At 37.5% G+C, this 144,179-nt stretch overlaps 1 protein-coding gene across 5 annotated transcripts; it reads right to left on the bottom strand.

The window, feature by feature from the left end:
- Positions 1-36,946: 36,946 nt before the first annotated feature.
- Positions 36,947-119,306, bottom strand: Heph (hephaestin). 5 transcript variants are annotated; one of them, XM_036174483.1, is made up of 22 exons: positions 119,058-119,306; positions 115,958-116,157; positions 113,605-113,823; positions 111,366-111,610; positions 108,381-108,593; positions 107,596-107,778; positions 105,640-105,894; positions 103,713-103,881; positions 95,291-95,427; positions 93,778-93,909; positions 83,497-83,708; positions 82,423-82,573; positions 79,309-79,521; positions 66,774-66,987; positions 65,203-65,342; positions 64,313-64,444; positions 55,527-55,633; positions 54,366-54,591; positions 51,859-51,998; positions 50,812-50,974; positions 42,021-42,065; positions 36,947-39,700 (listed from the first exon to the last, which is right to left on the bottom strand). In XM_036174483.1, exons 3-22 carry the CDS (start codon positions 113,769-113,771, stop codon positions 39,468-39,470), a joined length of 3,477 nt encoding a protein of 1,158 aa, XP_036030376.1. In that variant the 5' UTR covers positions 113,772-113,823; positions 115,958-116,157; positions 119,058-119,306; the 3' UTR covers positions 36,947-39,467. The 5 variants fall into 5 exon arrangements, with proteins under 5 accessions (XP_036030376.1, XP_036030379.1, XP_036030377.1 ...); XM_036174486.1 differs by having other exon boundaries at positions 36,947-39,697; XM_036174484.1 differs by having other exon boundaries at positions 113,605-113,805.
- Positions 119,307-144,179: the final 24,873 nt, after the last annotated feature.

Raw genomic sequence — 144,179 nt, 5'->3', positions numbered from 1 at the left:
AATGACTCTGCTCAGAATAGCAAACTCCTGCTAGGAATATGTCTAGAAAGGTAGAGCATGGAGGGAAAGGTAGTTAGAAAACCTTTAGGGGGCTATTTTCAAAGCCAGGATGAATTGTGTTCCCCAGTTTTGATGAATATTGTTTCCTGTCTAAGTCAAGAAGTGCATTGAGTAGTCTCTCAACTTAGAGCCAGAGGTTATTTACTTATATTCTCTTGTTTGGGTGTTTTGTATTTGGTACTGTAGATATATCCTATGTGACTGGGCTCCACAGCTTTGCATTTTGATTGGTTGTGGTTTTCTGTAATGGCCTCCATCTGTTGCACAGAGAAGTTGCCTTGCTGTGGTGAGGACTACACTTATCTGTGGATATGAGGACAAATATATACAATTTTGTTAGGGATTATCTTGGTTTAATAAAGTGACAGTTACAAGTTCTCCTCTAAGACCCACAACCTTACTAGTTTTGGGTATTTACCTAGGTTTCTGGTAGCAGGCATAGTTTACTTCTGGTTGAGTGGATCTTAAGTCCAATTAGAGAGCTGCCCATTACTGCCAAAGCATGTATGTCATTACTGTACCCTCAGGGTTATCTTTCCATGCCTGTCATTGCTATGATTCACAGATGTCATAGTTGGGTAGGACTGCTGGCTGCTTCCCTCTTCTGGAAGTTTCCATTTGCCTTTTGGTAACATGAATGCTAGTACCCAGGGAGTAGGCTTTTGGGTCAGTTCTAGCTCATGAGCTTCTGGGCCCTGTTTCTGAAGAGTGTGCTGTCTTTAGCACTAGGGACTTCCCTTTATACCACTGGGGGGAGCAACCAAGGGCAGTAGCAGTAGCCTGTAATATTTTGGGAGTCTGATGAACAACCCTGGTCAACAAATCAAAAGACTTCTCATGCCTGGGGGTTGAGATTTTTTTAAAGATGGCCGTTGACTCTTTGAGGGAGCACCCAGATAAAAAAATCGTCATTTTAACAATAAATGCATTGAAATGGGTTTTTTTGTTTGCTTTGTGTTTTGTTTTTTGCTTATTTTGTTTTAAATTACTATTCTTATTTGCATTTTTATTCTTTATTTTTTTATCTTGTTTTTATTAATTCTTTTTTAGTTTTCCTTTGGAGGGCACTACAAGGGTAAAGGGTGGGTACAGAGAGACTGGGAAATGAGTAGGATTGGTGTACATGGTGTGAAGTTATCAAAGAATGGATAAAATTATGTTAATAAAAACACATTGACAAAATATTAGGGAAATGAAAAAATCATTTACTAAGCTCATAGTATGTGATAGGTGTCAGGTTCAAGAGACTTAGGATAAATGGCTATCTATAGCATATCACAGTGAATGCTGAACTCCAGCCTCACTTAGCATCACAAATACCCGTTACAGTGTACATGCTGGCATCTTCAGCTCTTCTCACCCCACTCCCTACCCTAAACTTCTCCAGCTCATGAGTTTCCCTAACCTGAGCTTCTCAATCCTATTTAACCCTGCCATTTCAGCCATGTGCTCTCTTTTTTTCTTGGCCCTTGGCTCTCTTCTTGGTAGCCTTGGTCCCCTCTCTTGGATCTCTTCTCTTGCTCTCCCCTACTATCACATGACCCAGTTCAGTCTACTGGTCATGTCTAGTCTAATACTTTCTCTCCCTGGTCTGGACTCTTCCAGATGCCTCTAACTGTTTTCTTTCTCATATCTGTAATAAAATCCTTCCCTTCAAACACACCTTTGAGTTGTCATGAGCTTACTTTATACAATAGTCATGTAGTTGCTGCAAATGAAACAAATAAATAAGCCAAAAAAGGGATGACTTTGTGACATTTTATTAAGGAGTACACACTAAATTAAGAAAAAATGTATGTGAGCAATATGTGTGCTGCTGTTAGTGTTATGATGGTGAATGTTATGAGAAATTATGATAGATAATATATAGAATGAGGAAACTATGTTGGACAGATACAGAATAATGAAAAAAGCATTTAATATGAGAATTTGTTGACCAGAAATTAACCATTTAACAATCAAGAGGAGAAGAGTATTCAAAGACTGGATAGCGAGTGTAAAAGCCCTGAGGAACAAATAGAATTAGTATGTTTGGTGATTGGAAAGTGTTTGCGACTAATAGCTAACTGATACATGTGACAATGTCAATGAGTTTAAAAAACCTTTCCCTGAGTAAAAGATTACTTACACAAAACAATTTGTAGGACAGAAGATTAAGATGTGATGGTGAGTGGAAGCACAATAACACAGCAGGAGTCTACTGCCAGGGCATAAGAGATACATTGGAGATGAAAAGAAATAAATCATTATTACTGATGGAAAATACAATCTTCTGACTTTCTTTTATGCTGATGTACAATACAAAACAAAACAAAAAATACCAGAAGAAATCTAGGTAGGCTTTTTAGATATTGGTCCTGAGCAAAATGCTACAGCATACTCATAAATGAGAAAGATTGCACTAGTGTATGTCTGGAGTTGCTCAATTGTAATAAAATGAATGTGAAAAATAATATGCCTTTCAGTAAGAAATCACTCTGCACATTTAGGGACTAATGAAAGAAAAGATCTTTACTAAAGTACCTGGCTGGCTGGAGATAAGGCCCGAGCACTGTTGGCCTTGAACACATTTTTACTAACTTGTATACACTTTAAGCTTATGCATCCCACAAACTCTGTCATCCTTACATCTCTTTTGGGTCCTGATACAGGTTACACTTCAAATAACTTAAGCAGAGACAGGAGGCTGCAAGTTTGGCCACTTAGGCAGATAGATTTACACATCAAAGAAATTATACGTTGCCAGAATTACTTTTAAGTATATTGCCAGGATTATTTTTAAGCACACTAGTATTGTTCTTTTTTAAATAGTTGTTACCCAGGTTCGTCCTGCCCTCAAGGCAGAATGGAGTTTTTTATCTGAGAAGAGCACAAGGGACTTAAAGGGCAGACCAGAACTTAAATGATGATTGTGACCCTATGCTGCCACCCTAAGCTGTCCATATCCCTGTATGTCCTTGGAGTTGGGAGTCAGGGATGTCTCCTTTGTTAGGGAAATGGAACCAAATGGCTGATCAATCCTGGTGAATATACATTTCCACCCTAGCCTCAGTTTCCCTTCTTTCTATCAGCCTCCTTAGCAGACTACTTTTCTTTGGGGTGTTTTGAAGGCAGCACTCCTTCAGCTAAATTCCACTTGTGTAACTTACTGTCTCCTAAGAAGATCTATTAGTAAATCCTGTATAACATCAATTTTATTGCTTTGTGCTTCTTCTATATTACTATGATCTTGTTGGGGCTCCATTTGTTCATGATTTATACACTACACTGTGGTGAAATATGATGGGAAGGAGTTTTTCACATAGATATGTTCTTTTGGTGTCAGAGGATTATTTTTCTGAAACTGCCTTCTACTTTCAGGGAGTATACCACATTTAGAACTGGTAGTTTCACATGTACCTATTCAAGAGTACAGAAATGAGAAATGATTTTCTACCTGATGGGAAATTGTATGTGATTCATCTTAATATTTTTGGCTCTCAATTCTACATATTAAATATGAGTCACACATATCCCCACACTGTCAGGCAAAAAGCAAGCTGATTACAGAGCAATCATTTAGGTTCTAGAAGGAATAGTTGATTAAGTTGTATCTGTTTTGCTTTTAAATGATTAAGGAGTACATGACCAATGGATTTAGACACCTGTGGACTATTACAGAGCAAAAAAGCACAGAATTCACAAACTATCTCAAAGCTAAGACCCAAATGTAGAAGACGTGATGATTACAAATGTTTAACTCAAGGAAAAATTTTCCAACAGTCAGAGTGGTCTATGGTTAATGTGAGATACAAGGAACTCCTAGACCTGAAAAAATATGTAAGCAATGGTTGTTTCTGGTGTTGATGGAACAACACTCTTTGAGGGACTTTTCAACCCCATAGTGGAGGCTAATGGTATCAATTGGCAAATGTTCAATACTTAGAGATAAAAAGAAAAAAGAACTCTTTAGCTAGCACATAGCTGTAGCCTCAAGCTACTGCTTAAGGAGGTTCAGCCCTGATCAGAAATATTCTATAGCTTATATAGGGATATTCACTGTCATAATCTTGTCTCTATGACCATCCTAGGGTGATCTTTTCATGCTCACCCCAAAGATTTTTTCCCCAGAACTAAGCAAGTTTTATAGAAGCTGAGGTTTGCAGGTTTCTAGTTAGAATAGTTTTATCTTTAGCAAACAGAACTTGCTGTCTAAGTGGCCAAGAGCAGATGTATACCTTCTTCAGAAAAGAGGAAGGGGAAAGATGGCTTACAATACCGGAAATCAGCAGCAGAGTTTTAGCTCTATTATCTTAGATCAGAACCTGGGTGTCCTATTTTGTTTTCTATTCCTATGTAACTTAATATTTCACAAGTAAGCTTGTTAATCATATTTAATTAATGTTAGAGCTTGCTATTTTCATTTTTCCTTTGTTATGCATTTTGATATGGATATATTTGTTTTTTTAGGATTAGCATTCCAATCATCATAACTCATATACTTTGAGTTTAACCATGGATTTTGCTTTTATTCTTTTGCCTTTTTGAACTCAGAGCTTTTATTCATGATTACATTGTCTTCAGCCACAGAATCACTAGCTAAGTCAAATTTTAGCAGGGTACGTGGAAAACTTTTAAGGCCTGACTGCCCAATTCATACTGACAAGAAGTTGGATTTTTTTTCCTAATTATATTCTTTACTTACTGCAAACACTCCTCCATCTCCGTTTAAAGTTCTTTTTCCCTCTATCCCTCTATCCCTCTATCTCTGATCTCACTAAGAATTTTCCCAATTTTGCTGTGATTTCTCTTGAATTACTATATGCTACAATACACAAATAAGTTGTTCTCTAAATATGACTTATAAGTGCCTCACTGTTAGGAACAGTGATTACTGCACCTACTAATTCCTGTCCTTTTCACTACATCTTCACTTAAAGACTGGTTAAGGGTAGGGTTCTTTATCTAATCTAACCCAAATTAATTAAGCTTATGTACTAATATAACTACTTACTCTGAAGAGAAATGCCCATCCATTCATCTACTGTGTCATTTAATATAGGTTAACTATATACAGAGTTGCATGGTGAAAGAAGACAAGGTCCCTGTCCTCTTAAAGCTTACCTTCTAATGAGGGGAGGTAGACCACAAAGTGTGAAAGTGGACACTGGAGACATGGATCAACAGTTAAGAGCAAGAACTGCTCCTATAGACGACCTGATTCAGTTCCCAGAACCCAGTGTTGGATGACTCACATGCCTTTAATCCCAGGGAGTGGGGGCAGAAAGTAGAAAGATATATAAGGCATGAAGACCAGAAACTAGAAGCATGTGGCTGGTTCAGCATTTTGACTGGTTAAGCTTTTAGGCTTTGGAGCAGCACAGTTCAGCTGAGATTCATTTGGATGAGGACTCAGAAGCTTGCAGGAACCAAGACCAGCTGAGGAACTGGCGAGGTGAGGAAGCTGTGGCTTGTTCTGTGTCTCTGATCTTCCAGCATTCACCCAAATAACTGGCCTCAGGTTTGATTTTATTAATAAAAACTCTTTAAGATTCGTGCTACAAAAACACATTACATAAATGATTTCTTTCTTTTAAAAAAATAAATTTTAGTGGTGAGGTACAGTCAATTTACAATATAAAATTTTATAAAACGTCCTTCAAGCAACACAGTATCATGTACAATGAATACGCTGGTGGTCCTGCATTCTATCAAAAAACAGGTTGAGCAAGCCATGATGAGTAAGCCAGTAAGCAGCATTCCTCTATGGCCTCTGCATCAGCTCCTGCCTCCAGTTTCCTGCCCTGATTGAGTTCCTGTCCTGACTTCCTTCAATGCTAAACAGAAATGGAAATGTAAACCAAACAAACATTTTCTCCCCAATTAACATTTGGTCATGGTGTTTCATCTTAGTGATATTAATCCTAAGACACTTAGGCAATTTATCTTGGATGAAGAACTCCTTTATCTTATGATCATTCTTGGTTTAGAGTCTCTCAAGGAATTAGCCTTTTCACAAGTTGGTGGGTGGGTCTTATACTCAGGCACCCTTTCCTGTTTTTCCTATACAAAGCAAGATGTTTCTTTTTAATAATTATAGCCATTTTATTGCAAACCTTGGCTACAGCCTTAAACTTGCTTGGGTTCTTTTCACACACAAAAAAGCAACTTGCACATTTTTTGTTTCATTCTGTCCCCATGTTATTCTTTTTTACTTAGACATGTATGAGAGAAATGAGCAATAACCATGCCATAATCTAAATGCAATCCTGCCTTGAAATCACCTCTTCAAAATATTAGTCCACTTCTTTTCAATTCAGCCTCACTGAAGTTCTCCAGATCGGATGGCTAATCTTGGTTGTCAAATTGACTATATCTAGAATCAGCTAAAATCCAAGTACATGGATATGGATTTTAAGGATTTTCTTGGTTGGATTATTTGAGATGGGAAGACTCACCCTAAATCTGGGCCACACTTTCTGGTGGTAGCCCACATAAAAGGACAAGGAAGAAGGAAGATTTTGCTTTTTGTCTGCCTACCTTTACTCTAATCAGCAAGTTTATCTACCTTGCTGCTGAGGCATTATGTGGTAGTTTGAAAGAAAATGGCCCATAGGATCACAGGGAGTGGCACTATTAGGAGTTGTGGCCTTGCTGGAGTAGCCATGGTTTTGTTAGAGGAAGTGTGCCACTGAGAGCAGGCATTGATGTCTTAGATGCTCAATCCACAGTTAGTGTGGAGTTCTCTTCCTACTGCCTGAGGACCCACATGTAGAACTCTCAGTTGCAGATCCAAATGTAGAGCTCTATATCTGTCTGCATGCCACCATGCTTCCTACCATAATGATAACAGACTAAACTTCTGTACTGTAAGCCAGCCTCCAATTAAATACTTTTCTTATTAAGAGTTGCCATGGTTATGGTGTCTCTTTAGAGCAACAAAAACCCTAACTAAGACATGTTCCTTCACTGAGATTAGAATCTACTTCTTTAGAATACAGCAGAGATTGAAGACTAGTAGAGACATCCAGCTTTGGGGACTGAAAAACTACTAGATTCTTGGCCTTTCCAGTAGGAGACAGCCATTGGTAGACTAGCAAGACTACAGTCTGTAAGCCACTCTAATATACACCCCTTTAATACATATTTAATCAATGAGTTCTATTCTTTTAGAGAACTGTGACTAATACATCAGATATAGGGAGAATTTAACCAGATCCTTTGCCAGAATATAGTCAGAATGTTCTCTAGTCAAGTTCCTAGTAGAGTCCCTGTTCCCTTCGGAAATCTCATGAGCAAAACACATACTGTACACATTTCTCTTAGTTTTCTGATCTTTCTAACTCCTACTAGAATATCCCATTAAGCTGTTCACAGTACTCCAGCACTTTTCTAGCAGGAAATCTAAGACATTCCACATCCCACACACCATTTCCAAAGGTTTAGCTGCACGTGCTCAGGTTAATCACAGCAACAGCCCCACTACTTGGCACTGACTTTTTGAATTAGTTTTTTTTCTCTTTGCTCGGACAAAATACCTGAAGAAATAACTTGTCAGAAAGGGTTTATTTGGCTCACAATTGTAAGGTACAATCAGTAATGGTGAAAAAATGGTGGCAACAGGTGTTTGAAGCAACCTGTCACCTTAAACCTGTCACCTTAAATGCGCAGTCAGGAAGGAGAGATGAATGGCTACTTGTGCTCACCTTGTCTTCTTCCCTTTGTTCGGTTCGGAACTCCAGCATGGTGCTTCCCAGTGAACAGGGGTCTTTCCAGTCTAATTAACATAACCGGGATAATCTTCCACAAGCATACTCAGAGGCTAAATGAAGTTAGATAATCCTTTACATGCATTTCCAGAGGCTTGCCTGTCAGATGATTCCTGATATTATCAAGTTAACAATATTATCACAGTACTAAAGGTGTTAGATTATACATGCATTTTTGTTTGTGCGTTTGTTTTGTCTGTCTTTATTTTTTCATTTTGCTGATGGGAATGAAACATAGTAATTCCCTAAATAATAATAATGTCTGTCTTTAGAAGGGAAGGTGTAGCTTATTATCAATAGGGAACTTAAGAAAGCACTAATGATCAATATCAGTAAATCTACTTAGAAAGGTAAACCTTGTCTATAACCATAAGTTGTCCAAGCTAAGGATCTTGTCCCTTTACTTTTTTCTTTTCTATGAAACCTAGCATTAGCTTATGTATTGATAGGTGTAATGAAGCTGTGATGGTGAGCTATGTCTCACAATAACTTTCTAAGGAGCCTTATTATATGTGGAGTACATGGAGTACTCATGCTGTGAACTTTGTGCTGAGGCAGAGAGTATTGAATATATGCTCAACAGGAAAAATACCATCTATTAACAACTGAAAAGTAATGTGTGGGAGGGTCACTGAGCCCTGACAACAGAAGATCAGGATGAGACCTGGGGAGCCAACTTAATAGCTTGTCAAATGGAGTTGCTATGTGTAACCGTGCCAAGTGACCACATCTTAGAAAATGAGACACATTGGCATATACAAAAACATTGAACAACATGGTAACTAATTGAATTTTGCTTTGGTTAGTCAGAAGGCATTTTGAGATCGTATAGAGACTAAGCTTATTGTGAAGAACATTAACTATGGAGACATATGAATGCAGAAAAAAATGTCTCATTCCCTTTAATTCAGCAAAATCTTCTTTTGCAATAGCAGCCACTCAGATAGCCAAATAAAACTGGAGGGACAAAGAAATGGAAGCTGATTAGAATGGAGGTGGATTCAGGAGAATTCAGGAGAGGAAGGTGAATATGATGAAAATACAATGTGCAAAATTCTCAAAGAAACAAAGCAACTCACTTTAGAAACTTACAGTTTAACAAAGTAGATAGACATTTATTGGGTAATTGACTACTGAAGTGACTATTTTCATTCTACAAGAAAGGCATAGAAAAGATCTGGGTAATTTATTGCTAGAAGAATGGTGGAGAATTTTTTCATGCTTTAAACTGGCTTTTCAAGTGAAGGTCAGATTTCTGGAAGTGGAAGGGGAACGAGGTCAGAATAGGGGTACAGTATGAGAAAAGGTGCAGAGCAGGAAAGGAAAGTCTATTGTTATGGTATATTGACCTATCAGCTGAACCCTTGCTTCCAAGGATGTGATATGAAAGACCAAAAGAAAAATGAGACTAAAACTGACTTGGGCACAAGGCAGGCATTGGGAGGAACTGATAATTTTTTAAGGTTGACATACCAGATTTCATTATGGCATTTCATTCATCTCTGTCATATGATAGTAATATTCTTCTTAGTTTCTTGAAGAACCTCTACATTGATTTCCAGAGAGGCTACACCAGTTTATACTCCCACCAGCAGTGATTAAGGCTTCTTTTTACCCATATGCTCACCAGCACTTTCTGAAAACTTATTATTATATGTTCCTCACCAGTATTCCCTCTTAAATTAGTAGCCCGTTTTATTTTATTTTTGTTGTTGCATATATAAATGCATAAATACAACCTTCTGAGTCTGTTTCTGTTGCTTTTGTGAATATTTCAGGAATGATCATTTTATTTTGTGTGACCAATTAGGAGACTCATTGCTGGGAGAAGCTAATTCTCCCTCACTCATAAGTCATAGGTTGCCTGTAGTTATTTGTTTAGGGGTGGTACCCCATAAGAATTCCCTCTTCTATGTTAGCATGTCAGTTAATTTTTGTCAGGTCTTATTGAAAAAGCCACACTATTGAAGTAATGTGCTGAAGTTTCCCTATTATTTCTGGATACACATCTCACAGTAGATTTTCTGGTCTTCTGGCTCTTGATATCTTTCTATCTCATCTTCATTGACAATACCTGAGCCTTAGGTACAGGAGTTGTGTTGTGGATATAACCACTGAGTCTGGGTTCCCTACAGTCTTTTAATCTCTGCATAGTGTCAAGTTGCTGTTCCCTGTAATGGTTTCCATTTGCTGTAATGAGAAGCCACTTTGATGATGAGTTAAAGTTGCATTTACCCATAGGTATACGGATAAGTTTTAGAATGCAGTTTGGAATTATGCTGGTTTAGGAAAGCAGTGGTAGTATATTCCCTTCTAAGATCTATGACCTCATTAGCCCCATGGAGTTGGCTAGGTTTCTAGTACTGGGAAGAGTTAATCTCTTGTTGAATAAGTCTTAAATCCAATTAGATAGCTGTTGGTTACTGTCAATATATAAGTACCACTATTGTACCTTTAGAGATATCGTGTCAAGCTAGACATTATTGTGGTTCATAGGCATCACAGTTGGACAGGACTATTGGATGTTTCCCTCCCTTAGCAGCTTGCATAATACTTTCTGGTACTATGAAAACCAGAGTTCATGAAGAAGGCTTTCATGTCAGCTCTGACTCAAATCAGCCAAGTTCTGTGTCCTAAGTGTGTGGTGTCTACTTCTCAAACTGTGAGAAGAATCAAAGGGAAAGAGAAATAGACTATATTGTTTTGGGTGTCAGTTGGACTACCCTAACCAACAAGTTAAATGGAGGTTTCTCATACCTGGTATTGGGATTTTGTTAGATAGTCTTTGTCTCTTTCAGAACAAATTGAAAAAAAATAATAATATGATCCTTAAAATATATCCATGATGGTATTTGTCTCTTCTCCCTCCCCTGATGTCAGCATTTTTGACTGGGGTAAGATGGAATCTCAAAATAATTTTAATTTGCATTTTCCTAATGGCCAAGAGTATTGAATACTTTTTAAATATTTGTTATCAGATGTTCATGTTTGGGTCTTGTAGTTTGTTCCATTGATCTACATGTCTGTTTTTGTGCCAGTATTGTACTGTTTTATTGCTATAACTCTATAATATGAACTGACATCTGCTATGACAATACCTACAATATTATTTTATTTGCTCAGTGTTTTTGATTATCTACAGACTTTTGTGCTTCCAGGCAAATTTTAGGATGTTAGTATCAATTTCTGTGAAGAATAACATGGGGATTTTTATTGAATCTGCTAATTGATTTTGGTAGAATGGACAGTTTCACAATATCAATTCTATGAATCCATAATTATGGGCACCTTTCTGTCCTCCAATGTCTTCATCAATCTGTTTATTCAGAGATTTAAATTTTTCATTGACCAGATAGGCCCTCCAAATGTGGGTGACAGTTATGTGGACTGATCTGTTTGTGGGGCCCCTGGCAATGGGACAGAGACTTATGCTGGGTACATGAACTGCCTTTTTAGAACCCATTCCCTCTGGGGGGTTGCCTTACTCAACCTTGATGCATGGGGGAGGGGTTTAGTCCTGCCCCAACTTGGTATGCCAGCCTGTGTTGACTACTCAAGGGAGGCTTTAATCCCTATGAGGATTGAGTGGGATGGAGGGAGATGAGGGGGACAGCAAAAAGGGAGGGAGGGGGAACAGTGGTTAATAATGAAAAAATTAATTAAAAACAACAAACAAATAAATAAAGCTTTCATTGTAGAGATCTTCCTCCTCTTTGATTACTTTTATTTCTAGATTTCATTTTGAGGCTATTGTGAATGAGACTGTTTCCTTGACCTCTCTCTCAGCCTGCTTGTTTTTGGTATATGAGAAGGCACTGGATTCTGTACTTTGATTTTGTATTCTGCCACATTGGTGAAGACATTGATCATTTCCAGAAGTTTTCTTGTGGGAAATTTTGGCTCTTGTGTGCATTATATTATCTGAAAATAGATAGAATTTGATATTTTCTTGTCCTCTTTGTTGCCCTTTAATTTTATGTAATTCTTTATTGTTCCAGGTAGTGTTTCCAGAATTATATTGAAAAAGCATGGGTACAGTGGGAAACCCTGACACATTACTGATTTTAATGAGATTGCTTCAAGTACTTCTCCATTTAGCATAATGCTAGCTGTGTTTTTTTTTTCATATATAGTTTTTATTATGGTGGAGTATGTTTCCTCTGTTCCTACTCTTTCTAGAACTTTTATCATGAATCATGTTGGATTTTGTCAAAGGCTTTTCTATATCTACTGAGACAACCATGTAATGTTTGTCTTTAAGTCTATTCATACAATTTATTGCATTTTTTACCATTCCTGCCTCTCTGGGATAGGGCAATTATACTGTGATATATGGTCTTCTTCATATATGTCTATATTCAGCTTGCAAGTATTTTATTGGATATTTTTGCATCCATATTCATTAGGGATATTTGTTGGTTGTTTCCTTTTGTTGTTTTTTCCTGTTGTGATTTTACCTGGTTTGTATATTAGAATAAAGCTAGATTTGTAGAAGGAATTTGGGAAAACTTTTGTTTCTATGTTGTTTATAATATTTAATATATTTATATCAATAAATAATTAATAATATATTATATATTGTATAATATATAATAATTAATAATATATAATAATTTAAGAAGGATTGGCTGTAGTTTTTTTAAAGTCTGGCAGAGTTCTATTCTGAATTCTCAGCCTGGACTTTTTTCATTCAATTTTTAAAAAATATTTGTTGAAATTACAATATAATTACATTTCTCTCTTCCCTTTTCTTCCCTCCAAACCCTCCCATATGACTGTACTGGCTCTCATTTGAATTCTTGCCTCCTGTTTTAAATTGTTATTGCATAAATATATGCACATATATATATATATATGTTCTTAAATATAACTTATTATGTCCACATAGTGCTACTTTTATACATGTTTTCAGGACTGACCATTTGGTACTGGATAACCAACTGGTGCACTCTTCCCTGGGGAAGACTATTTCTCACACTCCAGCATTCCTTAATTGCCTGCAGTGCTTTGTGTAGAGCTGTGGTTGCATGTTTTTTTTTTCCCCAATCCACTTCGACGTGTCCATTGGTGTTGTCCTTGCCCAGCTCACATTTGAGAAGTCATGTTGGTGAGACTTCATGGATATAGCTTCTGGAATTGCTAGGAGATACAATCTCACAGTAAACTCCCTTTATATGATTCTTACAATTTTTCTGCCCCCTCTTCCACAATGTTCCCCGTACCTTAGGTGTAGGCATGTTTTGAAGGTATATCCGTTTGAACTGTGCTCCACAACTCTGTATTTCAATTGGTTGTGATTTCCTGTGGTTCTTCTTCTACTGTACATAGAAGCTGCTTTCATGAGGAATAAAGACTATACTAATCTATAGGCATAAGAACAAATGTTTGTAGATTGTTAAGGATTATGCTGGTTTAGTAAATTAGTGGTTGTAGATTATCATCCAAGAACCATGACTTCACTAGCACTGACTAGTTAGCTAGATTTCTAATACCAGGTATGTTTTTCCTCTTGTTGAGTAGGTCTTGAATCCAGCTAGAGAGCTGTTGGTTACCACAAGGTATGGATGCCACTACTGCACCCTTGGGGTAATAATGCTATGTTTATCACTCTTTTCATCTCATTTGTTAGAAGTCTCTTTAGGTTACTTATCTCATCTTGGTTTAACTGTGGTGGTTTTGATAAATCTAGACACTTGACATTTGTTTTAGATTTTTCCAACCTAATGGAATAAAGGTTTTTAAAGTATTTCCTTGAAGTATTCTAAATTTTTCTGTGTCTGTTGCATTTCCCTTTTCATTTCTGGTCTTATCAATTTGGGTCATATCTGTCTTTCTTCTGGTTATCTAGACCAAAGGTCTGTTGCTCTTAGTTATCTTCTCAAAGAATCAGTTCTTACATTATTCGTTTCTATGTATTGTTTTCTTTGTTTCTACTTCATTAATTACTGCCCTGATTTTGTTATTTCTTGCCATTAGGATTAGGGTTTGACTTGTTCTTATCTTTCAAATTTCTTATGTAGTAGCATTCAGTCATTTATGTGTATTTTTCCTGATTATTTACCTTAGACTTGTAAATTTTCCTCTTGCCAGTACTGATAATGTAGTCCAGAGATATGGTAATATAGTGTTTTAATTTTCATTTAATTACAGAATTTTTTATTTTTTCTTGATTTCTTCTTTAGCTCATTTTTCATTCATTAATGAGTTGTTTAACCTCTTGAGCTTACCACAGATTCTTTTACTGTTGGCTTGAAGCTTTGTAGTATTGTGATCAGACAGAATGCATAGAGATGTTTTTCAGTGTTTATGAATTTATTAAGATGTGTTTTGTGTCCTATATGTGATTTATTTTAGAGACACTTCCATGGGCTGCTAAGTAGGATGTATATTTTTTTATGTTTGGGTAGAATATTCTGCCAATATTTGTGAGGCTCATATGATGTATAGAGTTACTTAACACTTGTGTTTCTCTGTTTATTTTTGTCCAGATTGCCTCTCTATAGGATAGTATAGGACATCAAAATCACCAACTATTTTGTGGTTGGTGTTAATCTGTGTCTTTATTTCAAAGGCACACATTTTATGGAACTGAGTGCATCTGAGTCTGGTGTGTATATGCTTAAGATTGTAATACCTTGCTGATTAATTGTTCCTTTACTCAGAATGAAGTGTCATTTTCTTTATCTCTTCTCAACAATTTTAGTTTGAAGTAGATAATTACACATACTTGTTTCTTGGTCTGGTCTGCTTGGCACAGTTCCTTTTTCCATCCTTTCACTCTAAGATGCTTGTCCACTCTTGAAGGTAAGGTGATTGCTTCTCTATATAACAAAAAGGTGAATGTTGTTTCTTAATCCACTCATCCTAACTTTTCTCTTTTGAGTAGAAACTTGGGACCATTAATATTTAAATTTATTATTGAAAGGTGTGTTTTGGTGGTTGCCATTGGGGCTTTGTTTGTTTGTTTGTTTTGTGGAATTATTTGGTGTTTTTAGTTCCTAGTCATACTTAAGTTTCAGAAAGTATAGATTCATTTGTTTTTTTTCTAACACTTCTTGACTATGCTTACTCCTCTATTCAGGTTGAAATATTGCTTCCAGTGCAACCTATAGAAGCATAGAAAGTATAGAGTAAGGGACTAGAAGGCACAGATAGGTCTCCCAAGGAAAGGAAATAGAATAGATACTTATGGAAATGGAGGGTGGAATGAGAAGGTCATGGGAGAGGGAGACGAAAGAGGGAATATGGGGAGAAACAGCTGAAACTAAGGGTTATTGGGGTAGTATAGAACACTAATACAGTAGAAATTTCCTAAAATATATACACACATGAAGGTGACCTAAATGAAATGACCAAATAATGGAGGGGATAGAGACCCAACTGAACATCTTTTGGCATCAAATGAAGCTTCTAGTACTGGGGTTGGGTTATATTTAATTGAGTTGTTGGTCAAAGGGCCACATGAAAAGCCCCAAACAACAAAGGCTGTTACTGTTACTAAGATTACAGATTTTTTTTTCCCACAAATTGACAGCAAGGCCCTCTTGCTGAAAACACCAACACAACTCATTAAACATGGAGAAGTTGAGCTAGTGCTTATATAGAACCTTCATCCCTATTTTCTAGTATCTTTGGTATAGGAAGATACTCTGCAAGCTACCAGAAGAGATCTATAAACACAACCCATCCATAAATCCTATGATCTACAATGATGTCCCATCTGCAAGATACGCTAATGCAATGGTAGCACAAAGTTTGTGGGAATAACCAACAAATACCTGATTCAACTTAAGGCATACTCCATGTGATGGAACCCATATCCAACACTGCTTGAATAACCAAGTACTTGAGACTAGATACCCCAATGACCTAGGGTAAAACCTAATGCTACTGTTAAAACCAACCCCCCAAAAAATGTCAATTAAATAATTCCTAAATGACATTCTGCTGTACTCATAGGTCAGTGCCTTGCTCAGCCATCATCAGAGAGAGAGGCTTCCTCCTACAGCATATAGGGACAAATTACAGAGACCCACAGCCAGACATCATGCAGAGAGTGAGAGACCTTGGAACACTCAGCCGTAAATGGAATGTATCCATCAAATCCTTAAACTCAGGGCTCAAGGGATCCAGTGGAAAAAAAAGGCAGAAAAAGTGTAAGAACCATAGGTCATGGAGGACACCAAGAAAACAAGACCTTCTAAATCAACATGAGCAAAGATGATATGAATTCATAGAGACTGAGGCAGCATGCAGAGGGCCTGAATGGGCCTTCACTATTTCCTCTGCATATTTATTATGAGCTCCAGATTACTGTTTTCTGGGTTTCCTCAGTATGTGAACAAGTGAGTCTCTTTTTCCTGTGCCTTCTCTTGTGCTCTTTTTCTTCTGTATTTTGTTTTGTTTTTCCCAACTCCAATGTATTAGTTTGTGTCTTATCTTATTATAGTTTATTTTAAAAATATTGCTTTTAGTATTCTTTATTGGGCTCATTTGGTGGAAATAAATTATTTTATTCTGATTTATCTTGGAAATTATTTGTATCCTTTAGTTAAAATTAAAATATATTTGCATAATTTCCTTCCCTCCCCTTCTAGATTTTCCCTTCCCCCCTTCCATTCCTACTTTTGAATTCATGATTTTTTCTTTAATTGTTATTGTTGTTAAATATAGGTATATAATATTTACATGTTTACACATATAAGTATAGAAATGCAAACCATTGAGTCCACTTAGTGTAGACATTGTGTGTGTGTGTGTGTGTGTGTGTGTGTGTGTGTTAGGGCTTACTACTTTGTACTGAGTAACTAGTTAGGGGGCTTATTTCTGGGGGAAAGTAACTGTGCCTCCCTCAACAGCCATTGATTTCATATAGCTCTGTGGTTGTGGTATTTCTCTAGATCTTCACAGAAGTCCCGTGAATTTCACCTGTTCTTGAAGGTAAAACAATGACATTATTAAACATCGTGCTCTTCGCCTAATTCTTGACCACTTCTCATTTTTGTTCTGCATATAATATGTTCACAGTTGTTCAGCTGTTCTGGTTTCCTCAGATCCAAAGACATTGCAAGCAGATGAGCCTGAGTTCTTCCCAGAAGGGAGATAGTACTTATGCATGCAGGAGTGAGAGAAATGCAAAGGCTATCATTGTAGCAGAATGTATTTGAATCATGTTCATAATTTAAAGTGTTTTGCAAAAATCTAATTGCCAATTCATTGTTTAAAAAAATGAGAGATTGTGTGTGCACACATACACATGTTGAATTTAGCAGCCAGAAACTAGTAAGTTTTTAACAAAAATAATTGGCTTAGTGTTTCATAAATGGGTAATTGTATATAGATAGGAAATGAATATATTTAACAGCAAGCATGTCATATAAATACACTCAAATTATTGACAAAAATTAGTTCACGCTTTAGTGTCTGAGGCCTCACAGAAGGTAGATAAGAACATTAGATAAAAAGATACCTCCGTTCCCTTTTACTCAGAGTACTATGGTGAAATGCTGGGTGTTTGCTAAGGAAAGATGCTGTGGGGATTACAGACTATAAAATTAAGAAAGAGATTGGTAGTGAAAGAGGGGGTATGTAAAGCTGTTTCCATTTGTATGTGGCTTTCAGAGAATGAGAGCAACAGAAAATTATATTTGTGAGTCATCATGTTTTCAAAAGTTGCTAATCTTGAACTGAGCTCCAAAGCTGAGATAGCCATATGATTCGGAATGTTCTTTCATGTGTGAAACCTCAAAGTTACAACCCTTATGCTAACGACAAATAACAATCTCAGATACCCACATGAAACAAACTTTCCTTTTCTTTCTCTACAGTAGGATATAAAGAGTTGTAGTAGCCTTGAGCCAACATCCTGGCTGTAGATTCCAACAGATCTCTAAATTTCAGATATGCTATACAATGTCCCCAGAAAATATAAATGCATTACATATCCCAATCCAAGCCTTTTATTTATTTTTAAATATGCCATGGTTTGAATAAGAATGGCTTCCACAATATCATATATTTGAATGTTTAGTCATCAGGGAATGGCACTACTTAGGATTAGGTAGTATGGCCTTGTTGGAGTAGGTATGACTTTGTTGGAGGAAGTGTGTCAGTGGAGGTGGGCTTTGAGGTTTCAGAATCCCAAACCAGGCCAAATGGCACTCTCTTCCTGCTGCCTGCTGATTTAGATGTAGAACTCTGAGCTACTTCACCAGCATCATATCTGGCTGTGTGCCACCATGCTCCCTGCCATAAAAATAACTAAAACTCTGAAACTATAAGCAAGCCCTAAGAGTTGTCTTGGTCATGGTGTCTCTGCACAGCAATACAACACTGACTAAGACAAAACATGAATGTGTGTATGTGCTATGTTTATGTACTCATGTGTGGGTGCACACCCATGTGGAGATCAAAAGTCAATGTTAATAGAACTCAAATTCTCTTGTTTGTATGGCAAACTGAGACATTTTTCTAGCCACTTTCATGGAATTTTCCTATACTGTATATTTTTCCACATCCAATTATGAAGGTTCCTTTTATCTCCTCCTGCTTACCTAAATTTTGTTTATTCTTTGAGGATGAACTGAACCTTTTGCCATTCTAAGAACTTTTTCTATCCATCCACAGTCTTTTTCACCTCTGGCCATGTCTAGTTTTATTGTCCGTATTAAGCACTCGAGATTTCTTTCCTGGGGGAATTATACAGAATCCTGGATTGGCTGACATAGTGCAGTCTCCAAAATGGAAAAGATGAAGACAGTAGCCTATACCAACTATAAACTATTCTTTGAAGTTAATAAAAAGGCTGGTATAAGTCTCCATTCACCCTGGGCAATGAATACAGTAGGATGAGTTCCAAAAATAATGGTAATAATGACAGAGTCACTTCATAATCTATATGATAATGTAGAGTACATTTGTCTTTCATGTTATAGGAAGGAATCTATATACACTAAGAAGAAACTCACAACCAACTAATAAACTAATTGATTAAACAAATATTAAGCCATTGCCTCCTTCCTAGTACTGTTTTCATCATTGAGCAATAACTAGGGTTAGATGGAGTCATAAGAAAGGACCTCTGGTATGATGGAATTAGTGTCCTTAGTAAAAAGAGCATTAAAAGAGCTTACTTTTGTTATTTCTCCTAGACAAAGAAGAATGAAATGTGGCCATCTACAGGTTTTTGGAGATCTCATCCTTAATTAAACAAGCAGTTACTCTTCCCAGCTCTAGAACTAGAATAAAGATTATGTGATGGCTATTCTTAGATGTCAACTTGACTACACCTGGAATTTAACTATAACCCAAGTGGCTCAGTTCACCTCTAAGAGATTTTTTTCTTAATTAAACCATTTGAAATGGGAAGATGTGACCTAAATCCAGACCTTTGGAAGTGGGAAGATGCACTTCAAATCCTGCCACACCTTCTGATGGCAGCCAATATGAAACAAGAGGGCGGAAGGCAGATATTGCTTTCTGCCCTCACTCTCAGTGGCATGTTCATTCCTTCACTGGCATCATAGCATACACGGAATACCAGCTGAGACATTCAGCCTTGTGGACTGAGTGACTCCTGGGTTCTTAGACCTCCCACTGGTCATCAGCTATTGTTGTGCCAGCAGGCCACAATCAGTAAGCCACTCTAATAAAGCTCATACAGTCATTCTTTCACTTCTGTTCCTCTAGAAAAATGCTGATTAATAAAGTTGCAATTGCAGATTAAGCAGATTAATACAGATAAAACAGTCAAAGAAGACTTATTTGTAAAAGTAATATTTGAACTAGAGCCAAAAGGTTCAGAGGAAGAGCAATATGTATGTTGTGGTAAGGAACATTTCAGGCATAGAAAACAGATAACATAGAGCTCAAGATTAGTAATGGACTTGGTGTATTACACCAAAAAAATGGTTAATATGATGAAAAAGCAAGTCATGGAATAGGTAGAACAAGAAGTTGGAGATACAGGCACAGGTAAGCTCATGCATGGTCTTGTAAGCTGTAGAACAAATTGAATAGGAAGCAGTTGGAGATAGGCTTGGTTAATCCTAGCAGGTAGATAGCCAAGAGTCTAATGCCAGCCTGATCTATCCAGGCCAGACAAAGTTACACAGTGAGACACTGTCTCAGAAAACATATAAAAAGAAAGTAATTGAACATTTTAAAGCAGAAAGCTAATATGATCTCATATAAAATTTAATAAAATGGCTTTGGTTTCTGTAAGAAAGTGACATAAAACAGAAAGAAAAGACTAGGTAAGGGATTATTTCAATAGTTCAAGTGATGATTAATAGCAGCAATAGCAGAGATTAAAAGAAGTGACTGAGTTGTTTATGAAATGCCCAGTTTTAAATAAAGGTGGCTTATTAAAGATGTAGATATAATCTAGCTTTATAATTTAAAAAAACTGAAAAAATGATGACAACTTCAATTGAGATTAGTAAGATTGATGGAGGTACCATATTTTGTTTTCATTGAGTTTGAAATTTGTATTAAAACTCTAATCAAAATTATCAAGTAGAAAATTACATATGTAAATCTTAGAGTTCCATGGAAAGATACTATCTATTTCCTGTCCTCTTTATCCCTGTTCACATTGCTACCCATACCAACCACTGTTTCAAAGTAAAACCCTACTGTCCAGTCAACATTGATTTTAGCCTCAATTGAAGCTAAAAGAAAATTTCCCCACCACCACCATTGTAAGAAATGACTGAAGCAAAAGAGGCTTTGTTTTCCATGCTTGTTAGAACTAAATTAAGTTTCTAAAGATGGAACACTGAGAAGAGTATGGTGGCACATACCTTTAATCTCAGCACTTGGAAAGCAGAGGCAGGTGACTCTCTGAGTTTGAGGCCAGCCTGGACTACAAAGTGAATTTCAGGATAGAAAAGGCTATGTAGAGAGAACCTGTCACAAAAAAAGAGAGAAGATATATAACATTGAGATTTCATGTACTTAACAACATGAAGGCCTTTATTTCATTGTTAGTTGGAGGACAGACAATAATAACAATGCATTATGAACTCTAGCATATAATTTCTAATGTACATGTAAATAAGCAGAGCCTTAGACCATTTATCACAAGTAAGATGAGAGGAAAAAATTGTGAGATGCTCACTATGGAATCCTTGCTTTGGAAAGGTAATCCCAGCTCATATTCTATGTACCTTCTAAATATGGAGATATGGATAAACCTAGGCAGAAGTTGGGATAGAGAATGATCAACTATGGTGAAGAAAAACAATACACTCATTTCTTTCTGTACAGAGGCTAGAATATTAGATATTTGTTTTCTAAGGCCTCCTGTAGTTAATGGTACTATATGACACAGTTCTTGTCAATGAGAAACCAAGGCAAAATGTGCTGGAGATTCTGGGAAATCTAAAATACATGCTCATTAAAAATGGACACGATGAATAAATAATTTTGAAAAGATAAATAAATGACTTACATAGCAAGTTCTGTGCCAGCTAGGGCTACATAATGAGACCCTGTCTCAAAACAAACAAAACAAAAATAAATAAAGCAAAATAGATCAATGATCACTACCTCTTCCTCCCTTCTGCCGTAGATAAAGCTATAATGGTGGCCAAAGCAACAGTTACAATTTTGCACATTAATGATTTTGATTCTGAAATTGTTGAGTTATTCACTAACTCTTAACCATTTTGAATAGGTGAGAAACACCTATTTGTTTATGCCACTATTCAGTGGATCTTACTTATGGCCAATGCAATTCTAAGAGATTCTCTTAGTGTAGGGAAAGAATTCAATACAGATCTACCTGAATATAGGTTTCATATTCTTGACTAGCATCCTATATTACTATACTAGACAAAATTCATAAAAATAATACACTGCCAGGTGGTGGTGGTGCATGCCTTTAATCCCAGCACTCGGGCGGCAGAGGCAGACAGATCTCTGTGAATTCAAGGCCAGCCTTGTCTCCAAAGTGAGTTCCAGGAAAGGCACAAAGCTACACAGAGAAAACCTGTTTTGAAACCCCTCCCCCCCCAAAAAAAATACACTACTCTAGAACAAAAACAAAATTCTGTGGTGCAGGCATTTTGTGGTACAGAAATATGAAAACTCAGATTCTAGGTAAACCTCAGGAAGAATGTGAAAGAAGATTGAGGGGGAAAGAGGTGGTATTGCCTTTCCTTCAATGATCTGCCTTTCGTCAAAATTCCCTCTAATGTTCTACTCACTCTTTAAAAAACTGTTTTCATGCTCAATCATACTACAAGGACACATATTCAACTATGTTCATAGCAGCATTATTTGTATTAGTCAGAACCTGGGAACAACCTAGATGCCCCTCAACCAAAGAATGGATTAAGAAAATGTGGTACATATAACACAGTGGAGTACTACTCAGCAGTAAAAAACAATGACATCATGAAATTTGTAGGCAAATAGATGTAACTAGAAAATATCATCCTAAGTGAGGTAACCCAGACTCAGAAGGACAAACATGGTATGTACTCACTCATAAGTGGAGACTAGATGTAAAGCAAAGGATAACCAGACTACAACCCACAGTTCCAGAGAAGCTAGCTAACTAGGAAGACCCAAAGAGGGACACATGGATAGCCCTGGGAAGGGGAAATAGATGAGATCTCCATGAGTAAACTGGGGATGGGGGGGCAATGGAGGGTAGGGGATTGGGGATGAGAACATAAGGGAACGGGATGGTTGAGCTGGGACAGGGATGGGGTGGGAGAGCAATGAAAGAGATACCATGATAGAGGGAGACATCATAAGGATAGGGAGAAACCGGGTGCTAGGGAAGTTCCTAGGAATCCACAAGGATGACCCCAGTTTAGACTACTAACAATAGTGGAGAGGGTACCTGAACTGGCCTACCCTGGTAATCAGATCGGTGAATACCATAACTGTCATCATAGAGCCTTTTTCTAGTAACTGATGGAAGCAGATGCAGAGATCCACAGTCAAACACAGGGCGAGCTCTAGGAGTCCAGTTGAAGACAGAGAAGAGGGATTCTTTGAACAAGGGACATCAATATCATGATGGGGAAACCTACAGAGACAAACAAACCAAACTAGTGGGAACTCAAGAAATTTAGACCAAAAGCTGTGGAGCCTCCACAGGAATGGACTAGGCCCTCTGCATAATCTAGACAGTTTTGTGGCTTGATCTGCTTAATGTCCCCCTGGCAGTAGGATCAGGATATATCTCTTGTGCATGAGCTGGCTTTTAGAGTCCTATAGTGGGACAAGTCTCACAGCCTTGAGGCAGGGGGGAGGGGCTTGGACCTGCCTCTACTGAATGTACCAGGCTCTGCTGAATCCTCATGGGAGGACTTACCTTCTTTAGGAGGGAATGGGGGGTGTTTGGGAGGGGGAGGCTGGAGAGGCGGAAGGAGGGAAGTGGGGGATCTATGATTGGTATGTAAAATGAATAAAAATGTCTTAATAAAAAAACTGTTTTCACTTTAGCTTCCTGAAATCCAACATCTGAAATATCTCTTGGTGAAATATGAGCCTGGAATATTCCCTACAGAAGATAACTCTGGAGATGTAGGTACCAGCAACAATGATGGAGAAAGAAAGAAGTAGGTGCCTTGGTGAAATCTCCTAGTAGGAACCAACATCTTTCATTCAGAGAACTAATCTCCAGAACAAATCATGTAGACTTATGGATACCACTAGTACAGAGTCTCTAAAAATCTTCAGAGTGATTCTGGGGCTAAAATTTTTAAAGTCCCTGCCTGACTCAACCTGTATCCCAGTCAAATCATCCAACCTGGCCTTACTTTATTTTCTTTTCTGACTGAGCTCCACAGAATGATCGTCAAAATTACATCCACTCTAGCTCAATCTTTGTTTGCTAGAACCATATTGCAGGTACATGAATCCTACTCTAAGACTTACCAACAATCAAAGGAGTGCGAATTCCCAGTATATTGAGACTCCACATTACTCTGTTCAGACTGACAGACAGGAAGAAAACAAACAGCAGCAATTGCTGGTGAGAATGCAGACAAAAGGATTCCTGTATGCACTTCTGATGGAATGTAACCCAGTTCAACCATTATGAAAATCAATATGGGGATGAACGGAAAGAAAAGAAGGGGAAGAGGGGGAAAGAACTAATCATTTTTGGACACCATTTGCCTCTCTCATTTTCAGGGTTCCATTCCTTTTGGTTGTAACATCATCACGCCAAGCTTCATTTTTCAAAATGAGAATTATTTCTGAGTCAGATCATGACTTCAGCTGCAAAAAGTCATTAATTCTAAACTGTGAATTAGTAATTGAAAAGCAGAAATCCATGTCCTGAAGGAATATGAATTCTAATAAGAAAAAGGAAAAATACATTTGAAACGCAGGACATCACTCTAAAAGTACGTCATCTGAAAAAAAGGAAGAATGAAATCCTGAGAGACAGGAAGAAGAGACCAAGAGAAGGGAGAGAGGAAGGGAGGGATAGAAGGGGAGGGGAAGGGAGGTCATCAGGAATTCTGTAGATATTTATTTTTATTTTGCATTTTAAGAGAGCAATTCAGTTTTGAAACATTTTTTTTCCGTGTTTAAGAAATTTTAATCATGGTCTAAGTCTCAGAAAGTCAAAGGGTTTGGCTCGTTACATGTCTCACCCGCAATTTTAAAAATGAGATGATAGCAAAGTAGGGAAGAAGTCAGAATTCATTTCACCAGTGATAAAATAATAATAACATTCAGCACCCCAGGGTATCCTAAAGCGATCCTTATGAAAATTCCTTGAGATACTGCATGCCTGGTCAATACATTATCATTTTTATCATGTTAAAGAAAGTTTCAATTGTTAATAGTAACAAACACTAACAAAAAAGATAGAATCTGATCAATAAAGCTCTCTGCTCTCTGGCACCAAACCATGGAGTATATTCATTTTACATGGTACTCAGTTCATAGGAATAGTTTCATAAAAGTATATAATGCACTTTGGGCACGTTCCTTTCATATCCCCCATAACCTACATTTTATCACCCCCCCATTCATCTTCTCTGCTTCCCCAGACAGTTTTTCACTTCTACTTGTATGCCATGTGCATATATGGTTATGTACCTACTTATGTAAGATCTAATAACCACCAATGAGAGAAAACTTGATAATTGTCTTTGTAAGTCTAACTTAATTCACTTAACATGGTTATCTCCAGTTGCATAATTTTCTTGTAAGTGGTAAACCTCATTTCGTTTTATGGCTGACAATTCCATTGTTTATATATACCACATTTTCTATATCCATTCCACTACTGAGGGACAACTAGGTTGGTCACATGACTTGGCTACTATTAATAGTGCTGTAAAAAGTATCGATGTGCAATTATTTCTGTGATATGTTGCCTAGAGGTCCTCTGGGCAAATACCCAGGAGTGAAATAGTTGGGTCATATGATAGATTTATTTTTAGTTTCTTTTTTTCAGGAATCCCATATTGATTTTCATAATGGCTGAACCAGGTTATATGCCATCAGAAGTGCATAAGGGTTATTTCTGTCTACATTCTCACCAGTGTTTGTTGCTATTTGTTGTCTTCATGACAGCCATTCTGAATAGAGTGATACAGAGTTCAATACACTGGGAATTTGTACTTCTTTGATTGATAGCCAAGTTGAAGAGGCTTTCATGTGTTTACTGTCAAATTGCACTTAATTGTACTTTACTTCTTGAGAACTTTACATTTCATAGCCTATTTATTGATTGGGTAGTTTTGTTTCTTGTTTAGTTTTTTATGTTATTTTTAATATTCTAATTGTTAATCGTCTGTTAATTATACAAATATCAAATATGTAATAATCTATAATTTTTGTCTTAACAGGATTATTTCCTTTTAATTTCACAAGATCCCATAATTTTTAGCATTATTTCTTGAGCAACTATAATTCTATTAAAAAAGAATTTACCTGTGCCTGTATCTTCTAGTGCATCCCTGCTTTTTCCTCTAACAGTTTCAGAGCCTCAATTCTTACAGTAAGGTCTTTGATCAATTTGCAGTAAATTTTTGTTCAGGATAAGACATAGATCTTAGTTTGAACATTCTTGTGTATGTGTCCATGAGATATCTGCACCACTTGTTTAAGACTATCTTTTCTCCAATGTATTTTTTATCTTATGTGGCTGTAATGCTGTGGACTTATATCTAGGTGCTGTACTTTCTTCCTTTCTTCCACTGGCCTACATGTCTGTTTTGGTAACTATGGCTCTGGCTTTGCAGTATAATTTAAAATTAGTTATGATGATATTTCCAGAATTATTCTTTATATTAAGGATTAGAAGGATTTATTACACAAAGTCATCTGGGGTTTCTGCATGAATTTTGTGAACTATTTATTTCTGTTAATAATATCATTGGAATTGTGATAGGGATTGCATTGAATCTACAGATTGTGCTTGTACTATATCCATTATCGTTATATTATTTCTTACAATATAAAAACATGGAGGGTTTCCGTCTTCTAATAGCTTCCTCTATTTCTTCATCTGGAAAATCTTTTATTCTTTGATTAAGTTTATTATGGGGTATTTTTTGTAGAAAATTGTGTGTCAATTGTTTCCTCTTATTTATTTTTTCCTTTGCATGATTGTTGGTTGTCTTTTCTTCTGCATGTTTGTTGGTGGTGTATAGGAAAGCCACTGATCATACACATAAATTTTGTAACCTGCTACTTTGCTGGAAAAGTATTCATCAAATCTAAAAGTTTTATGGTGGAGTCTTCATTGTTTCTTATGTATAGAAGTATCATCTACTAATAAGCACACTTGAATATCTTTTCCTATTTGTATCCCCTTTATTTCCTCTCTTGTCTTATTTTTCCTAGCTAAGAATTTCAATATTGTGTTGAGTAAGAACAGAGAACATGGACACCTTTTTCTTTTTCCTTATATCTCAAATGTTTTGGAATATTTCCTTTTCATTATATTCTAACCCTTTTAAAAAATTAAAATGTTTTCATAATCCTTTTGTCAATTAACAATGTATTGTTCAAATCTCATACATAAACTTGTACATACTTTATAATTTCTCTCCCTAGTTTTATTCCGTCATGGTCATATCAGTACAATAAATTATTTAAATTTTCCTGTATTTGTTAAGAATTTCTTTGTTTCTTGGTTTTCCTGTATTTGTCAAGAATTTCCATGGACTTCTAAGAAGAATGTGATTCCGTAGTGTTCTCTTAGGTCCACTAGTTCTGTGAGGTCATTTAACTAAGGCATTTTGGTTATATTTGTTCAGGATAATATATCTATTGGTGAGAGTAGGGTATCGAAATCACCCACTATTCTTGTTTGGATTTATCTGCGCCCTTTTCCACCAGTAATGTTAGTTTTATGAAATTGGATGCACCATTGTTTGGAATGTTTTTTAGAATTGTGTTTTCTTCTTGATGGATTGTTTCCTTAATTAGTATTTCTTAGAGAATCAAGTATTTCTAAGTAACTAGGTTGTGCTGGATAGATTAATGCCAACTTAACACAAGCTAAAGTTATTTGAGAGATAGGAACCTAAGTTTAAAAAATTGCCTCCATAAGATAAGGTTGTAGGCAAGCCTATAGGTCAGTGCTTCTCAACCTTCTTAGTGCTGTGATCTTTTAATACAGTTCCTTATATTGTGGTGATCCCCAACCATAAAATTATTTCATTGCTACTTTGTAACTGTTATTTTGCTACTCATATATTACAATGTAAATATCTGATATGCTACCCCCAGAGGGTTTGTGATCCACAAGTTGAGAACCACTACTGTAAGGTATTTCCTTAATTAGTGGTTGATGGGGGAGTGTCCAGGACATTGGTTGTGGGACCACCCATTGGCTGATAGTTTACAGTCCTATAAAAAAGCATACTTAACAAGCCATGGGGAGAAAGCCAGTAAGCAGCTCTCCTCCATGGACTCTGCATCAGCTCCTGCCTCTAGCTTCTTGCCCTGTGTGAGTTCCTCTCATGACTTCCTTCAGTGATGAACAGTCTAAGCCAAATAAACCCTTTCCACCCCAAGTTAAAGCTTTGGTCATGTTGTTTCATCAGAGCAATAGTAACCCTAACTAGATACAGGTCTTCAGCAGTGGAGGCTTAGATCAAGGCAGGGACGTACTCAGGCCCCTGTCCCTGTGAACAGTGTGGCAGCACACTAAGCTGTTACCCAAGATCATAGGCATCATGATAATTGTCATATCGTATGGGTTTCACATTAACCAGGTTTCACTTCTCTGTCACATAGCTTAAGTCACATGTGCCCTCATTCCCTTCCTTGGTCACCTAGTACAAATCACATATTAACTAAGTCTGTTTCCTTGTAGTGAAACATCTTTTTCCCCAAGAAACTTTAAAGGTACATATTTCTTCTTCTACCTCAGGTCTGCAACTCTCTAATTTAAACATTTACTTGAGAGCCTGACATTTTTGAAGGATGGCTGAACTCAAAAGCTCTGTCAAGCCCTACACCTAACAGTGTCAAATAATCTTCTTTATCACTCACAATTATTTTTGTCTGAGGTCAATTTTTTTTACATATTAGAATATGACCCTTACTAGCTTTAGGGGTTCATTTGTTTAGAATAACATTTCTAATCCTTTTACCAAATTACATTTATACTTAGGCGAGGCATGTTTCTTGAAGGCAAAAAATGGATTCATCTTCCTTAAAAATCAAGTCTGTGTAATTTTTATCTTATTGTCATGTGTTTGTGGTTGTGTGTGTGAGTGTGAACACGCACGCATGTGTGCATGTCCACATGAGCACAAGGTTGATGTAGGGAATAATTTACCCTATTTATTTTATAGCAAGATCTCTCAGAAAAACTCAAAGCTTGCTGATATGGCAAGTCTTACTAGCTAGCTTGTTCTAGGATTCCTCTAACTTCTAAAATTGACAAAACAGATGGGCTGTCATGTCAGTTTAGCATTTTTGTGGGTCCTAAGGACCTGAATTTGTGGTTGTTTATGCAGGAAGTTTTATAACAGATAAGCTATCTCCCCAGCCATATTCGTATTATTGGCTGTTCATTGGGAGTTCAGTCCACCAATGTTCAAAGTTGCTATTGAGTGGTATGTGATAATTCTCATTGTTTTGTTGATTTTGTATTGTTTGGTGTTATACTATTCTTTATTTGCTTAACTACTGTTCTAGCATGGTTTATTCTTTCCTCTATCCATACGGCTGTGTTTATCTTTCTCTTTTGTGTTTAGGATTCTTTCAAGTGGCTTCTGTAGTGCTGTCTTAGTGATCATGAATATCATGAATTCCTTTAGCCTGGGTTAGCAATGGTTGTCATTCCTGTTGAGATATCAGTAATAATTTCGATGGGTTTGCCTATAAATTAGTCTTTTGCAGCTTTCAACATATTACTTTAGGTTTAGTAGTTTAACTATTATATGTCATGTGGAGATTCTTTTCTGGTCTTGTCTGTTTGGTGGTATAAATACTTCTTTTTTGTTTTGCTTTTTGTTATCTATTTATTTATTCATTTATTGAGACAGGATCTCACTACATAGCTTGGTTATCCTGGAACTTATTATGTAGATAACTCTGACCTTGAACTCACAGATATCGGCCTGTTTCTGCCTCCTAAGTACTAGGATTAAAGCTGTAACTACTTCATGAATATGGATGATCATGTTTTTCCTTATAGTAATTTTGAGTAATTTCATGCTACTATTTTATTTAGTATATTATGCATGCTTTTAGCCTAAAATTCTTCTTCTATCACAACTGCTTGTAAATTTTGTCTTTTCGTGATGTCTTGTAGATCTTGAATGCTATGTTCATATTTTATCATTATTTTCTTTTTCCATGTCCTGAACACTGATTCATCTACCTTGTATTCCATCCCTGTTTTTCTTTTTTTCACTTGATGATCAATTCCATTGGTGATTTTTTTTTATTTCTAAAGTTTTCATTTCTAAAATTATAGTTTTTCAGTGTTTTTCTCTTTACTGGATTCTAATATCATATCTTATAGTAACATTTCATTCAGCTGTTTATTTGTGTGCTCTTTGGATTTGCTTTGAAGTTTACTTGCAGCCCCTTTCACTTCATTCAGTATCCTTATAATTGGAATTCTTTGGAATGTCATGGAATTAATTCTGATTGGAGTCCATTACTTTGAAATGGATATTTTCTACAACGGTCATATTGGCTTGTTTTTCTATGTTTTACATTGAGATACTTATATATCTGATGTTGTTTAATTGATAGGATATTTTAAATAGCTGTATGCTTTCAGTCAAAGTATTTGCTATGCTCCAGTAAGGCCATAGTGTGCAAATTTCATCAGCTAAACACATTAATCAGCTAAGCCACAAGCACACATGCTCAGGACACAAACATATGACCCCTATTTGGATGAAGTTCCTGGTACAAATGCTCTGAAATTACCAGGGTAGTTCTGTTTCCTTTCTGCTTATAGTGACTTCCACTCAATGTTCCCTGATCATCTCTAAACCTTTCTTGCATTCATCCAACTCCTCTCTGGTTAGGCAGAATTACACCTATGGAAATGAGATGGTCTTGTGTTTCCTGAGGACCTCTGTAGGAGCTACGACAGAATGACTGCTTCAGGCTTACAGTGTAACCAAAAACACTTTTACATCATCCAGAACAAAAGGAAAGAAAGTGAGAATGTGAAATTCTCTTTGTTTACTTACCTCTAAAAATCACGAGCAGGTAACTCTGCCTGAAGTTACCTAAGAATGCCATTTCTTTCTGGAGAATTGATCTTTTAGAGAAGTGTTAGGTTCACAACAAAGTTCAGAACAAAGTGCAGATAGTCTTCACATTCTCCCCTTCTCGCAAAGCAAAGTTTCCTCTATTATCAATATTCTATGGTAGCAATGGTATATTTGTTAATTGATGATCCTATATCAATAATCATCTTTACCTCAACTATGTAACTTTATTAGGGCACATTCTTGAAGCTATTCCAACTGTAGATCTTCACATTTGGCATATATCTACAGTTACAGTATTTTACAGAAGTTTTTTTTTCTTTTTTTTATTTATTATATTTGTGTTTTAATTTTACACTTCAGCCATGGGTTCCCCTGTCCTCCCCCTCCCGCCCCCGCCCCCACCTTCCCTCCAGCCCCTCCCCTCCATTCCCATCTCCTCCAGGGCCAAGACTCCCCTGGGGATTCATTTAAACCTGGTGGATTCAGTACAGGCAGGTCCAGTCCCCTCCTTCCAGACTGAGCATGTGTCCCTGTGTAAGCCCAAGGTTTCAAACAGCCAGCCCATGCACTAAGGACAGATCCTGGTCCCACAGCCTGGATGCCTCCCAAACAGATCAAGCTATTCAATTGTCTCACTTATCCAGAGGGCCTGATCAAGCTGGGGACTGCACAGCCTTTGGTTCATAATTCATGTGCTTCCATTAGTTTAGCTATTTGTCCCTGTGCTTTTCCAATCTTGGTCTCAACAATTCACACCCTTACAGTCCCTCCTTTTTCTTGACAATTGGACTCCTGGAGCTCCACCTGGGGCCTGGCCAAGGATCTCTGCATCCACTTCTATCAGTTATTGGATGAGAGTTCCAGCACAACCGTTAGGGTGTTTGGCCATCTAATCACCAGACTAGTAATACCCAGAACCTGGAAACAACCTAGATGCCCTTCAACAGAAGAGTGGATGAAGAAAATATGGTACATATACATAATGGGATACTACTCAGCAGAGAAAAACAATGGCATCATGAGGTTTGCAGGCAAATGGATGGATCTAGAAAAAAATCATCCTAAGTGAGGTAACACAGACTCAGAAGGATAAACATGGTATGTACTCACTCATAGGAGGATACTAGATGTAAAACAAAGATGACTAGACTGCTACACAACTCCAAGGAGGCTACCTAGAAAACAGGACCCTATGAAAGACACAGGGATCGCCCAATGACAGAGAAATGGATGAGATCTACATGAACAACCTGGACGACAGTGGGAGTAATGAAGGGCAAGGTTTAAGGGAAAGAAAGCTTAGGGGAGCAGGAGATCCCAGCTGGATCAAGAACAGAAAGGGAGAACAAGGAATAACAGACCATGATAAATGATGACCACATGAGAACAGGAATAGGCAGAGTGCTGGAGAGGTCCCCAGAAATCCACCATGATACATCCTCTGTAGACTTCTGGCAATGGTCAAGAGAAAGCCAGAATAGTTTTAATGACTTAACAGTCCCTGTACTCTTCCTATTTCTTTTCTTCCCCAACAATCCTTGGTAAGAACCTATCATTTCACCAATTCTATAGTTTTAACACAGGTGCAATAGTACATAATATGTAGTATTTTCAGATAGGTCTCTTTCACTTGCTAATGTGCATTTAAGACTCTTTTACATGTTTTTATGGCTAAAATCATTTCTACTTAGTGTTGAATAATATTCTATTTCTGAACATTACATCAAGTACACATTCACCTACTGAAAAAATATTTTTTACACCAAAGCTTTACCAATTATGAATAAAGACGTTGTAAATATATGTGTATGTTTTAATTCAGATATAAATAAAATATCATCTCATTTAGGTAAATATCCAAGAAACACAGTTAGTGGATCATATAGCGGGTGTATGCTTATTTCTTTAAGAAACCATGAAAGTGTCAAGCGGCTATTCCATTTTGCAGTGAGTATTTCTACTGCTGCACTTCCATACAGCCCTTGGTGATCTTAGTGCTTTGGATTTGGTCATTAAAAAGAGTATATGCTGTTACTATGTCAGAACATAGTCCAAGATTGAAGTTGTGTGAGAATTCTGAGTGTTTGTGAGGAAATTCCAGAAAACATGACAAGAGCCTTGTGACCTCAGTTTCTTCAAAGCATAGAATTGTTCTTGAAAAGTGTTTCTGTGTTCCTCCCAGGTGTAGCATGTGGTGATATTTTATTTATGATAAATGAGCTGATATTTTATTTGTGCTTTGATAAATAAAGTTTGCCTTGAGATCAGGGAAAAGGCCAGCCATATTAAGTAAACAGAGTCAGGCAGCACACACCCTTAATCCAATCACTTAGCAGGCAGGGTCTCTGTGTGTTCAAGGCCATTCTAGGGAACAGAGCCAAGCGTGGTGACACATGCCTTTAATCCCAGTACCAACCATAGAGACCTGGAGGTCTGTACAGACTGACAGTGACAAGGAAGTGAGGTAACTAGGCTAAGAGCCAAAGAGAGGGCAGAAAAGCAAGGCATATAAAGGCGTGGGTAGACAGGAAGTAGACCTCATTTGGAAGCTGTAGAGTTGGTGAGGTAAGGAGGAGCAAAGAGTCAACTGTTCTTTTGTAACTGCTTGAGAGACAGTTAAACATTATTTCAATGGAAAATACAAAACTTTAGAAATATATTAAATTTCATTTTGTCAAAGCATGGGAACTCTAGTTTTGTCAGTTCATTCTCCAGTCGCATAAAATCCAAGGAGTGCTTGGACATTTTTTCATGAGATGTGTTTCAGTATCATGAACCTGAACAAATTGCTTAGGCAGTTACTCAGAACTCCAAGGACTTCCTTAGAGATCGAATGTGGTTTCACAAAGCATAGCAACAACAGCATCCAAAGCTGACATATTTTTACATATAACATTTGTAAGGACCCTTCTTCTGACCCAGAATAACAATTTTTTATATAAATTTACAAGCAGAGAAGTATTTTCTGCTTACTTTGAACAGGTTTCTCCTAACAACCAATTAAGAACCTGAATATTTCGAAGTTAAACTATGTAATTCTGTCAGCACTTAGTGTTAAAAAGAACTTATGAATATCAAAATATATAGTGTAGGAAAGATAAGCCAAAGGTACATTACTTAGGCAGTGATTAAAAGCATGCAGAACTTTACTTCCTTAATCACCTGTACTTGACCCTACACTTTAGAACTTAATGCTCTGGAGAGCCTTATTCCTGACTTTAACATTCCTTCTTTGCTTGCTTTGTTTCTAAGCAAAGGTTTGTTATACAGCATTTGGCTACAATTGGGCCTCATTCCATTGGCATTTCTCCTGCCTATGAACTAGAATACCCAGCATCTATGAAACTCCAGTATAAATGATTTAACTCAGAAATGCACAGGAAGATTTCAGCTTCTTGGTCAGGCCCATGATGCCCACTTATTCTTGACTGGATCTCAGAAATAACAGCCAGTCATTACGCCCTGATTCCCATCCCCAAGGACATACCTCTAATGGGCACCTCATGAGAGCAGCATAGGGTCACACTATTGTTAAATCCTGGTCTGCCATTAAGTCTCTTGGGCCCAGAGACCTCAACTTAAGGTCATAATTTAAAATCATATTGCAAGGGCCAGTAAGACGTTTCCCTTTATCCATGAAATATTTTGAATTATATTTTTAAGTTCCTAAGTGTTAAATGTGATTTTCCTAATTATTTTCAGTTACTGAATTCTAGTTTGGATCTACTGTGGTAAAAAAATAAAATTAAAAAAACCAAAAAAACTATTTCAATTTGTCAATATTTAATGATGTTTACTGTATGCTCCAGGATATCATCTAATGTTTTTGTACATGAATGTTCAATCCAACTTTTTGTGATAAGTACAACTCAAATGCCCACAATAAGTGAACTGAAAAAAAAATCACATTATTTCCATACAATAGAATGCAACTCAGAAGTTATTTTAAAAGATGTTAATACATACAGCAAAGAAGTTAGACCACATAGTACATACTACATGAATTGTATTTATACACAATTCTAGAAAATGCAGACTCTTCACTAGATACAGGATTTTGAATGATGGTGTGAGTCAGCTTCTCAGTGTGTAGCTCAGGTTAGCTTCAAACTTTCAATGAAGTCTAAGCTGACCATGGGTTTCAGTCTTCCCTACTCTGCATTCCAAGCATTGAAACTGTGGGCATGTGTACAACTGTACTTAGCTTTAGTAAATTTTTCTTTCTTCATTAGAAAAATACTATGCTACTTCCTTCCAGCTTGCAGGGCTTCTAAAAGGTACCTACCATCACTTAATTTGCTATAACTCTTTGGCTATTTCTATGCATATGATTGTCTTAGTTATGGTTTCTATTGATATGAAGAGATACCATGACAATGCAAACTCTTATAAAGAAAAACATTTAATTGGGCTGGCTTACAGTTTCGGAGGTTTAGTCTAGTATCATCATGGCAGTACCATATGGCAGTGTGCAGGTATACATGGTACTAGAAAAAGAGCTTAGAGTTCTACATCTTGATCTGCAGGCAGCAAAAGCAACTGTGTGTCACACTAGATATAGTTTGAGCATGTAAGTCCTTAAAGCACACATCTATACTGACACACTTCCTCTACCAAGGCTATACCTACTCCAACAAAGCCACAACTCCTAATATTGCCATTCCCTTTGGGCATTCAAAAATAGAACTCTATGGGGGGCCATATTCATTCAAACCATCACAATGTCCTACCTTGTTTATTTGAGTGTAAGTATGCTGTGACTTGGATGTTCTGGGTAGAGAGTCATATGATGCAAAGCTAACACGTTTTCAGCCCTGCTGTCCCTATTTACTGATTTTCTCTTTCTTCTCCTGTTGTTGCTGCTTTAATTATCTCCAGGGAGATCTAAATGTACAATACGTTGTTCAAACTAGAGGCTTAATTATATTTTCGAAACCTCACTTTTCTGTCTGGAAAATCAATTGTAAGTCTAGAGAGAATCTGAGAAAAAACAGCAGGAAAAGAATACAATAGTCCAGCAAACAAATGATTGTGAGTTTTCACCCCCTTTGTTTAGAGAAACTGTGAGAAACAGTTTCATTCAGTAGCACAGGCTGGTCTGGAACTTACTATGCACTCTAGGCTGACCTTGAACTTGTGGCCTTTATGTCTCAGTGTTGGGATTATATGCATAAACCACCATACTCAGCTAACAAATGGTTAAGCTTTTAACTGAAATTAGAACCAACAAATATATAAACAAATAAAGATATTTTTGGTCCAGCAAGTGACTTACTGGGTAAAGATGCTTGAGATACAAGCCTGATAATGTGTGTTCAATCTCCAGAACCCACAGTCAGGGGAGAAAACCCATTTCTGAAAGTTGTTTTCTGATTTCCACATGCTTATCTGGTATGCACTCCACAACAGTAATAAATAAAACAAAATAGTTAAAAACAAGAGAAAGCAAACAAGACTTACTATTGTGATGATGTTGGAAACTTCTGGCTTGAGCAATGAACAGGATAAGAGCACTATTTATTTTTTTGCATAGTACCTCCTTATATCCATATTTAGAACAACTTCAGTAAAAAAAAATAACATCCTTTTCTAAATACAAAGGCTCTAAGATTCCATTTTTTGATTAGAGGGAGAATTACTCACAAGAAAAAAATGCAATAAGTTTGGCTACAGGGATGGCTCACTGGCTAAGAACAAATATTGCTCATGCAGAGGACCTCAGTTTGGTTCCCAAACCTACATTGAGTGTCTTGCAACCATCTGTAATTCCAGCTACAGGGCATCTGATGCCTCTGGTTGTGCTCCATCCATCCCACCCTCACATACACATAATTAAAAAATAACTTTAAAGTATTTTAAAATGCACCATGCACTACCTATATCTTTCAGTCTCACATCTACAAACTAAGGACCTCCCAGTTGTATGTAAGTTATCAATATTAATTGACTGGGTTCCCTGAAATAGAGTCAGTTTTCATTATTCTCCACATAAACAACAGTCCAAATGGGGGTTGTCTTTTATTGCTTAATCTATCAGTTTGCAAAGGCTTAAATACTAACACTTGAATTGTGGTAAATTGTAAAAGAAACTCAAAGTAATAAAAATTGTTATTATAAAGAACTTACTAATAGATTTGCTTGGGAGAGATTAAGTCACACAAGTGAAACTTTGCCTATGTAGCACTAGTTACAAAACACCTCAAAGATAAGCAGCATGCTCGCCAGGCCTATTACGAATGAGTAAAACTTATGGTGCTAGAATGTGAATGTTTATTCACCAGGACTGGTCCTGATTCCTATACCAAAGATATACCTCTAAGGGATAGCTAGAGTTGGAGCAGAATAGAATCATAGCCATTATTAATTTCTGGTCTGCAATTAAGTCTCCTATGTTCCTATCAGGAAAAAAAAAATCTGTTACTGGGAGCCTACCAGAGAAGACTACTCAGACAGTTTATGTCCAGTTGAAAATCTTTATTCCAGCCAGCTGGGACTAAACTCAGTTATTTAGGACCCAAGTATAGCACTGAAAATTTAGAGTAAGGGGTTTTTAAAGGCAAAACCATACCTTGCTATCTTGCTTAGCAGCTGCAGAGGGAGGTTTTATACAAGCAAGCAGTTTCACAGAAGCTAAGATAAGCAATTAGATGGAAGGGGAGGTTTGCACAAGCAAGCAGTTTAACAGAAGCCAAGATAAATTAGCTGGAGCATCTTGAATTCAGGTTGCTAGAGTTCGATAATTTTCCACAGAGCTTTCCATCAAGGAGATTAAATTCTAGTCAAACCTAAAACAGCTTCCACAAGAATGCAAGATGGAGGAACCTCTGTACCATATTGCTCTGTCACAAGTCTGTCATGTAGAAAGGATGACCCTGGGTAAGAACTACTCAAAAAGGAATAACACTGCTATACCTAAAAATAATTATGGCAATATGTACTATATAAATCTCCTATCTGCCTAAGTGGCCAGACTTGAAGTCCCTTCACTGTTTAAATTATTCAAGGTATAACCTTGGGCCAGTAGAGAAAAAGATTTTAGGATGATAGTGTTTGTGGGATACATAAGCCTAAGGTATATATAAGTTAGTAAAATCTTCCATTCATTTCTGACTCTTATTTGGACATTAGCCACAGTCAGCCATGTGCACTTTGGTGAAGAGCCTTTACTTTATCTCTAAGTGTGTAGAGTGATTTCTCACTCAGAAGGCATATTATTTCTATAACAGGATAATGAGTAATTAATATGTTCCTCCACATCTATTTTCCCGGATTTCCAGAAATTTTCCAGAAAGCCACGGACCATGGATGAACAAAATGCCTTATTCTAGTCTTTATTTTCATCTCTGGCCTCCAACCTGCAACATCCTATGGCAACTGGAAACCAACTCTGTGGGTTGCTAACTAAGTAAACAAGTTGCTAGGCAACCTCACAATTTGAAATCAAGTGGGTAAGAAAGACAAAGAACAGTAAAAGTTTCCATGACAAAGGGAGAATAGAACCTTTTTGGAATCAAAGAGATGAAAATTTGAGTCTCCACTCAATTTGCAGCTGAGTCACCCTAAGTAAAATCATTTAATCTCCACTTTAATGAACCAAGGCAAGTCCAATCCAATCAGGAATTAGAATTATTTGCTATGTGTAAGAAGATCACTGTGCACCTTTGTTATTACCTTGTTTTCTATTGTTTCCTTTGTGCTCTTTTTTTCAACCCAGGGACTCTTTTATTAGGCAATCACTTTACCACTATGCTATATTCCCATACCATTGCTATTATCATGACTCTCCATGATGCCCTTCTGTTCTCCATTTGCCATGTGGAAACTAGAGTGGGAATGGACTGTCTTACCCCATTCCTATTTTTTGGTCTGTGTTTTCTGATCAAAGTTTCAGAGAGGATTAAACATGCTGGTAACAAAGGGATATTGCTGTAAGGTAAGGAAGGAAGGATTCTGTTCTATAAAGAGGTTCACAAATTGCAAACATTCCATTCATAGCCTTGTACCCACCCCCACCTACCAAATCACCACGCATGTACCTACCTCTTTTTGCCCAGTGGACAGGTATCAGTCTTGTCTCTGTACCTTCTCTGGCCACTTTTCTTGACATTCCAAAAATGTTTAGTACCCACAAAACTTATCCTCTAGGATGTTACCACTCTGACTGACATAGAGGCTTACTTTGACAAAGTGTATATATCTATAATATGCCTCCCCAGATCACTGAAATTCTTTTGTTTAAAATGTAATTTCACCTCCCAGTTGCCATGGGAATCATTAAAATCATCAAATTCAGTGTTCCAGTCTCTCAATAAGTACTTCAGTGGACAAGATTTGCTACCTCAAACATTGAGCAAACATTCAAAATTCCCTACAGTACCACTGTGTAGAAACCTGAAGGACTGTTTTACAGGTGTTTCTGGTTCCAGAGGTTGTAGGTACTCATGACAACCACAACCCTTTCATTTACTTCTCCTAAATAATCCATTGCCAAAGATAATTAAAGTGTAATTTGGATTCCCACTCCCCACCCTACCTTTCATTTTCCAGCATGCCTATGTCCTTGGTCCTTTATTTAGTTGTGGGTTAACTTTGTGGCTGATCATTTGGCCACAATTAAAAGTGTACTTGTCTTGTTAGGTCCGGGAAATAGAAACCTAATTAGGTACCTTTTTATTGGTATCAATTCTGTGAGAACAATTATGTTCTAGGAATTTCTGTACTTTCCAGTAGTGAAGGGTAACATACTCTAGCTGGTAAAATTTGTATACAAAAGAATTTACCTAATCCTGACTGCCTCAGGTTGCAAGGAAAATAAAGAAAAAATGAGAGCATATGATTTCCATGTAAATAAATAAAGAAATAGCCAGATAATTTTGATTCCATTCTCTGCCTCTCTACTACCCCTACCCCTTTACAAAAGAGTTTGCTGCTAGCACACGGCTTCCTGGGAGCATGGGCTACAATCCAGATGTATTTTCTATTACTGCTTGAGAGACAGAAGCTTGAAGCTATCATCAAGAATGGACCTCCTGTTGCGTCGAAGCTTTCTTTGTCGATGTTGGTGCCAGACTACACCACCAAGAGCCAGAGCAACAAGAAGCAGAATTACACACATGGCAATCAAAACAGAAGACAGAATCTCAGCATCCTTTATGGGGATCTTCATGCCCAGCATCTTCACATTGCCCCCTCCAATGTCTGTTAGGATCACTGCTGAAATGAAGGAAGAGGAAAGGGATACACATATATGAGGTTACCTTCTACAGACATCTAGAAAAACAATTCCATGAAAATAGGACAGAATAGCTGTCCCCATTCTTCAAACCAGCTGATGAAGACAGATTTCACATTTATAATCAGATAATTATAATATCACAGCTAGAAGCTCTCCTTGAAAATCAGTGATGTACCTATTCTGTTTGCCCATAGAAAGACCTAAGAGTCACTGGAGAATACTTAAAATGCTATAGAAAAAATAATTAGACTTGGTCTGCATGGACTCAGAGGGTAGAACTAGGATAAATAAGTGAAACTTCATGAAGAACATTAAGTCAATGCAGATTATTCATATTCATTTTAACCAGTAGACTGTGACAGCTTGCTGCCATGCTGTCTGGACTCCCATCTTTGTGAACCATGTTAATAGTAATATCAGGTAGATCTTTTTTGATGACTGTGATAGTTTCTGTCATATAAACATTCCACTGTCTTCAATTGAACTACAAGGCAAAGCTCAGAATTTTAAGTTATACATTTCCACCGTCTCAGTCAGGGTCTAAACTACCTTTCTAGTCTTAATCTGCTATTAGTCAACCACAGAAGCTCAATCTTTATTTCCCATAAAATATGGCACCCCCATGGGTTCCATCTTTGTTCAGACTTCTTACTTTGCCTGAATACTTCCATCTCCTTTGTAGCTCCATGTTACATAGCTGCAATTCATTTGGACAATTAATGGTGCCTTCCTCTAGGGTCCCAAATTGCCTGTGTTCTTTCTAAACCTATGGTTTATCTAGTCTGTGACCTAGGGCTAAGTGACCAAATGAATCTTAGTTTACTCTTTTTATAAAATGTAGATAATGATAACCATGCCTAACAAAGGGGATTATTATCAGACTTAAATGAGTTAATAATATGCATGGAATATTTAGCATGGCACCTGGTAAATAGCAAATATACAATAATTATAAGATAGTATTACTATTTACACATTCTGTGCACAGCATCTAGCATTACACTTATTGTTTCTGTGTCTCATTACATTTTTAGGCACTGGAAAGTAGCAATTATATCTTATTTGTTTTTGTGCCCCTGGTAATTGACACTTGTTTGATGAACGCATAATTGGATGAATGAATGTTCTCACAGAACTGAAAGAAGATGCAAAGTAATGAGTTCAAATAGAAACTGGAAAACATTCTGGTTCTGAGTTTACATTCTAGCATTTATTCTTCTTGTGACCCTGAACAAATGCCTAATTTAGAAAATTAGTGAGCTTTATTAGGCCAAATATTTTGACAGTATTTTCCTCAAGTGAGACTTTATGAAAAATGCACACATAATATTTATGTACGTATATAAAAATGTGTACACATTATATATACATATGCACATGCACAAATATGTTTATATATATGCATATGTAACAAATGATAAATGTATACATACACACATGTACATAACTATATGACATTAGGTTACTTGAGTTGAAGGAAATGTGATCTGAGCACTGCCCTTTCAACCTTACATTACCTTTCTCTAACCTCTTCAGGATACATCCCAGTCCATGGTTAACAATTCATGAGACACTTAAGTAGATCATAGGGACTTTACTAATGAGAAGCTGGTTTTCAGTAGAGCTGAAAATCTCCAGAGTAAACTGGTATTCCTTAGTATTCCTTTTATATGGGGCCTAGGCTTGTCTTTAACCTATGATTCTCCTGCTCCACTTCCCAAGTATAGGGATATCAGGCACACACAGGTCTAATAGTCCTTGTACTTCACAGAACTTTGTGAATCTGGTAAAAGACACAAATGGAGTAAAGAATGAAATAATAATTTTGACCTATGCATCATAGGAAAAGAATATTTTCTCAAAGAGAAACAAATTGTTCCCAAGCTACAATTCCTTGGTATTCTATAGAGAAAAGAGAAAAGAATAAAAGTAGTTGTTAAAGGACATATGATATTTGTTCTAGTCTCACATTATTCATGTAGCAATCTTTGTTTTTGCTATAACTTTTTCAGGTCTGACCTAGCCGGATTTGGAATTTTCTTCTCCCTTATAAAATAGTTTGTGAGCTAATAATACAGCTTTCTATGTGGCTGTTTTCCCAAGCTCCAAAGGTTATGTGTGATACAAGGTGAATAAACTAAATCCTAGTTCATTGGCTTTTGACATCTTACAGAAATCTTAATGTGTTATATTATGGTGTTCAAGTTTAGTCATGCTAGAAATGCTAGAAGTATCGCATATTACACACACACACACACTTCACATGTAACTTCTCAGTATATATATCATCCAACATACCTTTTCCAATTTCTTTGGTAATGGTAGTCATAGTACTTAAATATTCTGTGGGAAAATACAAGAGGTTGATCCTATTATTCTTTGTACCAATCTATAAAATTTCTATAGGATATTTACATTACTTGAAGCAATTTCTCCTTGGAATTTACTACATTATTAAGGTCTTTCTGATTGTATTTGATACCTTCTCTAAGAGAACAAGGGAATCCATGCCTGGTACTATAAATCTAGTCAAAATCCATAGTAGAGCAGATCATAGGTCTTGTGTGATGGAGGGTATAGAATACTGTTGTTTATCAAATTAACATAGCATCAAGTCACCTCCTAAACAGAGTTATCCTTTTAGACATATGATACTCTCAGCTTTAATGAAAGAAGACTATTTCATATGAATAATGTTGAAAGCAGAGGTCTATCACTGCACAGGTGCTCAGATCTAAACAACACATTTATACTATTCACTGTATGCTGTGGATATCACTCCGTACAAATAAAATGCTGTTTGGCCAGTGGCCAGGCAGGAAGTATAGGCGGGACAAGCAAGAAGAGAATTCTGGGAAGTGAAGGCTGAGGCAGAGAGATACTGCCAGCCGCTGCCATGACAAGAAAGATGTAAGGTACTGGTAAGCTGCGAGCCACGTGGCAAAATATAGATTAATAAAAATGGGCTAAATATAAGAGTAAGAGCTAGACAATGGTAGGCCTGAGCTAATGGCCAAGCAGTTTAAATAATATAAATGTTTGTGTGTTTATTTTACAAGTGGCTTGTTGGACTAACAGGGCTTGGTGGCACCTGGAAAGAAGATCGCCAACTACAAATGGTGCCCAACGTGTTGGCAAGAGTTTCCACCTAAAACCTGAGAAAAAAGATTCTAAAATAGAGCTAAAAACAGCTTCCTCGTAGTCTCTCTCACCTTAGTGGCAGCCCGCTGGTTTGAGCTACTATGGCGGGTTCCTGGCATGTGTGTCTGACCTGCAGTGTGGCAGGAATGAGGAGTCTACAAGTGGCACTTTACTCTGCTGCATGGTGGATTTAGCCTTTGCTTGTTTAAAAAAAAAAAAGGTTCTGAGCTATGCGCTGCTTTGATAGAACTGCTTCTGATAGTTGAAGGTACACATGGCTCCAGACCCAGAGTTGGTGGTAAACTGTACCACCACCACCTTGGGAAGCTGAGGTGGGCGGAGCCAGCAGCCGCAGAGGTGTTTCAGTTTTGCAAAGATGGATATTACACAGAGAATCTGGTTTGTGTTGTCCTTGGGATTTTTAACTGCAGAAAAAGATTTGATCATAAAAGCTGTTGAATTAAACAAATATGTAAATTTTAAAGGTACTTTGACTTCAAAATTTGGATATAAGGATATGTTGCTTTGGAAAAGAGTCTCTGCTTTTGTTTCCACAGAAAGCCAGAGGCTGTAGATTTGTTCTAGATTAAGATACATCAGGTTTGATCAGCCAAGACCACCTGAAAGGTCTCCAATGACACCACAGCCCAGATGATCCAACATCCAGAATGGTTTCAAGGCAACTGGCTCAGAGGTTTACCCTCATGGACTACTCCATAATCCTAAAATTTTCTTTATGTCCCCATAAGCTACAGCGCCCCCCTCCAGCAGGAAGTAGTAAAAAAACTACACCCAATTTCCCAAAATTATCAACCTGGCTTTGGAGATGGAATTGGCTCACTCCTTCTCTAAACCCAGACATATTGCTAAAAGAAAAGGTTAAGAGATTTTTGTGTCTCAAATCAAAAGAGCCCTCTGGTGTGGAACAGAAAAAAAAACAATATTTTTATTTCAAACAGGTTGATTATAAATGTGATCTCTTTCTAAAGAAGAAAAGGTGATATGATATAGATATAATAGGATGAAAGGGTAGATTAAGGAACTTACTTCTAAAGAGCAACAACTTGTTAATGTTTTACATTGGTATAGATCTTAGTCTATTGATACAAACTTAAAGTTAATTTTGTTATACTGTGTGTATATTTCTACTCTTGTTTAAGGTATTATGTTTGTACAGCTCATTTAAAATTGTAATGAATAATTAGAAATAGATTAATAATTAGTCATCTATGATAATCATATTCACAGCCATGTTAGTTAAGTCTTCTAGATATACACAGAAATATTTCAGATAGATAGGTAATCTTCAAAGACCTACAGAATATGGCATTTAAAATATTTTTAAAATTTAGACTTTCTGGACAGTGAGACATGTCTGCTCCTGGCAGCACCGATTTACTTCAGAAAGGAGGATGGGCATTGAAGACACTTCATATGGAGTTTATCTTCACCTTGGCAAAAATAGCCATTTGGGCAAGAAACTGTTCTTGCCTGGACTGCTTGATCAACTGGACATGCAGGACCCAAAGAAAGGTGACCACTGAACTTTGCTTCACAAAATGGTCCTTCAGGTTCCTGCTTCGCAGAGGAAACTGCCAGACATTCCACAGGACACTGAAAAATGTGACCAAGAGACTCTAGCCCTGTGGGCTGAAGACTAATGCCCCAACTTTACAAAGGAACATTAGGTGACTGTCCAGGCTGCCAGCTGTCTCTGTCTACCCTGCAAGACTCCCGAAAGTTGCTTGCATCCTTCTCCCGTTTCTCAGACAATATTATATCCTTCTGAGGTCTTTGATGTGGTTGAAGACTAGATAATTATAATTTCCTCAGTTATGATAAAAGATAGATATAAAACCTTAGACTCATAAATATAGGATAGATAGAATATTTTGTTTAATTTTGCCAAAACAAATAGACTAGATATTGTAACTATAATTCTTACTTGATAATTGTTTTGTTATATGTAATTTTACTATGTAAAAGTTAAAACCTTCCTTTAAAAAAAAAAAAAAGAAAAGTGGAAGTGCTGTGGATATAGCTCTGTATAAATGAAATGCTGTTTGGCCAGTGGCAAGGCAGGAAGTATAGGCAGGACAAGAGAGAAGAGAATTCTGTAAGTGGAAGCCTGGGTGGAGACACCGCCAGCCGCCACCATGACAAGAAAGATGTAAGGTAATGGTAAGCCACGAGCCACATGGCAAAATACAGATTAATAAAAATGGGCTAAATATAAGAGTAAGAGCTAGACAATGGTAGGCCTGAGCTAATGGCCAAGCAGTTTAAATAATATAAATGTTTGTGTGTTTATTTTACAAGTGGCTTGTTGGACTAACAGGGCTTGGTGGCACCTGGAGAGAAGCTCTCCAACTACAACTGTATGGCTTCAGCAATACTGTGGAAGAAATGTCACAAAGAATGTAAGACATGGAAGATATGGAGAAGGGCTGCAAAAATGTTATCTCCTGATCAAGACAAAGCCCCTGTAATCACAAACTCAAAGCAGGTGTGGATACCTGTCATGGATCCATACAAGAATAACATTGTCAACAGTTAAGCATAGATGGAGAAGTAGCTCAGTGGTCTCTATTGCTCATAGCTGGACTTTGCTACAGATAGATTTAGGGAGAGAGAGGACCATTGCCTTCAGTTAAGTACCCACTGGTGATCTCACCAGGCTCCAACAAATAGTTCCAATCCAATGGTCAGACAGATGGCTCTGATTAAACTGAATGTCACAAAACCAACATAAAAGTTTATGAATCTGAGAAAGGGACTGGTTGAGGTAGTTAAAGGGAGAGAAAGTAAGCAGAATACATTAACAGGCATGCATGAAATTGTCAAGTAAGACATTTCATCAGTTAAAAACCAATGTTAAAATGTTAATTTGATTTTCGGTGGTCACAGGAAACAAGGGCAAGTGCATAGACCTCAGAAGCAAAAATATAACTTGCTCACCTGCCTTTATTTCTATGTTTCTTCTCCCTTTCTCTATCCCCATTGAATATTGTATGATTTTTTCCTCCACCATTTCCTACTATCCCTTCAGAAAGCCCCTGCTCTCTGTCAAATGTACTGCTCTACACATTCAATCCTGTCTCAAAATAATTCTTCCTTTCTTCCTTCAATGAAGCTGAGCTAATTTCTGAGGCATGTGTTATTTAAAAATTGTTTATCTCGCTTTAGTAAAGAAGGATTTCTTTTGGGGACCACATTAACTATCTAGGCAAACAAAAACCCTTTCTTGTTACTCTTATCTAGTAGTTCTTTTCATCCATGGAAGTCTTTGGTTATTGGTATAGTCTTTCTCAATTCCCATCCCAGGAATGGACACTTTCATTCTAGTTTCTTGTATATTCACTCCAGTTTTACCACTCATGGTCAATCATGGTCATACTGAATTTCTCATCCAGACCTGCACCACCACAGAAATCCAAAATCTAGTAGAAATATCTCTTTTTAATTCTTATTCTTTTGCTAGCAAAAATCCTGTTATTCTCCCTCTTGTTAAACATTTTATTCCTAAACCATTTGACTTCCCTGACCTACCCATTTCATCCATATCTTCTTTTCCACTAATGACCAGATTAGAATCCACAGTCCATAACTTCAAACACTCACATATGGAATCACAGAAACTATACTTGCCTTGTATTTTACCCAATATGTTGAATAACACAAGAAAAAATACACATGTAAAAATTTGGATTCTCTGTGTCTAATTTTAACTAAGCCTGCAATGCTATAAGACAATAATGACTTTATTTCTCACTCCAAAATAGCTATCCTAACCCTTCTCCCAATTTCCTCAAATAGTTCCCCCTCAGCAGATGACTCTATAAGCTACATCACAGAGGAATCAAGAGAAGATAAGGCAGAAAACCTGTTTGCCAAGATCTCCTTCTAAACCTAAACACTGATCCTCTTTTTTCTGTCTTCTCTCATATCACAATACAAAGATTCTCTTCCTCCAGTATTGTATTCATCCTTCCTTTTTAGATGTGGCTCATATGCCTCATAGCTTCATTGTGAACTTTATCCAAGAAACTGGAAACAACCTAGAGGTCCCTCAACAGAAGAATGGGTAAAGAAAATGTGGTACATTTACACAATGGAGTATTACTCATCTGTTTTAAAAAAAAGTACATCATGAAATTTGAGAGCAAATGAATGGAACTAGGAAAAAAAATCATCCTAAGTAAGGTAACCCAGGCCCAGAATGACAAACATGGTAATATCCATTTATGTGTGGATATTAATTGTAAAGTTAATGATAACCAAAGTACAATCTGCAGACCCAAACAAGGTAGGTGCAAGCAATTATATCTCATTAGGAAAGGGAAGTAGAATAGATAAAAACAGCTAAAATTAAGTGACATTTGAGAGGTAGTATAAGAGCCTAATACAGTGGAAACTTCTTAAAATACATATATGAAGGTGATCTAAATGAAATAGCCAAATAACAAGGAGGCACAGTCCCAACTGGCCATCTCTCGTCACCAAACAAAGCTTCCTGTACCAGGATTGGTGTACATCTAATTGAGTTGTTGACCAAAAGGGCCCAATGGGAAGGCCCAAACAACTCAGGCTATTGACAAGACTATACATTGCTTGCCACAAACTAAGAAAAAGACCCCTGCACAACTCACTGAACATGGAGAAGTTACTCTGGTGCCCACATACAAGCCTCCACCTCTAAGTTCTAGCTTCTTTGGTATAGAAATGTACTCTGCATGCTCTCAAAAGAGAAACATAACACCAAGTAATCTACAAACCCTTTGATCTATAATAGTATCATGCCTGCAAGATATGATAGTGCAATGGTGGCACAAAACTTGTGGGAGTAACCAACCATAACTGATTTAACTTAAGGTCCATTCCATGACATGGAACCCATACCTAGTACTACCTAGGTGGCTAAGAACCAAAGACTAGATGGTCCAGTGACCTAGCTGAAAACTAAATAATACTGGTCTACAAGAGGAAAACAACAACATCAGAAAGCATAGTGATTAAATGACTCCTAATGACATTCAGCCATATTCATAGATCAATGCCTTGCCCAGCCATCATCAGAGAAGTTTTCTCCAACAGCATTTGGGAACAAATATAAAGAAGCACAGCCAGACATTAAGAGTATGAGAGATCTGAGAACAATCAGCTCTAAATGGGAAATCTCTATCAAATACCTCTCAGCTTAGAGCTCAGGCAACCCCAAGGAAGAGGCAGCAGAAAGAGTATAAGAGCCAGTAAGGATGGAGGCCACAAAGAGAACAAGAGCATCGAAATCAACATGAGCAAAGCTTATATGAACCAAAAAAAATTAAGGCAGCATGTACAGGGCCTACATGGGTCTGCACCAGGTCCTCTGCATATATATTATAGCTCTTAGTTTAGTGTTCTTATAGAATTCCTGAGGGTACAATTCTAGTGCCTTTTGGGTTCTTTTCTTTCTATTGGTTTGTCTTGTAAATTTTTGATGTGACAATTTTTGTTTTATATTTTATTTTGTTATATCTTTTAAAAAATGAATGAAGGAATGAATTGGGAACCTAGCCACTAGGGTATAGGTTAACAACTGAACACTCCTTTACACATGCTGAGAGGGAAAATCAATTTTCTCTAATGAAGTGACACTGGGTATATCAACCAGTCCAGGGCAGGCCTCATGTTCAGGAGTAATGTACTTCAGTGTGTGTGTGTGTGTGTGTGTGTGTGTGTGTGTGTGTGTGTGCTTTTATTTGGTTACAGATTGGTGGAATTTTGTTGCTTATTTTTCTATTTGGTTTTCCTTTTATTTTGCTTTCTTGTTTTGGGGAGGGTGTTCTTGTTTGGGTTTTTTATTTGCTTTTTTGAAAAAGAACTTAAATTTGAGTGGGTAGAGAGAGGGAGGAAATCTGGAAGGACTTTGGGGAAGGGGAAGAATATGGTCAGAATATACTTAAATCTAAAAATTTGTTCTAAATAATTAAAATAAAAATCTTAAAAGAAAAAAAAGTTAGGCTTTCTCTCTTTATCTTTCTTTAACTCTATCTTCTGATTGCACTGTTAGCATATGTAGAGTCAGAGCAAAATGGGATCATTCATATTGAATAAAGAAACAAAACTGGCTGGGCGGTGGTGGCGCACGCCTTTAATCCCAGCACTTGGGAGGCAGAGGCAGGCAGATCTCTGTGAGTTCAAGGCCAGCCTGGGCTACCACCAAGTGAGTTCCAGGAAAGGTGCAAAGCTACACAGAGAAACACTGTCTCAAAAAAAAACAAAAAAAACAAAAAAACAAAAAAAAGAAAAGAAAGAAAGAAAAGAAACAAAACTGTAAACAGGTTAAGAGGTATGGGTTGGATCTCCTCAAAGGGTAATTTGAGGTACTCTGATGATACATATTGAGATGTTCTCATATTTTGAATGGCTCGTATATGAGGATAACTTATAATGAAAGAATAGAGCCTATTTTCTTGAATCTATAGCACCTTCATGGTATGTCTTCGGTCTGTGGACTGATAGAAAAATGAAGTCTGGTTTCTGGGGAATTGTACCACAGTAATAAGTAAAAGCAATAGAAGCAATATGCTAGCATTACGATTTGTCAGAGAAAAACTCTTTAATGACAGGAGAAATCATATGTGCTATCATTTTGTCTTCTTCCATTAAGTTAAGAACAGAGTTGTATTCCGTACTCTAGTTTGCTAAGTCTGTTTGAATAGTCAAAGGTAACTTCCTTCTCCATGTCTTTTGATAGAGTCAGGGGCTGCCAATCTCAAAATACTTACTCTAATACCATTATTTTCCAAAGCAGTATGATATATGAAAAAAACTTTAAAAATATCCATACAAGTAACATTATATGGACTGAGTTGGTTATAATTAGGAAAATATACATAGATACATAGATAGATAGATGATAGATAGCGATATGCATACATGCAATCAATAAATAATTAATGGAAAAGAGGTTTGTGACTTTGAAAAAGAGCAAGGGGGACTATATGCAAGGGTTTGGAGAGAGGAAAAGGAAGGGAGAAATGCTATAATTATATGATAATCGCAAAAATAAAAACAAAGTAAAGAAATATGCATTGATCCAAAAAGCTTCTTAGAAGGGACATAGTGCTGGTGGCTGGCCATAGTTCATGTAGAAGAAAAGAGACACTTGACATTTCACTTAGACAGAGCTAATTCTGCAGAACTGTCATTCACAAAGCCATGATTAGAATATTCACTAGAATTATTTTCTTCTCTTTAGCAAAGGACTCACTATGATCTGGGGGTGTAAATCAGTGAGCATGTCTGTGTCTGTGTGTGTCTGTGTCTGTGTGTGATGTGTTGTGTTGTATATATGCTCACATGTGTTTGTGCAGGTATGTGTGCTCATGCCCATGCATTCAAAATCTTTGCTTCATTGACAGTCTCCCACTGAACTTAGACCTTACTTACTGTTTGGCTAAGCTAGTAAGCTCCCTGCAGCACTTGGGTTACAGGTATTTTGGTCACACTCAACTTCTTTTAAATGACTGTAAATTTAGGTTCTCATGCTTGCTTGCAAACACTGTTGCCCACTCAGCCATCTTCCCAGCCCCACACACTTATCTCTATTGACAATGACCACATCGATTCATTAAGAATTTCCTTGATATAGTACTTCTATTAGACACTAAATGATGAATTTGTAAATAAACAAACTATTTTTTTTTGTCAAAGGGTGGTAAACCTACACTAGAAAAAAGCCCTCCCAGTTTCAGGCTAGGCCAACACATGTGAGCTTATTACATTTGCAGGGGAGAATGAGAAATGCCGCTTGCGGAAATGCCTAAATGGGCCCTGCTCTATGATAAATCCTGTTTCTTCTGGACCTGTAGGGGGAAGTTCAAGTGGTTCCTTACTATCACATGGTTTCTGCAGGCTAGACAAAAGATGAGAAAATAACACACTTGAGGGGCTTGAGTCTTACCTTTGTGAGACAAGACAGTAAAGATGGTCTCCATGCCAGCATGAACATGGTCAGTCACGTGGCAGTGCATCAGCCATGTCCCAGGGTTGCTGGCTACCATCTCCACAACCTCAAATGTCCCTGGGAAGAGATCCACAACATCTGCCCGGTAACTGTGTCCATTCTGCAAGAAAAAATGATGGGGAGAAGAACTAAAAATTATAGGAACCAACTTACAGCTTACAGAAACTAAAAGACTATGATGCTAAGGATTAACTAAAAGATAAAGTTCTTAAGACTCCAAAATGTCTGTACCAACAAGAAACTTCAAAGGTCCATTTTATTTCTCTCTCCTAGAACCCAGTCATGTAAACTAAAACAACACAGCATTTTCCTCCTTCTACTTTTCCATCATGTGCCACAGATGAAAGAGGTTACCAGTTCTTTTAGAGGGTCCAAACCTAGTTTCTCTGAAAATTTCCATAAGCTAAAATCTGGAAAGTCTGGATTAAGTTCTGATCTCTAAGAAGGATCCACATGTTTCCTTTAGAAGTGAATTCAGTTTAGTTTCTCCTTTTTACCAAGACCCTGATCAAAATAGTTCTAGATCTCTAAGTCTACAATGATGCCTCTAATTCTGTGCTCTAAGATTAAAACATTTTCATAATCACAAATTGTTCTATGTAGCTCCTGAACTTAAACTCTTGTTATGATGGATTAAAGACTTTTAGAGATTTTAAGAACATTTGAAATTCTTTGCTCTTAAGATCATTGTTCATTGAGTCTAAAGTCTTTGGCTCACATACAGTGACACTGGTACCTTCCATCTACTTACTTTTTAAATGAGACAGTCTCTTAGTTATCAGAAGGAAAAGCTAAAGACTGGAAGTGACTACTGTTGGGATACACAATTGAGCAGAATCCTCTACTAGATGTTCCATATCATAGACCTTCATATTCCTTAACTTATTATTATTATTATTCCTTAACTTAACCTTATTCCTTGCCATTGACTCTCAAGGCATTGTTTTAAACACTCCTATGGGGCTCAACCATATTTCAGCTCACCTGGTAGAGAAAACTCTCTGCATGGAAGTGTACAGTGTGAATGTCAGTATCTTGGCCCATGGCTAGCATGTACCAGGCTATTCTTTCTCCTTGGTATACAGTAAGACCCCTGAGATTGGCGTAGAGTTTCCCGTTGATGGCTATAAAAGAAGAAAATGTCTTGAATCTTTTCCTTTATTTACATTTTGCCCTATGTCTATTTCCTATCATTTCTGATGATAGCAATAGACTACTAATTTTCTACATCTCTCTCTTCAATGTATTTTCCACAATAAAGATTTCAGAGTTCTCTCCAAGCAATTATACTGACCATATTATTCTAAAGTTAAAAACATTAAGGGCTCCTCCCTTTCCCAAACAACAACTCCATGGTTCTATAGCTCAACTAATAAGTTCATCCAAAATATACCTCCACACCACCTTCTCAGATTCATCTCCTACTACCAACAGCTTTGATTTCAATTAGTGAGGTTCTTTTCTTTCACCGTCATTCACTTGGTCTAGACATGTTATCTGGGTCCTTAGGTTTCTGAGTTTCCCTCTTATAAATACTGCTTCCTCATTATTTCTCTTTAAAATTTCACCTCCTTAAGAAAACTTTTCTGATTTCCTAAGCTGCTCTATGTAACCTCAATTTCTTATACCACCTTTGTCCTTTGAACTCCTCTAGTACTCATCAGCATGATTCATTAGAACTCTCAAAAATCTGTCTTCCAGGTTTATTTATCTTTTAAGGTGTGAAAGCTTATGCTGCCAACTTGTCTTAGTAGGAAATAAATTTATTTATTATTTATTTATTTGCAGAACTGCAAGCAGATAATCAGACTACAATATACATTGTTTTGATGACCACATTCTCTTCTATGTGACAAAGACACTGATATTCATTGTTACATCAACTCATATTGGTAGGATTTTACCCAAACCAATTTCCTCCCACATCTCATTTCTCACACATGAGAGGTAATTTCTACTCTACTCTTCAAGAGGGAAATAATGGAAGGAACAGCTACAGTATTGCTCTGTGTCTACCAACATCAAATTATGGATTTGGTTAAAAAAAAGGAACCAAAATTGCTCAGCCACTTCTAGATATATTATCTCTTTGATCATAGAAAAGGGTGCAAATTGGTTCACTAATTGGTTCTGGTAAGATCCTGCCTCTCTTAAATGTAGAGAAATTTTGTTGTCCATTGATGTCAATGACAATTTAGAAAACCTATCTGTTGCCAGGAAAGTATCAGCAATCATATTTAGTTATAAAATGAAATTCAGTTTTCTAATTAGCATTCTCAGTAATAAGGCTCATATTTTGTCTTAACCATTTATTTTTCTCAGTTGGTTCAAAAAAGTAGAGGAGGAGTTAGAATATTATTTTTCTTGTCCTCTTGACTACAACATTATTTTTATTTGTATTTATAGTACTAGTGCTCAGAATATGTCCAAAGATACCTGCTATCTAGCTACCTAGGTAGAGTAATATCTGAAGTTTGGATAAATGGACACCTGAGTAGGCGAAAGTGGGCATTAGCCAAGTCCTGAATTGGGAGGACCTAACTGTGCCCTTATTTCCTCTTTGTTCTAGCCCATTTTATTTCCTTGATTTGACAGAAACTAAAAAAGTTCACTTTGTAAAGTTGTGAATCATCTGTTCTAGTGTGAATCACTCATCTTTCCATCAAGGGGAAATAGATAAAATCTGTAGGACAATGGGATACTACTTTTGAGTTCCATTAGAGTCATTATCAAAGCTGCACCTCACTTTCAGATCAAAGAAATCTTGGGCGAGAAGTGCTAGGGGGAGATCACTTCATACATTCCTCTGCACTTAAGCCCTCCCTCTTATTTGTGACTCTCTCTTTTTTGTGAAAAGCTACCAGATAGCTAGAGCAAAAAAGGCTTTGATGATACAGTTCTCCCACCCCAGATCCATTCAAGAGCCGAAAAGTTCTTCATTGTATGTAACATAAGTTCAGTGTGCTATTCTCTATGACTATCTTCTCTAACTACTCCATGTAAATTCAAATTTTGCTTAAAAGTAATAAAAAATGACAAGTTCTCCTTCATTTGTCCATTTTGACAAAACAGATCCAGAATTTAAACTGGTGATTAAATATCATGTTTTTGAGAGGAAAACAAACTCAGAATTTTGAAACAGAAGGGCACTTACCAGGTGGCTAATTATGCATATAGAGGGCTATAAATGTCCATCTTCCCTTATCTAGTATGTTAAAAATTTGCTTGTGTCATGATGATCACTTTAAAGAATTAGCTTCCTTCTTTCTGGGCACCTCATCTAATATGTACCATGTATCTGTTTTGCTAATATATGTGTAGAATAATAGGAAAGGCTTTTCTCTAATCATTTCTAGTCATTGCTAATCCACTGTCCTACTTTCTCATCTATTCCAGAATTGTGTATCCATAGATAGAGATGAACCTTGCAGATCATCTCATGAAAACAGTACAGACTACTTTGAAATAGGAGTAGCTTCTTTTCTACAGACCATGCATTTTATTGCTCTCCAAGAAAGTTGCATCCTGTGGGTTAATACGGTGTGTCTCTCTGGGCCCATAAATTGCAATATTCTCCTCCAGATACCAAGATTGGTTCTCATCAAAGATCAAAAACAGCAAGGCAAATTCCCGGTCCATATCATTCCGACCTCCATGGGGTCCCAAGATGCCCTTTCGACAAACAACTAAGGGTCCCACCAGGCCACTATACATGTCCTGATGAAGGGAGAAAGACATGAGGTTACTCCTGAATGAGAGTACTCTATAGAGAGTTGAGTCACAAATAAGCACACTCTAAGCCCCTTAGCACTTCATCATAAATGCTTTATATTCATAAGTATGCTATTCTGATATCTAAATTCATCCTAGCAATCATTTAAGACACAGTTGAGATGTGATGTATAACTTATGCTTTAGCTAGATTGAATTATTCATTAATTTTTAAATATACCAACCTAATGCCTTTTTAAGGAGTTTCCTATGCCTGAAGTGCCCTCCTTCCAACATATTCCTTATCTATAGCACACTCTCCTTCAGATTTCTAAGCCCAGATTACAGGTAGCTTCCTTTCTGATACCTTCTCTAATTCCCCTTTGCTCAATTGGACCATACACTTTGAAAGTGGGAAGATATCTTATATTTGTATCATCCATAACAACAAGAAAAATACACATAATAGAGCAGGCACAATATATTGCTGATGACTTGTGATTAACTGGCTAGATAGACAAAATTCATTTTCCAGATTAGGAAACAGAGGCAACATAACTTTAATATAGTTATTCCAAAGTCACTCTGGAGCCAAATTTGTGACTAGGCCCCTCATTTCATGGCAACTATCCCCATTTTTTTTAAATATGAGAATCTACTGCTTTACAGATTAAAAAAAAAAAAAAAAGATGAGACAAAAAAGAAAATCCTCATGACAAGTATCTGATGTCACACACTACCTTCATCCCTCTTCTTGACTATTAAAATAAGGCAAGCATTATGGAAATTTCCCCAAACCCCAGGTATTACAGAGCTGTTGGTTGGTTGGTTTTTTCCTTGTTTTTGTTTGTTTGTTTGTTTAACTACATCTTTTGTCATAATTTTACCAGGTAGTTTGCTCTTTTCTGGGATCTTTCAATATTCAATTTTTTTTTCTTTACCTTGATGGGATCCACTGCAGAATAATAAATCCAGGAAACACAAGCAGAGTCACTGGGCCCAGGACCAGATCTTTCTGGGATATTCCACTGGTAAGTAAGTACTTCACCTGAGAAGCATAGCAAGGCAAATGTCTCATTGGAGCAATTTCTCTCAATTTCTAAAAGCTACAGTAGGTGAGGCTCGGCTCCCTCAAGATCCTTCTCCATCATTCTCATAGTTCCACTTTATTTTTGTTATACTTTTTTCTCCCTTCTTGGAAAAACTCAGTATTTCACTTCTAGCCTGTCCATGCACAAAAGCTCAGGCCTGATCCTGTGGTGATGTAGTCCTGCTGCTGTTTTCAGTAGCTGTGATGTTGTATCATTTGGTTTCCGCGTACATCTGGATTTCGCGCTGCTGCCTTATAAGTGAAACCGTTTCCATAAGCCCTGTGCTCATCTCTCTCCTCTCTTTTAATACTCTCCAGAAGATTTCAGTCACATACCATGATGTATGTCTTGACAAATCTTATACTTTAAGCAAGACCTACCTTGTTACTAAGCTCTGAATCCAAGTCTGTAATTAAATATTAGGTATCATTTAATACTGTCCTAATAGCAGATAAAAATGGAAATTCTCTATTGGGGGATATAGTTCAGTGGCAGAGCATCTTAATATGTATGAAGGCCTAGCTTCAACCTTCAGGACCAAACACAACTTAAAATTGCTATAAATTTAATTCTCTCCTTTGAAAGAAATACTTTTTTTCCAAATTGTGTCTCCAATGTTTAAAAACAGCATGCCTATTCTCCTAGCTGACAAGACTCAAAACTTTAGTTTTCTTTGCCATTTTAATGTTCATCTATTCAACATCCAATGAAATACCAAGTTTTGTGATTCTATCTCTATAATATATTTTAGGTTCTTTAAGATTTATTTTATTTTAAATTCACATGTATGGGGAGTATGCCCACATACTACTGATGGCCATTTAGACAAGAAGGCACCATGGTATTCTTTGGAGCTGGAGCCATAGATGGTTGTAAGCTCCCTAGTGTGCATTTTAGGAACTGATTTCACATCCTCTGGAAGAGCACATTTGCTCTTAACCATGGATTCATATCCCTACTCCAGATACTTTCAAGATTCTCAAGTAGTTGTCACCAGAAGTTATATAAACAGATTATTATAAACAGATTATATAAACAGAGATTATATAACAATGAAATAGTATTATATATATAAAAATATAAAAAACAGTAAACAGATTATATTAACAGTAACAACTGTTAAAAAAAGAGGAGACGATGCAGGAAACTCCAAGAACACAAATTTGTTGAGTTATCACCCATAGTAGGGTGAGGTTTTCAATGGTTTCTTGAATTATCCATGTTCCTGTAAATAGTCACTGAACCATTAATGCTACTTTAAGCATCTCAATAAACTCACCAGTTTGTGAAGGTAACTTTGGGTAGAGTGGTTTGCTTGACCAATTGTCACTACTCTATCTGTGGTGAATAGACCTCTGTTAATATCTCTACAGGAAAAGTGAACTAGCTCCTAAGAAAGTCCCTCAGCCTCTAACCTTTCCAACCAACTTCCAACTATTCTCATTTTGACCTTCTATAGCAACTTTATTGACATGTGATTTACAAACCATACAATTTACTCATGTCTAACTACCCCAGTTTGATCATTGTGTACTTATATGCATATATAGAATTATCATATATAGTCCATAAATATATTCAATTAATTAAAATAAACAACAAATTAAATATTGTACCCCACACTTTCACATAGTTTTATAACTACTACAATGATCTATTTTATAACAATTTGTTAAATCAACAAATCGCTATATTTGTTTTCTATCTCATCCTGAACATACAAATTGAATCATATGTTTTATTGTCCTCTTACTATATGATTTCATTGTTATAATATTCTCATGGTCTACACATGCTGCCATATACACAGCTGCTTTTATTGCCAAAGTATATGATATTTTATAGATATATTACATTTTACTCATTCACTAATCATAGATATTTGGGTATTTCTACTTGAGTGTAATATGAATAACACTGACAGTAAGGACTACAGTTGTAGTTCAGTGGTAAAGTACTTTCCTAGCATGAGTGATACCCTTGGTTTAATTCACAAAACCATAAAATTGCCACTATCAATTATCATACAGGTTTTTGTATGAAGTTATGTTTTCATTAATCTTTAATATATAACTTAGGATGAAATTATTAAATTATAGAGTAATGCCAATTTTTAACAATTGGAAGAATTGGCAAGCTGATTTGCAAACCAGTGGAATCATCAAACATCACTATGTAGATTCTACTTTATTAATATTCTCATAAGAACTAGTTATCTTTTTTCTTAATTTTGCTTTAGTGAAGGAAATAGAATATTCTAATGAAATTCTGATATCTTGTTCTCTCATGTCTAATGATGTTGAGAATTTTCTTTGGCATTTACTGGTATTTTTAAATACTTTTTGGGAAAATATTTATTTAAATCATTTGCTCACTGATTTTTTGATAAAACAATAAAGAACTCTTAGAATTTAACAAAAAAAACCTGCCCAATTAAAATGAGCAAACTTTTGAACAGACAATTTGCTAAAGATGATATAAAATATAAATAAAAAATATAAATATAAATAAAAAAGATTTTCATCATCATCAGCTATCAGGAAAGTGAAAACCAAAATCAAATATCACAATGATCTTTTCTGTAGCTTAGTGATAGAATTTTCCCTAACATACAAAAAGACATGGGCTTGACTCCACCATCACTAAGTAAGCACAATATTACATCACTGCTCACACATGATTTAATAACTTCAAGTAATACTCATGTTCACTAAAGCTGAAAACTACTCAACTATATATCATCTTGGAACCCATCTCCTCTGGTATTAGACCAGTAGATGCTAAACAGAGCTAATGAAAGCTGCTTGACCCTGTGTATTGTAGCTTTTAAAAGTGGATTCACAGTCTCAGTTATGTCCCAAGCGCTGTTTAAAGTTGTAGCCCTGTATCATGCTTTCCTTGGTAAGTCCAAATTTTTACCACATTCTTGAAGTTTCATCTGTTTTGCACCTCACTCCCCAAGACTCATTTTCACTTGGACTTTACATAATAATAATAATAATAATAATAATAATAATGGCATTGCCAAATACTTGTATAGCACTTAGTACACACATTGAAATCCTGAATTAAGGTCACAGATAGATGTTAAAATACCTTTCCAAATGCCACACATAGGACTGAAATTTGAACTTATAGAGTCTAACTCTAGAATTCTGCTCTTACCATCTAGATTAGTAACTTTTCTTGTCCTTGTGACAACGTATCTAATATAAACAACTTAAAGAAAGAAAGACTTATCTTGAGTCATGCTTTCAGCACCTCATGATTAGCAGGGAACAGTAGAGCAAGCAGCTCCCAATATAGTGTTCATGAAGTAGAGTGAGGTAATGCCTATACATTTGGCTCCTTACTCAGAAGGGCAGTATATAGGATGTTGCTATCTACATACAGAATAGGCATTCCTGCCTTAATTTTTCTGGAAATGCAATCACAGACACCCTCAGAGGGGCATTTCACAAATCCCTACCAACGCTTCAGTTTAATTAAAGTGAGAAACAAAATTACCCTTCACATAGTGCACTGAAGGCTCTCATCTCTTATACTGCCACTGCCAAATCTAGAACCACATGTGGATTTAGATCCAGCAGTCACTCCAGTCTCTGATGAGGATGTTCTCTTTTGCTGACTTAAGATGAGAGTTCTCAATGCCATTCCTTCTTGTGGATCTCCACATTTAGCTCATCCTCTCACCTGGATCTGCAACTTCTCCTCTGCTCAGCCCTCTTACCGTATAGACCATGTTCGGGTCTCTCCTTGCTTCTGTCGTTTCCCGCAAGTTGCTGTTTCTCTTGACTTACTCTGGCTTCCTTTATAATTAAGTATTTTGCAGTTCTGCCAACATTTACTATCTCAATTTCTTCATTTCATTTTCACTACTTAACCCTCTATCTGTTGCTGGTCCAAATGTGTTCCTTCCAAAATACTATATATTGAAGTCTTAACCCCTATTATCTCAGAATCTGACCTCATTTAGAAACATGGTCAAATTAGAAACACGAGGAAATCAGTTTTAAATGAGGTTAGTAGGGCAGGCCTCCAATATCACCCAGTATCCTTATAAAAAGGAGAACTTTAGGTGTAGAGCCACATTTAAAAAGAAAATGACCTGGTTGTTTGTTTTTGTCACTTAATACCAGTTAGAGTTATTTGGGAAGAAGAACATCAGTTTAGAAACTGCTTCCATCAGATATAGGCAAGTGTGTACAGCATTTTCTTAATGATTAATGAGGAAGGACCCAGCTCACTGTGGATTGTACCACCCTTAGGCAGGTGCTCCTGGGTTCTGTAAGAAAATAGGCTAAGCGAGTCGGGAAGCAGCATCCCTTTATGGTCTCTACTTCAGTTCCTGCATCCAGGTTCCTATCTTGAGTTCCTGCCCTAACTTCCTTTGATGATACAATGTGATGTGGAACTGTAAACTGAAATAAACCCTTTACTCCTAAAGTTTATTTGGTCGTGGTCTTTATTAGAGCCACAGAAACCTAAAACAGAAATTGGTATCAGGTTCATGAGGTATTGCTCTGACAGACCTGATCATACTGAGGACTGTGGAAGGACTTTCAGACCCAGTCTAGGAAAGTCATTGAGTGCTCAAAGGCTAATGGGCTTTCAGGAGCTTGAAAGATAAAAAAAAAAAATGCTGAAAGAGATGCAGATGATGAAAGACTGGTTTGTGCAGTTTCAGAAGGAAACAAAGAGTCTAACAGGGCTTTTTGTGTGGTGTTTTGTATTAGGAATCCTTGATTCTGGTCAACTGGAGCTGAAGACTCATAGGTGGTTAAGAGACTAGCACTACTGAAGTAAAACCCTAGCTTTTCTGAGACAAATGATGCTGATTCCCTGGGGCTGAGAAATAAGCTATGGCTAAGAAGAGACCAGCGTCATTTAGGGGAAATCATCTGGGAGTATTTCCTCAGGATCAAAACAGAAGCTGTGGTCCAGGGTGGCCAAGGTTGTATCTTATGCAGCAGCCAAAACTGGTAATGTGCAAGAGTCAAGGCTGGGCGATGCTGGCACACACCTTTAATCCCAGCCACAGGATGCAGAGGCAGGTGGATCTCTGAGTTTGAGGCCAGCCTGGACTACAAAGTGAGTTCCAGGAAAGGCACAAAGCTACACAGAGAAACCCTGTCTTGGAAAACCAAAACAAACAAACAAACAACAAAAAAAAAAAAGGTCAGGTGATACTGTTTTCTGAAGACCCGAAGAGATAATGGAGGGCAGCTGAGGGCTGGCAATATGTGGCAAGGATGACAGTCCCTGAAGACTCCAAAATTTTGGAGATACCAGTGTTATGGTATGACCACCAAGGACAACAGCAGCTGTGGAGTGGAGCTGGCCTGAGTGTATCAGAGAAGCTTATTGTGCTGCGAAAGACAGTGACGGATAAGGGGAACTACACAGGCCTTTGGAGCCCAAACGATTGTGATACTGTCCCAGACATCAAGCACTGAACTGTTCACAGTGTTGTATTTTGGTTTGGTTTTGGTCTGTTTGTGACTATGCCCTTGTTCTTCCCTTTTGGAGGAAGAAGATATGTAATGTACATTTTAGTTTATAGGAGCCCACAGTTGAGCAATTTTAGACTTTACCCTTAGGGAGGTAGGTGGTCCTGGATGGTAGAAGAAATCAAACTGAGCAAGCCATGATGAACAAGCCAGTAATCAGTGTTCCTCCATGGTCTTTGCATTACTTCCTGCCTCTTATATTCCTGCTCTGATTTTCTTCGGAGAGAGATTGTGACCTGAGAGATCTGAGATGAAATATACTCCTTTATTCCTAGGTTACTTTTGGTCACAGTGTTTAACACAGCAATAGAAAACTACAGGAAAAAAAAAAAAACCTGAGGTCGAGAAAAAAATGCCTTCCCTCACAGCCATTTAAAAAAGAGGCAATCTTTCCCAGTTCCTCCTTAGTATAGACCTTTAGTCTCTAGGAACTTGAGACAATAAGATGTCCATTGTTCATATCATTCAGTTTGTGATATTTCCTTGGGCTACCCCCTAGAAACTTAATACAACTTCCATATAACAAAAATTAGTAAATAATTTGGATTCAGGTTTGTCTAACCCATGGCCCACAGGCTGGAGAGGTGAGCGAGAAAGAAGTAGAATCCTCCCCAAATGCATTTTGCCTGGAAAAACAGTTAGAGTAGCTCAAAAGGAAACAATTTCTTTGTTGTACCCAGTTAGTGCTCACTCTCTGTGTGTGTGTATATATATATATATATATATATACAACTTGCCGATAAGGATATAAGCTCTCAGCTGCTGGTGCCTCAAAACCATGCCTGCCTCAAAGCACTGCAGAAACAGAAGTAGAGAGTTTGAGAGCCATCAGATACCTGGCAATAATTTCAAAAATATGCATTTAGAAAAGCCTCTTCAAAATGTTGCTAGTAAACCTGGACAGTCACATGAAGAAGAACAAAATTATAGCCCTGTCATGTCTCACTCAGTACAAAAACCAACTCAAACTAACCTAAAATCCAAACCTGAACTGCTGAAATTGTTAGTCGGAATAGTATGAAAAACATCTAAAGGCATAGGTATATGAAAGGATTTTCTAAATTTAGATTACAGTTGCTCAGTAAATAATACCAACAATTGACAAATAAGACTTCATGAAATTCCAAAGCATTGGACAGAAAGGAAACAGTTTAAAAAAGTAAAATGACAGGGTATCAAATAGAAGAAAATCTCTATTAGTTGGATATCTGACAAGACTAATGTCTAGAATATAAAAAGAACTAAAAAAGAACTAGACCACAAGAAATCACACAATTCAATTAATGAATGAACTAATGAACAATTCTCAACAAATGAGGTATAAATAGCTAATAAACAAACAGAAACTGTTCAAACTCACTAGTCATCAAAGAACTACAAATTAAAACTACAGTGAGATTCTGACTCATCCCAGTCCCCAAAGCAGTCATTAAGAAAACATAAAAAAAAGAACCAAAGAACCAGGCAGTGGTGGCACACACCTTTAACCCCAGCACTTGTGATGCAGAGACAGGAGGATCTCTGTGAGTTCGAGGTAAGACTGGTCTACAGAGCAAGATCCAGGACAGCTAGGACTGTTACACAGAGAAACCCTGTTTTAAAAAAGAAAGAAAGAAAGAAAGAAAGAAAGAAAGAAAGAAAGAAAGAAAGAAAGAAAGAAAGAAAGAAAGAAAGAAAGAGAAAGATAGATAGAAAGAAAGAAAGATAGAAAGAAAGATAGAAAGAAAGAAAGATAGAAAGAAAGATAGATAGAAAAAGAAAAAGAAAAGAGAAGAAAACAGAAAAAGAAAGAAAACCCTTACCCACTTCTGGTTAAAAAGTAAACTATTCTAGTTATTGTGGAAATCAGCATGGGTGGTCTTCAAGAAAAACTCTCCTGGGTATTTACTGAAACAATTCCAAGTAAACACATCACAAACATCCTTGCATATAAATATTTTATTACAGATTTATTCTCAGAAGCTAAGTTATGGAAGTGACCTATGTGTCCAACAGAGGGTCAGATAAGGAAAACATGGTTTACATAAACAAAGAATCTTTTTCTGCCATAAAGAAGAACGAGGTTATACCATTTGCAGGAAAATGCGTAAAACTGGAGATAATCATATTAATCAAATAAAGCCATAAATGCAAATATTTATCATTTTTCGTCCATATATCATTCTTAGATTTGTATAGAGATACAAAAATGATATGTATGACCTGAAAGTGTAAGTAAAGGGAAGGATAAGAAAGAGGAGAGTAAGAGAATATGGGGAAAATGAGCTCAATGTACATTATATACTTACATGAAACTGTCTTTACAAAATACTGTGCCATATGTAATGTATATGTACAATACGAATTTGAAAAAATAGTGAAAAATAAAATTTAAAAGGAAAAATTTTAAAGACAACTAGAGAATACCCTAAAACGAATGAAAAAAAAATACCAAAACTGATGAGATGTTATAGATACATTTATAGCTATAGAACCAACATTAAGCTGGAAGAAAGATAAAGGGATGGTTCAGGTATGGTTTGACTATCACCTAACACTTCATGTGTTAAAATTGACTTCATATTGTAAAGTAGTAAAATGATACAGATTTGATCCAGCTACATTGTGGAAGTTACTAGGGTAGAACACTGGAAAAAGAATCCTCTGGTTTTATGAGGAGACTAGACAGGCATATATACATGTACATTTTCTGTCTCATCATGTGATGGTTCGCACTCTCAAAATTAAAGGTCATTGCTGAATGAGGTTCTCAGACCTTATACTTGTAGAATTGTGAGCCAAATAAACCCCTCTTATTTATGAAGTAGACTGTCTCTGGTATGTCCTTATAGTAATCAAAAGTTACATATCAGTACACATAAACAACCTAACTTACACTGTAAGGAACTTGGAAAGTTACAAAATAATCATGTTGTACACAAGGTATTTTTAACTGAAATACAGGATCCACTTGAAATATAAATGAAAAACCTGCTTTAGAACTCCCATTGACCAGTTAATTGCCTCTAGCTTTCATTGAGCTTCACTCCCAGACTAAGAATGTAAGGTGTTTAAAGCAACAAACCAGAAGACTAAAGTAGAAGGACTGAAAAGCCTTTGTCCCTTCACTTAAGTGTCCCAACTCACCAGGCTCAGCAGCCTGTGGCCAGCCAGTACTAGATTCTAGAACTCCATGGGCATGTACAGAATATGGTCGACTGGCATTATTCTTGAACACCACAGTTAAGATATCACCGACTTCTCCTCTAATAAGTGGACCTGATACATACAAAAGAAGTACAAGTTTCATTAGTAGTGGAGTAAGTGGGAGAAATTAAAGAACAAGGCATAACTGCAAGATCCATAGAACTGAGCATTAACCTTCCCAAGACTAGCATCATTTTCAGATTCAGAAGTCTTAAAATTGGCATTGCAGCGTGAGGGTACCCCAAAAACAGAAATATGCTTCCTATTATCCCCACTTTCCTCATCCTATTTTTCTCTACAAAATAACCAAAAGTTCAAGAGATTATGAGTTTTACAGAATCATTGATAGTAACGACTAAAATCTTGCCATACAGAGCATATAGAATTGCTATACTCTCTTCAGAGGCCAGTGGGTCCTATATGGTCTAGGATGGGAATAAAGAAAGCTTTTGTACAAAACCACCATATAGCCTTGATGAAATTGAGGTATGGGGAGAATTGTGGCTCTGTGTATCATTTTTGTTTTTACTTGCTGGAGTTCCTAAACTCTGCTGCCTCTGGAATCTTTCAAAATCTACTACTTTTAGAGGACCAATGTCTCAAAGGTATAGAAAATCGGAACACTTTGGTTCATGTTACAGCAGATTTCATGTTTATGCCAATCCCTTCAGTGCTTATTTTCATAGCCACATTATACAATAGGGCCATACTTTAATATTCCACATGGAAAAGCTGAGAATAAGGGATGGGAAAGCCTCCCTGATATGATGTAGCTGTCCTAGAAACAACCCATCCTTCTAGATGCCAGGATGTAAGTAGAATTCCCTTACCCAGAATTCCCAAGTGCTCCTCTGGTCCAGACCTTGGCTGGGGTGTCATGAAAGTACCATCAGTGTATTCCCTGAATACAGCTTTCTTATATTTGGAACCCAGGAGCCCATCCTTGTTGCTCAGGAAAATATGACCATAACTAGAAGAATTCAAAGACTGTTATTAGTACCTGACCTTCAACCTTTATTTTCAGTTATGGAGAAATTAATTTAGAACTATTCTCATGTCAAATATGAAAAAATGTAGATCTATCAATTATAATGTAAAATTATATTACCATGATTGAAAATAGTAGGTTTCTGAAGCAACGTTTGTTATTTTCCATCATCCAGATAGATATTTGCAGTATGATTAACTGAGCTAAGAATCAAAAGCCTGTTGTTTTGGTTCCAGCCTTAATAGAGTCTTAGATTTGGAATTATTTTAACAAAAGTATAAGGCACAAAGTATCAGCTGAGCATCCATAGTTGCTGTTGGAGATCAAAAGTGGGAAGATACAGGATCTTAGAGCTTTCTCATTATAGGACAGCTAACAGTTGACAGTGTCTATCACTCATTTTAAGAGTGAACATTCCAAATCGGTGAGTCTCAGAATTAACAGGATTGTATACAGAGACACTGTCACCCAGAAGGGGAAGCAGGACTGAGAGTTAAGTCCACTGTTCCTACCCTGTCTTCTTCTCTAGTAATGTTTTTTCAGCTATGCATGATAGATGAAATCAAGGCTGACAGAAAAAAAAATCCCATTTCCTAACTCCCACAGAAAGTCCACATGAAAACTTCACCCTAAATTTATAAACTTCAACCTAAACTTATAAAGGTCAAGAATTGACAAAGAACAGTGAAAGCACCACAAACTACAGAAAACTACAAATACTTTGTAGCTCAACTTGTATTCTCCCTTCCTTCTTTTTAGTAATAGAACCACCTATGTTTTATTGGGACACATGGCTGTTCACACCGATGTTACATTGTAGCCATATGAATAAGCTTAGGAAGCAGAACAGGAGGGAAAAATGATATATACAACTTACAGGTCTATCCTTACAGGCAATGTTGCTTACCCTAACTTAAAAGCTAGGGATAGCCACAACTAAAATAAACATCTTGGTCCCAGAGATGAAAGTAGGAGACTCGGGCAGCATAGTTCACCTGCCAGACCTGGACTGTTCATATATAAATAACAGATAAAACTGCAACCCATTTGAACTACTCTCTTTTGGACTTTTTCTGTTTCCAAGCTTGGTCTGTACCTCAGTAAAGGACCTTGAGGCATTTCATTGCTTGAGTAAACCCCTGTGACTTTAAATCCCACTGTAGGTAAGGTTTAGCTAATTAGAAGGGAAGGAAGGCTAAGAGGGCAAGAATGTAGAAGGTGTTTTTCTTCCGCTCAGTGGCTAATGAATACAGAAGAAACAAGGGCTGGACTTCAACATCCTTCCACTCTAGTCTCATTTCTCTTGGCATCATATTAGGTGGTTATAACCACACCTTCCTATCTTTAGTTTCAGTCTCTTCACCTGTGAAATGATTTGCCAAAGCTGTGGTCTCTCCTTTTCTGAAGCCTTACCTGTCCTTCTCAGATGTGTTATGCCATTCCAGTTCCCAGCTTCTATCAGGGCAATAATCCCATTCCAACTCTTCTGCCATGATGTAATAGACTCTAGAAGCTTGGTAGTGTTGGCGTGGGCTGTCTTGACGACCAGAACACTGGGAGACATTATAAATTGCCCTCATCCCTGCTTCTTTGTGGCTGCCTGCTTGGCAATAGATTTCGAATGTCCCTAAAAGATAATCAGAGAGCAAAATTAGAGTGAGAACACCCATTAGAAGCATGTGGATATTTCTTCCCTTCTCCTAGCTATACTTCAGAGGAAAGATAGTCAAAGAAAAAGCTCTTCTATACATTAAAGTGCATTACAAGAGACTAATGAGCACAGAATAGATCCAGTTCCAAAGCCACTGGATTAAAAATTAAAGTTTTCCAAGAGAATAAGGAACTCCTCTGTTCTTAGTGGGTGACCCTATTTGTTACTTATTAGCTAGCTGAGCTTGTATGGGTTTCCAATTCTCTGTATGTTTCAGTTACCTCTTCAGTAAATTGGGAATCATTTTTCTTACTTAATTTGGCTGTTTTACAAGTAAACATTATACGGCTGGTAAGACTGCTTAGCAAGTCAAGGTATTTGCCCCAGGAGTCTGGCAATCTGAGCTCAATCCTTGAACCCATAGTGGAAGTAGAAAACCCACTTCTAAATGTTGTACTCTGATTTTTGTATGTGTATTATACCATACACGAAACTATACTCACCTGTACATATCATATACAAATACATGGCCAATAGTAATTAATCCAGGGATAAAAACAATATATCACTATGCTTAATAAGTGTTCAGTAAGTGAAATTATAAGTAAACAGTAAAAAATACAGCTCAACAATAATTTAGTAGAAATACTGACCTCTTTTTTTCCTGTGAAATACACCCCAAACCTAAAAACCTACTAACAACAACAAACAAACAAACCATATGAATTTAAATAGACATTTAAAAGAAACTGTCTGACCATATGAATGCTTACATTACAGATCTTTTTCTTCCTTTATTTTTGAGACAGGGTTTCCCTATGCAACCCTGTATAACCCTAACTGTCCTGTAACTCACTCTGTACCCCCTGGCCTCAAACTCAGAAATCCACCTGCCTCTGCCTCCCAAGTGCTGGGATCAAAGGTGTATGCCACCATGCCCAGCTTACATAATAGGTCTTTTGAAGGTGCCATCTTAGGTTTCATACCATGAAATTTTCAGATATATATCTTGTATATCTGTCATGTAGAGCTACATGGACTTGTCGTTAGTCACAGGTTTCTGTATCACAGACTTTAGCTCAGATTATGCTAATCAAATGGAGCTAACTATCTTAGATTTATTATTTTCATTGTACCTTATTGCCTACTGCCTAGCCTACCACTACAAATATTTCATCAATTGCAAAGCCTCTTGTGAACTATCCCCAAACTATTGATCCAGCCCAAATGTGTACATTCAGTTGTTTTGCCAACTAAATCTGTTTCTGGCTGCTTTCTTGCGTATCTCATTCCTATCTTACATTTTTCACTCATGCTGTTATTCCTTTCTAAAATTTCAGTTCTTCCTAGTCTCACACTCTAAGAAAGCCCACTCCTTCTCCAAGACCCAATTCAGTTTATCTCCTTTAGAAACCCCTCTCTGATGGTTTGGGCCCTAATTGACATTTACTCTTGGCCTTTCCATTATTGAGTGTTCCGTACTTAAATGGCATGGTAAAAGACTTAAGTGTTCTGTATTTAAAATTAGTGCCTTACATTATTTGATAGACAACTGGAAAGAAAGGGTCTTCTCATTTCTTTCCATATCTACTTCTGAAGTCTTCTATTTCCATCATTCTCTGTATCTATTCTATCAGTAAATCCTATCACCTCTTCCTTAAAAATCTCTCTGTCACTCCATTCTAACAGAGCTCGACCTCTTGGTGCAACCTCAGCTTAGCCCTTTCACACAAGCCCTCTCAGTCTTCCATTCTAGTCTATCTCTATTCATCTGTGTCACCCACTGACCCACAGAAGTACTCTTTTCCAGTGATCCCACAGCCCACTTGTCGAGGACACAGACAGGGCAATAGCAACCACAGACTAAAACTTCCACCTATCAGAAAGAAGACCAGATATTCACTCCAAGAATCATCTCAAACATCATAATTCTAGATGTCTCAATCCCAGTGCAAAATTGCAACATGAGGCTGGGAGATGATGGGGCATGCCTCTAATCCCAGCACTCAGGAGGTAGATGCCTCTAATCCCAGCACTCAGGAGGTAGATACCTCTAATCCCAGCACTTGGGAAGCAGAGGTAGGCAGATCTCTGAGTTCAAGGCCAGCTTGGTCTACAGATGGAGTTCCAGGACAGCTAGGGCTACACAGGAAACTCTGTCTCAGAAAAAAAAATTGTAAGGGGAACAGCCAGGAAAATATGCCTTCAGCAGAATCCAGCTACCTTATTGCAGAAGGCCCCACAGAATATAATATATAGCTGAAGCACAAATCAAGGACTTCAAAATAGCAATTATGAATATGTTCAAGGACATTAAAAAGGATATGAATGAATCATTTAATGAAGCCCATTGGGGTAAAGAGTTGAAGGAAATAATGAAGGCAATACAAGAAATGGTAGCGGAACTTAACAAAATAGGATAATTAAAGGAAAACCAAACTGAAATAAAAACCAGAAATGGAAAATGTAGGATGACACACAAAAACCTCAGAAGACTCATGAATAGATTACATGACACAGAAGAGAGACTCTATAACCTTATATCATGTAAAACATCCCTTAGCCTACCACACTTCAATGCTTGCTTTCTCTCTCATCTTTTTAGATAGAGTCACCTTACATAGCCAAGGCTGGCTTGAATATTTATGTAACAGTAGCTGTGCTCAAATTTGTCATCTTTCTGTCTCCATCGCCACAGTTCTGGGAATACATGCATGCATCACCATTCTTAGCCATACCAACCTTTACTGACTCTTGAACAAGCTATGTTTGTTCTCATTTTAGGGTATTTACAATCACTTAGCACTCTCGGCTCAGAAATCCTTACATTGTTCCTTTTCATACCATTTAGGGTTCAGTTTATGTGTCATATTTTTTCAGAGAGTATTTCTTTTGGACACATTTCTTTAATTAAAATAGCATCATTGTGATTGTATCATATCACTGCCTTTTGTTTTCTAACCTGTATCAGTATCTCAATTTATTTATGTATATAATCAATCATAAGTTCAAAATCAGTCTGGGATACATAGCAAGTTTCAACACAGCTGCATAGCAAGATCATGTCTCAAAACACACAAAAGCTCACATACACAAAAAGATTGTTATGAATCTTATTTACTCCACTATCACAATCTTAACAGTAAAAAATGTTCAATTGATAGGGGTTTAATGACTAAACGTATCAGCAAATGGAATGATTTATGCACACTGCCCAAAAGCCAGGCCAGTAAGGTGGCTTAAGGAGGTCTTGGCACTTGCTGCCAAAGCTGACAACCTGAGTTTGCTTTTGGATCTCACATGATAGAATGAGAAAACCAACTCCACAAGTTGTCTTCTTACCTCCATGCAAGTTCTGTGGTATGCAGATCCCCATAAATTAATTAAATTAAAAAACTGAAAAAACAATTGTTACGTTTTGAGTCAGAAACTAGCATTTAAAAAAAGTCTGATAACCACTTGATGCTGTGAAAACAAGTAGAAGGCATTCTGGAAGAGTTGTAAGATGTTGCATATCTCTTATCAGTCCTACCTTTTAAGCCACTTCTTTTCCAACACTCTTCTATTCCAGGTTCTTAGTACTGAGCATCATAATCTTAACTTATTGTTACAACTAAAATATCAGCACATTTATAAACACTTTTATCATACCATGTCAAGTAAGGAAACAAATCATTGGAGCCAACATTCTCTAATCAAGGTTTTGCTTCTTGATGTCTACAGTGATCTTTTCACCTCTATTTCATTTCATTGTATGACAAGAGCTACTCGTCCTTACAGGTATAAAGCTTCAGTCAGAATGTCTGCTTTCCTAGGAAACCTTCACTATGTAAGTCAGGAAAACTTTGTCATAGTTCTCTCCGTGCCATAGTTCTTAGCAGATAATTTCATCATGAACTTGGTAATGTCTACATACTTAACCCCTTTCCCAACTATCTTTAAACTGCCTGATTCATCTTTACATCCCCAGCACATAAAGCAGGAAGTGTAAGAAAACAGATATTAACTGAAAAAGATTAATAGAAAATACAAAATAAGGAGTAGGGATGTTAAAAAGAGGAAAAAGATAGAGGGGAGAGAAGCTATAGAATGAAAGAAGACAAATGGAAGGAAAGTAGGAAGAATGCAAATGGAACAAAAATAAAGATAAACAGTAAATAAAGATGATAGGCTGATGATAGAGCTCACTTGCCAAGTCCATGATCTGAGCTGGATTGCCAAGATACATATGGTGGAAGGAAAGAATCAACTCCCATAAAATATCTTCTGATCTCCACAGGCATACATGAGTGTACACACACACACACACACACACACACACACACACACACACACAGAGACAGACAGACAGAGACAGAGAGGGACAGAGACAGAGAGGCAGACAGAGACAGAAAGACAGACAGAGATACAGAGACAGAAAGACAGAGAGACAGACAGAATACAGTATTTCAAACCTCACTAAGGAAAAAAGAAGTGAAGAAAAGAAAAACTCAAGAAATAGAAAGAAGCAAAGAAAATGTTTAGGAAGAAGGCAAAGAAAAACTAAAACAAAGCTCCAGCTAGGAAGCAGGTGGGGTAACTGGAGATCTGCACTGCTCCCTCCTCTCCTCCAAATCCAATATGCTAGTCTCATGTTCAGCTCTGTAGCAGACCACCTGTTGTAGCCTCTACTCACTCTCTGTCACTCCCAGAAGATTTAAGTAGATCCTTGTGGAAAACCTTTTTTTCCTTCCTCTTGTAAACCCCCCCTCTCATATCCCCATCCTTCTAACCCATTCCCAAGTGTCAGCTCCCAATACCTAGAAATATTTTACCCAGAACCCCCAGGAGCCACACCTAGCAGGATCTCAAAAGAATTCTCTACCAGATAATACACAGTCACCACACCCTCCTAAGAACCACAGAGGGCAACAGAAACCAAGAAACAAAACACCCACCCAACAAACACAGGACCAGATATCAACACCTAGAATCAGAATCATCCCAGACCCAGATGCCTAGAAGCCAGCATAAAAACATAATCAATAACAGCCAGGGCAATATGTCTCCATTAGAGCCCAGGAACCCTACCATAGACGGTCCTGAGAACTGCAACATAGATAAACTGGGAGGAATGGAGGGAGGAGACACTGTAATCAGAATATATTATATGAGAAAACAATCTATTTTCAATAAAATAATAGAGCAAAATTATGAAGAAAAGAGACAAGATTCGAAGGAAATTGGTAATATAAAGAATAAAAGAAACTGCAAATAAAGGTAAAAAAGATAAGGAAAAGCAAAGTGCAAGATGAGTTGTAAACAAGAAAAAGAGAAAAATAGGACATCAAAGAGAGATAACAAAACAGTACAAAGGAATGAGAGATGAAAGGAAAATGAGAAATTCAGACTAATACAACACATGAGCAGAACACATAAGAAAAAGGGAGAGTGAAGTAGCGAAATCAAACCTGTGCTTGTTCTTGGTTACATGATAACAGCTTTTGTGTAAATGATAACAACAGGATATCCTTTTATGTTCCTAATGTAATACTGATGCATTATTAGTGACTCAGAGTTTATTATTAATACTTTCAAACTGGCTGCATTTTAGTGCTCTGTATAAGGAATCTTTAAAGTATTTAATCCACACCTTTTGGTGTTCTGTGTGAGATAGCCTTAATGGGTTAGTGAACCATTTTGGAGCACCCAGTGTGAGTGCAGGATAGCATGAATTTACCAGTGGATGGGGAAGATCCCTTGTTGGTGATGCATAATACGTTGGGAATTTGAATTTTGAATATCTCAGTTGCCAAAAGTTAACAGCAGTCTGTGAGTCTCCCAAAAGCTACCACCTCATGTGTTTGCAGTGGGGAATAGGGTCCCAAGATAAAGGGAAATCTGGACTTCTCAGGTTGGAAGAAGCTATTAGGTTTCAGTGGTCCATGACCTGAAAGTGCTTCTCCAGCACTACATCTTTTATTTCCTTCGTGTTCTTTGTCAAGTCCGGTTTAATTCTATTTCAACTTCCACCACAAAAGGTGGCTTTCTCTTAAGCACACCAATGCCCAGCCTGCCTTTCCACTTTGCCTTCTGATCTTACTATGGAGAATTTCTTGATTTCTCTGTCTCATATCCATGCACAACAGTTAACAAATTTACTTTAAAAAAAATCAGATCTAAGGCATTGTTAAAACAAGCTTGTAAAGTTTCATGGAGCACATCACGCATATACAATTCCTCTGGGGCCTTTGTCCCAGGCCCTATCCTAATCAGACAATTTAGCAGCCCAGCCACCTGCTGCTAGAACAGCAAGCAAGTCTCTGCCAGTTCTTCCCCTGAGGCTGCCTGGCCAGTCCATCCATAGCTAAAACGTCTGCTTTCACCTTGAAAACATTCTGGCTTTGTACTGCCTTTGCAGACAAAGGATGGCCATGTTTCTTGCTGATGATACATATTTGAGAGCTTGAAAAGAGAGTCTAACTACCCGAGTCTCTAAAATAAGAAAACTTTCTAAACTGAGGCACAGTCTCCAGTCCTCAATTGCTTAATAAAGATCAGTAGGGACTCCCAACAGGTTCACAGACTCTGCAGCAAGAGCCTGAAGGAGGGAAGTAAATAAACAAATAAAATCCCTGACCTTAAGACACACTCAGGGTCTTGTGCCACTACCAGACAAAAAACCCACAGAGAACTTTATGGACTTTGCTGGAAATAATAAAGAGATTGCTGGCAGCTTATTTCTTTCATTGACTTGTGAAAATACACATTCTGACTAGACTTCTTTAAGTGTTTCAAATGTGAAAAGCAGGCTTTCCCTTTTCCTAGAGCCAGTGGGCTTCCTGCTGAGAGAAGTAAACTCACAAACAGGTTTCAATGGGAAAACATGCTCAATACTACCATGCTGTTGCTATTGACTTAAAGATTGCCTTTACTACTTTACCCAGCCTAATAATGAAAAGATTTACCTTTCTAACGACTACTCTCAATAATCAAGCACCCATATCTCTTAGTATTAAAAAAGAAAGGCAGTACATAAAAACTAAAAGGATAAATGGGTGTAAAGTCAAAGAAGTTTTAGTTTAAAAAAAGGCTAAAATAGATGTTTCAATTATGGAAAGGAATAGTAGAAAGTTTATGCAAGTTTCAAGCGTCTGAGTAGATGATTCAAAGTATGTGCAAGATGACTTATAGATGGTACATATGAGATTAAAACGTCTATGTCTCATTCATTGATATCAATCCTCTACTTAAATCAATGGAGTTTTCATAAGTTGTAAGTACTGGCTACAAAAGCTTTACAAAAACAATGTAAAGTTTTCATAGACAGATTTCTTTTGGGCTACAGCTCAGACACTAATCAACTGCAGAAATTTGCTGACTGTTTCTCTGTTATAAGGATCTCAAAAGAGTTCTAAATAGACAATGGTTCTTCTGATGATCTAAAATTTTATCTCTTATTGTCAGCTTTGAAATGGTCATGTCTCGCATGGTTATAAGGAATGCCCTATAACCCCAAGGGCAAGCCATAATGGAACAAGCTTGTTTCTTACTCAAAACACAAATACATAAACAAAAAATGGGGGGAATAAAGGAACAGACTGCACAGTAGCAACCTGTCAAAGGAACTTACACTTTCAATTTTTAAAATTGTTTTTCTCAGTCTTTCCCCTGACACCTATAAAAATCAATGTCACAAAAAGCAAAGAGTTTTATTCAAACCCATGATTTTATATGAATTCTATCAAGTACCTAACTTGTGTTTGGGTACTATTCCCTTTATCACTTGAGGTTGAGGGTTCATATCTTGTGCTTTCTCCTACAGGCCTTCTCTGGGTTACAAAAGGACTGGGAAAGTCACACCAGGAACTGGAACCAGAAGACAGCAACCTGGTAACAAAAGAAGGACACTTGCCTGACATTCACCCACATATAAGCTGTATGCCACTTTTAATTCTCACCCTTTCCCAAAGACATTCTCATTACAATGCTACTTTATCTCCTGGCTTTAGTTCTAAAGCAAGCCCAGGCATGCCCAGATTCCAGTTAATCTGGCTTGCCCATGACATGGAGGTTCTGCTTCAGAACAACTTAATTATTCCCTTGAACAAGATTCATTGGAATGATTATTGCAGCTGTCCGAGGTGCCACAGTTAGAGCTACAACTGCTAAAGTATGATTAACTCAGACCATCCAAACTAAAGCAACTGTAAATTCTTATCTTCAAAATAAACATCTTGAAATGATGTTTTATACTAACTGGCTCAACCCCTCTAATTGTTTCTTAGGATTAAATCTTAAGATGTCGTCTTTTACAAGAAGAACCACTCTGTTTGTCTGTCTCATTCTCAAAGTCCTTTTCTACTTTTTAAAAGGACCACCCAGAACGAAGTGACGCTGATTTAGGCTGCCTCTACAGTACACCATACCTGGACCAGCTCTTCATCAGTGACAACGTCCACTGATGTGTTATTTCTTTAATAAAACAAAAATGGAGGAACTGTGGTGATGCAACCTGATAAAACTATCTCTTAGATTCTATGAGCCTAGAACTTTTGCTAGACAGCATAGCCAGAGTTAATAATACACCTTGAGGTGACTTGACTTAAATCTTCTAGCCTACTGTGTCCTTATACTATTTATTTAGCCTGTCTTTAAGAGAACAATGTAACAATCAACCTTACCCGCCTTGGATTTGTCATGTAATCAACTTTTACCACCTAAATTAATCCATCTTAAATTATATACTCTTTCATGTCCCTGACATACAGTAATGCATGTGTCCTAATAATCATTGGCTGAATGGAGCAAAAATAGAGATTGAGAGCATTCTTATAAAATCAATATCTACAATAAATGTTGAACACAGCATTCAGATATTGCGTGATAAACAATGGTTGTTTAGAGTACTGCTTACTAGCTGGGTCAGTTGGAATCAGTGACTTAATTCCTTGTAAAATTCTGTTAAAGATATCTGGGAAGGATCCTCATTCCTTCCCCATGTGATACTTTCTGTACTGTTCAGTAAACACAGAACAAAGCCCTTTGTTAGGGACAGACAGACACAGAGGCAGGAGCAGATTCACAGGACAACATTCAAGCAAGCACGGATTCACACATACAACAAAAAGACAGAGGACAGAAGACACAGGGAGGGTGAGAAATCTAATCTGGGCTTGTTCTTAAATGACGCCGAGAGGAAATGCTTTGATTCTTTTCCCCTTAATGCAACACCGACAAATTATTGGTGACTCAGAGTTTACTATTAATGTCTTCAAACCGACCACACAAAGGAAATGGGAAAAAGAAGGAAGGATGGAAATAACGAACAAAGAAAGAGCTCTACAGATAAGAAAAAAAAAAGAGGAAAGAAACCTTAATCAGAATCTGGGTGGCAAAAATATATATATATATTATCTATGCTACTGAATAACTAGCATGAGTTTAAAGGAACATAATATATTCAGGCTTTAACCTTTTATCTGACACCTTCCCTGGTATTAAAGATCTACTCTCAGCATTTGAGTTTGACTAGCTGAGGCACACTATTCAGGGTGCTATTTTTAAATACAAAGTGGTATTTTCAATTAAAGGTAATATAAGCCTATTAAAATGAATACATAAATGAAAAACATTACAGCAAAGAAAAAAATGATGATGACAACAATCATCAATAGGCCCACATATGGATTCTTTAAGCATCTTGCTCATTCTTTAATATCTGATTTTGTTGCTTGGGTTGTTTTGTTTGTTTGTTTGTTTTTTCAAACATAAGTATCAAAGACATAAGATGCTGAATCTCTAACATGGAGTTTTATGAGGGAGTCTTGTTATATTGCTCAGGGTGTGTCAAAATCTCTGGCTCAGGTTATTGATTTTCCTAACTTAGCCTTCGAAGGTGCTTACACTGAAGACAAGACATGTGCCACTGTGCCTGGCTACAGTAAGGTGCATAAATCATCTATAAAGTCGAACAAGTACAACTGTATATTCATTACTGCCCATCAATACTAGTCTCCACAGAATTCTAAAGCCAAATTATGATCTAGATTCATCATTATATTACTTTGATTTTGGAGAACTATTCACAATGGTCTCTCTCCTTCTTAATCACAGACCAAGTGTCCAAGGGACAAATGGAGAGAAAATTCAGGTTCAAAATATCATCCAGGAGTGAGAATTAGTAGAATTTGATGGAGGATGAACCAGAGAAAAATCCAAAAACTTACAGTTGGTAATTCTAATCTGAGCAAGTCAGTTTTCCCTTTCAGGTAAGTGTTCTTTGCATCTATTAGCAAAATGAGTGATTTTAAAAAAGCCTTACCGATTCTAATATTATATGACTTGACATTTCTTTGACAAAGAAAATTTTAAAATATGACCATGTAAAGAAAGGAGGGAAAAAAGACTTTTATTTTCTATAGTAACAAAATTCATGAATCTTAACTAAGAGTGACATTTCAAGCTGTTACACTTGAAAACCTACCATTATATTTCCCTCCAGGCTTCTCACCAACATTTTTTGGGTTTTTTTTTTTTACATTATATTTTGAGATAGGATCTCATCCTGTTGCCCAGGCTGGTCCCCAAATCCTGAGCTTAAGTGATCCCCCTGTCTTAGCCACTGAAGTTATGACTATAAAGACATATCACTGTGTTTGGCAAAAATGTTTTACAGCTACCCTTTTTGGTCAATAATATGATAGCAAATTTTTTTTTCATTCATTTAAAGTTAGAATGAATCCTAGGAAAGCATATAGATGGTGCTGGGGATCCCAGCTGATTTTTCAGAAAGGAGATTAAATTTGGAGTTTGGCTTTGGGATGAAAGCTCAAGAATATGATCCTTCTTATTCTGAGCTTTTCTATCCCCATGCACTGAAAGTGCATGCTCCTCTTGCCTCTCTCAACTCTATTAACTGATGTGGATAATTTGCTAACAACTCTCTCTGGCCAAGAAAATGTTCTAGGTAGAAGGGCAATAATAAGACATCTGAAGAAAATAGCATTGTGTTGTGTTTATAAAGTTCACATCCATGAAGAAAATTATTTAAATTGTTACAAAGAATTGCTCTTTTTAAGGAATTATGTTCCAAATAAAAATAGAATTTATACAATTAAAATAAAAGTTAAAAAAATGAATATAAAAGTTTAATAGAGACTGTAATGATGCGTAACCTTTCTTACAAACGCTTTTTGCCACCTACTGGCTAGAAGGAGAATACACCCTAGGGATTGAAGAAAATATGGGTGCATTACAAAAAGCTTGAGATGAATAGAATCTGAAAAAAAAAAGAGTCAAATTTCTTCACTAAGGAAGGAGAAGGGAATTACTGTTGAGAAAAGGGGAGAGAGAAGAGAGGAAGTATGGAGAAGAAACAAAATAAGGAAGAAGGAAGGGAGGGAGGGAGGGAGGGAGGGAGAGAGGGAGGGAGGGAGGGAGGGAAGGAAGGAAGGAAGGAAGGAAGGAAGGAAGGAAGGAAGGAAGGAAGGAAGGAAGGAAGGAAGGAAGAAGGGAAAAATGATTCTGTATGGATAAGGGAAGTGATTAAAACAAAGTGCTTAGCAAGGTGGTAAAAGGTTTGATTTCTGATATCAAATGAAGTCAATGAAGTAGATTGTTCATGTCATGCTTGTAGGTAGCAGTAAAGCAGAGACTCTATTCCAGATCTTCACATTTCTTGTCCCTACTTCTCATACCCAATGACTTTGTTTCACTTTGTTTACACTTCTGTTCCTTTTGACAGCCCAAGGGCTCCTCAAATCTTAGTTATAACTATGGCATGTAGTTGAACAAAACATAGCTTTCTCTAGTCTTTTGTTTTCATTGCAAACACATTTAATTAAACACACCACACACACACACACACACACACACACACACACACACACACACACACACACACCAAATAGAGCTTGCAGAAAGTGTCACAGAATGGCAGAGTTGAAAACACAGGTGCATTCCATTGACCTCCCAGATATAAGGATTTTATTATAATCTGTCTCTCTATGGCCAAAGATCTATGTGGCCAAGTGTCCTCTCTGTCATATCAGCACTGCCCAGAAGCTGAGCAGTACCTGAATTTCCCTCCTTTTGCTCCAGAACAGAGCTTTCTCAACCTTCTACTCACTCTGCAAACGAAGAAAACATCAAATATTCAGAACGCGGACAATACATTGAAGAGATAAAAGTCTTTTGAAAATCAGCCCAAGCCCCCTAAACACACCTCGTTCTTTTCCTCCTCCCATGTTATCACTTCTCACTCTTGAACCCCTACTTAACAAAGCCTATGAGTCCTCCACCTGCTGAAGTACTTACCGGGATTGTCAGGTTGCATGACAGCCACCACAAAGGTGTGAGGAAAGAGCATGGCCGCACCTTTCCTCATGCCCTGAAGCTGTAAAGTGTTGCCCTCGAACGTGACCCCATGTACATCAGTCTCTGTGCCCAGGCCAAGCAGGTGCCAGGCCACCATATCACCCTTGCACATGTCCAGCCTGGGCAGGTTAGAGAACAGAAACCCATTAATAGCTGGAAAACAAAAACAGACAAAATTGGGAAATGAGATCAGACTACTCAAATCATGGTCAGCAGCATATCAGCCCTGTACTATGATTTCCCATAACTTGAAATTCTAGATCACCCTAAACTCCCTGCTTTCTGTTATGCTAGTCGGGTTCTACTCAGAGAAACCTTTTGGATGAGACCGCAAATTAGCTTTTTTGGTCTTTCCTGTTTCTCCTCCTTTACCACACTCTGGATACAATGAACTATTTTCGACTACTTCAACCTTCAATTCCTGCAAGCATATACCCAGACACACACACACACACACACACACACACACACACACACACACACACACACACCTTAAATTCTCCTGTCTACCCCTGGTCTCCAATTTTCTTCCATTCTGCTCTTGCTAGTTTTCTTGGAATATCTTGGATTGTTCTTTCTCCTCACTGTTCTAATTCTACACGCCCCTCATAAGTGTGTTTTCCAAAGTTTCAAGTTGTCAAGCTAAGTCCTCTTCTTTATCTTCACTGGTAATACCAAAGATATTTGCTCACCTAGAACTCTTGTGCAAAAGCCTCTTTCCAGATATCCCTCCCTGAAGTCTTTACACAACCATATCCCCAACTGTCCTAGCGTATCTATTCACCTCTACATCTTTAAAGTATTACATCTAGTTTACTCACATTGTATTTGTTGAGTTTTTACACATTTTCCTCTCAGCCTTAGAATAGACTTCAGTTCTTCTCTCTGTGTAATCTACTAATCTACTCATCCATCATGTCCTAGCTTAAATAACATTGCCCTTTATGAAGCATGTATGTATCCCTCTCTCTCTCTGTCTTTCTTTCTGCCTATCTCTCCCTCTCCATCTAGAGGAAATTTTCTGTAATGTAACTTATTCCAAAGTGTCCAAAAATTCCCTATACTAAGCATCTCATTTTTCTGTGTCTTTATGACGGCCTATTAAGACTTCAATAAATTCAAAGTGGAATGATATGACTCATGAGAGGGTCTTATTTTTCCCATAATAATGGACTGCCTTGGAAAGGAAAACAAGAAGGATGCAGAAAACAATACAATCATTTTTATGTCCTCTTGCTGTATACTTGCCCCTAAATATAGGGAAACCCTTCTGTGTTCCCATCTACACTGGTATCAAATTCCAGGACTTATTTAACCAATCCCCTGGGATTCTGATGAGAACGTTGGTTATCCCCAGTTCTGCCTCCCCTGCCTATAATGTCTTGATTATAATCCTATTCAGTCTTCAGCCCCCACTCAAGTAATCCCTTCTTCAATGAATCATCTAAATTTATTGTTATTTATTAATATTCTTCTCATTTGAAATTAAAAGACTCCTTCACACATTTAGTAGTCTGCCTGGATTATTCTATAATTATTTTCATGGGTGTTATTCACATCTCATTGAAAATTGCCGGACCCCCATTGAAATCTGGGACTGTTTTCCCTCATTCTTTCATCCATGTACCCATTGATTTGGTAGTTCAGTAATTCAATTAACACTTACTTTATGATCACCTAATAATTAAATAAAATGTAGAAGATACACAGATAACTGTTATACTCTAGAAGAAGTGAAGAGCCATGTAACAAATAATTACAATGTTGGATAATATATGGAGCATATGCTTTTAAAATTACTAAATTACTTTGTAGCCTGGTCTGTTTCAGGGGCCCCTGGCAATGTGATTAGGATCTATCCCTGGTGCATGAACTGGCTTCCTGGAACCCATTAACTATGGTTGGACAGCTTGCTCACCCTTGATATAGTGGGAAGGGAATTGGTCCTGCCTCAACTGAATGTACCAGACTTTGTTGTCCCCCTTTGGAGGAGAGGATGGAGGTGGATCAGAAGAGAGGCTGGGGAGAGTAGGAGGAGGAATGAGAGGGGAATCTGTGGTTGGTATGTAAAAATGAATAAAAAAATTAAAATAAAAAATTACTAAAGTGCAATGATACATAGAAAAGAGAATTGCTAGCCTGAACTTGAGTGATAAAAAGTGCAAATATTGATGAAGTAGCTTTTGAGCAGAATCTTAGAAACTGGGCAGAATTTCCAAAGGATGAAGGTAAATATGTAAAAATGTGTATTTCAAATGAAGGGCATGATGATGGAAAAAATTAAATAAGTAGAAGCTATGATTGTGGAAAGAAGAATGGCCACACTTAGACGATGTATGGGATATGGGGAGGGTAGGAGACAAGACTGGGTGGAAGCTGCAGCTATAGCCCAGTGGCAGAGCACTTACCTGTTACCTGGATTCTATTACAAGAACTACAAAGAAAAAGAATTTTTAAAAAAGTCACCTCAGCTTAATCTGTCATACCCTATATAACATCACATGTACACAGTTTTCATCTTCCAGTGCCTCCCCTACTGTGCAATACAGGTCATGGCACAAGACATCAGTGTAAGAACAGCTGTTGTTGTAGGGTGGTGACATGGCTCAGTGGCTATGAGCTCTTGTTGCTTTTCGGGGGACCTGAGTTCAGCTCCCAGCACCCACATCTAATGGCTTACAACTACCTCCAGCTCAATGGTATCAGACAGCCTCTTCTAGCCTCTGTGTACATCTACACACACACACACACACACACACACACACACAAACACAAACACACATACATACACAGAGAGAGAGAGAGACAGGTATGAAGAAGAATAGTAATAATAATAATAATAATAGTAATAACAATAATAATAATAATAATGATAAAATAATAAATTTTAAAACAGAAGAACTGTTGTTTATGTTGTTTTCCTCAACCTAGCTTGACCTTGTATAAAGATTATCAATGAGATGAACATTTTTAGGAATCGGCTATGAGTATGGTTGGAGTTACATTTTCCTTGAGACCCCAAAGTTACAGTCGAAGACAAAACTATTCCCATACCATGCATTCGATTGGAGTCCTGGAAGGCCTCGAAATCCTCTGAGAGCAGTCGGGAATCCAACATACCAGCTGCTTGATTGGCATTGCTGTACCAGCTCTTGTTCTCATCAAACACAGTGAAGAGGAGAAAAAATTCTTTATCCATTCCTTTCTGTAGTTCCAGTGGGGGGAAAAAATAGGAGGAATGGCAATGGTTTCAGCAGTTGAATATTGCACAGTTGTAGACCCAAGGATTCCTGATTCTTTCTCATTTCCTTTCTCAGATCCAGAGCCAGACCCATATTTCATGCTCAGAGCTGCAGCTGTTGCTAGGCAGGTTTTCCTCAGGAAAACTTACAATTGTAGAGGAGATAAAATCAGAGTAAAGGAACAAGACTAGAAGCGAATAATGTATGAAAGGAAGCAGGGAAGAAGCATATGGGTTAAGGGAAACAGCACAGAATGTGACCAAAGATAGCCTGAAGTCACCTGGGAAGAAGATTGAGGGGAAAGCAGCTAAGAAAGTAGGGAAGGTCTATGGAGGAAAATTAGAAAATTTGAAAAAATAGAAACGCATTAACATTATTTATTATTTTTAAAGCTAATGTTTACTAAATACCAGACACTATAGTAAGTGCTTTATGCATATTAATCATATGACTCTTCAAAGAAGTCAAAGTTAACCCTTACTTTACAGATGAAGAAGGTAAGTTAAAGAGATTTTAAGTAATTTGACCAAAATCACACAAAAAATGGTGAGCTAGATGAAAAAAAAAAGGCAAACATGTATTAAAGCAGGTTTATGGATTACGAACAATTTTATGGGCCGCTGAGGTGGGAGGGGGAATAATGATTTGGGGATATGAAAAAAGTAAGAATCAAAAGCTAAGAATGATATGTGTTTGCATGTAAAACAATAATATACTTAAGAACAGGAAGTCATCAACTACTAATTTCTGATAAAATTGCTTGGTTTTTTGGGTTTTTTTTTCTAATCCCTTACATCCAGGATCCAGCCCCATTCTTGACACATATCCAGAAACTCAGCTTTATTTCTCTCCAACCAGTCTTGCTACCCAGACTCCCCAGAAATACCTGCTTGCCATCTGCACCCAAGGCACCAGCCTTGCAAACCAGCAGAGGGCCCACCAGGCCAGAATTTGTATCTCTTATGGGATCTGCAGCAGAGAAGTACATCCAGGTTAGACAGGCAGGATCCTGAGCAGTGGGCCCAGCATGGGGTGGAACCATCCAGTTGTATGTGACTTTCTCAAAGGGCTTGGCTACCAAGCCAGGGTGAGATGTACCTGCAGGGAAACATGAAGCCATTATTCTCATTGACTAGAGTAAGGATCATCAGCTCCAAAGAGTATTAAAAAATGATAAACTATAAAGACATATTAAGGCAACAGTGATGGCAGTAACATGCAATAATGTATATTGCAGTACTTGAGAGCAGATGTACAGCCTTCTTCATGCGAGCCAAGAGTTCTACCACTGAACTGCAGCCTGTCCTAAGACTGCAATCGTTTAAATGGGTGAATAACATGATCAAGCAATGAACAGAACTGTATTTTATTTTAATTTCCAGGTTATTAGTAATCAAAGAAGTATAAATGAAAGTATCTAAATAATTTTGGATCTATCAAATTGGCAAATATTTTATCAATTTTAATCAGTGCAGTGAAAAATGGTTCTTTCCCTTACCTATAAAGAGAATTTAAATGTAGACAGAAATAACTCATTTTGAAAATAATACTGGCAAAATGCAAAAGTCTTAAAATCCTTTCTGCATAGAAATAAATTAAGATGTATAATACATAGTATAAATAATGTTAAAATAAATCAATCAAATAAATGCAAATCAAAACATCAGTGAGTTGCATTGATGTTGCTTATTAGACTATCATTTTGACAAAATAGTAAAAAAATTGTCTTAGTGAAGGTGAGGTTGTAAAGAAATAGATCTTCGAGTACTGTTGATGCAACTACAAGTTAATCAGACTATAAATCTGTCCAGAGAACAATATGGAAGTAGGTGATAAAGAGTTCAATGTGCATATCCTATGACAAACTAATTTTACTTTTTAAAAACAGATCATGAAGAAATAATCATTAAAATCCTATAAAGAACATCCAAAAGAACATTGGTAGCATGGCTTTTAGCAAAAGGATAAAATTTGGTGTGTTATGAACTTATCTTTTCTTATTTACTCATCATTTTTAATTCCTTAAATTTTTATAGCTAGAAAACATTAAAGAGTGGGACAATGGATGTGAAATAAGAAGAGGGAGCTAGTTGATAAGAGAAAGAGAGGAGTTGTGGCAGAAAAAGTGTCATAAGGTGAATATGATAAAAACATATTGCATACATATGAACATACCACTATAAAACTCATTTTTTGCAACAAAAAATAAATTTTAAAAATTACACAAATATGATCCTATCATCTAGACTCAATGTCTATTTATAAAATTTTATCATCTTTAATGCATTTACATCTACTGAGAGGTATAGCACAGTGGCAGAACATTGGCTTAGCATGTGTGAAGTCCTGTTTTATCCTCAGCCACCATAAGGGGATAAGTCTCCATTTGTGCATATTGTACATCTATATGCATCACATAGGTTTTTACTTGTTTGTTTTCTTTTGTTGAGTCATTTACAAATAAACTTTACACCACCATAACCTCATTGTTGAAAATAGATCAGTAAGAATCTCCTATGATAGGACTTGACAGATGGCTCAGCAGTTAAGAGCATGTATTGCTCTTGCAGTAAACCTGAGTTCAGTTCCAAACACACACTTCAGGTGGCTCACAACTCACTCCAGCTCCAGGGGAACTGGACACCTCTAGCCTCCAAGGGCATCTGAATTCATGTGCACATACATAAACACATATATGTATAACTAAAAATAATAAAAGTGAACTTACTAACAGTGCCCCTGTAGCCACCTCATATACTATGAACCCAAGTAGCTACCACTGCTCTCCCTTCCTGCCTCTGTCCACTCACATCATCAAGTCTTAAGACTGATTGCCAGGACCAGCTACCTCTCCTCAGTCTGTATGTATCCCTTCCTCTGGCATTTACCAGATCCCAGCTCAATACCCAAAAGAGATACTCCAGTTATCACATATGAACCAGAGTCCCAGAGCCCTGTGAGCTGCCTGACTAGGACCCTCTAGTTGCCCTTTGGAGCCTTTAAACCCAGGACCAATCTACCCTGCCAAGGGAAACTTGCTCAAGACTCTTTAACCAAACCTAGATTAGGCTGTATTCCCAAATACCAGTTAAAGAGAGGAAATCAAGATTGCAATGCTACTATGAATTAACCCTGTCTAGAACATTGTAAAAACCTCTGCTAAAAGAAAAGTGAGTTGAACAAAAAAATTAAAGAAAAAAATCAACCATCAAAGTAACCCCAGATGTGTAAATCCTAATGCAGAGATAATAACAAGACAGGAAAAAGCAAAATAACATTCTATCTCTAAAACATAAATCCCATAGCAATATCTCCTGTTGAAAATAAATGAAGATACTTTCAGACAAAGAATTCAAAAGAATGATTATCACAATGGCAAACAAAATCAAAGAGGTGCCTGAAATAAGTAAGTCAATCCAAAACATGAAAATAGAGTTTAAAGTTTTAAAGAACGCCCAAACTGAAAAGATGCTGGAAACAAAAATCTCAAAAAGTCAATTAGAAGTGTTAGGGGAAAGCCTCACCAACAAAATGCATCATGCCAAAAACAGAGATTCGGGGATAGCAGACAAAGTAGAGGAATTGGATCATTTAGGAAAGTCAATGAAAAAATTAATACATATGAATGAAACATGTAAGAGCTTTGGGACACCATGAAAAAAATCTAGCCTTCAAATATGGGCAAAGAAGGAGAAGAATACCACAGTGAAGGTATAGAAAATATCTTTAGTAAAATCATAGAAGAAAACTTCCCAACCAAGAGAAAGAGATGCTCATCCAGGCACAAAAGGCCTAAAGAGCAACAAGCAGACAAGAATAGACATATTATAGTTAAAGCATTAAAAATAGAGGAAATGGTATTAAAAGATTCAAGAAAGATAACTCAAGTCACATTTAAAGGCAGGTCTATTAGTATTTAACAAAAGCCTTTAAAGCCAGAAAGGCCTAGAAAGGTGACTCCAAGTCCTGAGAGGTCACAATTGTCAACACAGAGTATTTATTTCACTCATAAAAACTATTAAAATTAAGGAAGAAACAAAATTTTCCATGGTAAAACTAGATTAAAGGAATTTATGACCAGAAAGCAAGATCTTCAGAGGACACTGGAAGCAATATTTCAACTTGAAGAGAAGAATAAACACAACCAAGAGGTCATAAGAAACAAAGAAGCAATGTCAGGACAGGTAATGAAAAGAGCTTTAAGAAAATAACAAATCAACAAAATGACAAGAACTAGGACATATTACTCAATAATAACTGAAGATTAGTTATCTTGATTCTATAATAAAAAGATATAGACTAACAGATTATATTAGAATAGAGGATTCATATTTTTGTCGCCTTCAAGAAATACACCTCACTATGAAACAGAGGTAACTCCTTAAGGTAAAGGGGTTAAAAATAGCATTCCAAGTAAATGAAACTGAACAACAAGCAGGGGTAGCTACTCTAATATCTGACAAAAATAGCCAGAGATTTATGGAGGATATTTCAGGATCCTTAAAGAAAAACACTACCAATGGGTAATTACAATCATGAACATAAACACACCAAACATATGGGTACTTGATTTCATAAAAGAATCACTATTAAAACTAAAACCATGGGTTCACCACAACATAGTGACAGTGGTTGACATCAATATCTGACTCTCACCAATTGATATGTCATCCAGAATTAACTAAACAGAGATATGCTGGAACTAGATAAAAAAGAAAAAAGTCAAATGGACCTAACAGAAATCCACAGAACATTCCACTCAAACATCGAAGAATACATACTCTTCTCAGCAGCCTATGGAATGTTTTCCAGAATAGACCGCATACTAATACTCAAAGGAAGACTCAGCAAATATTGGAAAACTGAAATCATATCCTGCATTCTAGCTGACTACAATAAAATAGAACTATATTTCAACAGCCAGAGAAATAACAGAAAGTATAAAAACTCATGGAAACTAAACAACACACAACTGAATAATAATTGGGTCAAGGACAAAGTTAATTCATTAAGGAAATTTTAAAAATTCCTAGAAGGTTTGAAGAGATGGCTGAGGTTATGTGTACTTGCTGCTCCTCAGAGGACCTGGGTTTGTTTCCTAGAACCCACATGGCAACTCCCAAGTGTCCATAGCCCTAGTTCCCATTACTCCAGTTCCAGCTTCCATGTGTACCAGGCATCCACATGGTGTACATGCATACATATAGGTAAAACACTCTTACACATAAAATTAAAAATAAACTTAAAAAACTTATTAAAAATGGAGGGAAATGAAAAGACCACATGTCAAAAAGCTATGGAACACAATGAAGGGAGTCCTAAGAGGAATGTTTATCACTAAAAAGTATGGGACTTCAAATAAACGCACTAATGATGCAACTAAAGGCCACGAAAAGAAGATCAAAAAACTAGATGGGAAGAGTTATCAAAATAAGGGCTTAATTAAATAACAAAACAGAAATGAAAAATTCAATACAATGAATCAACAAAGAAAAGAACTGGTTGTTTGAAAACATTAATAAACCTTTAGTCCAACTTACCAAAAGAAACTGAGGGTTCAAATTAAGAAAAATACAAATGAAGAGAGAGAGAGATTAGACCTTAAGGAAATTCAGAGAATCATGAGAATGTACTATAAAAATTTATATTCTATCAAGTTGGAAAAATCTAACAAATGCATACATTTACAGATACATATGGCCTGGCATATTTAAATACTCTACAAGAAATCTCCTATACCTGAACACATGTAACGAAGTAGCAGACTAGAAAACTAGCAGACAAAAACCAGTAGCCTTCATATAGAGGAAAAACATACCAAGAAAGAAATCAGGGAAATAATTTATTTCACAAATGCCTCAAAAAAAAAGTAAAATATCTCATACTAAATCTCACAAAGGATTTGAAAGACTTGTGCAATGCAAATTTTAAGACCCAGAAATAGGACATTAAATAAGACAGCAGAAGATGGAAAGACCTCACGTATTTATGGACTGACTGCATTAATACTGTAAAAATGGTTATTTTACCAAAAACAATTTACAGATTCAGTGAAATTCCCATCAAAATTCCAATGCAATTCTTCACCAAAATTGCAAAACAATCTTAAATTTCATATAGAAACACAAATGGCCTAGGATACATAATCCAAACACACAAACACAATCCAAAACAATTAAAGAACAGTTAGATGACTTATCACTAACTGAGATTCCAAATTGTGTTAGAGATCTATAGTAACAAAAGAGCACAATCCTGACAATAAAAGAGACACATTGTTTAATGGAATGGAATTGAGCTACAGATAAGCCCCACTCTGGCATCCATCTGATTTTTGACAAAGTGGTCATCAATAAACATTGGAGAAAAGACAGCATCTTTAGCAAGTGGTGATAGTCAAACCAGATATCTCTATGTAGAATGAAACTAGATCATTATTTCACACCCTGTACAAAACTTTACTCCAAATGGATCAAGAACCCCAACAGAAGAACAGAAAACCTGAATCTGACAGAAGAGAACATGGCAAATAGCCTTGAATTCATTGGCACAAGAAAGAACTTTGTGAACAGGACACTGATGCCACAGGCACTAAGATCAAAAATTAATAAATAGTACCTCATGAAACTGAAAAGCCTCTGTACAGCAAATAACACCATCATTATGTCGAACTTTCAGCCCACAGAATGGGAAACAATCTTTACCAAGTATTTATCTGATAGAAGGTTTGTGCAGATCATACTACAAAAAGAAAAATCTGATCATCAATGGAAATAGCCCAGTTAAAAATGTATACAGAACTAAGCAGTTCTCAAACAATGAAACCCAAATAGCTGAGAAAGGCACTTAAAAAGGTTCAATATCCTTAGTCACCAGGGAAATGCAAATTAAAACTACTTGAGATTTCTTCTTGTCCCAATCAGAATGGTCAAGATCAATAAAACAAATGGCAGCACATGCTGGTAAGGATGTAGAGAAGGGGGAACACTTATTCATTGCTGGTGGGAGTGCAAACTGGTACAGCCACTATGGAAATCAGTGTAGACATTCTTCAAAATCAAAAATACAGAAATCTACCACATGATCCAGTTATACCACACTTGGGCATATCCCCAAAGAATTCCTATCCTACCATAGAAATACCTACACATCCATGTTCATTGCTGTTCTATCCATAATATCTAGAAAATGGCAACATCCTAGATGTCCAACAACTGATGAATGGGTAACAAAAAGTGCTATATTCACACAATGTAATATTAAAGTTGTTTAGAAAAACACAAAGAAGCGAAATGTTCATGTAAATGGATAGAGTGATAAGGAATACTTCTGAATGAGGTAACCCAGGCCCAGAGAGACAAACAATGTTTTCTGCCATTTGTGGATATTGGCTTTGACTCTTTGGAGGGGAAATAGAATACAGTAATATTAAAGGGGAATAATTGTACAGGAAGAGTTGAATGGGAAAGAAAAGGACACAGCAGCACAGAGGAGAGAATAGAAAGATATAAGTAACACTTGAGACATTTTGAAAAAGTCACATGAGAAACCTAGTACTATAAAGGTTTCCTAAAATATACTCGTACACCATCAACCAAGAATTTAAATGGAGTTACTCCATAGCAGTGCAACATGTCCCTACTAGATACCACAGGCCAACAAATAGGTCTAATGACAGAAATGGGCTATTTTGGAGCTGCTGATAAGTAAATTCCAATTGACCCCTACATACTAAAGGCTTTTGCCAATGCTTTTGGTTACCCTCCACAACTGGATAGCAAAGCTCTGTTGCTGAAGCTACCATACACTTGAGTCATAGAGCATGGAGAAATCAAGCTGATACACCTGGAAACTTCAGACCTACTGGTTAGTTGTTATAATGTTAGGTGGTGATAAGAATGCCAGAGGAAGAGGAAAGGAACCAACCCTACCTAGCTATGAACCCTATGAGCTACAACAACGGCTGGCCTTGCAAGACATACCACTTGCACATTAGTGTTATTGGAGTAGCCAACCACTATGTGATTGGATTTAATGCCTGCACCACAAGTTGAAAGCCATACCTAGAATTATTATTGGGGCAAAGATTGTGTGTATAGACAAGTGATTGGCCCTAGGGGAGTACTATCATTCCACTAAATTGACATAATATGAAACTCACTCCTAATGACTGAAGTATATTTCTATGAAGAAATCAGTGCATCTCTCAACCCTCATCAGAGAAATTTCCTTTTGCAGTAGATAGTGATTAACACCGTAACTTGCAACTGGCCAAGGTATAGAGAAAAAGAGACTGGATATTCCTCAGCCCTAAACAGAACATTTATATCTGAGGCTCAGAAATAATCGCAAAAAGGGAGCAGAAATAACCTAAGAGGCAGATGTAGAGGATGGCTAGAAGTAAACTGTTTTCTGAACACAGCAGCGTAGCTGCACAAGCCAACTCACAGCAACTGAGAGAGCATGTGTAAGACCTGCACAGTGTCAAGCCAGACAAAATTCCATCCTGGAGAATGGAGTTAAATACAAAGTCCTATACCTAGCTAAGTATCTATTGGCTGCTTGGGAAGGGAGAGTCCATTTTGTTAAAGTCTATAGCCCTTAATGCATTGAAGACATTCCAGTGAAGGCCACACATCCAAGAGTATATGTGCAGCACAAATTGGAGTGGGGTTGTTGTTGTTGTTGATGATGATGATGTTGTTGTTGTTGTTGTTGTTTTAAAATACTAAGTTGGGTTGGTAGGGAAGTGGGGATGGATCTGGAAGTAATGGGTGGATAGGATGCATATAGTGATATTTTATTTGTACTGAAATGTGATTTTATTTGTATATTAATAAAGTTGCCTTGGGGTCAGAGCAAGCCATAGCAGAAGCTGGGTGGTGGTGCACGCATTTAATCCCAGCACTTGGGAGGCAGAGCTAGGCAGGATCTCTGTGTTCAAGAATACAGCCAGCATGGTGACACTCGCCTTTAATCTCAATACCAATCATAGAAAACCTGGAGGTCTGTACAGACAGGCAGTGACAAGGAGGTCATGTGGCTGGGTTTACAACCAATAAGAAGACACAAAAGAAAGTCTATATAAAAGAGGAAGTAGGCCTCTTGCAGAGAGGAAAGACAAAGCAGCAGTGAAGGGTAAGGTTTTCAGCTGTCAGCTATTGCTCTGACCTCTTGGCTTTTAACTCTGCAATTGGCTCTGTGTTTCTTATTTAACAAGACGGTTACATCTACAGATGCATATGATCAAAATGCATTGTATGAAACTCTCAGAGAACTAATAAAAATGAGAAAAAGTAAATCTTAAAGATTTTCTTCTGTACTATTAGAACAGTATTATCACAGCTAAGAAATTTCCCAATATCATTCAAGGACTAATCTAGGTGAAAACTTCTTAAGTTATCCCCAAAGTTTCTGCTGTTTCATTTTTTAAATTTTCTTATGACAGAATTTGACTAGGCAGCACAGGCTAGGCTAGGACTGAGTAGTAGCCCATGATAGCTTCACCCTTCCTGACAACCCTCTTCTATTTCCCAACTGCTATGATCATAGACATGAGCCATCACACCAAACTTGTTATGCTTTTTTGAGAGAGTCTCATTTTATAGCACCAGGATGACTTCAAACTTGTAAACATCCCAATAGCCTCTAAAGTGTTGGTATTACATGTGTGTTTACATATCTGAATTTGGAATGTTTCTTCAAGCTGTTTTTTTTTTTTATTTTTTTCTTTATTATTATGTGTTTTAAATTTTACACATCAGCCATGGGTTCCCCTGTCCTCCCCGCTCCCGCCCCCACTCCCACCCCTCCCCTCCATTCCCATGTCCTCCAGGATCAAGGCACCCCTGGGGATTCATTTAAACCTGGTAGATTCAGTACAGGCAGGTCCTGTCACCTCCTTCCAGACTGAGCAAAGTGTCCATGTGTTAAGCCCAAGGATTCAAACAGCCAGCTCATGCACTAAGGACAGATCCTGGTCCCACAGACTGGATGCCTCCCAAACAGATCAAGATATTCAATGGTCTCACTTATCCAGAGGGCCTGATCCAGGTGGGGGCTCCACAGTCTTTGGTTCATAATTCATGTGCTTCCATTCGTTTGGCTATTTGTCCCTGTGCTTTTTGCAATCTTGGATTCAACAATTCACGCTCTTGCAGACCCTCCTCTTTCTCGACAGTTGGACACCTGGAGCTCTACCTGGGGCCTGGCTGAGGATCTCTATGTCCACTTCCATCAGTTACCATGGACCGGGAGAAGTTTGCAGGTTGCACAGTATTGATTCATAAAAGAACAATATCTGAATGCTTTATGGAAAGTTCTTTTGTATTTGTTTACATCTTTGACATTTATATATTCAGTGCTTTCTACATGTTTATCTTAGAATGAGCATATGAAAATATCATCAGAGAAAATAAGAAATTACAGAGTAATCTCACATATAGGATTCTATTATGTCATATATCCACCCCAAAATTAAGCTGATATACACATTTATATGTTACTATTTAAATACTAGTGATATTTAAAACTACTAAAAACGTTATAAAAAGTTAAAAGCCTAAGCAATAGAGGCTAAAGTAAACAAACTATGGAAAATCCAAGTCAGAGTGTTACATGGTCACTAAAATGTTACATTATGATTGTAGACAGACACAGTGCAATGTAGACACTAGCAGAATGAAAAACTGTTCAAATCGTATCATCTCGTTTCTTAAATATATATTATAATTACAGAAAAATATTAAAAGGCATGTGAAAATGCACATAACAGTTTGCCTATGAATGATTATTGTTTTATAATTTTATATATTTACATTTTTCAAACATTCATGATGTGTACATTTTATAAGAGTATACTTAAGTGTATTTTTATTTTGTTCCTGAAAATAGAACGCTAGACTTTGCCCATGCAGAATATAAACACTATCATTAAGCTATACCTGTGCCTTCTAAAAATACTTTTTACAAATCTATATTTTCAGAGATCATTTCTAAAAATACTTTTTAAAAAAGTTTTTTATTATTAATGACTTGGGCTCTGCTTCACTGTTCCATCATTCATTCATTCATATGACGACAAACTTTGCTCTTTCTCCCAACTCTTCATTTATTTTTCTCCTACAGCCACCTGAAGCCTACACTGTTGTAAACCCTTCCAGCTCACCATCATTGTACACAGTGCCCTCGTAGTCTTTCTCATAAAAGACGCCATGGGGCTGCATGCTGAATGGCTTGGAAGCACGGTTGTAGAAGACCACCTGGATGGTGTCACCCACTTCAGCTCTTATCACTGGTCCTGGAAAATGGAAAACAGAGACCATGCGAATGAAAACAAAAGTTGAAGAATGGGGAAAAGGGGTAAGGAGAGAAAATGTAATGTAATATACACAAGATAGAGAATGCTTCCCTTTAAAATAATCTGTTTTAAGCATCATGCTATTTATAATAATAAAAAGCACTATTAAATCCATTATCTCTTATGATTCTCATGTGTTAATCTAAAGTATAATAGGAGGGGTTATTACCTCCATTTTACAGATGAAATAACTTCAGGGAAGAAGCGCTGACCTATAAAAATTCAAATAACAATTACAGAGCCAGAAACTATTCTACACCACAGTCAGATCCAATTCCATTAGTCCTGAATTTATTCTCTGCTCTGCCACAGTCATATTTCCTAGTAAGTTCCATCTAAGATCTGAGGTTACCAAAATCTTAATCAAATTCTAAGCAAAGAGAACACAGGTCTGGAAATAGGTAGTCTAGGCAAAACTTTTGCTACTTATTATCACTTTCATTCTGACTTGGGTCACTATGAAGGGTACCAAGACAATAGCGTGACTGTTTCTACTGACTCTACTCCAAGTTTAGACCTTCTAGCTTGGTTTCCTAGTTCAATTTCCACATGCTCTTCATAACTGAACAACTGGGTATACATACAGAACACTGGCCAACAAAAACTCCTTCACATATACTAATACCTATCTTTTCTAGGGATATTTTCTCCTTACACTTCCCTGTTCAACCAATGTATTGTTCCTTTTCAATCCAGAATCAACTGCACACAAATATCCCTAGGGTATTATACTAGTTCCAAAGTTTTCTACCAATTGATCTATTTCATAGTGATTAAACCACATATAACCTTCCTATATTATATCAATACTGTGATTAAGACCTTTTAGGTATAGTCTCCAAGATCATATAGAAAGCCTAGTTCTTTATCCCTAATAATAATGAACATGTCTATATATAGTGGGAGTATTTTTCTGGCTCTACACTACCAAAATTCTGGATGGTCTTACTGTCTTTAAATAGTTCCTCAAGAAAATCTAAGCAGAGGCAATTCACAGAATGGAATTGGTACCATAGTGGAATAGACGGTATTACCAAAACATTTTATTAGTCAAAGTTTGAGAAATGGTATATAATTTCCATTTCCATCTTGAACATTTATCATAAACAAAAATAACCTAAGACTCTCAGAAGTCTTACAGAAAATCTCTATCTGACTATGCTTAAAACATATTGATTGCCAAACACACTCAGATCTGGCCACCAATTACAAACACTCATTTCTTGGGACTCAGCTTGGGAGAGGCTCTTACACAGTCTTCACTTGTGTCCTACTCACTTTGTCTCTAGTTCATGAATTTTGAGAGTTAAAGATTCCTCACCCAGTATTCCAAGATGTGTTTCTTCCTCTTGATGTACCCTTTCCTGGAAGGTCTCATCTTGGAAGGCTTCATATCGAACTTTCCAGTAAGTACCTCCAATTCGGGTAGAGCTCTTCTGGAAGTACTTATCTGGGCCACTGACATGGAAGAGGGTAAATGTTATATGAATTCATGGAGTATCAAATAGATACTAACCAGGCAGCAGTGGCGCACGCCTTTAATCCCAGGACTTGGGAAGCAGAGCCAGGTGGATCTCTGTGAGTTCGAGGCCAGCCTCGGCTACAGAGTGAGTTCCAGGAAAGGCACAAAGCTACACAGAGAAACCCTGTCTCAAAAACAAACAAAAACCAAATAGATACTAAGTACACAAACATCTAGATCTTTATGAACCACCTAGATTAAGTTCATAACAATGAAGACACCTTCTCTGGTGACAGCACTAATAAGTAGTATACAGCTTCTGCTCGAACATTTCCAAAGACAAAGATCTTATTTTCAGAAAATGTACTACAGTACATTTAATAATTGGAGATATTCTTTATAGAAAGGTGAACTATTATTGCTTCTAAGTTCTATATACTGAGACTGGTACAGTCCTCCAGATTGCACAGTCCTTATCTGTTCTTTTACTTTTCTTCATCTTTTTTCTTTTCATTTTTTCCTTTGGAGTCCATTAATCATCACAAAAATTCAAGAAATACAACAAAAGAGAAAGTAACTGTCCAACGTCTAAGAACACAGAGCTATTGAGAGCAGCATATGACACTTAAATACCAGCTGTACACAGGCTGCAGGATTTTCATCTTGATGAGCATAGCTACTGGCCTGTGAGGAACACAGCAGGGAGGGGAGACAGTGGGCAGAGAAATTATGTTAACTGCTGCATTGCTGCATGATGACTGCATTGGACATGCTGGTTTCCTTCAAAGTCCCCCCCCCCTTTTTTTTGAGAAGGTAGCCATGAGAACAAAGTGGAAGGCAGCATAGATGGCCAGGAAGATTTAGGTGTTGCTTTTCCTATAGATGGTTGTTAAATTTCCACACCCGCCTCCCACAATCAGCTAGCCAAAATTGGATATTCATGGTAAACTCGGTCTCACTGATTAGTTTCAAAGAGTTCATTAGCCCTCATTTTCTGTTGGTTTCACTGGATGGCTGATATTCAGCCCTGAGCTGTATGAGAGGATATGCTGCTACCCAGTTTCTGAGGCCCACCAGTGGAAGCTCTGAAGATTATCTTGGGCTTCCCAAAGTCCTTTGCCAACAGTCTTCTGTGTCCAAGTTCACTCGCCTACTATGAAGAAGTTTCCTGAGCTCTACTGACACCTCCTCTCTGGATAGTCTCCAGAAACTGGGCATTGGATGGGTTCTGGTAACTTCTATCCATTTAGAAATTTCTGAGACCACCATTTTTAAATGAGTGGATTTTATTTCAGAGCTTCGCAGTACATGGACATCTTGACTGGAACACTGGTTCCTTTCTCCTTCCACACAGGTAGACTCTCTCTGGTGCTTCCCCAAGGCAATAGCCACCCACAACAATTAATGTCCACTTACTGGTCTCTCTAGAGATCATGACCACTTGCTCCAGAGTCATGTGTCTGTGTTTCTTGGCATTTTAAAAGTGATCATTCACTAGCTCATAGATCTTTTCTTCCTAGGAGGTCCAAAAGTTTCTTATCTGCTTCTCCCTGAACAGCTAGCAAAGAACCCCTGGTGTCCTTATCTTGTCATGAATAAAGTCTCTGAAAATGTCACCCTATTATCACTGGAACTTGTGCCTCTGGACACTTAACTTTATGGTCAAAATGTCTTTAGATCCTGGCTGCTAAAAAAACAAAAACAAAAACAAAAACAAAAACAAAAAACACCTCACTAACATAATCCTAGGCAGGCAGGTGGAAGGAACAGCAGAATCTAGCTTCGTCAGCATCAGAAACCCCCAAGAACTTCTCTATGTCCTTATACATCCTGCCATCACAAGATCATCTTTATCCCACATATACCCCGAATTTCTGTAGACAAATGAAGGGACTGTCTCTCTATAATATACATTTTATTAGTAAATTGCCATTTGTTCTTCAAGCTCACTGAGAAACTGGCTCTAGAGGTGGCATTTGCCCCTCCCCTTTCAGACCCAAGCCTGTTTGTCTTAAAGTATCTTCCAAGACCACTTGTTCAGGGACAGGCTGGTCCCCCAGCCCTGTGAGAAAGTTAAATGAGAAGAGCAAAACATGACAAGAGAATAGAAGAAGGGTACATGGTTAGAATCAAAACGTTGTGTCCTTGAACATAGCTAGAAGACAAATAATAAAAGTACTTTCCCAAAGCAAAAGCTATTGCTTATCCTATGATATAAAAATATAACATGATATAAAAACTAGGAACATAGCCGGGTGGTGGCGCACACCTTTAATCCCAGCACTAGGGAGGCAAAGCCAGGCAGATCTCTGTGAGTTCGAGGCTAGCCTGGGCTACCAAGTGAGTTCCAGGAAAGGCGCAAAGCTACACAGAGAAAGCCTGTCTCGAAAAACCAAAAAAAAAAAAAAAAAAAAATACTAGGAACAACTAATTAGAAGTCTCTCTAAGGAGAAGACATTCTACCTGGAACCCTCTTTATTGGTTAGAGGCTCCAGCTTACTGCTTTGGTTTCCAGGGTCTGCCCAGGCAGTTTCTGTTGGATGATATACACGGCTGAGCTTATGCTCCATCATCTCTCTTCTGCTTGTTTGTTTTATTCCTTTATTCCTAGTTGTTGTATGCTTAACAAAAGCCACTCATTCAAAACCAAATGCACAGCTACAATGGACCATTCTCCATATGGAACACTCTCCCTAGGCAGTAGGCAGATGTTAAGCAATCTTGAAATCTGCTTGTTGGTTTATTTGTTTGTTTGTTTGTTTGTTTTTAAAAACTCTGCTATGAAAGAATGGAACACTATCAAATTCTGTGTGCAAAATCTGCATTTCTCTAATACCAAAACAAGATAAAGGCACGAACACACAAAAAATAAAAATATATAATATAGAACAATCTCACTGATAAGCATAGATACTATATTTCTTAATACTCACAAATGAAATTAAAGAATACATCAAATATGTCATTACCATGATCAACTTGACATTATTCCAGAGATATGCAAATTAAAATGTAAAAATCTGTAGTCTACCTATACACCAAGAGTAAACACACTGAGAAAGAAATCAAGAAAGCTATCCCATTCAAAAGTGTCTCCAAAATTACTTTGAAATAAATGTAACCAAAGAAGCAAACAACCTCTACAATGCAAACTTTTAAACACTCAAGAAAGAAATTAAACAGACTCCAGAAGATGGAAAAAATCATACGCTCATGAACATGAAGAATTAATATTGTGAAAATGGTTATGCTACCAAAGGCAAGCTATGGATTCAATGCAACGTCCATCAAACTTTTGTCACCCTGCACAGAAACAGCAAAAATAAAAACCTTAAAATTCATTTGAACGCATGAAAGATCCCATATCATGAAAGCAATTGCTGAACACTCAAAAAAATAATACTATAGGCTTCTATCATAATTGATTCAAGTTACATTACAAACTTATAGTAATAACAATAATTAAAGAAAAGGCATGAATTTGAAAGAGCAAGGACAGGTTTGTGGGAGGATTTAGAGGAAGGAACGGGAAGGGGAAAATAATGTAATTACACTATAATCTCAAAAAGTAAAAAGAAAAAAAAAACAGCAACAACAAAAACAGAAACAGAATGGTACTGTAACAAATACTGACATGTAGATAAATGAAACACAATGAAAGATTCACACATAAGCCCACCCACTCAGTTACAGTGCCCTGAATTTTTACAAAGATGCCAAAAATACATGGTGGGGAAGAGACAGACTTTTCAACAAACAGTGCTAGTAAAATAGGATGTCCACATGTAGAAGATTGAAATTAGATTTCTATTCCTCACCCTGCACAAAAATCAACTCCAAATGGATCGAAGATCTTAACATAATGCCTGAATTTCTGAACAGCTAGAGGGTAAAGAAAGGAAAATAATAAAACTGCATAGCCATAGATAATGGCTTTCTGAGGACTACAGTCACTTAGAATATAAGGCTGACACTGAGAAATGGAAACACATGAAATTAAAAAGAAAAATTTTGTACAACAACAGAAACAGATAACCAAGTGAAAATAAATCCTACATGACTGGAGAAAGTCTTGGTTAGATGATGTTTGACAGAGGATTTATAGATATATAATAAACCCAAAACACCAACAAAATGTTAAAAAGTCAAGCAACCCAATCAAATAAGTGAGCAAATACAATGAATAAACAAGTTCTCTTTAAAAACAAAACAAAACCTCTTTTGTATGTGTTGTGCTGCATGTGCATATGATGCATGCATATATGTATGTAAGTACATATGCCCATGTGTGTAGATGAAAAGTCCAGAGGTAGACAGTGTCTCTTGCTCTCTCACCTTACTCCCTTGAGATAGGATCTCACTTGCCCATTCACTAGGCTTGATGGCTTTTGGGATCCACCTGTCTCTACTCCCCATTGTTGGGGTTTATAAGCATGAGTAGCTATGTCCAGCTTTTTGTGAAGTTCCTAGACATTCAAACTCAAGTCCTCATGCTTGCAGAGCAAATACTATTCCCAACTGAGCCGTCTACACAGCCCCCAAACAGACAGTTCTCAAAAGATGAATACAAACAGCCAATAAAACCATATAAAAAATATGTTCTTCCTCACCAGTCATCTCAGAAATACAAATTCAAAACTACACTGAGTTTCCATCTTACCTCTGACAGAATATTAATCATCAAGACAAGAAACAACAGTAAATGTTGACTCAGGTGTGGACACAAGGAAACTTTTATACACTGTAGGTTGGAATGTAAACCAGTCAAGCCACTATGGAAATCAGTATGGAAGGTGAGAGAGAGAGAGAGAGAGAGAGAGAGAGAGAGAGAGAGAGAGAGAGAGAGAGAGAGAGAGAACATCACCTTAAAATAGCTCTATCGTGTATGTAATGCAGGTGTACCATGGCTAGGTATTTACACAAAAGACCACAAATCAATATATCACAAAGATACTTTCTCATCAGTGTTTACTGAAGCATTATGCACAACAGCTAAGCTATGAAACCTACTTATGTGCCCAACAACACAGAAATGGATAAGGACAATATTGTATGTGCACACAATGGAATTTTTCAGCCATAATACAGAATGAAGTTACACTTAATTGCAGAAAAAAATGGATACAACTGGAGATAATCATATTAATCAAATTAATCTAGTTTCAGAAAGACATATATTGTATGTTTTCTATCCTCTGTGGTTCCTAGATTTTTATATAGTCACTTAAAATCATGCATGTATATATGACAGAAAAGATGATTCAGAAATAAAGGGAATTTCTGTTCACAGAAATAAATGATACTGATAGGAGAGGGAAGGAGTGAGAAGAGGGAGGTTAGGGAAGAACAAGGTGAGAATGACATACTTAACATATAGTACATACACCTGAAAGGAAAAATTAAAAAGCAAAATATCAAATAAATGTCTATACTTTTATATTGTGATCCCTTCTGATATTCATTTTCCAATAAACAAGCAAAAAACATTAGGAATGAGCCAATCTGACTTTCTAATTAGCCACTATGAAACGCCTTGCTGCCAGAGCTGCCGCAGGAAAAAGGAGTATCAGTCTAACAGGCTGCCAGACTCTACTTGTAGCAGCACCAACTGTGGATGCCTTGAGATACAAAGATTACAACTGATTGATTGTCTTGGCTCCTAGAGGTACAGTTCTAGCCAAGACTGTCTGAAATAGTTCATGCCAGACTTTTTGCAATCAGAAGCCTTGATAAACCATTTCTACCTTACTCAAATGGGGAATCCTTTCCATGGTGTGGGAAGGGGGTTACACAGTATTGTGACTGATCTAAAGCACTGCCTAATTGACTGGGATTGTTGTAAAATGAATGGTTATGTTGACAAATCAAATGACTATGACTTGTTCCACACATACCCCTTCCCAAACTATAGAATCAGTCAGCCTAGGCTTACTCCAAAAGTTAGCTAGAAGACACTATACTGTGCTTCCTCTCCTATATTGCAATATTGGCTCCAGCAAATATTTCTCTCATGTGGTATTTTTACCTATTTTTTTTGTGTAGTCTGAAGTGGTAATGTAAAGATCTAGTAGTGGTAGTAGTCTAAACTAACAAGTTTGTATTCCTTGAGATAAAGATTGATACCATAGACTAACCCATGCACTGCCTGGTTGTTTGGTAGTTGAACAAATTCCTGCCTTTGACAATAACTTGATATCAGATCGGTGACTGACAGATGAAGAATCTACACAGGTATTGCTTGAATCCAACACCATCCAGTGCCACCCATGGGCTCTGTACAAACCCAGCATTGCCCAGTACCACATTTATTTCAAATGTTGCTTCTGATCCATGATACTGGGTTCCTGTTGACTAGCCCAGCATGCATTTCTGAGCCCCAAGCTTCCAAACACAAACTGTTGCTGCTTTCATTGTAGCTTGATAGATGAAGGAGAACTGGCAGCCTTGAAGGCAGTCTCAGAAGCTAGAGCCACATTTCTAGGTGGGATTCCAAACAGACCTGCTTGTACCCATGCCTAGTTTGGGAGCCCAGGGCCAGGATTCCCAGTATAGAGCACTGGCAAATGCCATTTGATAGCTGAAGAAATGGTATATGTGGAGGCCTTACACCTGCACAGTGGCAGTGCCCAAAGGCCTGAATCCACCCAACAGTGTCAACATAATAGCTGCAGAATATCTGATAATTCCACCTGGGATCCCATACATCATCAAGGATTCTGCTTTCAGTAAGAGATAGATTCGCTATGCCTAAATGATTCCTACCATGCCCTATGTCCAGTTTCTGAACAACACTGACTCCCAAGCAATAGCAGGTACTCCAGATGCACTATGACCCCAGCAAGTAGAAATTGAGAGCCCAAATTTTTGCAGAGAACAATGACAGCTGGAGAAATAAATAAATGGTTTGAAAGGAGCCAGGTCAGAAAGAAGACAGGGAGTGAAAGTAGAAAGACTGAGAGAGCAGGATGAAAGAAGGCAAAAGAAAGAACCCATAGTCCCTGGTTACTAATAGAGTTTCAAAGAGCTTCTAAATCTTCAGGGTCAAGGGCTTAAGATTCCAGACTAAGAAACATAAAATTAACCGTTGCCAAAAGCCAAGAATCCATATACTCTTGGGCTACTAAGTGCCCCATTGTTAAATCCAGCATAAGGATTGCAATATAAGAGGTTGATGCTTCTGCTGCTTTTATCTGCCTGCTGCTATCACTTGCTGCTGTCAAACACTGAAAACAAGCCAAAAGATGCTAGATACCAGCATTTGAAAACTTCTTGCCTGTCTGTGATTTCTATGCAGGTAGAGTGACTGGATCCTAAGCCAGCTGCTGCATTTCACCTTCCAGTCAACCCAGCCCAATCTTGTTTAATATCCCCTTATTCTCACTTATCAACAATGTCTTTAGATGGGTACATTAATGTATGCTTTCAGTCCTCAGATGATGTAGTCCCAGCTACTCCAGAAACCAAGGCAAAATGATCACTTGAGCCAGCCAGAGAAACATAGTTAGAGCCATTGTTATTAAAAGAAAATAAAAACTCTTTCCCTCTAACATAAAAACCCACTAAGTAGGTAAGCCTAGATAGGGCTTTTAGATGACACTCCAGAAGGCCAGTGCCAACTTTTAAAGTTTCTCTATATTCATTCCATTGCTTACTGAAAGAATGGTATCCAAGTATCTTCCCCATGCCTTGCCCTAGTCATCTACTAAGTGCCACCTCTGTGAAAGAACTCACATTGCCAATGAGCCAATACGTTGGAAACTTAGCAACTGACTAAAGAACTAACCTTCTGCTCTAACTTTTGTAAATGTGGCTTATATATAAAGGAAAGGAAACTAGAGAAGTTCCTACAAAAGGATGGATGTGGACTCACCACAAGCAGCCCCTTCTTCTCCATCAATTTCTTAGGGTGTTTTTGTTAAATACCCATGCTCAATTGTTTTCTTCAGAATAGGATAAGAAAAGAGCAAGGAGGCAAATAATTGATAAAAATAAAGAAAAGTAATTTCAATTGATGAGGAAGTGGTCCCACCTGGGCTTTCCCTTCTAAATATGGCCATGTATTCAGGAGTAACAACCTCAAATTCTATTTGGAATGTTGAGTATATGATGTAACCTTGCAAAAGGCTTGCTACATACTGCAAAAAAGAGAACCACCAGAAATCAGATAACAATAGCAATTCCATCTAGGCAAGATTGTGACCCTCCAAGTAAAGAGAGATTTCAAGGAGGAGTATAACAGGTGTTTGGGTAGGAGTAGGTACAGGAACCCTCTGTCTCTTACCTTCCTGGCTCTCTCAAACTCTTGCCAGTTCTCCCATCATGCCCTATTGGGCCATAGTCCCACTGAATCTCATGGGCCTCAATGAAGTATTGACGAACTTTGCCTGTGAGTTGGTCCACAGGTGCGTCCATGGAGCAAGAGTCGACTTTGTAGAGGGCCTGCATGCCACCTGGAAAAAATACACATCTTTCCCTTTCTACTGCTAAGATTCCTACTCAGAGGATATACTCGTCCTTGTTTTGTCTCCTCCCATTGTCTTCTAATTTCTTTCTTTCTTTTTTTTTTTTTAAGGAAGTTGGATTGTGGTCTGCATCTTTAAACACACTTTTAAAAAAAAAAAAGATTTATTTATTCATTATGTATACAGTATTCTGCCTGCTTGTGTCCCTGCAGGCCAGAAGAGGGCGCCAGATCCCATTACAGATGGTTGTGAGCCACCATGTGGTTGCCGGGAATTGAACTCAGGACCTCTAGAAGAGTAGTAGGTGCTCTTAACCACTGAGCCACTTCTCCAGCACCTCTTCTAATTTCTTTACCTCTATCTCCAAATAAGCCACTTTGCCTGACTCAACAGTCTGGCTAGTAGAAAGAGTGAGTGAAGGCAATCACTGACACATTTACCAGATCTTCATACTTGGCTCTGCAAAAGATCTATGTTGCAGCAACATCATAAAGACTCAAGTCAGGAGACCCAAGTTTAAGCCAACTATGCATCACTAACTATAAGAACTTAGGAAGGCCTCAGTCTGAACATACATCTTTTGTAAATGAAGAGAATAAGGAAGTATGCCTCAGAGTGTTTGGTGGAATTTGGACATTGGGACTTTGGATTAGAAAAGCAGTTTGAATTCTTTAAGTGGGGCTTAATGGACAATCCTAATAGGAACCAGGAGGACAGTGGTACTGAGGGTGATATGAACTGTGGGGGCCTTGCTCAAGAGGTATTGGAGGAGAAGAATATTAGTATGTGGCTGAGAGACTGGTTTTTTTTTGTTTGTTTTTTTTGTTTTTTTTTTTTTTTGGCAAAACAGAACCTGATGAAGATATAATTGAACAAGGGGTCCTTGTTCCAGTCCCAGAAAGCAGCAATTTGCCAAGCTAGTTTTGGGCTTGCTTTGGTCCAGTATTTCTTCACTATGCTCCCTTTCCTCCCTTTTGGAATGGTAACGTATATCCTGTGCCATTATATGTTAGAGGTATGTGATCTGCTTTTTATTTTGATTTTATAGGGGGTTATAGCTAAGAGATTGCCATGAGGCTCAGAAGAGACTCTAAACTTTGGACTTTCCCAGGGTGAAAACTGTTAATAGACTACAGGGACTTTTGAAGTTATAATAATGTGTTTTGCATTATGATATAGCTATAAGCCCATGGGAGGCCAGGGAGTGGAATGTGGTAGTTTCAATACAAATGGACCCCATAGGTCCATAAGAAGTGGCACTATTAGGAGGTGTGGCCTTGTTGGAGTGGGTGTGGCTTTGTTGGAGGAAGTGTGTCACTAGGGGGTGGGTTTTGGGGGGGGTCTCAAATACTCAATCCAGGCCTAGTATGACTATCACTTCCTACAGATACAGATGTAGAACTCTTAGCTACCTCTCCAGCACTATGTCTGCCTGCATGCCACCATGTTTCCCACCATGACGATTATGGACTAAACCTCTAAACAGTAAGCCAGACCCCAATTAAATGTTTTCCTTTATAAGAGTTGCTGTTTCTTCTTGGCAATAAAACCCTAACTGAGACAGGAAGATTAAGCCCAAAAATTACTTCTAAATTTACCCAGCACATTAATGGCAGAGTAAAGGAATCCAACTTCATTCTAGTTACTTATATCAAGAAGCCTTGAGATGGCTCCAAGCTAGAAGCCTCACTTCCTACTGACCATTAACTACACTTCCCTCACATATTCCAAAATTTTAGACCTTACTTTTCAAGTGGCTGTTCACTTCACAGCTAATTAACCAGGTTCCAGATCTCTGAGGCACCATCTCAGCAGTCACAAAGGTTGCTGGAAAAATGTGAGCAACATCAGTGCGGTGTCCACGGGTAGTCAACATCTGTCCATGGAAGAAAACTGTGTGGACGTCTACTTCATTGCCCATGCCAAACAAGTGCCAGGCTACACGCTTCTGTGCACACATGCTCAACTCAGGTAAGTTCCCAAAGACAAACCCATTGATTGCTGCAGAAGAAAATTTCAGAAATTAGGAAAAGACAGATAAGTGGGAAAAGCCTTTTACCATCTGATAAAAAGAGTAGATAGCATTCAAATGACATTTTAAAGAGAACACTGTAGATGTCACCATCTTGTTAAATAAGAAACACAGAGCCAAATACAGAGTTAATAGCCAAGAGGTCAGAGCAACAGCTAAGAGCTGAAAACCTTACCCTTCACTGCTGCTGCTATCTTTCCTCTCTGCAAAAGGCCTACTTTCTGTGTGTTTTTCCTTTTTATAGACTTTCTGTTCTGCCTTCTCATTGGTTGTAAACCCAACCACATGACCTCCTCATCACTGCCTGTCTGTACAGACCTCCAGGTCTTCTATGGTTGGTATTGAGAATAAAGGCATGTGTCGCCATGCTGGCTGTATCCTCGAACACACAGAGATCCACCTAGCTCTGCCTTTCAAGTGCTGGGATTAAAGGCGTGCACCACCACCACCCAGCTTCTGCTATGGCATGCTCTGACCCCAAGGCAACTTCATTAACATACAAATAAAATCATATTTCAATACAAATAAAATATCACCATAGCACAATGCACTGAACATATGCCTTATTTCATTTAAATTTTACAAATAATTAAAATATATAGGCAAATACCATTAGTCTCAATCAAAAAATTGAGAAAACCAAGACATACAAAAGTGAAGTTACTTCTATGTAAGAACTACAGATCTATTAAGTAATAAAATCACTATTCCAAATCCAGTGATCTGAGGAAGTTCTATGAGTTTTTCCCCAAGTCATTCTTTCCTTTCTGGCCAGTTTCCTTCTGAAATTTCCACATCATGGCTGTTACATTGCCTGACTTTCATGGCCACTGTAACCTATCCTTATAAAATTCAAGATAAATTTAAACTACCTAATCTATCCTTTACATCTTTCCACTAAGATTTCAGCTCCTTTACAGCTTTGAGTATATCCCTATAACCCAAAGTAGCAAATAACAGACTCCACTAACAAAAACAATGTCAGGATAACTCTATTCCTAAAATTATTTCTCTGTTCATGACTTGGGGCTCTGTACTTTTATTTATCTTTAATTTAATCAATATAAGAATTTCCTGTATAGACATTACCCAATTAGCCACTGAAGACCAGACATGCTGACCCCTATGATTTCCCTAAATGTGAGACACTCAACTGCATAATTTGTGGGGAACCACATTTGTGTTCTCCCCTAATTAAAAAAAAATAGATATAAGCGAAAAGTAGAATATGAGTACAGTATCTTGAAAGTAGTTATTTTTCTCCACAAAGTAGATAATTATGCCATCTTGCATCCTTTTAAAACCAAGGCAGTATTAATTACTTATTTCAGTGGGCAACTCATTCAGGTGACTAAGTATATCATATATGATTCAGAATCAATAATCCTGTCTATTCTACACTATGAGAAAGATAGCCTTAATGGCAAAGGTACTGGTGAGATGAGAGGTGACATTTGAGTTTTTCCCATTTTTGATCCATAATGTTATGATACTCAATATTTTCAAAGACAAAAGTAAATTCACATACCCATGGTCTTTCCACCTACTCTTGGTTTTAGTGAGTATTAAAAGGACAATAGATATGAATGAACCTAACAAATACTAGGCCTAGTGGAAAGTCTATATAAGCGTCTCCATGGTCACAATGCAGCCACTCCCTCCTAGCTCACCATGCATCCTGTTGCTCTCCTGAAAGTCTTCATCTTCTTTGTCCACCAAGGCAGGATCTGAGCAGTAAGTAGCAATGTTGTCATCCAGGTGCCAGCTAAGGTTCTCATCTACCACACTGAAGAGGAGGAAGAAATTATGGTCCACATCCTTCCTCTGAGGTGGGGAGTTATCATCCAGGGTCCCTGGGCAAACATAAAAGATTATCCTTGATAATAGGCTACAAGAGGTTCTCATAAGAAAAAATAGGAAAAGAGGGGAGAGGACTTTATAGGGCTTTCAACAACAGACAATGTTTCTGATGCTTCTTTTCATTTTCAAGCTTGCCAGATGAACCTGTGACATAAAGGAGGAAAACACAGGTCCTAGAATAATCCTCCCATCGTCCTTAATGCTTAGTGCTTAGACCTCAGCCAATTCCTGCAATCCCTTAGTCTTCAGACCTGACTACTACTTGAGAATAGTCCACTCCAAATCAAGCAGCTGAATCCTGATGCCTGCGTATTCCATCTAACTATCAATTACCTTTTTCAAATGTAAGTCATCTGCCATCATCACTAATTTGAATTTTAAAAGTGAAATGGGAAATAACAGAAAAGTAGTGGGGTTATTTGGTGAGTATTTTTTAAAGGTAATGAAACAGACACAACAATGGAAAAAGTTTAGCAGGCTAATAAATGGGTACCACTCATTTAGTTTCTACTCAATACGATCTTGATTTAACTATCTCACTGCTTCCCATAGATGTCCCAAATTGCATCTTATGGCTGGTTGTCTGGGTAAGTACCTCTTTTACAGGTGATAAGGGGTCCAATGAGACCAGTTGCAATATCCCGTGGAGCATCTACATGAGAATGGTAAATCCAAGTGAGGCATGATGGGTCTGCACCAGTGGGTGCATGGCCTTCTGGAATAGTCCAGTTGTAGACATGGCTGCCTCCAGGGGGAACAGAATCATCAGCTTTCAGGTACCCAGAAGAACCATCTGGGTATAGTGAGCCTACAAAATAAAAATGTGCATGTCTGATACCAGGGTGAGTAAGATTATAGCAGACATAGAATCAAAAAGAAGGCATTAGTCAGTGAGATCACTCAGCAGGTACTTACTGAGCAAGCCTGGTGACCTGAGTTCAATCCCAAGAATCCATGTAAAGCCAAAAGGAATAAACAAACTCCACAAAGTTGTTCTCAGCATGTGTCCTGTGACATCCACACACTCCCCCAAATACACACATCGTATACAAATACACAATGATAATAAATTAAGTTTGAAAATAAAAAAAATGTACTAGAGTGTTCCTCACCTCACATCAACAGGCAAGAGAGAGAAGCTACTATAAGTCATGTACTACTTCTGGATCTTAAAATCTTTCTATGCCCTCTTCCCTACTCATTCCTGAGCCCTGGGAGAACAGACATGATATAGATATCCCAATTAGGGCTGAGAACTCTTCAGTTCCTAATTCTCTGCATACTGATCAGTTGTGGGTCTCTGTATTAATAGCTATCTACTACAAAAAAAAAGCTTCTTTGATGGTTTAAGAGATGTTTTCTGGGTGTAAGAGGGCAGTTGTACACATAAACTCATAGTGGCAGGAACTGCATTCACAGGACCTGCAAAAGATCAAGCAAAATCCCAGCACAGGTAGGAGAGTGAATCATGAAGTTTCCCTTTTATTTGAAGAGATAATGGCAAATGATGGCTGCCAGGGGAAGAGAGACCATTTTCTTTGGGATGTGGCCCCAGAGTGGCTACTCATGCTCTAGTTAATGATCCTCCACTCATCCACATACTGGCAGCACTAAGTGGAGTACTGAATCCACTTTAAGAAAAAGAGTACATGAAGTTGGGAGGAGGGAATAATGGTACGATTGGGAAGACGTTGTAGGAGAGGGGCTGGGGGAGGGGACATGAACTTGATAATTTACTTTTTTAAGGATTAAAATTAAGTGAAAAATAATTAAAAGAGTTCTGAGATAAATAGAAATCACTTGGGAAGAGCTATATTCAGAAAAAGTCATGTTTAGTTTAAATGGTATGAAAGCAAGGAAAAAAGCAGAACTTCCTTCCAAGCTCCCAATACAGTTCTATTAACACTCAGGAGATGGAGGCTCTTCAGTTAAAATACTAGTCTGGATTATATAAGGAGACCCAGCCTGAGGGTAAGGGAAGTCTTTGGTTTCAAGCACTTACTTTGAAATGCAAAGAGCAAATAACCCATTTTAGCTTAAAGTCAATTTAATGACCAGTGGGCTTACTCTCTCATTGTAGAGAAAATACAGAAAATAAAACTGAGTAATTTTACTTCTTTACATTAAAAAAAAATCTCTTCTAACAATTTTGATTTGGTGAAAGGGGTTGTTTGATAGTTTGACACAAGATTTCACCAGACATCCCAAGGTAGCTTGGAATTTACTTTCCTCCTGCTAAACTCATAAGTGTATATCACCATACTATTTAATTACCTTATGATTTACAAAGTGTTATTGTTACATGCATCTTACCCTTCAAGGCCATAGAACACCAAAACTTATTCCTCCTGTTTGTGACATTGAACTTTGAATAACCTGTCCCCACTCTTCTCCTTTCTTTGCCCCAGCCTCTGGTGACTGCTGTTTTATTTTCAACTTCTATGATAACAACTACTTTAGATTTCATACATAATGAAATCATACAGTATTTATCTTTCTGTAGCTGTTTCAATTCACTCAACATAGTGTTCTTCCAGGTTACTCCATGTTGTAATAAAACAAAATATGTATTTCCTCTCTAAGGGTGAATAACATTCATATATGGGTGCATGCATGTGTAATTTTCATAATCATATATTCATATACAATATTCATATATATAATTTTTTCAGCTGTGGGGATGGGACCCAAAGCCTTGCAAATCTAGCCTCCAAATCCTCAGTCCTATATACCATTTTCTTTGTCCATTCATCTGTAGATGGACATTTAGGATGATTATATAATCTAGCTATTGTGAATAGCTCTACAAAAATCATGGGAGTATATGTCTCTTCAACATGCTGATATTATTTCCTTTGGATATATACTTAGTAATGGGATTTCTAGGAAGTAACATAGTTCTAATTTTAGGAACATTGGTACCTGATGGCTATTTTAATTTACCTTCATATAAACAGTATAAAAGAATTCCTTTTCTCTGCATTATCATCCCCAATTAGAGCTACTGACTTCCCACTTTAACTCCCTCACTAACTACAATATCTGTTTTAGGCCATTGTGCCTCGAATGTTAGAAGACACTAAAAAATAAAATGAATATACTCTTTAACAAAAAAAAGAGATGTTCTGGAAGACTCATGGAACTTCTCTCTCAAAAGCATATTCAAATACTCAGTAGAAATGGAATTCAAATAGTTCCTTTGTAATAAAAAAAAGGACTGTGTCTTCATATTCCTCATATAAAATCTGAAGCCCAGGGAAGTGCAATGTCTTGCCCAAGTTATACAATGTATGTATTGGTACACAGCCATGTTTACTCTAAGTAAAGTTTTGCTGTGGCAAATCAATAAGTAAGAAAAATACCTATTTTGGACTGGGCATGATAACATCCAAGCACTCAGGAGGCTTAGGAAGGAGAATCATGAATTCTAAACCATCCTCAGCCACATACCAACATTCTGTTCAAAAGACCAAGAAAACAGAGAGAGGAGTAACTCTTGATCCAAACTCTTTCTCAGATGGCAAAAAAGGAAAGTTGATACTTTGGAGAAATGGAAGAAAGGAAAGGTAGACTGCTTTACCTTCTGAGTCCTTCTCATAGAAAACTCCATGAGGGTGAATAGTATAAGGCTGACTTGCAAAATTCTTCAGGTGGATAAGAATGACATCCCCCACCTCAGCCTGTATCAGTGGTCCTAGGAACCCCAGCCAGGCAGGCTTGGCTACTTCGTCAGTGAATGTGCCATCACTGTATTCCTTATAGACAGTCTTCTTGTAAATACTCCCTATCCTGTTTTTGCCAGACTTTAGGAAGCTGGAAGCCACTCTGAGGAAATGCAAGACAGAATTACAACTTTTCTACCATCTTCAAACAACTGGAACTAGAAGTTTCTTTCCTAGAGAATGCTGACAAAAAAAAAAAGAGGAATTGTATTGCACCTGTGAACATACAACATGAACTACAAAGTTGAGTCATATCAAATTGCTGAAATTTGACCAACTTTTAACATACAAAGAGTCACTTTTACATGGTGCAAACAAATGTACAATTTTAAGGAGATAACCAGCTATATAATGACTCTGTTTAAATGATAACTCCTCATTCACGTAACCCTTAGCATCGTGCTGTTATAGAGAGAGAGCAGAAGATGATCATAGTGGTTATGGCCATAGGCTTTGGAGCCAGACCACTTGGATTAAAAAGCAGCTGCTGATTTTGAAATCTTTGGAGCATTCAACAAGCTGCTTTAACTTCTGTGTAGATAATTTCACCATCTTCCAAATGAAGATTATTGCAGAAACCAACTTTCAAAGTTGTTATGGTGACAAAAACATGTATTATGTGTCTGGGGTCTTAAAACACATGGTTAGCATGCATAAGGCCTTGAATTTGATTCTCACAAATATGAGAAACAAAAAAGTAAATGAAAACTTTAGGAATTTTTAGGACCTGGAAAATTGCAAAAACTCAATGCTATTACTTCAAATTATTAAGGTGAGTGGTTAACTGTTACTCTTTCAAGAGCAATTTCAATACAAGAGTTCTGACTCCAAAGTTGAATGAATGGTTTGTGTCAAAAGATAGCTTATGCTGGCCATGCATCTCAGTTGTAGAACACTTGCCTACAATATATGAGGTCCTAGGATGGATGCCAGCACTACAAAAACAGAAAGAGAAAAACAGAGTTGTTAGTACTTCAAGATGGAAAACTTTGAGCTTTGGGGAGATAAAATGAACCACCATTGCAAAAGATGCTTCAATACAATCATCCATTTTCTTTAACTTTTGATGAAGCACCAACCAGTATCTAAGATCAAGAAAAGTTAAACCTTCCCATTGTGCAGGAGGTTGAGGCATGAACATTGTCATGCATTCAAACATAGCAAGAGTTGCATAGTGAGATACAGAATATCCTGTGGCAGAGTACAAGTAAGATCTTGTCTTAGGAAACAAAAAAGAAAAAGAAAAAGGGGAAAGGGAGAGGAGAGGGGACAGAGGATCAGAGGATGCAGATGAGTTAAAAAAGAAGAGATAAAAAAAGGAAAGTTTAATCATGTGAGGGGTACAATGGTAAAAACAAAATCAAGTACACATATCCATTTGACAGAGATTGAAATCCCAGCTCCTCCATTTATTGGTAATAGGATTTGGATGAGTCACTTGACTTTCATGAGCCTGTTTTATCATCTGTAAAATCAAGACTACCTATAGTTACATGTTTCTCAGTGGTAGAGCTCATGTTTATCATGTACAGGATCATAGGTTCTATCCTTATATCACAGTATTGATAATATTCATACTTTCTAGGGATCTTTTGGGAATTGAATGACATATTTGTAGATGTCTAGTATAGCATCTCCCTTAGAGCTCTTGTCTAGGAGCTATCTGTTACTGTCATGTCCTTGCTTATAAGACTTTTTCACGAATCTAGAATTCGAGTATTTCACCAAACTACAAAAGCATAGTTCCACTACAGATATCTTACAAATGCTATATCCATTACATTTAACAAAAATAAACCAAATAGCTGTTGATAGATGGACGTTATGAATCCCATCTTAGACGCAAAGGAATATGGGCTTATCTTTAGGAATCTAAAAATGCTGAAGTGCTTCATTGCAGAAAAGCAAACTTGGGATGGGATGTCAGGTCCTAAAACAACTTACTTTCCAGGATACTTGTTGTTGCATGTGTGGCCCAAAGAGATTGGAAGCTGGCTGCTACTGTACTCTGAGAATGTACCCTCAAAAGACTACCGCTTGACCTCGAGAATATCCTCTTTTATCTCTACCTTTAATAATACATAAGATTAAACCTACATGTCATTGTTCAGAGACTGGTTTGTGATGACATTTCTTTCCTTGGGAGCATAGTTCCACTGCACATCCTGGATGCCCAGGTAGTAGTTTCGAATGGCTCCATCAGTCGGTAGAAGCCACAAGGAGTGCATGAACAGTAAAGCCCAGAGGAAACGGCCTGTCTTCATGGCCCACACTACTTTGAGAATGCGGGAATGGAATCTGTTGGCATGAAAAAAACTATATAAAAGAAAACAAAGAAATTTTTCATGTAGCTGGAAAACTGTAGAAGCAAGAAACAGATGAAATGGCTGAAAAAACAAACCCAATTAACCCAGGTTAGTTTTTTTGTTTGTTTGTTTTGGTTTTTTTAACCTCACTAGATTCCTTTCTGTCCAACAAATATTCACTGGCCTCTATACATAGGTTGTTAGAGAACAAAGTTAAAAATTCACCTGTACCACTAATTATGTATTGCTTCCTTCAGAAGAGAAACCTGAATTCTGTTCTTTCAGCAGTGTGGAAGAAAGAATGTACTCTGACCCTCAAATCAGGAACCAGTCACCAGAATCATGATTAGGCTATACTGGCTGACTTGGTACCTTAATCAAGTCAGTAATTCTTCCTTTGCCTGTTTTCCCTTAAGCAAAATGACTCATAGCTGCTCCGTCCCATAATCAATAAATTATATTTAGAAACACATGAAAACTCATCAAAAGACATTTACTGGAATAATCATAGACCCAAAATGAGAACTGCCAAAATGCCAACCAATATTAAGATGGTGGAATAAATTGCATTTTACTTACACATTGGAATTCAGAATGGCAGTAATAATGAACAAGCTACGACTATGCACAAAACTATGGCAGATGCAACTCTAAAGAAAGAAACACAACACAAAAGCATACATACTGTATTTTCCCAGGTAAAGGGCAAATTACAGAAACTGAATCTGTGTGACTGGAAGTAAGGATAGTTGTTTACATTTTGCACACTGTACATTAGTCCCTGAGTGCCATCACAACCATTATAAAAAATAAAGATAATGTTCACTCTTGAAGCTAAGATTGGTGACTGAAAACATGCATATACTCACAGCCACAGCTATATCTAGAAAAACTGCATTCATTCTAAAATATGCAATTGCATGCGGCTATGTTTACTTTAGAAACAGAGAGATAATCATACAAGGAGATAACCATAATAATGATAATAACTATGTTTCACTGAGATATGACTAAACACAAAACACCATGTTCAGTGCCTCAAACAGTTTCATTAAATATTCAACTTAAAGCATAAGTAATAGTGACTATTACCCCAAACTTGAAGCTTGCTCTCTACTGGGAGTGGTGATGCATGACTAATTTCAGCATTCCGGAGTTTGAGGCAGGAGGATCACATGTTCATGTCCAGCCTAGGCTACAAACAGAGAAGGAACTCTGTAAAATTAATGAATCACTTAATTAATTCAAGCCCTAGTAGCACAAAAAAAAACTAAAATCAATGGACAAATTCACATATGGATAGGAAGGACTCAGATATTCACCCTAGGTAGGCCCAGATACATACTCTGATTAAAATCAAACTTAAAGACTTTTTTAAAATGAACTCTCAGGCTTTTCAACATACAGCAACTGTGTAAGTATTAATCACCATTTCCATATTATGTCTAGCAGAAAGCCCTAGATGTGAAGACAGGCCTGTTTGTGGGGAGGACTTCTTGCAGAAACCTGGATGTCCCACTGCTTGATTATATATCCTGATTATTATTTAACAGCTATGATCTTGCTTATTCATATGTAAAGTGGATTTATTATCAGCCTTGGAAGAATAAAATCAGAAAGTTTACCTAAAAGAACTCTAGTAATATCAGTGATTACAACACTGAAGACAGTTCCTTCTGCAAGCTTTTCCTTCACTCTCCTAGCTAGCTTGCTAATATATCCTTGCTGTTTTCTAAGAAATTGCCTTCATTTACCACACTGGGCTATAAAATCCTTGAGAGTGCATGTCGAACAATACAGATGTCTATGTATCTATCATCAGATGCGGTAGAGAGGGCCTAGTAGGCAGGCCATAGCAGCTACTACTAAAGTGGAAGAATAGGCACGCGTGTCCCCACCTGTTTGCTCCTGTCTAACTTCTAGCACTAGTTTGAATAGTGACTTCAGGCAAGTCTCTTTACCTTAATGAGCCACAGTTTCTCATCTATACAAAGTGAAACATACAGAGCTTAACCATACAGTATTTACATTGTAGAAGTTAAGGAACCTTTAAATCTAATAGAACACACATGTGCATAACTATGAAAAATGTGGGATTTAAAAAGTTCTCAGACTCATTTCTCTCACCTGATGCCAATACTCACATTTACTGATGAAATACAGGTACTGTCACATGTACCCACATACAATACTATGCATGGAAACACAGTTATCCATTCCTTAGAACCCTCAACCTGGAAGGAGTAGCCTTTGTTCAATGGATGTCTGAATGTAATCTGGACCTTGTTCAAACTTCCTTCTCAAGGAGTTACCATCAAGACAGCTGTGCCTTCAGCTTCTTTACCTAGAAAGAAAACAGTTCTAGGTAAGAGTTCCATGACCACAGTCTCACCTGATAATCTTAGAAATGTCTGGAGAGAGTCAGTACAGACCATTAGCATAGAATGAATATGCATTCAAAGTTTGAAAATGGTAACTAAAATCCCAAAGTATAGCTAATATAGAACCTAGCAATATTTACTTTACAATATGCTTTTCATAACTGCAAGCTTATTTCTCATGGTTCTGTAAGATATGGATTGCTTTCCTTATTAGCAGCGCAGAGGCTTTGAACTCGCACCTCTTAAACAAAGCCTGGATCCCACAGAGTCTACATCTTCAATACTATTCTCTGTCATATAGAGTTGTGAAGATTACATAAACAACAATCTATACCTATATAAAGCACAAATATGTGCTTATGTACACAAGCTAGTTATGAGAAGGTAATAGTGGATAGTATTATTAAAACTGAACAAATAGACTTGATCATAAAAACCAACCACTATCACAAAGCTTCACCTGTTTTAATTTTGTTGGTCTCCTTTTTTTCTGGTTCTGGAAATCAAATCCAAGTCACTGCACAAGGAAAGTACTCCTAGCCCAAAGCTTATAATTTTATGGATAGTGACAGACATGTATGCATTGTACACATCAGTAACACATTCAATGTATAGAAGCACTCTTACAGTGGCATAAAATGTACACATTCCAAGCTGACATTCTCTTCTTGGAAGAAACTTGATTTAATAGGAACTAGAACTTGGGCCAGTTATGGTGACACACACCTATAATTCTAGTACTCATGGAGGTGAAGGGTGAGGCAGGAAGATCAAGAGCTCAAAAGCCAATTTGGACTATATGGTAAGTTCCAGGTTAACCTGCTCTCTCTGTCTCTCTGTCAATGTGTGTATGTGTGTCTCTCAATATATGTGGAACCAGAACTTAGCATCAGATAAACTTAGTTGTGAGTACAATCTGTTTTGTGTTGAAATAAGATAATGTATACAGAATCTGGAACTTATCAAGCATCTTGTAAGTACTAGTTTTTCTTCCTTTAAATTACTGACTTCCTATCCTTCTGCATTGAGACTGAATTTGTCATTGCTTTGTCATTTATATTGTTTACTTGGGTTTTTATCATACACTTTAAGAGCAGAGAAAAGAAAGGACCCATAAACTTCCTTTAGAACCACTTGGACATTTCATGATAAATGTGGAAAGTATCCAAGCAGCAATAAAGAGAGAGAGAGAGAGAGAGAGAGAGAGAGAGAGAGAGAGAGAGAGAAAGAAAATCCACTTCTGTATTCACTATTTATTCATTATATGACACTGAATCTAAGCTCCTTGTTCCTTATATAGTGCAAAGCTATACCTTGGGCCTCTCAATGGTTTCTTATGAAGACCGAATGAGTTGAAAGACATGAAATCCCCATGTAAATGTTTTCTTAGGGCTATGACATGTTTCTTGCTGCTGTGCCTACAGAGAAAAGCCAAACCAGTGTGGGAAAAGGAAAACAAGAAATGAAAGAAGTAAGGTGAGCATGAGTGTTGGGTAAAAGCACAGAGGAAGTCTCTCTTAAGAAGTAAAAAAGTAAGAGCCGTTCAGAGTAAAGAAGAGCTAAGGGTGCTTTCTGGGCTACTTGGAATTCAATATAATTTAATTAATGTACACCAAAATCTTGTTTCAACCTGCGTAGACAGTCAAGTCTCTCCTTCCTTTCAGTTACTATGGTTCCTAGGCCTAGACCTTATCAACCACAGAAATTTGCATCAAGGTTTTCCCTAGAATTTGCAAGCTGCTCTTTTAATGTGACAATGCCTTTTTCTCTTCCTTTAGTCTCGTCTTAGTTAAGTAGACTAGGTTTAAAAAAAGCCCATCCTAGTTTTAAAAAATCCCTAAACTGAATAGGAATTTGGAGCTATCTTAAGTGAGCCCTGCCTCCAGCCTCTCAGCAGCCTTCCTAATATTGGCCTGTCAAGATTCACCTTTTAGCTCCCTGCTTTCTTAAGGTATTGTCTCTGTTGATAGAAAAAATAGTGACATTAATGACCCTCATTCAAATTCCATCTCCTGCCTGTATGAGTTATCATTCATTCAATGATTTTCACTTCTCTGAGCCTCTGCTTTCTCATCCTGAAAATGGGGATTCTGATGATTTCAGTTGTTTCACAGGACTATTTTGAGACTCATACAAATGATAAATATCTGAGGCAATATACAAGTAGTTTGTTTGTATACTATATACAAATAGTATAGCACATACTCAGTAATGAGAAGCTGAATAAACTATATACTTACATGTCTACAAAACCTTTAGAAACCATTTTTATATGTGTGTGGCAGTGAGATATTTAGAAAACTGTGACCACAGTGGTGAAATGGTTGGCTCAAAATCACGCAGCCAGTTACCAGCAAGGCCAGAATTAGAATCCATGCTTAATAAATTGTGGTCATTAAACACTAAGCACTCTTTAATGATTCTTAAAATAATTCACATTTTAATGTGACTCAAGTACCATTTACTGACTCTATTTGTGCCTATCTTGTCTGAAAAATCTGAAAGCTAGCATAGTTGTTTTTAAGGGTTGTGACCTCCTATTCATGGAATTTACAGTTCCATGATCTCAATAAAACTTCCCAACCTGAAAGACAGAAAATGAACAGGCTGTTTAGACAGCAAGATGAATTATTCTCGATGACTTCAAGATTGTCCCAGGAACAGTGGAAGCACTGAGATTCTGGAACAAAAGGAAAGCAGTCTATTGTCTCCTGTTACTTCCCTGTGCACCTAACCAAACTTCCTCCAACTCACAGTCCACCTACTTTCTTTTCCAGTGGCCCTGGACTCTTCTAAAGCCAACTGAATAAGCATTCTGCCTAGGAAGGCAAGTGAGGTTGTTTCAAAAGAGAAAGAAGCTTACCTTTGTTAGGGAAAACCCTTCCTTCCTTTCTTCCTCCCTTCCTTCCAAATTCATGTCAGCGGCCCATCAGTGCTGAACTGCAGACCCCAGCCTGAGCCTGCCAGCCCTGTTTACTTAGTAAACACGGTTACAAAGCTCTTCCCATGAATTAAATCTAGGGCTCCTGTCTGGCGAGGATTACTGGGGTGAGTGAAAGGGGGAGGGGACAGTGCTGGGTGCCCTCTTTTCCACAAACTAAACTACTGGAATGTCCTGTTCCCGCCGGTTTGGTACAAAACCCGGGGTGGTTTTTTGACAACATCCGGGTGTTTTCCAAATCCTGGTGAGGATCTCCGGAGGAATTACAAGGAGGTGGGCTGTTAAATAGCTTGCTAGTTGGCTTTGCTGGGCTAGGATCAAAATGCATCTTCAGTGTGGCCAGCCAAAGCCCACAGGCAGATTCCAACTGCCTGGGTTAAGAAATAGGAAGACAAGGGGTCTAACTCAGTAGAAAGTCTGATAAAGATGGTGATTACAATAGTAATACCACAATGATCTCTTAAAAATTAAACTGTAGTCTGGATTTTTTTTTATTTTTTAGCCAAACATTGTTTCTGTCCCTTCTGCAAAAAAAGGCAGTGAAAATTCATTGGACTAAACAGTACCTACATCCTAGCTCTTCTGGCTTTGGCAATAATTAGCTGAGTGAATTTGACCTAGGCCCGTGCTTCACTGGGCCCCTTTCCATTTATATGATAAAAGCTTTTAAGTAGATATGAACCCATTTATCTCCGTAAAATCACAAATCTATGATTCTATGAAGGTGCATTCTAAGTAATAAGCACAGTTGAGAAAGAAATGCAGCAAAAGAATGAGTGAAGAGTGAGTCATGAAGATGCAGCTGAATACCCCGTGTCTTGTTGGGAGGGGCTATTTTTACCCACCAGACTCCCCAGACCCAGGAAGGGTATAGCTAAGACAGCAGTCTATGCCCTGGTGTCCTTACTTTGTGATGAGGAAATCTCTCCTGGGAGCAGTGTCTTCTTCACTCAGACTGTATATGCTTCCCTTTCCTCGAACAAGAAGCACTTGGAGTAGGAGCCACTGAAAGAGGACTTGTCATAAGACTGAAAGTCCCACTGAGCTGGTAGGGCAAAGTCTGAATCATAAACACCTAGAGGTTTTAAGGCTACTCAGCCACTGAGGAGCTGCCCTGCAATTTGCAGCCTAGGCCAAAGGAAGTGGAAGTTTGAGTAAAGAAAAGGGAGGAGCCACTAGACTCAGCTACCTCAGAAACACGCAGTGGTCAAGAGCAGCTGGATTGGTTTATAAGCAGCACGTAGGATTACCTGCCTGACACACATGTGGACCTTGAAGCTAGAGGGGGAAGGTGGGGACCAAACCCATTAACCTGGGATCCAAGTCCAGGCTCTAAGGCATTTATGACAGGGAAGGGAGGGGAAGGGATAAGGGCTGTGCTCTGACTCATGAAACACAAGAAGCGGGTCATTATAGATGCTCTTGAGTCAACACAGAAGGCAAGTGAGGCAAGATTTCCGGGCTTGTATTCTTTAGTCACAGATTTCACTGAGAGTCTAAGTGGTGAGCACCTCTCACACAAATCCTGCACGTCTCTGGTGCTTTCTCTTGGGAGTCATTTGAAACATATTTTTAAGCAGCTGCCTATATACCACAGGTTGGCAAGCTTTAAAGTAAAGTGTTACTTAGTATATACTTTATTTTCCTAGAGTAGATAGTTTCTATGTGCTATAACTTTTCAAACTGTATCTCATATGATTTATCCACATTTCAATGGTAAAAAAATTATAAACAAAAGCAACAGAAAAGATTTGGACTACTTTCTTCTTCTTTTTTTTTTTTTTGATATATGAACATAAACATTTGAACTACATTGCAAGGAGTATGGAATCTGTGTCTAGTTTCCTTGACTGAAATCACAGTTTTGCTGTTTCCAGATAATGCAAACTTGGAAAAGTATTTTAATATTTCCAAATATAAGTTTTACCCTTTGTGAAATAGTGTTTTGTAGGACCATTATGAGGAGTGAAATAAAATTATATACGTGAATATGGTGACTGGCACATAGTAAAATGCTGTGGAAGATTGATTGATAAATAAAGTGCTGATTGGCCAGTAGCCAGACAGGAAGTATAGATGGGACAAGGAGAGAGGAGAATTCTGGGAAGTGGAAGACTGAGGCAGAGAGATGCCAGCCCACCATCCAGAGAGCAGCATGTAACAGGTACATAGATAAAGCCACAAAATATGTGGCAACATCTATATTAACAGAAATGGGCTGAGTTTAAGTATAAGAGCTACTTAGTGGTAGGCCTGAGCTAATGGCCAAGCAGTTTTAAATAATATTAGCCTGTGTGTTTATTTGGGTCTGAGTGGCTGCAAAAATGCAAGGATGCAGGAGCTGGGTGGATACAGGAAAATTTCAACTACAAATGGCACCAGAACGTGGGGCAAGAATTTCCACCTAAAACCCCGAGAAAGCTTTAAAAAAATTATAAAACAGAGCTAAAACAGCTTCCTAGTTGTGTCTCATGCAAACAGTGAGTCACTGCAACATGCAGGCTTGAGGTACTCTATGGTGAGATCATGGTGTGCAGGCTTGATCTGCATGTGACATGACAGATACGAAGCCACGCATTATGCTGCATGGTGGTTTTAGCCTTTGCTAGGAAAAAAAAAAAAAGGTTTCTGGGCTACACACTGTTTTAATAGAAGCATAGACCCACTGCCTCCCAGAGTCAGGGGACAGCATGGATCCAAGCGCTGGCTGGCAGTAAATTATCTCCACCATGTTCAAAAGCTAAATCAGGCAAAGCAGCCAAGACTTCTGCTTCAGTACTAGCTGCTGCAGTTTAAAACAATAGGTTCACAATAAGGTAGATTCAGATGAAATAGTTCACAATGTGAGTAAAATTGTATGTAGGGTTGAAAGAGAGAAAAAATATATGCAATTATATAAAGAAATAATTTTTTAAAATAAAGTCTTTAAAGAGACAGTAAAGGTATTATAAAAAATAAGCCAAGTAAAGATGGATATTACACAAGGAATCTGGACTGTGTTGTCTTTGATATTTTTAACTGCAGAGAGACATTTGATTATAAAGGCAGTTGAATTAAACCAATATGTATATTTTAAAGGTATCTTGACTTCAAAATTTGGATCTAAGGATATGTTGCTTTGGAAAGGAATCTCTGCTTTTGTTTCCATAGAAAGCAAGAGGCTATGGATTTGTTCCAGATTAAGATACATCAGGTTTGACTAGCCAAGACACCCTGAAAGGTCTCCAGTGACACCATGGCCCAGATGATCCAACATCCAGAATGGTTTCAAGGCAACTAGCTCAGACAATACACCCTCGCGGACTACTCCATAATGTTAAAATTTTCTTTATATCCCCATAAGATACAGTGCCCCCCTCCAGCAGGAAGTAGTAAGAGAAACTATGCCCAAATTCCCAAATATATCATGCTGGCTTTGGAGATGGAATTGGCTCACTCCTTCTCTAAACCCAACCATACTGCTAAAAGGAAAGGTTGAGAGAGTCTTTTCTCCTAGGTCCCTGACATATCTAATCTAAGATTTTTGGCCATACAAGCAATGTAATTTAATGGAATGTATCTTAAATCCAATCAGATAGTGGTTCATTATTCTCACAAGTTTTGTGCCACTATTATACCAGCACATCTTGGAGGGGAAGTCACCTTTGTAGATCAAAGAGTTTTTAGCTGGACTGTTTATCTCTCTCCTTTGGTAGTAGGCGCAACACTTTCCAGTGCTGTGAGTACAAGTCAGCAGAGGTGAAGGTTCTAGGTATGCATCAACTTGACCTATCCATATTCAATGAATTACATAGGTGATGTCTTCAGCTAGGGGAACTTACCATCAGTTGGTGAAGAAAACCCAATAATTTTATGGTAGCCATTCTGGCTGGGGTCAGGTGGAATCTTAAAAGAGTTTTAATTCTCAGTTTTCTAATAGCTGGGGATGCTGAAACCTTTTTTCAAAAGTTTATTTGCCATTTGCACTTCTTTTGAGAACTGTTTGCTTGGCTCATTACCAAATTTATTGATTGGATTTTTATCTTAAATTTAAGTAGTTCTTTACATGTATTCCAGGTACTAATCCATTCTCTAATGTATGGGTAGCAAAGGCTTTTTTCTGTTTGGTAGGCTGCCTCCTCACTCTGGTGATTATTTCATTTTGTATGCATAAACTTTTTTTAACTCATGTTTTCCTCTAGGTGTTTCAACATTTCAAGTGATATATATATATATATATATATATATATATATATATATATATATATATATATATATACAAGCATCATCTGTACTTTCTTTTATTATCATCCTAGTCTTTGTATCAAGGTCCACATCAATGATAACAGGTTTCTTTTTAAAGATTAGCATTAAATATTAAATATCTTCCCCATTTTAATTTTACATTACTCTGGCAAGAAAAAAAGTTTTTTTAAATTAAGTTACTTGAAACCTGGACACACTTCCATGATTATCTGGGCTACATCAAAGTAGATTTAGGCCCTAGGAATAAGGGACAAGGTTATAATTGTTTTTGAAAAGTATACCAAAAATCAGATGGCCTGTTATCAGCCAAGTTACAAACTAAGGACATAAGGATGGGGTAAATGAGGGATATTTTCTTCAAGAAAAAACAAAGCCAGATGATGATGGTGCATGCATTTAATCCCAGCACTTTGGAGGCAGAGGCAGACAGATCTCTATGAGTTCAAGGCCAACCTAGAGTGAGGCTACACAGAGAAGACCTGTCCCAGTAAAAAAGAGAAAAAACAATACATAATTGCTGAAGACTTCTAGTTCACATATTTTTCCCTAAATGGCTGGAGGAATAGGTGAAATCTCAACATCAGCTTCCAAGTCCTATCTTTGAAGGATCTTGCTGGGATGACAGCTAAATCGGGTAGTCCCCCAGCCAGGGAATGAAAATGAAAAGTTTATTGCTTTATTTCCATTTCCAAAGGCTATGACAGTGAACTTAAACTTCACTTGTGTGGACATTTCTAAGAGGTTTCTTCTAGAAACAGACAACTCAGACTCTTCCCCTTGCTAAAGCAAAGAAGTTATTTTTCAAAGCACTTGGGAAGTTCCTCTGCCCAGGTGGGAAGGCTCAGAAAAAGGAAGTCTTCTATACTGCCACCTTCTTGGCAATGATGGGATTGCTAAAGGTTGGAGACCCCATAAAAGTGAATAAGAGCTCCTGTTTGGTAACAGCATGTGGAAAATCTGATGAAAGTGGAACTGTATATCAAATTGTCCAGGAAAGAAGCACTCAGGAATCTGAGCAGCATCAGCTTTGGGGATGTACATCATAGCTACGAGGAAGAACTGGTCCATCTAGCCTGCCATGCCAGCCTTAATGTCAAGGAATTTTGATAGGTATAGAATGGAAATTTTAGGTGACTGTTGACAGTATGTTCATTATTACAATATTAATTTTGCTAATTCTTGAAAACTAAAAGCCTTTACATATTATAGAAAGCATTCAGGGAAGACCAAATAAGAATTAACCAGGAAAGAGTAAGTAAGGACATGGGAAGAAATTGACTGTAAAGAATGCCAATATAGAAATGATATTTCTTTTATAAAAATATTTTTAAATAAAAATTTAAAATAACAAAAAATCAGGCTTAAGACATGAGAGATTGTGACCTTGAGTACAGCCTTACTTTTCTTTTAGATAATTTCTGGGACTCTCACAAACTAGATTTTTTGCTTATAGTGAATAAGTCCTAATTTTTTTTATATCCGAGTGATACAAAGTGTTATCTTATTTGATTATTATCCTGTTGAATGGTTATCAGGAACGACCCTCTGATCTCTCTCATTTAGTTTCTTAACATTTTGTTGATAATAACTTCAAAACTCACCAAATTTATGTATTTTATTATTATAGTTTTTGAGAAACTCAATGCCCATCCACAATTGGGAATGATTTGTTCTTTTCATGAATATCTCTTTGTTAACTCACATTGTTAAATCTGTTAAACATGTCTTGTAATAAATTCCATTTCTGATACACACTGCCTTGTCCTGAAAGGGATCTGGCTTTACCTGAGTGAAGGTCCTAAAGGATAAGGGAACTCTTTCGGCTTCTGCAGGCAGCACCATGGAATTATTATTTTGAGGGCTCCTCCAATATCCAATTGAGCTTTATTAGTGAGTTCCCCTGGCTGCCACTAAGTTGCTCTGCTCTACAATTTGCTTGCTTACTACTTCATTTTTTTGTTTGTTTTTCTTTTCTGGCAGAGACGTACATAGTGTTTAATCAGTGCCATAGGCACTGAATATACAAATGCATTTTAATATATCCATACCCTCTTCATGACTCAGATGAAGCAATTCATATTTTTCCTGGGAGAACATATCTATAATGACTAATATTCTAATGTCCTAAGCTACTCTTTTACCACCGAAAATGTCATCTGATAGCCTATGTGATAAACTAATTCCCAGGTCACACCCAGAAGTACTAGACTTATTAAGCAGTACATTCTAGATAAAAGTATGTTAGGGGTTTTGTGTTATCTGGATATTGTGGCTTTTTCAACCATCCATATTGTTATTTTACCTACCTACCTCCTTCTCCTGAAATTTACTCCATCCCACTTCCCTAAGGAGCTTCCCGTTTCTCCTATTAATTTGAAAGAGAAAAAGGAGAGTTTTAGGGAGGAAAAGGGAGGGAGAAATGTTATAACTTAAATATAATCTCAAAGAAAAAAATTGAGAAACAAACAAGCAAACAAACAAAACCACTAAGAATAGCCATTTCCTCTATGATCCAGATGTAAATCCACATACCTATGGACACCTGATTTTTTATAAAGAAGCCAGGTATATACAATAGAAAAAAGGAGAGAAAGTATTTTCAACAGATGGTGCCAGTTTAGCTGAATGTTGACATGTAGAAGAACATAAACAGATCCACATCTATCACCCTGTACAAAACTCAAGTCCAAGTGGATCAAAGATCTCAATATGAAACCAGATACACTGAACCTTGTAGAAGAAAAAATGGGAAATACCCTTGAACACACTGTCACAGAATAAGACTTTCTGAACAGAACACCAATAGCATAGGCACTAAGATCAATAATTAATAAATGGGACATCACGAAACTGGTAAGTTTCTGCAAGGTGAAGAACACCATCAATAGGACAAAATGGCAGCCTACAGAATGGATAAAGATTCACCAACTGCATATCTGACAGTTGACTAATTTTCAAAATATATAAAGAACTCAAGAAACTAGACATCAAAAAACCAAATAATCCAATTTTAAAATATTGGTACAGATCTAAACAGAGAATTCTCAAGAGAAGAATCTCAAATGGGTGAGAAACACTTAAAGCACTGTTTAACATCCTTAGCTATCAGGGATGTGTAAATCAAAACAACTTTAAGATTCCATCTTACACCTATCACAGTGGCTAAGATCAAAAGCAAAAGTCACAGCTCATTTTGGTAGGATATGGATAGGTGCTGTGGATATCGCTCTGTGTAATAAAATTCTAATTGGCCAGTGGCCAGGCAGGAAGTATAGGTGGGACAAGAGAGAAGAGAATTCTGGGAATAGGAAGGCTGAGGGGAGAGATGTTGGCAGCCACCGCCAAGACAAGGAAGATGTAAGGTACTGGTAAGCCACAAGCCAAGTGGCAACTTATAGACTAATAGAAATGGGTTAATTTAAGATAAAAGAACTAGGGGTTGGGGATTTAGCTCAGTGGTGGAGCACTTGCCTAGCAAGCACAAGGCCCTGGGTTCGATCCTCAGCTCTGGTAAACCAAAACAAAAAAAACAACACAAAAAAACCACAAAAAAGATAAAAGAACTAGATAACAAGAAGCCTGCCACGGCCATACAGTTTGTAAATAATATAAATTTCTGTGTGTTTACTTGGTTGGGTCTGAGCGTCTATGGGTCTGGCAGGTGAGAGAGATTTGTCCTGACTCTGGGTCAGGCAGGAAAACTCTAACTACAGATAACTCTCCCATTGATTGTGGGAGTACAGACTTTTACACCCTCTTTGGAAATGAATATAGTGGTTTCTCAGAAAATTAGGACTTTACCTACCTCAAGACCCAAATGTATCACTCCTGGCATATACTCAAAGGATGTTCTACCATAACACAAGAACACCTGCTCAACTATGTTCATAGCAGCTTTATTCATAATAGCCATAACCTGAAAACAACCTAGATGCCCCTCAACTGAAGAATGGATAGAGAAAATGTGGTACATTTACACACAATGGAGTATTACTCAGATGTTAAAAAACAATGACAACAGGAAATTTGCAGGCAAATGGATGGAACTACAAAAGATCATCCTGAGTGAGGAACCCAGACCAAGAAAGAAAAGTATAGCATGTATTCACTTACAAGTGGATATTAGCCATGAGCTAAAGAATGCCATGTTACAATTCACAGACCCAAATACACTAAGTAAAAAGGAGGGCTCAAGGGGGCACACATGAATCTCACTAATGGGGAAATAGAGTATACATCATAAGCAACAGGGGCGAGGGATCTGGATAAGGGGTGGACTTTGGAACAGGAGGGATCAGGTGAGGGGAGAATGGACGGAGAGAGTACGAGGAAAGACAACTGGAATCAGGGGCATCTCTGGGATGAGCTAGAAACCTAGTGCAATGGAAACTCCCAGGAATCTATGAGAGTGACCTTAGCTAAGACTCCTGGCAAAGGGAGATGTAGAGCCTAAATTGGCCATCACCTGTAATCAGGCAAGACTTCCAGTGGAGGGAATGGGACCCTAACCCACGTACATAACCTTTGACCTACAATTTACCTTGCCTTCAAGATATGCTGTGGTAATGGTGAGACAGAAATTGCAAGAATGGGCAACCATGACAGCTCCAGATTGAGACCCGTACCATGAGTGGAAACCCATCCTTGATACTCTATGGAGGGCCAGGACCCAGAGGATAGACGTCCTGGAGACCTAGGATAGAACCAAATATGATTAGCCAAAAAATAGTTAATGAAATGACTCCTAATGATATTCTGTGGTACTCATAGATTATTGCCCAGCACAATTGTCATCAGAGAGGTTTCAACCAGAAACTGATGGAAACAGATGCAGAGACCCACAACCAAACATTAGGCAAAGCTCAGGGGATCTTGTGGAAGGGGGAGGGAAGAATTGTGAGAGGCACAAGGTCCAAGGACACTGCAAGAAACCACAGAATCAAATAACCTGGGCTCATAAGTGTAACTGGAATTTTTTCTGTCCTGCCCAGTCTGTAGCCACTCAGACCAAAGTAAACACACAGAGGCTTATATTAATGAAAGCTGCTTGGCCAGTAGCTCAGGCTAATTGCTGACTAGCTCTTATACTTAAACTCAGCCCATTTCTGTTAATCTGTATGTCACCACATTTTCTGTGACTTTACCTGTGTGCCATTACATGCTGCTCCCTGGATGGCAGGCTAATGTCTCCTGACTCAGCCTTCCTCTTCCCAGAATTCTCTTTGTCTGCTTATCCCACCTATACTTCCTGCCTGGCTAATGACCAATCAGAATTTTATTAAACCAGTGTACAAAATTATTATCCCACAGCACATAAGGGCTCACAGAGACTGAACCACCAACCAGAGGGCTTGCATGGGACTGACCTAGACCCTCTGTTGTAACATATGCTACAGTTTTGTAGCTTGTTCTTCTTATGGGATTCCTAACAGTGAAAATGGGTGCTGTCTCTGACCCTGTTGCCTACTTTTGGGACCTTTTCCTCATATTGGGTTGCCTTATTCAACCTTAATAAGAGAGGAAGTACCTAGTCTCACTGAAACTTGATATACCATGGCTGGCTGATATACAGGGGTGGCCTTCCCTTTTCTAAAGAGAAAGAAGGAGGAGTAGATGGGGGAATAGAGAAGCTTGGGGGGAGAGACTGGGAGGGGGAGGTAAGGAGGAAGGGGAAACTGTGATAGGGCTAGAAATTAATTAATTAATTGAATGAATGAATTAAAAAAGAATAGCCATTACATTTATATATTCTTTCCTGATCCTGCTTTTCATACTTTAACTACTTTCTATAAAGGTAACAGCCTCAAATTCAAGTATGAATGAACTCTGCTAGCCTAGTCTCCAATGCTAGGCTGTTTTACCAGCCTCTTTTCATCACTGTCCAACTGTGAATTCACAACTTATTTTTTTATTCCCACCAGATAATGTTTGTTTATTTAATTTTTATTTTAAAGAGATTCTATTTTTGAATTACATGTATATCTGAGTTTGGATTTGTACCAAGTAAGTACAGTGCCCACAGAGGCCAGAAGTTGAAAGAGCTTTAAACTGAAGTTCCAGGTGGTATGAGTTGCCTGTTGTAGGTGCTGGAAATGAAGCACGGGTTCTCCTCAACAGCAGTATGTTGTGCTCTTAATCATTCAGCTTAAGCTTACCCCAGCCCTCACCAGATGATACTTTGATGAAGGGGTTTCATAACTTCTCTAGGGATGCTTAAGGGGACAGTGCCAGATTAATGACTATATTTGGTAAATAAACCAGGAAATATGAGACAGGCCAGTGGTGTCTATGCAAGATGAGGAACTCAGAAATTCAACGACTACTCTAAGTTAGTACTATTCGTTTTCTCTTTTTATCTTTCCCTTTAAAACACACAAGCAAGCACTGTGAACATAGTTCAGCCCCATTATAAACTAAAGAGTAAAACAAACAATAGAACAATTATGGCCTAAAATGAAGAAAAATATCCATCTGCAATGATATCTCACACTCTGTTGTTTAGCCTTAAAATGGAAAAAGTTATCTTAACTCTGCATACAAGCTTAAACTTTTATCTTTTGCATCATGGAGCTCTTCCTAAATCTCATTAAAATGGAGATAAGTGTTTCCTACTTATTTTTATTAGCAAAGATGCACTCTGATTCAATGTTATTGTACTATAAGTTCTTAGTAATCATTTTCATAATTGCTTTAGATACTGTTTTATATGTAGAACCACATGGAACAAAATTTATTCTGCCCCAAGTATTCCTAATCTTTGGCCGTGTGGTCTTTTCCCCCATCCACTTTAGTAAAACTTTGTGAGTGTAGCTTCTAACATTACTAGGAGACACAGTCTCTTAGCCACTACATTTTTATGTTCTTAGTCTAAATGGTATGCGAGAATTATAATTGTTTTCATATGCTTAATTTAGAGAGAGAGAATGCACATGTGTAAGCACACACAATATGTTCATGAGTGTTTGTATATCTGAATGTGTTTGGAGGATAAGTTTTGTGAGCTGTTACCTTTGTATTTTTTTCTCTTTGAAAAAGTGGATAGTTAAGATGGAGGAATTTTATTTCAAACACTGCTATCGGCATGCATGACAGTCAGTGCAGGGATGACAATGAGTAATAGGAAGAAAATGTCATTTGGGAAGAGAAAGCCAAAAAGAATGCCAACAAGCATCCACTAGATGAGATTTTGACTGTATACTGGCTGGACTGTCACAAGGAAGTGTATATTGGAGAGAAATCTATCTCCTCATGTTTGATAATTCGTATTTCTTGTGGAGGCTGAAATCAGTCTACTAGAAAATCTTTTATATTAGATAAAAAAGTTGTTACAGGATGTATAGTTTAGTTTTTGGCAGATGATGGCATTTAATTTATTTTGACTTTAGTGGAACACTGAAGGCAATACTTATCCTACTGATTTTGGTCTGATGACTTGTGACTCTTGCTAGGAGTCAGGATTTCCATGCAACATTAATGGTTTGGGATTTAAATCAGTTACTCTGACTGAATTACTCAGAGTGTTGACCATAATAGTCATTAGTAGATGCTGAAGTTCCATGTCAAATATTCAAAGTCTCCAAAAAATGTCCCAGCACTGGCCCAGGCTTGTTGGTTCATTGCTGCCTGTTCTGTGAGTTCAAGCAGAAGCTACAGTTACAGCACCCTCTAAATGGAAATGCTTTATGATCTACATCTGATGCAGTTGGCCTTGCCTTACAGTTAACATTTCAGTTTGAGCTTATTCTGAGTGATCCAGACTGATTTTGCTTTGAGTGAATTGTCTAATTCAGAGTTATAGTGTCTTAATGTTCTATTGCAGTGAAGAGATACCATTACCAAAGCAACTCTTATAAAGGAAAACATTTAATTGAGGCTGGTTTACAGTTTCAGAGGTATAGTCCACTATCTTCATGGTGGGAAACACAGCAGTGTACAGGCCTACATGTTACTTGAGAGGAAGCTAAGAGTTTTACATCTTGATTCTCAAGCAACAGGAAGCAAACTGTGACATTGGGCATAGGAGACCTCAAAGACTGCCTCCACAGTGACACACTTACTCCAACAAGGCCACAACTACTCCAACAAGGCCTCACCTCTTAATAGTACCAGTCTCTATGGGGCCATGTTTCTTTAAACCACCACATATAGATAATTATTTTTCTGAAAAAATCTGACTATTTAAAACCAATAGATAATTGAAATAGCAAAATGCACTGAGTTTTCAAGTAATTAATCCCCTACTAATATTCATATAACAAACCTTAATTGAACTCAGTCACACACACACACACACACACACACACACACACACACACACATACACACACACACACACACAATATCATAGACATGAAATTAGAAGCAAGACTTGTTGAGAAGAAAATACTCAGCAGTTTAAAAGGAAAGAGGATGATGAAATAGCATAATGGGAGAGTGACAAATTTTCATTATATACATGAAAAATTGCAAAAAAAGATGTATTGGACACTTCATACTTGTTAGTAAGTCTCTTCAAACTCTCAGACCTTTTCATTTGAACTTCATACTATTCCTAACAAAAGTAGTCAATTTTGGTTTTGTATAGCTTCAGGAAACATCTCAAATTGAAACTTCTGTAACAAGCATACAGTTAGGTTTATAAATTAGAATTGGCATCTACTTAATTAAAATGTGCAAAATAATCTAAATATTATACAGTATTTACAAAGAAATACAACACTAATAGGAAATCATGGCCAGAGACAGTATTCTTTAGGATACAAATCCTATACAATCCCACTTTAGAAGTACTTATTAGAAAAAGTTGAAAATACTCATGACCATGCTTAAATGTTATAGTTTTATTCTGTTTACAGTTTTACAGATGGTCAAAGATATATTTTTGGTTTTGTTACTGAAGCAAATATGGATTAACTACTTCAAATACATGTTAGTGGTAGGTCTAGAGCATTGGTTCTCAACCTGTGGATATCGACCCCTTTGGGAGTCCCATATCAGATATTTACTGATTTATAACAGTAGAAAAACTGTAGTTATGAAGTAAACAAATAATTTTTTTTACTAAATTATACTAAAAGGAAGCTTGAGAATCATGGTCTAGATGTTTTTATATTTGAAAGAGAAGAGGGCATAGATATAAAATGACAGAGCTGTAATATGTACTTAGTGTTGTTTTATGCTGCTACTGAAAAACTTGATTTAAATGTTTTACATCATAGCCAGGCAGTGGTGACACATGCTTTTATACCAGCACTCGGGAGGCAGAGGCAGGCAGATCTCTGTGAGTTCAAGGCCGACTTGGTCTACAGAGTGAGTTCCAGGATAGTCAAGGCTGTTACACAGAGAAATTCAGTCTCAAAAAACCAAAAAAAAAAATTACATCACAAATTACATGAGAGGAATTATATTAATTAACTGAAATATGTACAGTTTCCTAAATACAGGCAAGGAGGACCTGAGAGGTCATTGTATAATCCATGAAAGTAAAGCTTAGGCTATATGGTAGACTCCAGAATGTTAGATGTGGTTGATATATTGTGTATCCTAATAAACTTATCTGGGGATCAGAAAACAGAACAGCCACTAGATTAGACATAGAGGGCAGACAGTGGTGGCACACACGCTTTTAATCCTATCACTTGGGAGGCAGAGAGGTAAGTCTGGATCTCTGTGAGTTCAAGGCCACACTGGGAACAGAGCCAGGCATGATGGCACACACTTTAATTCCAGCACTTGAGATCTCATGTCTTTGCTTGGGAAGGATACACACCTTAAATTCCAACACTAGTTAACTATGAAGTTCTGAAGGTCTGTACAGATAGACAGGAAGTGATGTAGCTAGGCCTGAGAGAGGAAGTGATGGCAGGAAGCAGAAAGGTATATAAAGGCGCAAGGACCAGGAATTAGAGGCTTTAAAGCAGCAGTTCATCCGTGATCCATTTGGGTAAAGAATCAGAATCTTTCAGTCTGAGGATTCATGGAAACAGGATCAGATGAGGAGTTGTCAAGGTGAGGTTGGCTGTGGCTTGTTCTGCTTCTCTGATCTTTCAGAATTCACCCCCAACATCTGGCTTTGGGTTTTTTATTAATAAGATGATTTAAGATTTGTGTTACAGATCTTCGAAGGTTATGAAAGATCTATGAAGGAGAGATATGGGAAAGGAGTGGAACAGATTTAAGAGAGAGGCTATGTGTACTATAGTTAGAAGAGCTGGAGTAGTGGGGCTACCCAAGTTCTTTATAGCTCAGCCAATGTCATCATGGCTTCAGATGTGAGACATAGAGCTGTAGGATTTGATTGTTTTCACTTTACTGGTGTTGGGTATGACTATGCTCTAAATCTTCCATTTTTGAATGGCAATGTTTATTTTGTTGCACTGTATGTTGATGGGATGTAACTTGTTATTAAATTTGTGGACAAAAAGAAACTTTGGACATTTAAAGTACTTGAATTGTTAAGGACTACAGAAATTATTACAGTTGTACAGAATGGATTTTACATTATAATGTAATGAGCCTATGGGAGAAAGGAGTTGTTATGGCTTAAAAGTGATGTGTTCAAGTGCCAAGTTGACAAGAGATGAAATTATGAAGGCTAATGTTAATTGTCAATTTGACAGAATCTAGAATCACTTGTGGGACAAGCTGCTGTGGAACAATCTTTTTGTACAATGTGAGAATGTGTTGGTATCATTGATTTAATAAAGAACTAAAATGCCAATAGCTAGGCAGGAAGAGGTTAAGTGGAACTTGAAGACAGGGACAGAGTATACGGATGAAAAGGGGTGGAGTCACCAGGAGACACCAGGAAAAGCACAATGAACTTGTCATGCTGAAAAAAGGTATCGAGCCATGTGGTAGTATGATATTAATGGCTTAATTTAAGTTGTAAGAGCTAGTTAGTAAGAACCCTAGGCTATTGGTAAAGTTTCATAATTAATAAGAAGTCTCAGTGTGGTTATTTGGGAATTGGCTGGCAGGACAGAAAGGTCTACCTACAACAGGCCTCTGGGCATGCCTGTGGAAGATTATCTTGATTACATTAATTGAAATTGGAAGACCTGGTCACTGTGGGTGTTACTATTCCCTGGCTGAATCCTGGACTTTATAGATAGACAAAGGAAACTGAAAAACAGCAGGCATTTATCTCACCCTCTTTTAATGATATGATGTGACTGATCTCACTCTCCTTTTATGAATGTGATGTGACCAGCTGCTTTAATCTCCAGCTTTCATTGTTCTTTGATTCTTGACTCTTGAATGCAATGTGGTCCTCTATTTCAAGTTTTCATCACTATGACTTCCCCACACTGATGGACTATGCTCTTAAACAGTGAGCCAAAATAAACCTTTCCATCTTTAATTTACTTTTGTCAAGTATTTTATCACAGCAACAAAAAAATAAATAATATATTGCACATCCGGAAATTATTTGCAAATGGTTTATATTAAACTTCCAGAATTCTATACTGTGGCAAATCTGGACAGTACTCCTGTACACAATAAGAATCATATGCCAGGAAACTACAACAAATCTCATTCTAACTATAAAGGTATTTCTTCAAAATCAAAGCCCCTATAATTGCCCTACATTGCAGGCCATACTCAGTTACTGTCCAGCCAGCTGAGTTCTTGTAGTACAGCTAATAAACTGTTTTCTTATAGTGGTTTAATGAGTGAAAATTATAGCCACAATCCCTTTCCTGCTACTGTACTGACTAGCTAACCAGTCCAATACAAAAGATTCAAAGTTCTTCTGAGCTCTGACAACTCATCCAACTGAGAAAAGATCTAGAATAAGTCCCTAAAAAGTTAAGGCTTGCTATTATTAAGATTGAATGAGGATCTTGAAGTGAAATCAATGACAAACATTGAACTCTGTATATTTCAAGACTAAATCTATACCTGAACTGGAATGCTGGAATTTCCCTTATAACTTTGGTATATTAGATAATGACTAACAAGTTAGAAATGAAAAAAAGGACACAGAGTTGGATGGGAAGGAAGAGGAACAAATAAGAGTGGGTTAACTGAGGGGTGAATATGGTTGAAATACATTGTGCAGAATATTCAAAGAACTAATAAAATTTTCTTTAAAAAGAAATAGTAAAAGTATTATTTTTAAAGTATGCCTTTGCTTTTTTCTTCATTTCTGTAGAATGTGCATCATCATTATTAAAAATCTACAACAAGCCTTATACAAATGTCAGCATCTTCTTACATATTGAACATTTAACATTCAATATTTGAAAAATATAGATGAGAGAGATAGGGTATATTATTAAAAATGGACTAAAAATTCATACGTCTAACTTCTAGTCCCAATGCGACCAACTTGGCAAGAGCAAAGATAAGTGTAGTCATCATTTTGACTATTAAACTACTGAGATAATGGATTGGCCAAGAAAGGATTTGAGATGAAGCACGATTTAAGAGGAACAGATTAAAGATTCTGAAAAGCTAAATGAAAGAAAAGATAGAAGAAAGGATGCAAAACTAAAAATAATAGTAATAAGTAATGAAACCCCAAGAGACTGGAATTCCTCTAGTACCTCATGCTGGGAAAAATGGTGAAGGCCTATGCCAGACCCCCAACCCCCCCAAAAAAGAACCCTGCCCAAAAGAGATTTCACACTGTTCTGACAATCTGTCAAGCTACCTTCCAGGACAGACTATAGCTATGCATCCCTCCTGCCCTGTATTTAAACTTAAGCTTCATGTAAGGACACTGAAGCATGGACTGGGAAGTCAGGGGATCTCTTTCTTTGTTCGTTTCTACAATGTGGTTATATTTTTAAAAATTCCTTTCTCTGTTTTTCACTCTTATTTGCCTCTTTACTTAGACATATTGGGATGGGTGGCCAGGCATAAGCTGTTAGAAATATCAGGGTATAGACTCTGATCCTATCAAACTGGTAATATTAATACCATTTGTGATCAGCTGATTGATTTAGATCAATTCTGGTTTTAAAATATTATTTTATGTATGAATGTTTTATCTGAATGTATGTATGTGGACCATAAATATGCAGTGCCTGTTGAAGTCAGAAGAGGGAATGAGAAATTCTGGAACTGGAGTTACAGATGGTTGTGACCTGCCATGTAGGCCGTGGGTACTGTTAAGTGCTGAACCATTTTCTAGGCACAGATCAGTGTTTATGACCTTTCTGAACTTCGTTCTCCCCATGTGAAAGAAAGACAGTAACAAAAACTTCTGCCTGAAAATGACATACAAAACTTCAAAGATGAAGTGACTGCCTTTATCCAAGTCTATGTACTTACATTTTTAATTGAAAAAATCTTTTCATACAATATATCCTGATCATGCTTTTCCCCTCCCCCAAACTCCTTCCAGATGCTTCCTATCTTCCCATCCACTTAACTGTATTTCCCTTTTTTTCTCTCTCTAAAAAAAAGGAATATAAACAACCCACAAAACCACAAAAATTGAAACCAAAATATGCAAGCAAAAGACCAATAAGACAAAAAATGTCCAAAGAAATATGAAACAAAAATCTACAAGAATACCATTGAGTTCCTTTTCTGTGGACCAAGTACTTCTGGGCATGCTGTCTGCTCTAATGTGTGGTCAGTGAGACTCCATTGGAGAAAACTAGTTTTCCTTTAAAAGCAGATGTTGATTGGAGATGGCTTCTTGCTTAGGGACGGGGTCTCATGTCCCCTTCCTCCTTTCAATGCTGGGACCCCCTATCTGGATTGAACTTGTGCAAGCCCTGTGCATTCTGCCAGTTTCAGTTGCATATCAGTCCCATTCTATCTGTAATTCAATTTCTTTGGTATCACTCCTGAGCCCTGAGAAGAGGGTCTTGATGAAGACAGTCCATTTAGGACTGAGGGTTTCAAGGTCTCTCATGCTTTTCACATGTTCCAGTTGTATCTATGTTAGTTCCCATCTACTATATGAAGAAGCTTCTTTAATGACAGTTGAATGAGATCTATGAGTATAGTAGAATGCCATTAGAAGTGATTTTATTATGTTCCTTTAGCAGAACATTAGTATTTTGTTTTCTTCTAGGCCTGTGGTCTATCTATTCCCAGGTTATTGGTCACCCTAGCAGTATCAGGCATAGCTTGCACCTCATGGATTGGTCTTTAAGTCTAATCAGACAGTGGTTGGTTATTCCCACAACATTCCTACTACTACTGCATCAGCATATCTCACATTTGGATCACCTTTGTAGGTAACTGTAGACAGAAGTTTCTGTCCCTTCCAGTCCCATAGCCATTCAGTCCCAAGTAAATACACAGAGGCTTATATTAATATTATATATTATATAATTAATATACACAATAACCCATTTAGAGGCTTTGTCCATCTGAATCTTTCTTTATTGTATATCTTTAATCCTTTTCTGACCACGAGAGTCTTTAAACTGCTAAGCTGAATGGCTAGGACCGAAGTGGTGCTTTGACTGCTGGCTATGCCCTGCTTAGCTTTTCAGCATGGCACAGGTACCAACATGTTATGCTTACCTCCCCAACTCTGGGAAGTAGTATTAAGTATCATGGAGCTGTGTTCTTAAGCCTTCACTGTGCTCTAAACCCTTCAGGCAGTGGCAGGGGCTGGGAGAAGCCTCTCTATACCTCAGTCTATGGGAGAGACTGTAGGACGCTGGAGTCTCTGTGCTGCTGCCAGAATGAGCATGAGAGACCAACAATCCCAGTGTGGCTCCCTTTCTGTGGTTAAAAATCCTTTTTAAGCTTTATCAGGTCTATGTGTATCAATATCCAGCAGTGAGTGCCAATTCTAGATGGAAGTTTCTGTCCCACACAGTCCCATAGCCACTCAGTCACAAATAAACACACAGAGGCTTATGTTAATTATAAACTATTTGGACTATTGCTCAGGCTTATAACTAACTAGCTCTTATGCTTAAACTAACCCATAATTCTTGTCCATGTTTAACCATGTTGCTTGGTGTCTTTTCTCAAAACAACATTCTCATCTTACTTCCTCTGCATCTGGCTGGTGACTCCATCTCTGTCTTTCCTCTTCCCAGTCTTCTCCTAGTCTGGTAACCCCGCCTAAACTTCCTGCCTGGTTACTGGCCAATCAGCATTTTAGGAGTGACAAACCTTTACAGTGTACAAGAGCATTATTCCACAGCAGGTTATGGGGTTTATAGCTGGGTTGGTGGTTACCTTTATCCTCTGGTAGCATGCAGAATACCTTCCAGTACCATGAACACTAGTCAATAGGGGTGAAGCCTCTAGTTATGTACCAACTCAACTTCTTTGTATTCAGTGACATATGTAAGTATCATCTTCAGCAATGGGGCTTTACCGTTAATTCGTAGAAAGCAGCCAATAGTCTTGGCATTAGTCTGAGATATGTGAGGTTTCCATGGCTTCTTTAGCCAACTACTCAACTATTGGCCAATTCCTGGCACTGGAGGTTTCAATTGGTAGCATAAGATGTCTAGTTAGGGCATTGCCTCCCCCATTATTTGGTTACTCTATTTAAGTTACATATATAAATATATATGTATATATATATATATGTGTGTGTGTGTGTGTGTGTGTGTGTGTGTGTGTGTGTGTGTTTCTACAGTAGCAGATTTCCATATCACCCCTCAAATGGCCCCTAGTATTAGTTTTCCTCCCTCGTCATATTCGTTTCTTTATCCTCCTCTTCCACGTACCTCTTCATTTAATCCTTTCATTTCAGTCTCCACACTGTCTCTCCATAACAATATATTTTATTTCCCCTTCCTTAAGAGATCTTCTCCTGCCCTCCTAGTTCCTTACTAGGTGTCTAACATCTGTGATTATATTGATTGTAGCACACATATGGAAGGCTTAAGAGCTAACACCCACATGTAAGAGAAAACTTATATGTCTCTTTGGGTCTGGGTTACCTCACTCAGTATGATATTTTTGCAACTCCATCCATTTACCTGCAAATTTCAATTTTCATTTTTTAGAAGTTGAATAACATTCCATTGTGTAAATGTGCCACATTCGGGTTATCTATTCATCAGTTGATGGACATCTAGTCTATTTCCAAGTTTTATATGTACCTACAATTTAAAATGCCTGGATGTAACAAGAAATAAGCATGAAGACGTGAGAGTGCTAGCCACTTAAGGAGGCAAGCACCTTCAAGATAAACTCCTGTTTTAATGCACATTAAAATTATCCTTTCCTTTGTTTACAGCCAAAATTTCATGGTGCAACATAAGAATGTCCAGAGACATTTTTTGTCCGTTGTTTAAAAATGAGTATATTTAAGAATGTTCCCCTTAACCAATTATACTTAGGAATAGGTCAATTCCTTAATAAAATCCTCATGCTTTCCTTGTTCTGGGGTCGGGGTATTACACGAAAACAACACTCATTGTGTCCCTGTCTGCTACAGGTAATACATTTTCTGATCTTTTTTTTTTTTTTTTTCCGTTTTGGCTGTCTTTGTTTTGGCTTTATAAACATAGAAATCTGAACCTATCTTATTTAGTTACAAAAGGTAAAAAGAGGGTAAAGTTCCTGAGGATGTTGGGACTAGAAGAATGACAAAGTTGGGAGCTCTCTGCACCTGCTGATGTCTCCTGTATTTGTCTTCCTAATATACTCAGTAAGCCTCCTATATAGAACCATCAATACAGACCAAAAAAAGTTCCAACACAAGTATGTTTCCCATATAAAAGACATGGGTACTTAATAATGGGTGCTTAATAATCCACCATCTTTCTATTCATTCTCAGCTTCCTTTAACCTAACATCCAGAGACACATTATCAGCTGATCTGAAAACTCACTTCACCTATCTCTTCTACCCCAGAGAAGTAGGTGATTTTATCAAGGCAGGGCAGAAAGCTAAGCCTCCCAAACCCTGAAGAGAGAGCTCATCTGCTACCTCCTACTGTGCAGAGTTGGCTAAAGGGAGATGGCTAAAACTCTCCCATTACTGTTTATAGGGTCATAACAGATCTTTCATTTCTACATGAAGGAAGTAAGCAGTACTCTAATTCTTCAACAGGTTGATGCTAGTAAGTTCAACTAGAAAATAAATCTGCCTGTAGGTTTAGGTATACTACAGAATCCAGTACCTTCCACATTCCAGAAAAGTGCTCTACCATTGAGCTATACCCCAGCAAAGCGTGCTTCCTTAGAACAAATATCTGCTTGACATCTAGGGAAGACTTTGTATAACTTCAACTCAATATTTTAAAAAGAGGCATTTTGGCATGTGTGATAGAGGAAAGGGGGACCCAAAATTTATGATAGCTAACCCATACACATAAGAGAAACAAAACACTACATGAAACTATTTTGTATTCTCATGCTTCTAGAAGGCTGCACTGCCAGTTAGCACTGCTGATTTGAAGAATTAAATCTAAATATGAGTTTTAGTGGGGATCTACCATATTCAATCTAAAGCATGTGTGCTGGATAGTTTTTATGTGAGCTTGATGTAGGATAGAGTCACTTGGAAAGAGGGAAACTCAACTGAGAAAATGCCCTCACCAGATTGGCTTATGGAGTATTTCTTTCATTAATAATTGTTATAGGTGGGACCATTCACCAGGGATCTTACATCCTCTGAGTGGGTAAGCCTGGACAATATAAGAAAGCAGAATAAACAAGCCAGTAAACAGCATTCCTCCAACAGCTTTTGTTTCAGTTTCTGCCTCTAGATTCCTGGCTTGAGTTCTTGCCCTGAATTTCTTTGCTGATGGACTGAGATGTGTAAGTGTAAGTAAAATAATCCCTCCCCCCCAAGTTGCTATTAGTCGTGATGTTTTATCACATCAAGAGAAGCCTTAACTAAAATAGCATGTATGTGTTCCTCATCCCACTACTGCCACTCTTCCTGTTTTGTATCCTTCCATTTCACTTTACAGAACCATTGAACCTATCTCTTGTGTCAAATCATCTCATGTGTGGTGCTCTAACCTGAACACTACAGTTTGTGATGGCTGTCATTACAAACACCAAAGAGCAGAGGCAGCAACTGAATAGTTAAGATGTACTTCATTCAGGGAGCAAAGCATTTTGGAGGGCCAGAGAAGTAATTACCCCCAAACTGATCTTTTCAGACCTTCATCAGTTATCATACATTATAGGGCATCAGAACAAAGGCAGAGAATCATTACAAAATTCATTCTTTCTTGTTCCCCTGATCATGTTGTTAGTCTTTTCTCTGAGATTTGTGGTACTGTTTTTCTCTTAATACCTCCTGAACTTTTCCCTTACTGCCATCTCTAGGTCAAAGATCAACTAGGAACAATCTGGAGTTTGTACTCCAGATTGCTTTTACACTATGAAGTAGAAATGTCCTCTAATAAAGTAAAATAAAAATGTCTCTGTCTTTCCTGTCCCCTATCACTGACATATACAAAGGCAGGAATCCCATGAGTTTAAGGCCAGTTTGGGTGATGAAGTAAGACTCTGTCTCAAACAGTAAATAAATAACTAAACAGACAAACAACTAAATAACCAAATGTGGTGGTTGAAATAAGAATGGTCCCCATAGGCTCATGTATTTGAATATTTGTCAACTCTTTGATAAAATTGGGAGGACTAGGAGATGTGGCCTTGTTGGAGGAAGTGTGTCACTGGGGGTGGGATTTGAGGTTTTAAAAGACCATGCCAGACCCATTCTCTCTCACTGCCTGTGGATCAGGTTGTAGTTTTCAGCTGCTTCTCCGGCACCACATCTGACAAACACCAGCATTGCTCCTTGCTACCATGCCCCCTTTGCCATATTCTCTGCCATACTGATAATGGACTAAGCTCCTTAAACTGTAAGCAATTCCCCAATTAAATGCTTCCTTTTATGAGTTGTCTTGGTCATGGTGTCTCTTCACAATAATAGGAAAGTAACTAGAAAACCAAACAACAACAAACATTTTCTTAGGACAAAATGTGTTATAATTCATTTACACCATTATATAAATGTCTCCTTTTTCCAGGAAGACTTGTTTGTGATCTCTTATTCTGAGAAAAAAAATGAAAATGTGTCATCACTAGGTAAGGCCTTAATTACTTTTCTAATGCTGTAATAAGACACCATGCTCAAAGCAACTTATAGAGGAAAGCATTTAGTTTGGGGCTTATAGTTTCAGAGGGTTAGAGTCCATGAGCATCCTGGGGAGCATGACAACCTGGGGAACACGACAACATGCAGGCAGGTATAGGACTGGAGCATAGCTGAGAGCTTGCATTTGAGACACTACCAGGAGTCAAACAGAGCTAACTGGAAATGATATGGGTTTTTGAAGCCTCAAAGCCTACCCTCAGTAACTTACCTCCTTACATGGTTGTGTCAATTGGGAAGGATTAGAAGGTGGCCAGAAGAAGGCACCATATCTCATTACAGATGGTTGTGAGCCACCATGTAGTTGCAGGGAATTGAACTCAGAACCTCTGGAAGAATAGTCAGTGCTCTTAACTGCTGAGCTATCTCTCTAGCCCATGCCATCCCTTTATAATACTACCATTTTTCAAATGTGCTAAAACTCTCTGTAGTATTATTTCCCAAACTAAGAGCAAACTGAAGGACTTGAAATTAGACAGATCCCTGATAGGCACACAGAGAGAGGGGCTAAATTTAGGTAATAAAGATAATAAACTGATAAAGATAATAAAAAGTAAGAAACTTCCAAGATGGCAAGCTTCTTGGCACAGAAACTAGCAACTTAAAACAAAAGTCTGCCCAGCTTTTTTCTCTCTCCAGTAGCTCCTACCCCCTGCCTGATTCTGTTTACTGTTTCTGATATTTTTCCTGCTGGTACCTTCTGCACTCAAGATTTTTTTCCTGCCTTTTAAGTCTTTAATTGGCAGAAACAAACAAATCCAATCAAGATCCCTAGATGGTAATAAAATTTATAATAGTATTCAAATGTTTTAAAGTTAACCAAATGCACAGGTCACTCTAGAATTTTATCAACAGTACAATTTCTTGGTAAGTGTTACATGACCCAGGTGAGACTCCCAGGCTGATTTTCCCTGTCTCAGTGGGTTTTCATTCTACCTAATTTAACTCCCTGATACTCCAGAAGCTCTATGTAATTCAGTAGTGTTTCCTTAGTGCAAAACATATTTCTTACCTCAAAAGGAATAATAATTTATTCTGGGCCAAATTTAAATGACTATGACCTTGGAATACAGATCTAGGTTGTCTCAAATAACATGTGCCAACAGAAGTGGTTGTGTGTAAACCATTACAGTTACTGGACAAAAGAAAGCCAGATATTAAGACATTTGCTAAATACATTGGAGGGAGCATTGTGTAGGCAGGTTGCATCAAAACCAGAAAAATGCTACCACAAGTTTCAAGTGTTACATAATCACATTCTTAGCTTTTGGATTGCTAGAAGCTAGTAGTCTGTCAAATAAATGTGTTCTACTGGTTTTACTTGGTAGCTGAATGAAGTTGGGTCAGAGACAAAAAGTTGGTGCTAAATGGCTATTATGGGCACTAGAGGCAGATTAAGAGAATTCTGGCTTTGGGTCTGCAATATTCCAGTTCTCCACAACTGAGAAGTTTGAGTCAGCCAGTCAGTATTTTAGACTCTCCAACACAGGTATAGTTTTTCTTCCTGAGAACTTTAAAGCTCTTATGAGTTCACATCTGCCCAAAACCTATAAGTCTGACTTTATTTGAAAAACAGAATCTTTGCAGTAGTAATCCACTTAAATTCTTACTTTGTTAGGTAGACTTTGGTCCAGTGAATGATATTCTCATCAGAAGAAGAAAATGTGGCCAGACAGACAAAGGAGAATACAATGGGAAGACAAACGCAAAGACTGAAGCCATTGAGGCTCAAGATGCAGCTCT

The sequence above is a fragment of the Onychomys torridus genome, chromosome X (assembly GCF_903995425.1).
Source record: "Onychomys torridus chromosome X, mOncTor1.1, whole genome shotgun sequence".
Classification (NCBI taxonomy): domain Eukaryota; kingdom Metazoa; phylum Chordata; class Mammalia; order Rodentia; family Cricetidae; genus Onychomys; species Onychomys torridus.
Note: the sequence above shows the minus strand (reverse complement) of the source record. Positions and strands in the feature narration are given on the sequence as shown.

What these genes read in the sequence shown, in the direction of transcription:
- Heph (XM_036174483.1), bottom strand. Translation starts at nt 113,771, where the DNA reads ATGAAGACAGGCCGTTTCCTCTGGGCTTTACTGTTCATGCACTCCTTG. An exon ending in GGAGAGCAACAGGATGCATG is followed by an intron (nt 105,895 to 107,595) that starts GTGAGCTAGGAG and finishes TTTCTTCTGCAG; the next exon opens with CAATCAATGGGTTTGTCTTT. An exon ending in TACCAAAGAAATTGGAAAAG is followed by an intron (nt 39,701 to 42,020) that starts GTATGTTGGATG and finishes CCTTCATTTCAG; the next exon opens with CAGTGATCCTAACAGACATT.